Raw genomic sequence first — 117,988 nt, forward strand, 5'->3', positions numbered from 1 at the left:
GCCAAGGGAGGAGGTTATGTTTTCGTTTCCATTGGTTTGTTAGTTATAGTTAGTTAGTTAGTTTGTCCGTGTGCAAAATAACTCAAAAAGTAGTTCATGGATTGGGATGAAACTTGCAGGAAAGGTTGAGATTGACACAAGTAACAAATGATTAACTTTTGGTAGTGATCTGAGAATTCTGGGGGAATTTATGAAAGATTTTTGATATTTTGGCAGGTAGGGTCAATGAACTTGGGAGTTCAGGCTGCGGTATTTGAGGTTTGCATGCACGCACTAAAGTGCATGCCCTAGTTTCTGCTAGGGCGAGGCGCGCCGTGTAGCTGAGGGTTTATGACGTAACAAAGGCTTCTATATTGGGAAATCGGGCGACTTTCAGCACACATTGCTTTAAGTCCGTATGGGTGGAAATCACTGATATCTCTATGGAAGAACAAGATCAGTGGTGGAAATGGGCTGCATGCTTGGCGGAGGTCTGCGCTCTCAGAGTGCTTCTCTAGTTTTCTTTGTTTTCATGGTTGACTTGTCTGTTTCAGGAACTGCACTTTCCTGGAAACATGATGGACTCCATCAACAGGTTTGGACTGCTTCTCTTTGTAATCCTCGGAGCCGTGCTGGTAGTGGTAGACGCTGATGTCTTCACTGCGATGGAGGACTTTGAGAATGCCATCCTGGCCGAGACGAAGATGCTAGAAGTGGTGGACGAGTTCATCAGACAGGAGGAGAAGAAGCTGCAGAAAGTCAGAGAGTTAGTATCGGGTCTGGTGGCAAGCTGGCTCAGTTGATGGCAAGCCATTCTGTGTATACAATGAAGTTGTCTGACATTCATGGAGGAGAGAAACTGATTTAGCTGATTGTGTTTAAACATGCTCTCCTCCTCTTCCCAGAGGCAAAACAGTCTAGCCTTCAGATATGACAGTAATTTAGGTACTTTGTGTCAGATAGTCACAGCTCATGCAGGCAGGTTAAAGATCAAAATTTAACCCTAACAAAGTGTATGGTGCAAAAACAATTATAACAAAATGCAAGCGATGTCTCACACACTAAAAGAAGAAATGTGTGAATGATACAAACTCCTTGCAGTTTGCCCTAGGTGACTAGAAGTAGTACCAGTAGGGCGTAAGCTAAAAGCTTGTGGTGTCAGTCAGGTATGTTGAGTAATAAGACACAGTGTGTCTCAAATGAGATTTTGCAGTAAATCCTAGATATCAAAGAAGATTGCAATAGATCTTTTTGCTTGGCATTTGGGTCCCACAAAAAACTAGAGTTGACTTATTACTTGTACTGAGATCTATGTTTATGGTAAACAGCAGTTTTCTTGTGTATTTTGATGTTTGTGTGACCAAAGATTTGCAAGTAATTTTGAGCATTCAGTGCTCTATGGACTGATTGTTACCTTTTTCCCATGTGTAGAATGGAACACTTTTTAATATAATATGTTCCTTCAATCTTCTCTTTCAACTTTCAGATTGACAGAAGATTTGCGACGTCTGAATCGAGAGTCGTTGGAAAACACGGAGGAATTCCTCAGTCACCCTGTCAACGCTTTCATGTTGGTGAAAAGGTTCATCTGGGATTGGGTGTACCTGGAAAATACAATGAAAAACACCTATCCATTAGGAGGTTTGTATGATCAAGGAGCAGTGGATTAGAGATTGACATTTTTATAACTTTTGTATGTGACTATCCTGATATACTAACCCATATCCGCCGGTCGCGTAATGCAGTCTAAAGGCTGTTGCTGCTGGAGGCTATTTCACGTACGTTCACTAATCTGTACTGTTGCAAATTCAAGGTGATGTCACTGACATTTATGAAAAGAAAATTATGGAAAACTGATATCAATTGAGAAAGAAAGTAATGGCCTTTCATACAGTGGACTCCCCTTAAAACAAAGTTCTTGGGACTAGCAGTTTTACTTCCTTTTATCAAAATTTCATTATAACTGCACATATAAACAAAACAAAACAAATACATAGAGTGGATGATGTTGCGGCCCGAATTTTTACTTCGTTGTAACCAGAGTTTTGTTATAACAGTGTTCGTTATAGTGGGAGTGCACTGATTTCAATGTAAATCAGCATCATGTCCTGAGTTATGTGACGTCATATGATTTTAGTATTTTCGTATGATTTACATATTTACGAATAATCACGTCGCTTATTCAAAAGGAACCACTAATGAAATGAATTCATAGCCTTTATACAGAAAAACAACTATAAATTTTGAAGTCTTCATAATGTAAGCTTTCCGATGGTATATAACTCATAGGCCATAATGCTAACAAATATGAACTAATATTGAATAATAACTCAAAGATTTGTGCTGTGCGGACTAGTCTGGTCTATAAACTCATAGAGACTATGGATGGGACTACAGTAAAGTAGGCCTATACGTACACGTGTAGCAGTGTTCGATCTCACTTAGATGTAGACCTATTCCATCAGCAGCCTGCTGTAAACCTCCAAAGGGAATACAAATATCCAATTGAAAAAATATCAGTAACAGGAAGTGATACAAAGACCTGTGGGATATCAGGTCAGAGTTCACAGGCTATAATAAGCTATATAAATGATGCCATCATCCAAGCTGTTTCTGCTATGGATTATCCCAGAGATAGGCGTTCGCAGCGTTAACGCAAACTATGGGATATCCTCCAGATCGGCGGATATGGGTTAAGCCAGCTATGATGCAGCAATGAAAATTCAATTTATCACCATTTAAAACTGCTTTATGAACCAGTGACATAATTAAGGAATTGTGAAAGATTGCAGCAACTTCAAGAGTATGGCTGTCTTTGTTTAGCCCCTTTTTATGCCTCCGCCACGAAGTGGTGCCGGAGGCATTATGTTTTTGGGTTGTCCGTCCATCCTTCCGTCCGTAATGAATTTTGTGGACTGTGTAACTAACAAACCTTTTGAGATATCCTAATGAAACTTGGCATGTATGTGTATTAGGGGGTGAAGTTGTGCCTATCAACTTTTGGGTGCACATGCTTGAGGTCAAAGGTCAAACAGTCAAATACAAAATTTCTCTATTTCCACCATATCTATGCAATGCCTGAAGATATTTTCTTGAAACTTAGTGTATACATGTATTACCCAATTAAGATTCTCTGGTGATAGTTTGGGGTCATGAGGTCAAAGGTCAAAAGGTCAAGTAAAAAATATTAAAACTTCACTTTTTTGTCCCCGCCGAACGAGTTCGAGCAGGGGACTATGAAACGGGCTCCGTACGTGTGTGTGTCTGTCTGTCCGTCTGTGCGTCCGTCTGTGCGTCCGTGTGTGATCAAAATGTTCAAAATGCTACTCCTTCACCATTTCTAACCCGATTTTGATTCTGTTTGCTTTATATGATAGCACTACATGGGAGCTTTGAAACTTCTGTACGGAATTTCAGTTGTGACCTTTGACCTTGACCTTTGACCTATATTGTACATTTTGCTTCAAAATGCTACTCCTTCGCCATTTCTAACCCGATTTTGATTCCGTTTGCTTTATATGATGGCACTAGGTGAGGGCTTCAAAACTTCTACACAGAATTTTGACCTTGGACTTCTTTGACCTCTGACCTTGATTTTTGACCTGTATTGTACATTTTGCTACCAAATGCTACTCCATCGCCATTTCTCAACCGATTTTGATTCCGTTTGCTTTATGTGATGGCACTAGGTGAGGGCTTCAAAACTTCTACACAGAATTTTGACCTTTGACTTCTTTGACCTTTGACCTTGATTTTTTACCTATATTGTATATTGGCTACAAAATGCTACTCCTTCGCCATTTCTAACCCGATTTCGATTCCGTTTGCTTTATGTGATGGCACTAGGTGAGGGCTTCAAAACTTCTACATAGAATTTTGACCTTTGACTTCTTTGACCTTTGACCTTGATCTTTTTACCTATATTGTACATTTTGCTACTAAATGCTTCTTCCGGCGGGGACATATATTACGCACCGCGTAATTTCTACTTTTCCTTGTTCTCCGTACCTCGGAAATTGTTCAAGGTATCTTCATGGAACATACATGTACTGACTGGCAGTGATTATCTAGACAATTTAGGGTTCATGGGGTCAAAGGTCAGGGGTCAAAGGTCAAGGGCAACACTTCAAAATTTTACTATTTCCCTCATGTTTATGCAATGCCAGTAAGATTATTTTTTTTTTTTTACACTTGATGTATGCATATAACCTATTAGAGATTCTCTGGAAAGTTTTTTTTTTCCTTTTTTTTTTTTGCCTCAAAGGTCAAAAGGTCAAGGATCAAGTGAAAGTGCTGCACTAACTTTTTCCTCCATATTTCGGAAGTGGCTCAAGTTATCTTGAAACTTACTACATATTTATGCATGTTCTGCCTGACAGTGATTATCTTATGAATTTTAGGGTCAAAGGCCAGATGAAAATGGTAACAATTTACTATTCAATACAGAAATTGCACTTTTTCTCCATACCTTGAAAATTACTCAATGCATAAACGTATGAATGGGTCAAAGTCAAGTTAAAGTCCTTAAATCCCCAAATACATGCTCTCCTATTCATCCAATTAAACCTAGGTCAAGGAAGGTGAATATTCAACACATTTGTGACAAACTTGTCATTTTAATATTTTGCCAATTTTGTGAAAATGTAATCACACATTGTCCACATGTACTATAGACCTATTAGCAGAATCATGCATTTTGGCGGAGGCATACCAGTTGCCTTAGCGACATTTCTCGTTAAATTAAATTCATTTGCATGTGTGCTAGCTGGAAGGGGGGAAGGCGAGGGGAACTTGGAAAAAAAAAAAAAAGCCAAGAAGCGTTGCAGAATTATTGCGGGAAATGTCAAAGGGGCGTATCCCCCAGCCCTTTAAAGGGGTAATTATGAATTCCTTGCACAAAGATGTTCAGTCTGGATGGGATTTCCGAGCCTCATCCACTTTTCAACTACACCATCCTGGTCCCAAGACATCACCTGTCATACCAGTTCCCCGTAACCCAACCACATCTCCTTTCACTCAGGTTACTATGCCAACGTCACAGCTCTGTGGAGGGAGGTGCCCGACCAGGAGGACTTTGATGGGGCCACAGAGGCCATCTTCCGACTCCAGGACACCTACATGCTGGAGGCAGCGCAGATTGCCAAAGGAGAAATCCCTGGAGCAAGGAGCAATGCCACCCTGTCTGGTACGACCGTAGATGTTTTATGCCTCTGCCATGAGGTGTCGCCAGAGGCATTATGTTTTCGGGTTGTCCATTCGTACATCCTTCCATCCTTCCATCCATTCTTTTGTCCATCCTTCCATTCATTTGTAATCAATTTTATGGACAGCGTAACGGAAAAGCCGTTTGAGGTATCCTTATGAAACTTGGCATATGTATGTGTGAGTGGACGAAGTTGTGCCTATCAGATTTTTGGTGCACATGCTCAAGGTCAAAGGTCAAAGCAGAAGATCATCAGTGTTAGAAACAGACAAGGATGGATAAGTGCAAGGAGTCCACAATAGATTTTGTGATAAATAATTAATGCATGATCAATTTAGTTGTATTTGGGTCAATATTTCTGTGGAGTTTGTTTGGGAGAGAGCATACTCTCTATTTATAAACTATCATGCTTGAAGTGCCATTTCTTGACCTGTTGAGGACGGGCTGATTTTGCTACACTATACATTTCCCAGAGACACTTGCCCGAGTATACTCGGGACTCGTCCTCAACAAATTAAATATCAACCTGTGTGGGTAGCTTTACAGATATTAGTTGTTACCAGTACATACCATGTGACGTGAATGCAACTAGAATTATGACTTTACTTCTGGGGTCCCCGAAAGAGACTACATTGAGAGACCTGCTTTGCGTACGCGCAGTCATATTGCTTTTGTACGCATGTGTATTTGGTAGTAATTTCCCTCTCACAGTCAGATTATCAATTTTTTATCGCATTTTCGCGGTATAAACGGTTCTGAAAACCAGCAGTTAGTGGAATTTAGATTTCCACAATATTCCTAGTTCGTGCTCCGATCTTTGCGGTGCTTAGCCGTCATAAAGCGGGGCCCAAAGATGGCTGATAAGTCCTCGGATGTCTAGGACAGACTTACGAAGCTGGAGAGTCTCCTCAGCAAAGTAGTCGATGCGCTGCCCATTGTAATTATGATTTTGTTTATCTCTCATCCTCAGCACACCCATGTTTTGAGATTGGCAGGATGGCTTACCATGAGAAATCCAAGAAACGTGCCATCCCATGGCTGAAGGAGGCCCTCGCCCGCTTCCAGAAAGAAGATGTGAGGGACGAGCGCACCTCCATGAACGAGTCGCAGATTCTCGACCATCTGGCGTTCGCACACTTTGCGGTGAGTCTTTGTTAAAATTGACAGCCATTCGATTGGTCAGAAATGCAGAGACTTTGTGTAATAATGGCCTCCAATAAGGACACATTTTAGACTGTTCTTGGTTGGTAATGTCTTTCTTCCGTTGATGTCATGCTGTAACCTAAATCTATGCATGCCTACAAGCATTAAATCATGACATCATAATACTGTAAAGCGAGAAATGATTGTGTGCATTTTAATTTCGCGAATTTAGCGCGAGCCGAGTTTCGCAAAATTAAGATGCATACTAAAGGTCTTGTCTATACTATATGCATTGAATGTTAGAGGCAACTTGTGAAAATTTCATGCTGCGAATGTGCTGATAAGGCCGTTGGCTCCCATTCGCGAAAATTTCATGCTGTGAAAATATTGTGTTTTACCAGTACATCTTTTCCCCTTTCTTTTACTGACAGGAAGAAGAATATGAGGAGGCTTTAAGTGTGACAGATGTCCTCATCAAAAAAGGTATGTATGTACATAACCTAATATGAGAGTAGTCCATGGTAAAGTCAGTACTGTGAACGCAGATATTTTCGCGGTGCACTAATTTTCCCATATTTCGCGCTACTTTTGACTAGCACAAATTCTAAAACCAGCAAAAATATCTTCACAATTTTATCTGCACGGGTTGAATGGGTTGAGAATTGCTCAGCGCAATTTCAAAAACCTGCCAATATGTTTTTGAGCCGCCCAGCAACGTTAACAGTAGTTTTTGCAATTCGTGAAATTCTTCCGTCGAGATGTTTTCATTGCAACGGATTGACAAATTACCCTACATCGACGTAAATAAGCACTGAATTGATCAGTATTTTTTGTAGCCATGATTAAAAAATCATGGGTTTATTCTCGAGTATGTACACCCATGAATTTTTAATCATGGCTACTAAAAAAAACACTGAACAATTCAGTGCTTATTTATGTTGTAGGGCAATTTGTCAATCAGTTGCAATAACAGTAGTTTGTTGTTACTTTATGTCGGTGTCAATACAAATCATGTGTAACTGTGCATCCCAAAACCCACAAGAAGTTGCAAAAGTTTATTCTCTGGTGCGCTTGATGATGCATCTTTTTTTGGTTGTCAAGGTTCATCGTGAGTTTTGTCTCTGTGTTTTTCTGAAGCTTGGATTCACGTAGAATTCAATATCAGTTGGGATATTATAGATTTTAGCAACATGATGGTATATTTCAGATTTCATTTGTTTTTCTTCATTTTCCACCTTTGTGCCACATGAAAATGTGCTTGAATACTGTTTAAAAAAAAACAGATAGCAAAACCATTAGAAATAAGTTTGATATTTCTGTAAATAATTTTGAGTGGAATGCCCTCTGTGGGCGTGCTGAGTTTCATGATAATCTCATAATCCCTTTATAGCAGTTGATGTATAGCTTCAGTCTCTACTCTGTACTGTATTCAGTGAGGAATATATCAGAGCACTTTAAAAAAAAAATTACTGCATAATTCTCTTTCTAAAAAGTAACAGTCCTCCACATTTAGTTTTTCATCTTTGTCTGGATGATGGGTTAAGGAATATCCACTTTGGAAGGGTTGTAATGTCATTGTAAAGCTGAGAATCTCTTCTTTCAATGTTTTACACACACTATCATAACAAATCTTGTTTGGCGACTTTTTTGTTGGTGTTGTGAAATATTTGATACGTATCCACACAGCGCCTGATCTGCAGCGGTACAAGGACAATAAAAACTACTTTCAGTACATGCTGAACAAGAAGCTGAAACCACGAGGTGAGATGGGGGACTTGAAAGGGCTGAATTATGATGACGAGGAGGAGGAGGGAAGCGAAACAGACAAAGAGCCGGAATACACCCAGTGGACACGATACAAGGCACTGTGTCGTGGAGAAGAGAGAGCTCTAAAGGTATTTCATTCTGATTTCCCATTTGTCAAACAACTCCTCCTTGATACACATGATGAATAATTTTGAGCTATAAAATTTGATGAGTGTCAGCTTAATTTATGGCAGTGCCCTTTTCTGGCATTGATATGCGAGTTTATTTTGCCATCTTAAATTAAAATGGGACAACACAGCAGATGACTTTATGTCATACTTGTATGCTTAACACAGATGTAAAAAGATTCAGTTTTCTGTCTGATATCTTCTCAACAGTAGGTGGGTCTTCATCAGCTTGAGCTTGAGATTGACATGATCCCATTAGTAGAAGTAAAGTAATTCTATGTCATCAACTGCAGTAAATTCTGCATTATAAGTCAAGAAATCTGATGAGATGTGAGAATGAGCCTCAAGTTTAGGCATTGTCAACCTTACATGATGTGATTAATGCACACTTTCAGTATTATTTTTTGGTCTTGAAAGTTTACTTATTGCCTTTTAATAGTAGGTGGGCAAACTTTGACAGCCAACTGTAGTTGACCTAGATCAACAACTTTTAGCAATTTATTGACAGTATGTACTGTATTCGAAGTGTATCACAATGTGAAATTCCAGTATTATATTGGAATTAGATTCAGAGCCATCATCTGTGTACTTACTGGATCATCTCTCTTTTGCAGTTGCACAGTGATTCCAAATTAGCAATAAATCTCAAAACCACACTGACATATGAGATATGATACACTTAATTTTCACACATTCTAAATGATAGATCGCTTATATAACTTAAAGTGAGGCAGTCCTCACGAATTAAAAAAAAAATTTGTTGTTGTTCGTACCTCCAATGAACTACTTTCATCAAAAACAAACTTTCAAATCACCAAATAAGCTCGTAAATTTTTGTTGAAAAATTGTGAATCTGCATGGTGAATATGCTAATGAGCAAGTCTTGGCGGAGAGTACGACGTCACCGAGGCACAACTCTTCCCAGCCGTGTTCTGCTCGTTATGCGTTCGCTAATTGTTACCCGGATGCATGAAGAAGGCGATGGCTACTAGTATTTGACATTGTTTTTACATACTGTGTGTGTGTGTGTGTGTGTGTATGTGTATGTATTGCGTATTGTATATTCGCACAGTACACCTGTGGACGGCACTACAGTACTACAGATCTACGGTAGATACCCCGGTTGCATTTGCCCTTCCAGTCTATCACAGCGCAGCCCTTTCGCTGCGCATGCAGTTATACTTTTGATGTGGACAGGCAGGCTGTGGCCCTCGGTTATAAGCCAAGAAAACTGAAGCTAGCCAGATGCAATCCCGACTATATTTGCTCATATGAGTTATAAAACAGAAACACCTCGAGCATCGACTTCGAAGAGAACCGAGGAAAGGAAGCGTAAATGTTAAAGAGGTAAGGAAAGTGGCTAGCTACTAATATGTGTCATTTACGGTGGGGCTGCAGCCGGGGTTGGACTGCAGTACAGTGCCACTGCAAGTGCCGACTGGACCTGCACGGCAAAGTGGAGCGAAGTCATATTCCTGCGGTCCCCTGTTTTTATCCTGACCGGTAGAAGTCATATTCGTTTGATATCTGAGTACTTACAGAAATATTGAGATCGAAACAATATTTCCTTTGAAGAATTCGAGTCTCTTGTGCCCAGGTAATCGTCGGTCTGAATGACAAACTCAGCTACACGGAGTACTGTGTACATTAGTATGATAAGAATTCGCGCGCGAGAGTGGTTTGTACGCAAATTAGTATGCAACACGGACAGAAGCTAGAAAAGGACCGTGCCTATTTGATGTCAAGTAAATGGTATATTTGATTTTAAAATAGTTACGAATTTATGTTTACAATATTACTTTACATAAATTATACATAACTAAGCTTGAAATATTTTATTTAATATGATAAAATCACATATTTTCACCTCTTATGATAACATTACAACGGATCATTTGAACACTTAAATTGGTTTTTAGAGGCACGGCTGTCAACTTGAGAGTAGGGCATCAATGACGTAGCATCTTTTTGCAGGCTCTTACATGATCGCCTGCAGGAATTATTTTTCAAAAATCGCATACGAAGACAATTTTTAATTTCCACGCATATAAACTTAATTATCAGTACAGTGAAAATCTCAGGACTGCCTCCCTTTAACAAATATATGTCACTTTGACAGGTTATCAAAAACAGCACATTGTTGAGCTGCAGCTACCAGCATCACAACCATCCATTGCTCTTGCTCCAGCCTGCAAAAGAAGAGGTGGTCTTCGACAAGCCCCATCTCATAATCTTCAGGGACGTCCTCCGTGACAATGAGATCAAGCTCATCAGGAAACTGGCCAGGCCTATGGTAGGCGGTGCCCACACCAGGCTCCTCCCCCGATAGTCTTATCCCATTCTGGGTTCCTCCCATAGAGAATAGCCAGCATTGTTTTACCCTCCAGGATTGTCATACCAATTCTTTAAGCTCTGTTGGTGGACTAGGCTCTCCCAACTTAGGTTCATTCTTTGACAGAGCTCCTTCATTGGAAGAGCATTTTCGTGGTGAAGTGGCTCTCAATGGCCCGAATTCATGAAGGTGGTACAAATGAAACCATGGTGCGTCAAGTGTCACATGGAATATTTCGTTATGAAATTGGTCATTTCGTTGACAAAATGACCGTTTCGTTAACGAAATTATCATTTCGTGGATGAAATGTTCATTTAGTTACAAATGTCATTTTGTTACAAAATAATCATTCCACTGACGAAATGACTGACTTTGTAACGAAATATTCTATATGACACTTGGCGCTCCATGGTTCGTAAATTTCGTAAATTTGGGCCAATATGTTCAGGAAGGGGGAGGGGAGTCCCAACTATGGTCCCCTCCCCCTCTGCCAGGGGCTCCACCTGTCATAGGATCCTGCCACTTTAGGTTCCCCTCTCATTTTAGCCCATCAAATTCAGGGCAACTTTGCTGCGGAAGTCATCTTCTTCTCATTCAGTTGGCACCTCTGAACTTCTCTGCATATCATATCTTGAAAAAACAAACAATTACTGTATTATATGCTGTAAAAAATTGAATATTTTGCAAGGTTGGTAATTTCATGAGTTACTGAATTTGCAATTACAAACTACAGTGATGAAATGAGAGATGATTGTAATCCATTTCTGGAGAAATGTAAGTGATTTTCCACCTTGGATTTATATGATTATACAGTGCATTTGTGTAATTAGTCTCACAGAAGGTGTTCATTTTGTGGGTACCGTATTGACTGACATAACATTTTGCGAAAAATAAAAATCCTACAGAATTTCCCACATATTAACTATATATGAACAACAGGGAGCTGAAGTGAAAGCAACTGCATTTATTGTTATTATTATTATTATTATTATTATTATTATTATTATTATTATTATTATTATTATTATTATTATTATTATTATTATTATTATTATTATTATTATTATTATTATTATTATTATTATTATTATTATTCTACCTGTAGTGTCTATAAAACATGTAGTAAGAATTGATGCACAGAACCATAGGAATATGGTTCCTGGACTGGATGGATTATTGTTCCTTTTTTCTTTTTATTTCTTTTAAAAGGGCGTCACACCAGTGATAGATTCTTTCCTTTGGCAAAATTCTTACGTCACTGTTTGTTCTAACATGGGAATCCTGCCATTATGGAAATGGCTTTTTGAAGGAATTTTGTTATTATGAGGTTCTCCATTGAAAAGTGCACTATTGTAACTGTGTTTCCTCATAATGATGACCTCTCATCATGGTTTAACCCATTTTTTGTGGCCACACCCTTATATAAAGCTGGTACTACAATGTATGTGTGGCTCCTCCCAGCACAAGGACCCCTTGACAAATCAGAATTACATCCATGTCAAACCCTGGTAGGCAAGGCTTATCCAGTGGCTGGCCTATCTATTACTAGCACTTCATTTGCTCTCTGATGGTTGGCCCCTCCCATTGCTGCTGATTCTTTATAGGCCCCTCTCATGATTGGCTGCCTTTCATTTAGGCCCCGCCCATGATGGTCACCTGCCTCCCAAACAAGTACATGTAGTAGTGTGCATGCCATAGTTCAAAGGATTCCACAGGCTGTTGTTTGTGTCACAGAATATTGATTGACATCATGTTTTCCCATGGTATTCATACAAACTTTAAAGTGATGGTGTAGTTATGGTTTAGATGGGGATTCAAGTTTGAACTTTTTTGCGAAATAATTAGAAACTGATTACATGAAATATTGAAGAGCATACACTTCTAAGAGGAATTAAAAATTCAAGTGATGAAAATCGGTTTTGAAGTGGCTGAGATATATAAAAACAAAGAAGTCCTAATAAAAGGTCTGACCCTCCTTTTATTAGTGGTGTAGTTATGGTTTAGATGGGGATTCAGGTTTGAACTTTTTGCGAAATAATTAGAAACTGATTACATGAAATATTGAAGAGCATAGAGGAATTAAAAATTCAAGTGATGAAAATCGGTTTTGAAGTGGCTGAGATATATAAAAACAAAGAAGTCCTAATAAAAGGTCTGACCCTCCTTTTATTAGTGGTGTAGTTATGGTTTAGATGGGGATTCAGGTTTGAACTTTTTTGCGAAATAATTAGAAACTGATTACATGAAATATTGAAGAGCATATACTTCTAAGAGGAATTAAAAATTCAAGTGATGAAAATCGGTTTTGAAGTGGCTGAGATATATAAAAACAAAGAAGTCCTAATAAAAGGTCTGACCCTCCTTTTATTAGTGGTGTAGTTATGGTTTAGATGGGGATTCAGGTTTGAACTTTTTTGCGAAATAATTAGAAACTGATTACATGAAATATTGAAGAGCATATACTTCTATGAGGAATTAAAAATTCAAGTGATGAAAATCGGTTTCGAAGTGGCTGAGATATATAAAAACAAAGAAGTCCTAATAAAAGGTCTGACCCTCCTTTTATTAGTGGTGTAGTTATGGTTTAGATGGGGATTCAGGTTTGAACTTTTTTGCGAAATAGAAACTGATTACATGAAATATTGAAGAGCATACACTTCTAAGAGGAATTAAAAATTCAAGTGATGAAAATCGGTTTTGAAGTGGCTGAGATATATGAAAACAAAGAAGTCCTAATAAAAGGTGGGACCCTCCTTTTATTAGGACCACTTTGTTTTACTCTGTTTTTTGATATTTCAGCCATTTCACAAACTGATTTTAAAGGGATAGTACAGTATTGGTGGAGATGAGAATTGGGCTTTTAACTTTTTGCGAGATACCAAAAAAACACTAAAGATAGAGTACAGAGCATACCATTTTGAGAGGAATTCGAAGTTTATTTGATGAAAATCGGGGTTGGAATGACTTAGACATCCAAAAACAAAGTAAAACAAAGCGATCGTAATAAAGTGTGGGTCCCACACGTTATTAGAATCGCTCTTTTTTTCATATCTCAGCCATTTCAAATCAAATTTTCATCAAATAAACATTGAATTCCTCATATAATTATATGCTCTTTCATATTTCTTAAGAGGTTTCTCATAATCTCACAAAAAAAAATGTTAGAAACCTGAAATTAGGTCTCAACCAAAACTGTACGATCCCTTTAGTCAAATAAACTTGTAATTCCTCTTAGATTTTATGCTCTTTGATATTTCTTATAGATGATTTCTAATTATCTCGCAGAAAGTTCAAACTAAAATCCGCATATCAACCCAAACTACACCATCCCTTTAGTCAGGAAGGTTGTGGTTTGTGTCATACACATTGTATGACAATTTATGTCCTGTTTGTCCAAAGTTTGATGAAGGGACTATAAATCATGAGTGCTGGGGCCTGTGTTCTTTGATGATAATTTATGCCATGTTTGTCAAAAGGTATACATATGTCCAAAAGAGCACAGATACGCCCTTAAACCAAGCAGAGATATTTTGATGTGGTTATCAATAGATAATTTCCTTAGAGGGTAATGTTTCCGTACGGTCATTCAAAATAAAGCACAGCATACTTATTGCATTATCTGAAATATAGCGAAGAAAATATTTGGCAGAACACAAGCAAACACACAACAAAACAAAACAAACAGCCCTTTGGCAATCTTTCACGAGAACATCAATTTAGTAAATGCTGGATAACCATGAAGTGTTCTTTTTTTTTTTTTAACTTCTGATCTGTACATTGTGTTTCATATTTGTATTGTGAAGAAAGAGAGAGCATAAAGAGAGCAAATTTGCGTAGTATGTCCACTTATCTTCTTTTAAGTGAATGGGGAATTTTAATACATCTTATTGCCAGAGGGAAGTTTTGAAATGGCTTTTTTGTGCAGTAAATTGGACACTACAAACATCTTTAATAGCACTAGTTTCGATAAACTGAAAGAGAACCTCTCGCTCCCTGCTCCAGATGATTTTTCTGAATAGAATATCATCAAACAAAATTGTGACTTTGATTATGAAAATTGCTGGATAAAGTTGGAGTTGTAGATTTTCAGACATTTTGCTAGTTGTCATACGATTATCACATTGGTCACGAGCTTGTGTTTAAAGGGAATGCAAACCCAAAGAGCAATGTGGATTGAGTGAAAGCAGCAACATTAGTAGAACACATCAGTAAAAGTTTGAGGAAAATTGGACAGTCGACGCAAAAGTTATGAATTTTTAAAGTTTTGGTGTTGGACCCGCTGGATGAGGAGATTACTAGAGGTTATGCTGAGGTTATGGACAACAATATAAAGAAAATAAAAAAGAAAATTCCGCGAATATTCACTTTTCTAGCATGATGAAAGAGACTGTGACTAACTGCTTTCAGAAAGCAGGGGGAATAATTGCTATCCATAACATACGTCAGTACCAAGTTGATGGAATGTGTAATTTTCATGAAAAATGAATTTTTACTAAAAAGAAAGCACACACTCTGGAAAAGTGTGAACTAAGAAAAAAAAGGCTCTGAAGTACAGGGTCTATTCAAGTGCTTAATCTTTACCAAGCCGTGCTAGCTGTGCAATGAGAGGGACAAAACACAAAATGTAAACCACCGGAGCAACAACAATGAAGAAATTATCAGATTACGCCGAAATTAAACGTGTTTTATCAACACATTTCGTCCATGATTAATGCCAAGTTTAAAAGCATTAGAATTATCCCTCTAAAGTTATCAGTCTTGAAAGCAAAGAGTGTGTAAAGGATTTCAAGAAATGAAAGGGAGACTCTATGACATACCTGATAATTCTATTCTCCCCCAAAAAGGGGTTGTAGAAAACTGTTTAGAATACACTTTCCCATTCATGATATGATCCCAAATTAAAGAATGATGAAGAGGAAGGACAGCTCTTTCAGAAAATATGAAAAACTCAAGATTGACACATTTGACCTATTTCACCATTTTTTTTTAGTCCTATAACATAAAATCAAGGGATGCGACATTCTGTTCGTTTTGTGATGCACGGTTACATATTTGCACAAAATTGTGAACGGGCTATGATGTAGTAATTTATTTTATGAGGATTGCAGGTACTCCGCTAATTTCCTAACAATCTGCTTCTTTCTCGTCACTCTAGGATTTCTGTCAAAGACGCTTAACTAATAAGACACGAAAGTGCGCGCCAATCCTGTACAAAACAAATGGACAGCGCGCTCACCTCAAGCGTATTACGCACATCACCTGAGACGCGCTGTCTTGACACTTGATAAACAACAGCAGCGGCTTCAGGGACAGCGCGTCTCAGGTGATGTGTGTCTTTGCCTGAGACGCGCTGTCTCTGAAGATGTTGTTGTTTATCAAGCATCTTTGATTGTGAGATCACGTTGTTGCCAAATTTTAACCTCCACGAAATAATCCTTATTACTTTAAAATCTCGTTCTTCAAAACTATCCCCTTAATCGACAAAAAACTACGACTATAATTTTTAAATCTTTTTAAGATAATAGAAATACCACTACCTTTGGAAATGAATGATGTTCCTAGGTGTACTGAGTTTGTACTTAGCTCTCTTTTGTATCGTCATGTAGGGAAGCCATTTTGTGTCCATTCTTATCGCGCACCTTCGTATCTTGTTATCTACTATCTTTGATTTCTGTCTTTCTCTTTCTCTGCCAGCACACTTGTTTGCCATGAATTTTGTGATGACTTTCTGCTGCACCAGTGGAGCAAATGTTTTTGCATTTAGTGTTCTTTCTTTAGCCCATTTTGCAAACTCCAGCGATGACTGGTTGGTGAAGGAATGAGCTTGAAGACTGACTTCAAGGTTGCCACTGCTCACAGTCTCAACCAACTGCTTCAATGTCTTGCAGTCATCCAAGGCATTGTGGGCTTGGTACTGCTCACCAATAATGTCCTTCACCAGTGCTGTTTGACTGTACCCATTGGTCCTATCTGGAAAGATTTCTTTCATGTATGATAATGTATCAACATACCCAGCAATGCATGAAGGTTCTTGGTCAAGACAAAGCGACAAGATGGCGTTTGACAGATGCAGCAAGTCAAATTTGACATTATGTCCGATGAGCAGAGCAGGCTGGGAGAGTGCCTGGAGAAATATCATCATAGCTGTAACAGCATCTCTCAGTGACTTGCTTTCAACTGGCTTCTTGTTGAAACACAATATGCCATCATGGATAGTCAGTTTTGTAACTCTTGAAACATGATAATTGATTGACCTTTCAGGTGTGATGTATACACTGAATTCTCCTTGTGATGAAGCACAGGCAATCTGCAAAAGGCATTCATCATCATCTTCACCTGATCCGGAGGTTTCTACATCAAAATACACCTTAGAACATGATGAAATGTCATCAATGGGTGTCCTCCTTGGTGTGGGTGTGCTCTCAGGAATGGTGGTGCAGTCAGTTTGTTAAGCAAGGTCTATCCCTGTCGCATAGCTGGGGCCTTCTTTCACACAAGCAGTCGCCAACAATTTGCCACGTTCCATTTTCAGTTCTCTCCGCCTTCTCTTCAAGGAAGGTGTGTTCTGCATCATTTTCCTCTTTTTAGCCTTGTTTGCAATGTTCCTGAGACGAACGTCATGCGTGCTGCCAGGAGAGATGAAGACATGCTGGAACACATTTTGCATGTAAGAGTGCCCACAGTTTTTCTGGGAAACTGCTGCTCCAAGTCTAAGGAAGGCTTTCAGAACTTGAGTAATGACATCTCTTTGGTGCCTTTTGAGCCACTTGATTGTTGAATGACTCATTGACTTTAGTTGAGCCACAAGGAGCTAGTCGTTCAGCATTTTGCGCGCATGGATTTCCAAGAGATTGGTGAGGTCTTCCCGCAGTTCAGGATTGGAGAGAGGCTTTCCTCTTGGGAGGCAACTGTATCTGTATGCTTCACCTTTTTGTTCAGCCTTACACCACTTTCCACAGGCCTCATGGTCCCCACACATATGAGAAACAATATTCCGCAGACCATGTGCAACACCTCCAGCATTTCCCCTATTCTGGCACAGTACATAAGAGAAACAATTTGAAATGTAATTCAAAACCCTGTTCTTACGTTGAGCCAGAACCTTATGTTCTGAGGCCAGAGTGTACAGGGCAGAGGAAAAGTTCTTTTTTTGCATGATAAGTATCACTCCACTTTTCAATGCTTGAGTCATACTGTTCCGGGAGGTATGCCAAAGTACTACTATCATGATAATTGTTTTCAATGCACCCCCTATTGCCTTTGTGAGTTCTACACAAACTCTACGTCCCATGGCCTTTGAACTCCCACTCCAGTTTCTTCTGCAGTCATGTGGTGGCGGTTTTTTGCCTTGTCTTGCTGCAACTTCACAGTATCTGCAGGTGGTGATGCGATAGCCATATCCCATTATTTTGCCTGTTTCATGATCATGGAGGGTGCCATGGCCAGACATTGAATTCCTTGTTCTGCGCCTGCACTGCCAGCCCATGTCAAAAGAGCCACGTATGCTAGCAGCTGCAAAGGGAACAAAAAATACTGGTGTTAATACATAGGTATTCAGCCAGAATCTCTATACAGTAAAGATAACTAATAATAATAACTAATAAATAATAACTAAATAAACATATTCCATGTGTATTAGTGTAGTAAGTAAGGAGTCGGCTTTCTATTCATAAGGATCATTGTTCAGAATGGTCACTTATTCATAAGGAACGATACTCAGGATTTGAACAAAGGTTCAATATCTGTAAGGGTCCGTATCCATAAACATTGCTATTTTAAAGCAATGTAGTTGATATTTATAAAGGGGGGGGGGCATAGCTACATAAATCAAGCCAATGGTTCAATTTTGTCTAAAGGATCAAATTTGGCAGAAATGTAGATCATGCAATTCTGAGGAAATGTGAACATTGAGCCCACTCTAATTTTCCTTGTGAGAGCCTACTTTTTTATCGTTATATCAAAATTTTGTAACAAACCGAACAAATAAAGGATAAAAAACATAAAGTCGATAATTTTTCGCTGGGATTTTTATTTCGCTGTAACTGGAATTTTGTTCTAACCATGTTCGTTGTAATGGGAGTGCACTGTATACCATGTGCCAAATTTCAAGTGAAATGCTTAAAAGCTGAGGGAGTTACTCACCATAGCTGAATTCACAATATTGTTGCATGATTTTCATTCAAAATATGCTGTTACCATGGCAACACATTTTGGTCACATGTGCCAAAATTCATGTCAAATACTGAAAAACTCAACGCGCTATGTCAATCCACATATTTTTTTACGATTGGTATAAAAAAATGCTGTTGCCATAGCAACAGATTTATTTACACACAAAAGAAGGTGTCTTGCACAACTACACATAACATTGATCATATATCTAAAATTTCAATTGAATTGATATGAAACTGAAAGAGTAGTTTGATCCACAACATTGGGATTTTTTTTTAGTATATAGTTTTTATGAAAGTCTGTCGTTGCCATAGCAAAGCATTATGTGATACTACGAAAAAGCCGTCTTTCACATTTTCCTTTAATAGCGTTCCACATGCTAGATTTTGGGTAAATTGCTCCAAAAAATGAGAGAGTAGTTGGATCCACAACATTTGGTAGGATTTTTTTTTTTTTTTATTTGCTGTTGCCATGGCAAAGCATTATTCATTTCTAACAAAAGAGGTATCTTGCACATTTTCCTGTGATTGCAGTTACACATGCCAAATTTGGGGTAAATTGCTCAAAAAAGAGAGTAGTTTGATCCATAATATTTATGAAAATCTGCCGTTGCCATGGCAACGCATTATTTGATACTGACAAAAAAGAGGTCTTGCACATCTGCCTTTGATAGCGGTCACACATGCCAAATTTGGGGTCAATTGCTCAAAAAATGAGAGAATATTTTGATCCACAATTTTAGTCTTCTTGCATTGGACTGACAGACCTACATATTGTACCAACCGACCGAATACCCGGCCACCTGCCCCATCCAAGTGATTCCTATACCTCCATACACACTATGTGTGGGTGGGGGTATGAAAGTGGGATTTTAGTCACAAATTCAGTGGGAGGGATTTGATCAAACCAAAGTTGTCTGAAATTATGCATTTTATCTCAATATATATTAAGTTATTTTTATATTTCTCATGAAAATTTAGAATTTGGCCTATTTCAAAAGAAACATGAACATTTTTGACCCAAGAAATAAAAAATGCCTTTTTGTGACATTACAATTACACAATTCGTAAATATTTAGCATCTTTCCATAGTTTCAAATTTATTACATTGATTTATTAATTTCACCATTAAAATTCAATTTGTTTTTCTTTTACTAAATCTTGTTATTTCAAGCTCCATAATAGCAAAAATGACAGAATGATGTGAAATGAGTGAAAAAGATGGTTGTTTTTTGAATAAGAGCTCTTCTTTAAATTTCACCAGCTGGTTTCAATATTACCACATGAAATTTCAAATTACAACCCCATTTCTGACCGCCCCCCCCCCCCAAAAAAAAAAAAAAATCCCTTTTTAAACCCAAAATTGGCCTTAACAGGAACAGGTGTGACTATAGTAACTATGTGTGAGGAACACAAGCCCAGGCCACAACCAGGCCATACCTAGTAGCAAAATTTACTGCCTTTGTTGTTCCTGGGTCTAGACTCCAGTTCATATCTCGCCAACAGTGAATTCAAGATGGGTTTCAAAATTGCTCCTTTCCTGAGGGTAGGCAGTTTTCTAGAAAAATTTCTAAAATTTGAGATATGTGAGATCACTGCCAGTAGTTGCATGATCAACAAAAATTACCAAACTTGGGTTATGATCTGTGGGTAGGCTTACATGGGCCTGGGGACACTTGGGGTCTACTGTGTGGAGGGGCAAAATGGCAAGTGCTTGAGTAACATACTACTAGTACTGGTACAGTATTCTCTAGTGACGGGTAGTGTAAGGCAGTATATAACTTTCATTATGTACAGTATTTTTAGAATAGACCCCTTAGCAACGACTTTTGTGCCTTCTTTTCTTATAAAGGTTGTTAATGACAACCAGATACCTTGCCTGAGAAGTTTGCCCGACATAGCACCAAGGCATTATCGTGAAATAGTCCACCACTCCATTCACCGCCATTCATTTCGTCATAGCCGGTGACTGCTTTCAACCTTCATAGACTTTGCACATAGTGAAGATGCACATGCAGAACAAGAGGGGACCGTCGATGTTACGATTTGGCCCTACTAACTTTAATAGTGTACTAGAATAGGTGTTAAAAGAAACAACAACAACTTGTAGTCCTCGACAAAATAGTGCTCACGTTGATTAAAGCTTCACGATTCAGTCTGCTAGTCGATCAGTTCTGAAGCTGTCCCTATAACCATGTAGATCTACTAGATCGGACCGCTGAGCTGACCATAGTTATTTTTTTTAGTACGTAACGCATACAGTTGCCACGCGGCGCGGGCCGAGCGAGGCCGCCGGCACCCAGCATGGCTGCGGTGGGAAGCTGTCGAGTATCCGTACACTTAACTCTAGCTCGATCTTTCTCTCACAGCGCTAGCGCAGCTAGCAAGCTCAGCTCGATCAGCACATCACATGACCAACCTGTGCAGCTAGGATGCGCATAAACTCAACTGAGGAACGTCCTTAAATGAAGTACCCAGAAAAGATGCTGTCTCCTCACAAGCTTGTGCCTTTGGCTTGCGCATACAATTTTCTTTAAAGTTCCTTTTTGTGAGATGAAGGAAAAAGAGGTTAAATTATAGTCCTTACAATCAAATTATCCTAGAAATGTAATGCTTAGGCAACGATGATGTGCAGAGTGAAGCAAGAGTAGAGGCGGTGCTGTCATCACCTTATCTAATTTGCATAATTTATTTGATTTGAACAAATATTTATTTTTTGTTTGTCTTTTAAAAGCATGTTTAACTTTTTAAAAGATGACTTATTTTTTTCTTTTGATAGTCCTGTTTCCAAGAAAACTTTCTGTGTTTTTGTATTTGGTTGACTTTATTCATATTTTCAAATTGAGCATGAAATCGTGGACCTCTTTGAACATTTTTACAAATGTGTCTCCACAGAAGGGGACAACTTTGCCCTTTTAACAATTGGATGATGATTGTGTAACTGGTGCACTCTTGGATTGAGTCCCAAATATGGCCAACTCCTGTGAATGTTGTTTTGTGTTGCCGTCGCCAGCAATCTTATAGCTCTGCAGGCAAAGTCACAGAAATCAGTGTGAAGATTCGGTCAGTAACTTTTGATGAGCCTGATCATTTAATTAATTGACCAGGCATATCAGATTTTACAATATTCACCTACAAATTTTTGTGACTCTGCCTACATCTCACATTTAGTAGCAACCTACCGGCACTAATCCTCACTAATTTTCCGATTACACTTTTAAACACTTTGGGATCATTCTAGGGAATGCATGTTACGTGTTGTTCAGTTAAAATGAAATAACTATAAGATGACAAGAAATTGCATGCTCTAATACAACACAATGACATATCATACAATGCAGTTCATCGTGCACAACACTGGAACCTGTGCATTACATTTCTAACAAAGTACCAATTCAAGTCATAAAGTGGCGATGCCATGTTTGCATTAGTTTTTTTTTTTTTTAAATTATACAAATATATTCCTGATGATAACTACATCACTTACTGCCTGAAAAATTAACCTCTCATTTGAAAAACACAAACTAGATTCCTCCTCCTAACCTTCCTCAATATAACATCTCTTTTAAGATATGAAACTAGTTCCTTGTCATTTGATTTATTGAATTATCAATCAACTAGATTACCATCCATCCATCTATGTACTTTTAAATCTGCATGCTATATTGTGTGTGAAATAGTCTGACACACTCCTTTGTACCGGTACTTGTTTTATTGAGTTTATACTTTATGCAACATAAATGACAGAGCAATAGTGGATGCTTATTAGTACAAATGCCCTTTTATAGATATTTCATAAAAAATGATGTGATGTATTTTCACCTTCCAATTGAAGATAAGAGAATGTACCACAAGTAAGTGGACTTTTCATTTTTTTTCCAATGAATGTGGAGAATAGGGATGACAAGTAAATTTGATAAATTGATCAAACAGTATGCATTCATGTACAGTGTACATGAGTGAATAATCTTTGAGTGGGAAACGTTGGGACTTGACCTTTGACCCACCCATAACTCTGTGCTGCTCCCATGTGATGGAAATCCCTACTAGAGAGTTGACACAAAATGACCCCCTCCCCAATTCATGCCCTGAAGATGGATGACTGTATATTCCTCTTGGTATTGTTTTGATGTTGTTTTTTCTGTATCTCTGCAAGAGGGATGCTAGATTCATACTCTCATCTTAGACTTGCTTTGTGAAAAAAAAAAGAAGAAAATCTAAAAATTAGTCCAAACTTTTTTGCTGCTGTCCTTTTTGTTCTAATATGGCTAACTTTTTTTGTCACGTCCTAACCCAGTGACCATGCATGCGTGTTGCTAACTCATTCACAGCTGCAGAGGGCCACTATTTAGAACTCCACCCAAGGCGCACTGGAATATACCAAATTTCGCATCAGCAAGAGCGCGTGGCTGAGGCGTAACGAGAGTCACACCATTGATAGGATATACCGGAGGGTCGAGGCCTACACGGGACTGTCCCTGGCTACAGCTGAAGACTTTCAGGTAAAATGTGCCACCATCCATTCTGAAATCACATCAAGTGACACTTTTTTTTTCTATTTTGTTGTTGTCTAATTGCACCAGTTCTGACAAAGGATTTTTTTTTCCTTGGGGGGGGGGGGGGGGGGGGGGGGTAATGACCAAAAGTGAAAAGCATTTTTCATACATACTCTTTGATTACATGTATTTGTTGTATTAAGTGAAGAGCCTATGCTGATACAAAAACTTTGTCAAGATATTCATTGATCTGGGTGATTTGTTGACATGTGTTTTCTTTACAGAACTTTTTTCAAAGTGTTTTGGAAGATACTAAAGATTGAGGAAGAGTCTTAAGTTTCTGACTTTCTTAATCCAAACTTGGGGGGGGGGGGTAGGGAAATGGTCCAGTTTTCTTTTTGTGCTTCTTTTGTTGCCATGTGATTGTCCATTCTCTTCTCCACACCTGCAATGTTAAGAATGCATGGCACAAACGATCACTATCATTGTACCAGGTACTATTTTATCAGATATGTTTGATGCATACACTGATAGGGACATAAGTACGGTAATGCTGCCTGTTAAATGAGCATCAGGTTCAAACCTCTCAGATATCTCACGTAAATGGGAAGCAGTTAGAAAATGTCTGGAGAGCAGAGCTACTGATCCTGTCATTTCCAAATTGTCCAGCAGTTCTCTCTTTTTTCTTTTGTCCGACAGGCAGTAAACTATGGACTAGGAGGACAGTATGAGCCACATGTCGACTATTCTTCGGTAAGGAGTAGTCACTCTTTTTGCAGTGGAATTATGTTTATAAGTGTGTGGCAATAGCAGTGATGATATTGATGGTGTCGGTGATGTTGTTGAGGATGATATTATCTTCTTGATACCGATACTACTGCTGCTGCTGCCGATGATGGTAAAATTTATAGTGTTGATACAGGCAATGGTAAAGTTGATGATGCTGGTCGATGGTGGTGATGATGACACTGATGATCACACATGATGATGATGATGCTGTTGATAATTGTGGATGAATTCTGCTCAAACACCACAGAGAGCTCTGTACATGAATGACCCTCCAAGTCATGATGTTTTCTCACACAAAGAAACATGCTTTGTTTACTTTGAAACATGACCTAAAGACAGCCATCTCCATGATAAACTAGCCACCACTGATTCCATTCCAATGCCATTGTTCTCAAAGAAATGTTTCTTCTCCTGTGAATTGAGATCCTCATCTTTGAACTCCAGTGCTCTCTGTGAATTTTCAGGTTCTGTGTTGGGAAATGAAGTTGCACAGGCCAGAATGACTGTACGTGTTCGTAATGGTGGTTTTGATATTTACAGTTGATGTTTTTAGTTAAAGTTGCTTGATATCGAATTTAAGATCTTCCCTTTTTTTCTTTCTTTTTGCCCCACAGGAAAGGAGAGACCGTGCAATAGGAGACAGGATTGCAACACTTTTGTTTTATGTGAGTATTTTCCACAGAAGGATTTCAGTAGTGCTTATTACCCACAGATGCATAGGTGCTCATTTTACTGGTCAAAATGGACAAGGCTTTACTAAGCCTGTATTTTGACTGTCAAAAGTGGTAGAGATTTGTGTATCTAGAGGGAGATGATTCCATTATGAGGCAGAAAACCAAGAAAGAATTTTCGTATCAGTGTTGTGCTGCATCAGATGTAATTATATGGAGTTTCACATGTGAATATGATTGTGTTTTGTTTTGTTTTTTGTTTTTTGTTGGGCTTTATTTGTAGGTGGCCATTACACTGTAAAATTTTTAATCATCTGCTCATTTGCAATAAATGCAATGGATGTACAATAGTTCTGAACACCTTTATATCACACTATTAAAAGTGAAACCTCACCAGGTCTCAACTAGGGCGCTACAAAGACATTATTTGATAAGAATTTTGTGTGTATTTTTGTTGGCTTTGCATACATGTGTATGTTTTGCATAGTAATTCACTACATCATAATGACATGTTTTCAAAATTTTGTATGTCCCTTGATTTACTTTATCCACTCTTCAATGTATTCAGTCGTGAATGCTACAAGACCATGAAACTGGCATTGATGTTATCTTCTCCCCCCTCTCCCTGTCACAGTTAAATGATGTTGATGCCGGAGGATACACAGTCTTCCCGTTGGTAGGAGCAAGGATACCGCCTGAGAAGGTATACCAACACGTTGAGCTCCTCAGTGAAAATCACTTCTTTGCTAGTTCATCGTAGATATTTGCCAAATGCGTTCAGAGCTATCAATTCATTGTGGAGAAGTCTGAATTATAGATATTCAGCTTTAATACACTACAGTGTACATTGATAGTATCTTTGCATTAAAAATAGAATTCTTAGCTCAGTTCTTGGGAGTGAAATCATTCTCTGGGGGATGAGATTATTACAAGAAGCACTGTAATTTCATGATAAGCTAGAACACAAGCCATGTTCAGACGTATTTCTAGTCGGAGTAAAATCTTATGGCGCAGCAATTAAAATTCAAATTTATACTTATCTTACCACGACCCTGTGTCCACATGACAGACATGGGAAGAAACTCCGACCAATTTACCACGGCCTCGCGGGGATCACCGTGGAGGGTCGGTGTAACTTACGGAAGTGGTAGCGCCACACATGTCGACCATACAAATGTTTTTTACCAATGGCATTTGTCTTCTCCATTCTTGTCGATGGAAATTTCTGAGCGCTAGCTTCTTCGTCGCGATCGACTTGGTTAGAATTACACTACACGCTCACGTGTACTCGCAAAATGTCAATGCGATTTGACCCCGGAAGTTTTACCTAGGTCGTAAGGTATGTAAGTTCAGAGATACCCCGAGGGCTTGTCCGAACGGGCAATTTACTCCAACCGGCTAGTCGTGGTAGAGAGATACTTGTGGGAAAACTCAGGAGTATCTTGGTCGGAGGAAGAGGTCGTGGTAAGTTCCTCCGACCGGAGGAAGTTACCACGACCTTGTTCAGACGGGCACTACTCCGACCTTTCCTCCGAAGTTACTCCGACCAAAACTGCCCTCGTCTGAACACAGCTATTGGCATTTCTGGAAGCCAACCAATATTATGCATATGTATGTATATATATAGCAAAGTGTTTGCCGTGCCCATCCACTGTACATAACTTTGAACAAGTCATGCAGAAAATGCACAGCTCAGATGAATTTTTGAGTGACTGGAATGTTTTCATACCCAACTCATATCACTATTAGACAACCTGACAAGAAATTAAGCTCCCATTTTGATGTTTGAATCAAATCTACAACCTGGAGATTTTTTTTTTTCTTTCAACAGTGATGAACACTCTGTTCTTCACAGAACAAATTCATTATTTGGAGATGTGAGTTGAAACATACGGGATGATTTAATGTGAAATACTTTCTTCATATTCATCCCCACGTACCAGGGCTCTGCGATATTCTGGTACAATCTACATAGGAATGGCTTGCCGGACCGTGACACGAAGCATGCGGCATGCCCAGTGCTGGCAGGTTCAAAATGGGGTGAGTGAATATCTGAGTTATGACAGAATGACTTTTGTCCTTGATTTACCATATCTAAAGTGACATCATATAAGATAAGGCATTCTATTGTAAAGAAAGTTTGAGCTTGTACTCTAAAGTTTCTAAAGGTTGAGCTCTTTGTGGAAAATGTATCGAGTTGTACTCTGCTGATTTAGTTGGGATTCCCATAAGACACCGTTTTCATTTGTTTTGTTTTAATTTATTTTGCAAATTCAAACGATCACTGTGTTCTAGATTCTTGTGTGCTTTCACCTTATCAAGCAGTTGCCTGTTCAAATTGTGCTGCTCCCATTCTAAATACCTTTCTCATTACTACCTGTTAGGCTATCAGCACTATGAGTTATTGGAATGCTAAGATTTAAAAATGATCTTGTGGAAAATAAGAAATGAAAAAAAAAATCACAATCATGCTGCCATAGATTTTTTTTTTCAATGAATAATGCAATGCTGCACACTGGCACTGGTCCGACAACCCCTGATCAGTAAAAATCATGTTAGACCAATAACTTTTTCAGAAATTTACCAGTAACAAATGGAAAAATTGGGTACCTACTGGTCTGACACACAGGTCACACTAGTAGATGAAATATGTTAGTGTGCAGCCCTGAGTGGTGGAATATTCTTTTTCTTTCTTACACAGTGGGGAATATATGGGTGCATGAATACGGCCAGGAGTTCAGGAGACCGTGTGGACTTAGCGAAGAGGAGTGACAGACAAACAACATCTCCTTCTTACCTGAACGCCTTGTTTTCAGAGGTGCCTTTTCTTAGCCTTTCCAAAGTGCCAATTTTTTTTCACCCATTTTTTTTTTCCAGTGTAGTCTTGAGACTGCTGAATGACACTGACCAGTCTTGCCAAAAAGCCATTAAAGCTCAAAATTATTCAGATGTTTGTTATTCACTAGTTGTTTTCCTGTGGCTCTTGAAGAGTTCCAAAGCCACACGGACTGCTGAGAACTTGTTGACAGTGATCTGTTAAGTTAACAGCAGTCTAAAGCCGAGTTTTGATTGGTGAGTCTGGTTTCACCTGTGCTTCTGAGAATATGGGTGATTGATTGTTACTCACTAGCAGTCTACCATTACCAGATATTGCCAATTTTGTGTCACCAAGATTGCCATTTTTGTGTTATTTATTATATTGTCCGACCTCTCCTATTTGGCCTCCCTTTATCTGGATCCCTCAAGTATCCGGACGCAATCTCTCTATGGTTTTTTTTTTTTTCTTTCTCCCAATCTATTACGGGGAAAACTGGGATTCAAACTCAGGTGAAATTCCTTCATAAACTCACATAAATTACATACTATTCCCAACATAATTAATATGCATTCACATCAAATTTTCAACTTAATAACATGCACTTAGACTTCACTACCCCAAAATCACCACAAGAACATGGACAAAACTTTTTATTAAATGATGGCACAGTACAGGTGATCATCAGAAAATTCTGAATGCAAACCAGCTGACGAGGATGTGACATGTTCATGCAAAATTGATACATGTATATTGTATGTAGCTGTCATTGGGTAGGCAGCTGTGTGTATTGAACATTGAGTTTCCCATATCTGGCCAAAGCCCTTATCCAGATGAGTGCCGGTCCCTACTTGTCCAGATGTGAGAGGTCGGACTGTATTCAGGAATTCTTTTTCTACCTTCATGAAATTATATTAGAGGGTTAAGCTCTATCGGAATTGTCAATAGTTTCTGTGCAGTTGTGAGGTACAAGAAGACTATAAACAAGAATTGGAACCGTGTGTTCTGTAACCTCCTGATTAGGATTTGCTGATCTTGCAGTAAATTGCTCTGCATCTCAACAGGATTGCCAGCTAATGGCTTTAAAATTTAAACTTAGACTCTTGCTGTAGCTCAATTGCATGTGTACTGTTGGAGGTCCAGTCCATTTAGTTCAAAAATATATATGCCATGTCCTGTAGTCCTCTCTCTTAAATCAAGGGTATGGTGCATGATTCATTGTTCAGAGCAGAAATCAACTCCTTGATCTGCAAACTTTGAAGAACAAATTTTGACATTTTTATGCCTCCGCCACGAAGTGGTGCCGGAGGCATTATGTTTTCGGGTTGTCCGTCCGTCCGTACGTACCTACGTACGTCCGTCCGCTTTCGTTTACGCGATAACTTGAGTAATATTTACTGGAATTTTACCAAACTTGGTCCAAGTATGAAGTATGATGGGGCAACGATTTGATAAGATTTTGGGTGAAATCGGCTAAAGGTCAAAGGTCAAAGGTCAAGGTCAAATCATGAAATTGTATCCGTTTACGCGATAACTCAAGACTGTATGAAGCAAATTTCACCAAACTTTGTTGGAGGATGATGTATGATAGGACAATTACTTGATTAGTTTTTCAGTGAAATCGGACAGAGGTCAAAGGTCAAAGATCAAGGTCAAATCCTAAAATTTATCTGTTTATGTGATAACTCAAAACTGGATGAAGCAGCTTTCACCAAACTTGGTCCAAGGATGATGTATGATGGGACAATTAGTTGAGTAGATTCTAGTGACATTGACAAGAGGTCAAAGGTCAAAAGGTCAAGGTCATATGCTAAAAATGTTGCTATTTCCCCCACATCTATGCAATGCCCGCAGTTATTTTCTCGAAACTTAGTGTAGACATGTACTACTGCGTAATGATTCTCCAGAGAGAGTTTCATGTCATAAGGTCAAAGGTCAAAAGGTCAAAGGTTAGGTGAAAATGTTGCAATATCACTTTTCTCGCAAATGGTTCAATGTATCTTCATGGAACATGGTACATATGCATGTACTGACTGGCAGGGATTATCTAGGGAATTTAGGGGTCATGGGTCAATAGTCAGGGGTTCAAAGGTTAAGGTCAACTCCTCAAAATGTTACTACTGTATTTCCCTCATACATGTATACTAGTATATGCAATGATTGCATTATTAGTTTTAAAAGTGTTTAATATATGTACATGTATTACTTGATGGAGATTCTCTTGGAAATTTCCAGCCAGAAGGTCAAAGGTCAAAGGTTAAGGGTCAAAGGTCAGGTTTAAATGAAAAAAAAAATACTTTGTACTGTAATTACACTCTTTCTTCATACCTTGAAAATTATACTCAATGCATAAACTTATAATAAGGTCAGTCAGAAGTCAAGTAAAAATTTTCAATTCCCCAAATATGTGTACCTGCACTCTTTAATAGACAATTATAGCAAACCCAGTTCGTGGAAAGTGAACATTCAAGATATTTCTGACAAACCTGTTATTTCGATATTTTGCCAGTTATGTGAAACTGTCATCACACATTGTCAAGACATTGTACTATACACCTATTGGGAGAATCATGCATTATGGCGGAGGCATCAGTCGCCGTAGTGACATTTCTAGTTATACAATCACTTTAAACAACTACACACATCAAGCTTCTAAAAAGCTTGAGCTGTTATATGGCATAATTCATACAAATGGTTGAATTTACTGTAGAATATGTGAAAAGTCTTTGATTTTTTTACTCGACCTTAAAAAAAAAGAGCAAGCAAAATTTGGAAAGCAGTCTGGTGGAACTTATATTTGACATTTTGTTTGGAATTCGGGGTTTGTATTTCTTTTTGGAAACAGACATTTTTGTTGCAACTGATTGACAAATTGCCCTACATCGACGTAAATAAGCACTGAATTGATCAAACCAACACTTGCTGTCGGGCGAAAGCTCGATGGTCTAGTGGAGATGACGCCTGTCCGGTGATCAGGAGGTCGTATGTTCGAATCCTGCTCGAGTATGTACGCCCATGATTTTTTATCATGGCTACTACTAAAACACTGATCAATTCAGTGCTTATTTACGTCGATGTAGGGCAATTTGTCAATCAGTTGCAATGAAAACATCTCGACGGAAGAATTTCATGAATTTGAATAGACATTTTTGTTGTTTAATAAAATAGTTTGTATTTTATTTGTGAGTATGTGTGTGTGTGTGTGTGTGTGTGTGTGTGTGTTTCATTTTCTTTTGCGTAAAATTAAAATTATGGAAAATGAAATGAAGTAGATAACAAAACAAAACAAAGTAAAGAGACACAGTCCTTGACTAGTACTTGAAGATTGCTTGTATCGCAACTTTTCGCCTTTGTAACAACACAGTATTGACCAGACTGATAAATCTGCCTCATGTTTGGTGGCCTCTTGTTAGCTGTACGGTAGGTAATACAGTCGGCTCCTCACAATCAGGGCAGACTGTATTACCGACCGTTCAGTTAAACAAGAGGCCCCGAATAAGAGGCATATTTATTGGTCCAAGTATTGATATGCTATATGCTGTAATAATACACTGTGGTCATGTCAAGAGTGTTTTGCTCCACAGTGTTATTTCATTCTGATTTTTGCATTTTGCATATATAGTTTGTTTATGAACAAACTGGTATGCATTTCTGGCCAATGAAGAATGAGTTTATTCAACTCAAATTTTTTGCGTCCTACGCCTTCTTCAGGAGTCTTGACAATGACGGTATCAAAGCAAAGCAAAACAAAAATTGAACACGTAGAGCGTGCACTCACAGACAGAATTCACTTGCTATGAAAAATGGCTGGGGTACGCACCCTTTACAGTGATGTTGCCATGTAAACACAATGTAGCCACGGCAAGCTTGAGGAGAGCATTGACAGGTTTATTACATAACAAAAGCGTTCAGTCTAAGCGTCATACTTTGTTTTATCACATGTAATGATGGGATACCGAGTAAATGTACTTATCAACTTACGGTAAATTAGATATTGATAGATAAAATCAAGACTAGGTTAAAGGCCACTCCAACAATTGAGCTGTTTTGTGACTTACACTGATGGAGAGTGTTGTATATATAACAAACATCAATAGCAACAGTTACGTGTCTGATTGTATTCTATTCAGATTTGAACATGCAAGTACAGCATGTGTATGATATTGATTGTATCGTGCCGGTCATTAATCGGTTAAAACGTAGAAGCCTTTTGTTATGTCATCAACTTCCAGCTGCGCGGCACATCTTGCCTTAACAAAGTTTGAAAGAAAGTTTGAAAGTTTATTGACTCAATCACCCCAATTGGGATATGCGGGTTCAAAAGTGACATATGTAAAAAAAAATATAACATGTACATTGACACTGAAACGTTACAAGCACTGCCTGCGAGCACTAAAACACGAACTCATAGAGATGTATACAAAATGTTCTAATACGTGTAACATAAGTCTACTAACTAAATCATCTATATTTATCATATTTTACACGAAAATGAAAGTCATTAGACTTTATATATGATACTATTTTGATATAAGCTCTAAATGATTTATCACATATCAAAATATTGAATAATTTCTGTACAGAATTTCGCCATCTTCACCAATTTCTCCATAGAATTGTCATTACAAAATGAATCCATTTTAAGTCCGTTAAGGGGTTTCCAGAAATATTTCTTAAGTGCTTGTTTACAAGACTTATGAAAAAGCATACATTGAAGTAAATAATGAAATTCATAAGATGACCAATCTGGCTGAGAGAGCAGTTTTAACTTCATAAATTCTTTCACCTCCTGGGATGTTTGAGTACTGTCCCGTCACCACGGGTAATTTGTTATTCAAACACCTAAAAACAACAAAAAAATTCTATGAGTAGGACTTAATTCCATCAAATAATTCTCAAATTGAAGATCATATTTAGATACTCTGTAAATTGTACACTCTGTCTTAGTTACTTCATGTCAGTCTTGTTTCTTAACATCCAATAATCTCTGAGTCATTGTTGACTTAAATTTTGACAGTGTCATTTCCTGTGCTTGATTTTCCCAAATATCAGTGAAACGTGAATTATCAAGAAGTCCTTTTATCTTTATCTGTTAAACCCACGCATTGCTATGCGTGCCTTTAACAAACGATGAATAATTAAAAGAAAACAATAAGTGGGATAATTTACCCTCTTTGCCATGGACGAGTCTGTACCAGAATAACAAACGATTTGCAATGATATATTCAAATTTATAAAATAGTTGCACATAAACTATAATATTTTATGTACTCTAATGAATGCCCAATAATATTTTTGTTAATTTCAAATACACCTGTGAAAAGACTCAATATGAGATACAGTTCAGCTTTTCGAATCCCCATACCTCACACCCATACAACAAAACAGGTAATATTAATTGATCAAACAACAGTTACTTGTTGTATATCAAGTTGTATACAATGTATCAACAGGAAGGCATAAATGATCAAGCTTCATTTTCATAGAATAATAGGCTTGTGTTGCTTGACGAACTTGTTTATCAATGGCCTTTTTTAATATGTTGTAATTAAACGTTATTCCTAAATATTGATAATTCATCACAGACAACAAGTTTATCTTCTCCAAAGACAAAAGTTGGAAGTTTCCTTACATTACCCTTTGAGGAAATTACTACCGTACTTTTGTCTTCGAGCTGTTTACAGTAAGATGCCATAAATGACAATGATGAAAAACAGAATCTAAAGCCTTTTTTGTAATTCTTGATGACTTTCACCCAAAACAATGGTATCATCTGTGTATAAGAGGGTGAACAGACTAAATAAGGGATGCAATATCTCCTTGCCTTAACAAGGAGTTACACTTAGATGAGATGCCTTTCATACCACTATAGTCATTCTAAAGAAATCGTTGGAAGTCATTTAAAAACAGGGCAAACAAAAGTGGTGGAAGGTTTTCGCCCTGCCTGACACCAATATTACAACCAAAAATAAAAAAATTAAAATAAAAAAATACACAAGATTTCAGAGAATTGTAAAGTTGTACTATGACAGAAAGGACCTTTCCATTCACATTGTGATTGATCAGTTTTGACCATAGAGGGGTTCTGTCTACAAAAGCGAAAGCCTTTTTATAATCTATGAATGTTCAATAAACTAATTTTTTTCTTGTGACTCAAATACAAATCTAAAATGGCATAGAAAGTAAATGCATAATCTATACAAGAATGATCTGTCCTAAAGCCGGCCTGCTCTTCACCTAACAAAATTATTTGATTCTAAAATATATACAGTTGTATCATTTAATATTGCTGTAAACAGTTTCCCCATACAACTCAATAAAGTAATGCCTTTGTAATTATAGGGGGATTCGGGAGAGCCTTTTCCTTTAAGCAAAGGTTTAATCAAAGGGATTGACCAATTTGAAGATACAAGTTGTACATGACCAGAATCAAGAATGAAATTAAATAATCTTAAAGTTAATAATAGAATTAAATTAATGATAAAGTAAAATCAGTAATAAAATTAAGTAATCGTAATCAATTTGATTACCACAGCAGAGCTAGCTTTCTGCAACTCGTTTAAAATCAGATCTATAATTTTTCAATTTCTGCATTTGTTTTTCACTTCTTCCTGTGGAATTTCTCTATCTAAGTCCTTACTTGTGTCATTCTTAATCTTTCTTTATTATAGTTTTATCCAAATCTGTTCACTAGCTACTTTTTGAATGATTGTGTAAAAAGACAAACCAGCATATGCCGATGAAAACATAATCTCCTCCCTTTGCTGAGGTATATAATTATATGGTATTCTATATGGAAACAAAATGATAAAACATGAAAATATTAAAAAACCAAACAGGTGGCACTGAAGATAACACAGGTTCATTCCAGTGTACGTGTCCTTTGGAAAAAGAACTGGGACGAGATGTTTCGCCCCCTTTCCACTCATGTATGATACTTTCATGTCTGTCAGGAGGGTCTTGTCTGTCGAGTCCAGCTGGTGAACACGCTCTTTTCCTAGCCAGACCCTGGCCTTTGCATCCTCCCAATTCTTCATCTTCAGCCGAGCAGGTTCTCCTCCCCTTCGAGCATTGTAAGAGCGTTATAAGCAGCACAATAAAAGGTCTCTTAGCTCTAAAAATCAGTGTAAGTTGAGAAACTGTAGCTCATCTGCAACCAGCTCTCTGCTGTTCTTTCTAGGATGTATTGCCTCACTTTGTGCAGATCATTCTCATCAGGAAGATGTGTTGGCCTCCTAGCTTCTTTTCTTTGCATTGATTTATTCTTTGCTTTGATTTATTCTGTATGTCGCTTCTCCAAACAGGAAGCTGTCATTGAGCTGGAGAACTGCCACAAATTTATTGATGGCTTCAGCAAGGTCATCTTTGTCAGATACCAGATAGTCACCCTTCAGAATCTTGCTCACCCCTTTTTAGGAGGTACAAAATCCCTATCTTCAAACCAGCTTTCAAGCTGTTTCCATCCTGCCTGCTTGTGTATTGTTCTACTGCTTCTTCCAGATGCCGAAAGTTTTCTCGCTGGAAAATGTCTGAAAGATTTCCGCGCTTCATGGGAAGCGGCCCAAGGATAGTTTCTGTACATTGGAATTCTACTTACAGATTTGCAAGACGTCGCATGTCTGGTCATAACGCTTCCTCGAACCTCGTCACGTTTGTCTAGCCTTTTTTTTAATTCTTTGTCCCAGAGGCTCCTACCTTTTTTTCTGGAGAACGGGATCATGCTTGCAGACATCACTTCCTTGGCTCTCTGAATTTGGAAAGTATTTCATCAGTGAAACTAGCTCCAGCTTCTCTGTGTGAGAGCAGCTCTACAGGTACTGGAACTTCTCTGACAGGTTCTCCACTGTGGCATTTTTGCTTGTGTCTTCACATGTATTCCTTGCTGTAAAAACCTCGGCAAAGAGGATACATGACATCACAATTGTTTTCAGCTGCTGTGTGTTTCTGCTTACTCTCCCTGTGGTAAGTGGGGTTTTTCTTTCTGTGCCTCAATCTTATTGATTGCCACAATGCCCTTCTTTCTGAACTCTGCAAACATGTTGTCCCTCGCCTTTTGGGAATTTCTTCGGGCTTCTTGCACTCTCTCATTTGTTTTGTGTTTTTGCACAATTCAATTCAGTTCAATTCAATTTATCCAATTTTCCACAATCAGGTAAAATATAAACAAAATATGAAATTGCAACAGAATAATTCAAATCAAATATATTAAAAATTTTCAATTTGGCAAAAAGAAGGGTTGGTAAGCGCTAAGAAAATCTGTTCTTCTCCAATTTTAACATCAATATTAACATTTATATATCTTTTGGTAAATATCAAATGATTTGTTTTCTTAACATTCAAAATCAATTTGTTAACAGATAACCACTCAGGGAGTTTTTCTAAATCCATATTAAATCAATTACATAGATTTTGAGGATCATTACCTTACATAAAGACACTTGTGTCATCAGCAAATTGAATGAACTCTTAAGTACTGGATACATTGTAAACATCATTCATATTTATAAATTAAAAATAATAAGGGTCCCAAAATGGATCCCTCGGGCACTCCACATCCTATAGTTTGTATCTGGGATTCAAAATTATCATTGATAACATATTGTTTTCTATCACTTAAGTAGCTTATACACTAATCCTACAAAACACCCCTAATTCCATATTTTTTTAATTTTTCTAGTAAAAGAGTAATCTTAAGTATTGAAAGCCTTGCTGAAGTCAAGAAATAATGCCGACATTATTTCTCTAAATTGTCAAAACAATTTGCAACTTTGAAAATAAAATCTAACATAGCTAAAGATATGCCTTATGAAGTTGGGAAACCACATAATTTCAGGAGAAAAAAAAAATCATGCATAGATTCACAGACTAATCAAAGAGAAGCAATACTTCATCCTTCTTTGCAGTGAGGAGAAGTGCAACTCTCCGAACTATTCTTGAAGTTGTTGCATTGCTGCAACTGTGAATTGTTGAAGCACTGTCCAACACACTGCCGGTTGCAAAAAAGCATGGTGCAACAAACACTTGTAGATAGGCTGGAACAGCATGGCTCCTCTTTGTTTTTGGCTCTAACTCCTCCTCCAGCACATTTATGATGAAATGGACACACCTTGGGACTTGGTAACTGTTCTGAAGTGAAGAAGAAAGATAAGTTCTAACTGCTGACAGTCGGGGGCTCAGAAGTCAGATCAACCAGATAATACAATTATCATTTGATTTCTTCCCTATTTATAGGCTTATTTGCGCCTGTTTTGATAACGCCAGGATGCACATAGAAATGACGCCCTGAATGCAGACTTAAAGCGCACTGCTTGTCTTATGAATATTCATTAACTAGCCTCAAGGGTAATTGCCGAAAGTGTGTTTGTTATGTGTACGCATAGGAAATACACATAGTTACGGCGCTCTCATGACTGAAGATCACGCAAATGTACTTATGTATATTCATTAGTTGTAACTCCAACTCCCAGCACAAAGAGTAAGCTGTACTTGTTAATCTGTGAATCATGGTGTGTTGACCACATAAACATAAAGCTAGTCTTTTTCTCCAGACTCTGGTCTCACAGAAACATTTCAAAAAGACCTCTCCATCACAATATCATATGATTTGTTTTCTTTATTTTCAAAATCAGTATATTAACAGATAACCACTGAGTGAGTTTGTCTAATTCCATATTGAATTGATTACGTAGATTTTGAGGACCATCACCAGACATAAAGACACTTGTGTCATCAGCAAATTGAATGAACTGCAAAGTACTGGATACATTGTAAACATCATCCATATAAATTAAAAATAATAAGGGTCCCAAAATGGATCCCTATGGGGCACTCCACATCGTATAGTTTGTTACTGAGGTTCAAAAATATCATTGATAGCACATTGTTTTCTATCACTTATGTAGCTTTTACACCAATCAAACAACACCCCTAATTCCATAATTTTGAAATTTTTCTAGTAAAACAGAGTGATCTTAAAGTATCGAAAGCCTTGCTAAAGTCAAGAAATAATGCCAACATTATTTCTCTTTTGTGAAAATAAAATCTCATATATAGCTGAAGATATGCCTTACGAATTTGGGACACCATCTTGCTGCAAAATATGCAATACCCGACAGGTTTTTTTATTTGGAACATTGGTGTGGCTAGTTTCCCATCACAGAACTAGACGCACTTGATCCCTCTGTCTTAGATGACGTATAAGATGAGAACGGAGATGGCAACCCATTTTTTGCATTGCTGTTCCCCTGAATACCCTTTGTAGTAACTTGCTCTACTCGTGACACTTGCTTTCATTTGTTTCCTCCATTTGCTGCCTTTTCTTGCGTAATGCAGTATGTATGGGCTCCTGGAAATTTCACTGTCTATTTCATTATCATCTGGAGGGATGTAGTCTGCATCATTGTTATCGTCATCATTACGATGCTCGTCTGTATCTTGGGTGCCATCATCGCTGCTGTTGGAGAGGCGTGCTTCGTTGTTAGGGTCCCCAATAAATTCTAATTCTAAATTCAGATTGATATCTATCATTTCAGTGGCATACCGTGGGTCAACGGATTGGGGGACAGTACTCGCTATATGTTTAACACATAGGTAATTATTTGATAGTCCACAAGTAAGGTAATTATTTGATAGTCCTCAAGTACGGTAATTATCTAGCAGTTACACGCCACGACCACGATCAAGAGTAACAGTTAACAGAAGTTCTGCGTGAATTTTGTCCTTTTTTCCTGATCCTTAATCTTCATTGTTAAAGTCAGTTGTGTGTAAATTCATGTAAGTAATATCGACTTAAGTGATGTCCCTTGAATTGAAGCACTAATCAGAGTCAGCTAACAGTGTTACTGTTAGTAATAGTGTTGTTCAATTTTTTTTTTTTAATGAGTGGGACTGAGAAGTGAGATGAATGTGCGAGAAGCGTTGTGTGCATTCAACTACCGGCCCAGCACCCTGCGCCGCGTTGGCCTGCCATTACTCCGTCGGAATTCTAGCGCTGACTGGCTGTGTAAATTAATTTCTACATCATTATGGGGTTCATGGTGACAGTGAATGTGAACAACTGAATTATACTACAAGAGTTTTAATAATGTATGATCTAGAGACGAGTCTACTTGTCATAAGCTTGACAGAGTACAGTAAGTTAATGTCTCAGAATGCCTAATGGCATGTCATAAATTATAAAGCATAATGCCTCATAATTTCAGGAGAAAAAAATATCCTGCATAGATTCACAGACTAGTTAAAGAGAAGCAATTATACTTCATCCTTCTTTGCAGTGAGGAGAAGGACAACTCTCCTTAAACTATTCTCGAAGTTGTTGCATTGCTGCAACCGTGAATTGTTGAAGCACTGTCCAGCACACTGCCGGTTGCAAAAAAAAAAAAAAACGTAGTGCAACAAACACTTGCAGGTAGGCTGGTACTGCATTGCTCCTCTTAGTTTTTGGTTCCAACTCCTCCTCCAGCAAATTTATGATGTAGTTTACCCCCGCTCTGTTAAATCGATATTTCTTGAACATGTCAACGTCATCGTAGGCATCCAGCGGATTGGTCCTATCCCAAAAAATGCGTTCCCTACGGAGGGCAGCACCCTCTAGCACATTCATTAGTGCTGCCATTTTGGTTGTCAAGGACCTTAACCTACTGATTTGTTGGTGAAAATCACATTAGTCGGGGAGTTGTACCCACCGACTAATTTATTGAGATTTTGTTGGTGTGTTTGAGCAATCTGTCGGTGAAAGCTTGTTTAGTTGGTGAAAATCATGTTGATGAAATGTTCCCCAGCTTACAGCTTCAGGGATAGAATCACCTCTGTCACAGGTTTGTGGAGGATTTGAACTACCAATACATTAATATAATATATTCTTGCATGTATTACCTCCCAAAAACATACTTTATGATAGAGATCGGTTGAGACAACACAAAGACAAATGTAAACAAAAGAAAATTAATCAAATAATCAGTTATGTTCTTTTATCATTAAAAAAAAAATGAAATATTAAACTCTTCGGTGAATTTCTTAACGAGAACTTGATATAATTTGTTTGAAATCAATGTCAAGAAAATGAGGGTTTGATATTTGTATTATAAACAGAAATGAATCTAATACACCCTCTAGATTACAGACAACTTTGTAATACACTTGTTAACATAGATCTACATAAAAAGAAATATAATTACTTTGAACTGTACAGGAAGTTCAAAGATCTATATTATAACAATAAGGCAGTTAAATTAGAGTTACATGGTGCCAAGGTTATTGATAATTATTAAATATATATGAACAGTCAGGAGAGTTCAGGGAGATGTTGCAATAATCTGTGAAGTCTTTAATGAGGAGGCAGTGGGAGATGTCCTGGTAGTTGGAAACCGAAGATGTTTAAGTTCTTGTAGCGATGAAACAGTCTGGATAGTTCGCGGAGATGTTGCAATAAACTGCAATGTCTTTGATGAGGAGGTAGAAAGAGATGTCCTGGTAGCCAGAAACCAAAGATGTTGAAGTTCTGGTAGCGATGAAACAGTCAGGATAGTTCGGGGAGATGTTGCAGTAAACTGCAATGTCTTTGATGAGGAGGTAGAAAGAGATGTCCTGGTAGCCAGAAACCGAAGATGTTGAAGTTCTGGTAGCAATGAAACAGTAAGGAGAGTTCGGTTAGCGATGAAACAGCCAGGAGAGTTCGGGTAGCGATAAAACAGTCAGGAGAGTTCGGGTAGCGATGAAACAGTCAGGAGAGTTCGGGTAGTGATGAAACAGTCAGGAGAGTTTGGGAAGATGTTGCAATAAATTGCGATGTCTTTGATGAGGAGGTAGAAAGAGATGTCCTGGTAGCCAGAAACCTAAGATGTTGAAGTTCTGGTAGCGATGAAACAGTCAGGAGAGTTCGGGTAGCGATGAAACAGCCAGGAGAGTTCAGGTAGCGATGAAACAGTCAGGAGATTTCGGGTAGTGATGAAACAGTCAGGAGAGTTTGGGTAGCGATGAAACAGGAGAGTTTGGGAAGATGTTGCAATAAATTGCGATGTCTTTGATGAGGAGGTAGAAAGAGATGTCCTGATAGCCCGAAACCGAGGAGGTAGAAGGAGATGTAGGAGAAACGAGGATGTAAAAACTGTCTCTGAAGCTGTTTTAATGAAGAACAACCGAGTCACTGTATGATGACAGGAAATAGGAGTCCAAGAAGACGGAAGTAGGCTAATTCCAGAAGAACCTTGTTGCAAGGGCTAGTTGTTTTGATACAGTGTGTATTTAGCAAAAAGTTCTGCAAACAGCTGATATATTCCCACAGTTCTCTTATGCAAATTAATCGGGCAATCATTATCTCCTCTCTGGTCAGTAAGTCAGCATATCACTAAAAATGTCTCCAAACCAATGCCTCGGCAGAATACCGTGCCTTGGCAACAAGGCAACAATACTGCAAAAATGAGCGTGACGTGCTCAGAAAACGCACCTGCACTAAACAAAGAGGCGCGCCTCATTTCAGGCAGCGCTCTTACCGCATTATTGCACAACAATAGAATACGCATATTTATATATTGTATACAGTTACATAAATTAGTATAATACATAATTAATACATTGAAAATACATCGACTGTGGCGAAGAAACATATATGCCACAATGAGAACATGCTACAGGCTAAAAAGTTCTTTTGGTATCCCATCATTGCCTGTGATAAAACAAAGTATGACCCTTAGATGAAACGCTATTTCTACATAATAAACCTGTCAATGCTCTCCTCCTTATGCTTGCCGTGACTACATTGCGCCTTTTTTTTTTTTTTGACAATGACAATGTTTTGTTTGTTTTTATTTTCCCATGTCACCCAAAAAATATGGTATTGGAGAAACTCAAATCAAGGTACAGTGTAATAACAAGAATTGAGAAAAAACGTAAATTTACATATAAATTAATTACTAGTATTCACAAACCAACAGGAAAGTACAAATTTAGATAATATGTATACATTTGTAGTTCTTGGTGAAAATCTTGAATGAAGTGTGGTTGATGAACACTATTTACAAAACAACACTAAAAACAACAATAGATAAGATACATTTGTGGTAATATGTGAAAATCTTAAATGAAGTGTGGTTGATAAATCTATCAAAATGTGCACACAGGTTTGAGAAAATAATCTAAATTATAATGTATAAAATTTCCGTTAGGCAACACGTTTATTGGCATAAACAAACGATAATTTCAATCTGTATTGGATTCAAGAGACTGTTACAGTATGAGATTGATTTTAAAAAATTGAAAACAAAACATTTCAAATAATTAAATACTTTAAGTAAACACACACACAGAAAAGTGATTTAAAAGCCTGAGGAAACACAACTGTACGGTGAATTATAAACATGAATGAAATAACAGAATTAAGATATCAAAGAATGAACAATACACAGTACTAAAGTTTTATGTTAAGTGGAGCTTTATTATTTCTATCAAAAATTTTGCTACATATAACATTGCCGTATTACATTCTTTATTGAAAAACTGATGCATCTTCAACGTATTTGGACGATTCTATGATACGATTTTATAAAATTTTTTTTCTGTTTGTCGCCATCTTTGGACATTCAAATAAATACCAGTAATGAAATTCATCCCCTATCCGACCCAGGTTACAAAAACTACACAGTCTGTTTTGTCTTTCAATTCCGTTATATCTTCCAGAAGATTCCTACAGGTAAACAGTCGTTGAGACACCTAAACTTTGCAAGTGAAATTCTGTAAATAAGAATCCAATGATAACTCGAAAATCCTGTAGTTGATACACTGTGTGCTAGTGCTAACTTTATTCATCCAGTTCTGAGTATACAAATCACAAAGCCCGAGTTTAATTGCTGGCCTTAGACATGTAATAGACAAGTGTCCATAGTCTTGCCACATATTTGACAGTCTTAAGTCATTTAAGATTTTCTGGATGATTTTACATGGCAACATCGCTGTAAGGGACGACGGGACGTGCACCCCAGCCATGTCTCATAGCAACTAAGTCTGTACTAACCAGTACTAATCCAGTGAGTGCGTGCTCTACATGTTCAATTTTTGTTTTGCTTTGTTTTGATACCATAATTGTCAAGACTTCTGAAGAATGTGTATAGGACGCCAAACCTTGGACCTACACTGAATATATGTACCTATATATACACAGTATATTCATTTTCATCACTTCTAGGCAGGGTAGGCTCCCACTTGGTTTTCTTGTTCCACCACCCCCCCCCCCCCCCACCTGTTTTAACTGCAGATTCATTGTTTTTCTTTGTTGTTGTTTGGCCATAGAATGGTTGTAATTCATGGATTTTATTCAAAAGTTGTTGAGCTACAGCACGTACTGCACAAAATATGTTATTAATACTGAATTGACTTTGTTACAATGGGATGAATATGGTCTGTGTATTTTTGGACAATGTAATTGATTGAGGGCATTTTTCCCCTATTGAGCGGAGTGTTAGAATAAACAATTTTTTTGAATTGCATTAGCTTACTAGCATTATGTTTGTCTATAAATGTGTTGTAATTGTGTCAGCATGATATAAACTGTGTACATTTAACAGTGTTTGGTCCCCCACCACCACCTAATACATTTAGATGTGATACAGATCAGCCTAATGTGACCTTTATTGAAATAGAGCTTTAAAAAAAAAATGCTTAAAAAAAAAAAATGTTATCATCAGTTGATCCTGGAGCAAAAATGTTATCAACAATTTCCTGTATCAGAAAAATAAAATCGGAAGATCATTTTTTCAGAGCAGGTTGAATATGCAAAGTGTTATGTTGTGATGTACTCTCAAGCATCAGTATAAGCATTTACTAGTACTTGAGGGATCCTTTCATAAATGTAGGGCCTATGTAGTTGTCTATCATTAAGGTCATGTTGAGTGTGCAAGTGTAATACAAGATTGTGTATGTATGTCAGTATGTTCAATGTTCATTGTCTCTCTGTCATCTAACATTGCATCGCCAGACCACTTTATATTGCATGGTGAATGAAAGAGGGCAGTTTTAGCATGATGCTATTGCTTTTGTTGCCAATTTGTCAGATTCTCATTATAACGATCTGTAACAAAATATGGAATGCACTCCAATTAAAATGTCTGACAGAGTGAGAATAAGCAATAGAAATTGAGACTTTTTTTCATACATTTGTAAATCGGTGTACGTGTGACAGAAACTCCTGGTGAATGAATGTTTACAGGGATAATTTGTAAATTGGTGTATGTGTGACATAAATTTGTGGTGAATGATTGTTTACTGGGATTGGAATTGCCTTCACAAAATGTTAAGGCAGTGTACAGAAAACTTGCCTAGCCTTTTGTCTAAGACCTCTAGCTGTATGGTGAAGAGAGCCCAGCTGAGTGCTGTCGCGCTCGGCTGTATGGGCTCGCTTCACTTGCCTGTTACAGCAAGAGGGCCTTGACAAAAGGCTAGAAATTGCCTTGCTCGAAGCATGGACCTAGTCCATGCTCGGAGCCAAGAGTCCTGACTTTTCCCCATACATTTATTTAAACAAAATTTCAGCCGAGAAAGTTAATCGAGTCAAATATTGGATGGGTCAAATAGATTGTATATACACCGTATGAGATTTGTCATCAAGAACATCTTCAACATCTTCATGTAAATTTCACAATGGCAAATTTGCATCACAATACATTGAGCACTACATAAACTCCAATGTGCTCTTCTCGTTTTCTGCATGGTCGTGTAAATGTTCATGTCTGTTTCGACCCATACGATTAGCTGGTCCAAATGGAAGCCAAATGGAGAACTCTGTGTGGGCGTGTTTGTGTGCCACGGTGTTAATGAGTGATGATACACAATTTTTCATGGATAATACCATAGCATAACAACTGGAGTGTATTTGGTGTTCTCTTGTGGTGTGTCTGATCTGCATGATGCAATTCTCACAGTTGAGTCATATTACAACTACACTTTGTACATACATGTATGTATGTAAGTTCTGATGGCTCTGGTGATTGTGAGATGTGTGTTACCGTGTTGTCTAAACTCAACATGGGCTAGCAAACAGCAATGATCGTGAATAATATGCAAATACCAGTAAAGAATGTTTATGAGTGCAATGGACAGAATATTTCATGAGGTGAAAGATGAAATGATCCATTCAACGAGGCACAGCCTAGTTGAATGGATCAACCATTTCATCTTTCACCGAATGAAATATTCTGTCCATTGCACAAATGAAAAACATTTGTTTTATATAACGCCTAAAATAGATCCCTGTCATTTGATGTTTTATTAATTTAGAAACAAGAGAGAATAAGAGATTGCGAGAGTGCTCACTAAGCGCTTAACGCTAGAGCGCTGTCGCATACACTGCAAACACAAGTGTTTTAAGCCAGGCTCTCAGCGAGTGTGCAATGGAGCAAATCGTATGGATCTAATATTGCATGGAAAATGGAGCCACAATTGCACGGATGATGACGTCATAATGAAAACAACCAATTAAATGACAAGGATCTCTTCAGACCTTATATAAAATACAAATAATGAATATTTATGAGTGCAATGGACAAAATATTTCATGAGGTGAAAGATGAAATGATCCATTCACAAGGCTATCATATAAATATTAAGTTGTTTACATCACACTTTGAATTTAGCAGCAACTTCTTATATCAACAGTCACACAACCAGTTCCGTATCATCTACAAAATGGTAAGCAATACATAACTGTCAAGTACAAGAAGGAAAGTTTAATAAAGACACTTTATTAACTAATACAGTATGATACAGCTTTGTATAAACATGTGCATATTCAATACACAACTGTACATGTTACTCAACAAAAATATACAAAATGTGTAAGAGTCAAACCAAATCAAGTCTTGAATTTCAAAACGCATACAGTTATTGCTTTCACAGAGGGAGCAGGAAATATAAATGAAAGCTCTTGATGATTTTTATATAGACCGAGCATATCACATCCACAATTTGCAAAAATAGTACTCCCGTGATTTTCCGCATATTTATCAAATTCATTTTTCCTACTTTAGGATCAGTGTACGCTTTTCAGTCAGTACTAGCAGCATGCAGACGTACATTTGTCCTACAACAGTGCATATTTAAGAAGCCAAAGATACAAGACTTAATATGGATACAAATTAACAATGATTCACCTTTATGTATAAATCCTGTCATATCTTGATGAACAAAGACAAGAAAGTATGCAAAAGATATGCACTTTGGGCCCAGAAAGTTTTTGTTGCAGGCACGTTCAATTAGCTATTTCAACATAAATTTAGCTTCCCAAGAGCACTACAAATTGTACTTAGGACAAGCTGCTATCTCTGAAGTACTGCCTGTTTGCTTTGAGTCAAAATACACTTGTATTAATTGAAAACTTAAACTGGCCTTGTTATGCACAAAAAAAAAAAGAACTCATACAGAAAAAACTTATAAAAATGCTTTCATTGCACGTGGACATGCTATAGTTGTAGATTGGGTGGACTCTTCATCTGAGTGATTACAGACACTTGACCAAAGTTATCTTAAAAGGCCAAATTTAGACCAATAATAAGTTGTCACCAAATGCCCACTGATAACATGCACTTTGTCCCTTCTAAGTTTGTGCCAGCCATCAGATAACAGATGACCCAAGATGGACTAAGTACTCACAGAATTAGTAAAGTACCAATGCATCATCAATCTACATGCTATTTTCATAGATCTTTTACTTTAAATACGTGTACATGCAGTGAAAGATTATTCCTAGTCCCTATGGTGGACTGTCTTCTCTTTCAATCAACTTATCAAAGTCAGCAAAACTGGACTGCCGTGTAACATCAGAAAGTTGTAACAGTGCAGCAAATGCACTTTATACACACACTCTTTAGAAAGGTCTGTATGCTAACCACAGGGAGAAACAAATTATACAAATGTACCTACAAATAAAGTGCAGTATCAGTCATGTGCAATATGTTTCATTCATATGTATACTTTACAAGAACAAAATGCCTTGGACAAATCAGAGTTGCATTGATGGATGCATTGCATGCGATTTAGGAGGATTTTTTCTACCCAAAACAATCATAATATACAGGTTTGTAGTGAAGTTTTATATGACTGACAGTCATAGTAAATTTAATATTAAGGGCTGCCTATTAGGCTTGCTTTCATATCTATGTCAATGCAATATTTTTCTTTACTTGGGTGGAATTTGGAAGCATTCCTGTAATATGGACAATGTAAATTAATTGCAAAATTCTAAGAGAGAAATGGGGGGGGGGGGGGCAGGGAAACCTGTGCAGTGTGAAATATAGCAACAGTGACAGCTCCTTCATATGTTTGCTCAACATAAAGTCAATGACTGCACTCTGCTTCCTAATTGATATCCCAAGTTACAAAAATCCAGGTACACTATGTTCGGATAGTTTTAACCCAGTACAGTGGAACCCCATTATAAAGGTGTTAGATAGAACATACATGTATAATTCTCTTATGACAAGGTCATTTTGCAGGTCAAATTCCTATTTCTTTGCTTTTGTACCGTGATATTGTGAGAGATCTGATAAAGCACGATAACTGTCATGGCTTCTAGGTTTCCCTTGTATCACCAAACAAAAACAAAGGGCTACCACAACGCTGCATCATGATTTCTATTTTCATCTTTTAAAAAAAAAAGGAAAAAAATGTTGTTCAAGATAATCAGACGCATGACAGTATGCCATAAAATCATACATGTACAAAGTACACAAGAATGATTTTCCTTTCATCCACAGCAAATGTACTGAATGCAAGCAAAAACAACACTCAAAGGTACAGCAGTGATTCCAAGTCTTTGCATTTGACAGTGTGTAAGACAGTCAAAAGGAATGTATACAACCAGCATCCTCAGCTTCCTACACCGAATATGGGGGAAAAAAAAAAAGTACTCTAAGGATATTTTTTACATTGGGACGGAGTTTGTGCAAATATTCACCAGCTTTGAGGGTCATTGAATATGGTAAGCAGAAGCACACACACACACAAACACATCAACTCTCAAATTACATATGAAGAGTAATGTCCAATTACATGCACATTGCCACTTGGAGTTAAACATTGCAGCTGCCATTGAACACTAAAATGCCTTCACACATTATACAAACACATTGCAGTTGTAACAAGCCAAATATCCCCCTTCTTAACCCCCTCCCCAAGCAATTTAAGCTCTTCATTTTCTTTAATCAGTTTTGGCCACAAAAAGCTTTACGAACAGAATTCAACAAATCCCACCTCGCTCACTACAACACATCAATGGTTTTGTTTTCTTCAAACAAATTTTGAAGCTGGATCTTTTTTTAGGCTGTAAAGTACTAAGCCGACACAGAGAGACCTACATGTTTGTACATTTTGTGCATATAGGCTTTTTTTTAATCTATTTTCCTCATACCGACTTCCTTCCACACAAGCAAATAGGCTAACAACATGTGCTGATAAGAAACACATATACCACTTTATATTTAATTCATGGCATCAGACTTTGTCTGTCGACTTCCACAACGACCACGATGAAGAGTCCACCTACTTTCTAATAAGATGTCATCCCGCCATCCTGAGTGAATCCATAGCCACTTTCGCAGTCATAATACTCGACTGCCCAGAGTACGTCATCTCTTCATAGTCACATTACACAATGCAAGGCATAATATCATCACACAAGATGCAAGGCGAATGTTCGTCAAGACACAGTTAATCTGAAGGCACCGTCCTGCGATGCACTTGTCACGAGAGGACTCTCGTTCTGAGGTAAAGCGTCCCGCTTAGCGCCTCCTGTCACTCGCTAGCTGTCCACCTTCACGAAGACTTTCCGCCGCGAGAAAATCTTGATGGCCTCTTCCACTTCTGCCAGCTTGTTTTCTATCTCTGCTTTCCTGTTCTTTGCTCGCAGGGTCTCGCACGACAGGGGGAATTTCAGAAGGTCACTCTGGAATTCCTTCTCCTCTGTTGACAGACACAAAAAGATATAGAGAGAATCATACATAACAAATCCAATAGGTCTCATGAAGAAAAAAAAAATGATCATCCTCTTTTTTCTGCAGCAGAGCATTTTGCCACCATCCCAGCTTCAACATATGGCAACTGGATATGGCAATTGGGTTAAAATGACCACTGATTGGATGTTAGAATGAATGGGTGGGGGATATCATTAGGTAATTCCTCACTCCCAATCAGATTGGTTTCAGTCAAAACAGGTTTACAGCAATGAAAGACACACACACGAAAAAAAAAAAAAATAAGACAATACAGCTCTAAAATGGCAAATGTACATCTTGACAGTTTTTCCTTTTTGTTTTGTGTTGAGTTTTTTGTTGTCGTTTGTTTTTTGCATCTTTTACGTGAGAGAGAAGATGAATAGTACAGTATTTACTATCAAGTCAGCTGGGGTAAGGAACATGGGGTCAGTATCAGAATGAATCAATTTTAAAGAGAGAAAGGGTGAATGTATGTGAGTGTGGGTATGTATGTGTATATGTGCGTGTGCGTGTGCGTGTGTTGCATGAACTACTCATCAGGTCGGCACTCTGCTCTTCACATGAAGTGCTCACAATTTCAGGAGCTCATGAGCCTTGTGAGCCTTCCAGATTTCTGTTCAATCTGAAGACAACCACATCACAACAAATCTAACAACCAACCGACCAAACTGTGTTATGTCAAAGGAGAAAGAAAGATTAATATCTGATATTGATATCATAATACTCTGATGATAGCAGACAGTGAGACTCACTCTCTTTGAGGATCTGCAGCGTCTTCAGCCTCTCCTCTTCAGGCATCATCCTGTGGCCTGGAGGCATCTCGGGATCTGGCATATTTCGTATCCTCTCCTCCTCCTCTTGCTGCCACTGTTTCTGCCTGCTCTGGAGACTTTTGTTTTGTTTATTTTTTTAATGAAGGATGGAAAAGTGACACTGGACTTTGAATGGTGATCTTTTTATCATTACAATGTACTCTCAAACCACTCATGTAAAACAAACAACTTGACAATACTCGACATGCTCTTCACCAAAACAATACAGCTCAAAAATTGGACTTATGTTAACCCCTCATAAAACTCAGATGATCACAGGTCAAGCAGGTATCTGATTTTAGGACCGATAATGCTAGACACAAGGATTTGATTAAGTTGTGTTTTTTAACTTCTTGAGGAGAAATGATCAGCAACAGTACAAGCTCTACATTGCTATGGGGGAAAAAAATGATAAAAAATGAAAAGAAATACTGCACAAAAACTCTTCTATCAAGGAAGATTCTGACAATGTGTTTCATTTACCAACTCCTTCTATGCTTCACACACACGTTCATGAATTCTCATATAATGTATACGCCAAATATTTCGTGAGGTTTTTATTTTTGCGAATTTCATGAGTCAGGTGCTATTCGCGTAATTAAAGACACGCAAAAATATTGACTCTGATCCCGATATGAATATGTGACGTACACGTATACATTTTCCCATTTAGTAATGGTGAATTAACCACTCGTGAAATTGTTGGGAAGTCCCAATTCACAAACATTTGGACTCGCTAAATATATGGCATATACAGTATAAAACAAAGTTAACTAGGTGGCTTGTGGAATATTTGTTTCTGTTTTTTGATATCACAATGAAGGCATGAACTGATCCCATCATTTAATTACTGGTACCTATAATTTATATCAGAGAAACAGGCAAAGCAATAAGAACAAACAAAGCTCAAGACAAAACATCCCCAGATGCTGATAAACCCCTCACCCCCACCCCCCCCCCCCCAATCCTCTCATGTAATTATTACAAAACAGTGACATGGCTCACTATTTTGGTGTTGCCCCTCTCTTGTGCCTCTCCAGACTCTCCTGCTGCCTCCTCTGAGCTGACTCCTGGGCCACGACTGATGGCGGCCGCTGTGGCTTCGACTTCTTGGCTAGCTTGGCGTTGTGTGCAATGAAGTTGGGCTTGCCCTCAATGCACAGACTCACCTGAATGCAAAGGACATTATGTTATGACATAAATGGGGTCACGGGGTACCGAATAAAAATCAGCCATTTTGTTGAATTATTATTTTCTTTTTTTAAGGTTGTACCCTGGGTTGCCAAAAAGTGGGAAATTGTTTTGGTGCTGGAGCTAGCGACTGCACTGCACTGCACTGCACTGAAGCACACGCTATTGCTAGCACAGCGTACCATGCATGCATAGTATAGACCGATTCAAGTGACTGTTCATGGAAGTGCACCCTCTTAAGGCGACGCCATTACTGGGGGCCAACCACAGGCCGGGTCGGCAAGCGCCGTGCGTGCGTGGCAAGGGTGCCAGCGGCAGCCAGTGCGTTTACCACCCGGCGCCAGCCGGCCAGCTAGCTATCTCTGGCGCTGGCAGCGATCGACGCATCTGGATTTGTGACAACTCTAACGTCTACTTTTTTTTTTTGTTAGCTAATCAATAAAATTTAACAACTTATACCGGCTATGAGCGAATGGGTAGATAGCATATATGGCTGTAGCCAAAACTTGAACTTCAAGGTAAATATCGGTACGATCCGTGAGTGGAATTGTAACACGTTAGACTCTATTTCTTTTGCGATGACCTGGGTACTCGCGTGTAAGCCCCTTAACATTAGATCTATTCACATTTGTGTAATTTACTAAGAGGATAAAAAACACCTGGGGAGAACTATGGCTAGGCGCAGACAGACGTCTAGATAGTAAGCCTAGACTGTTGAGCAGTTAACTGATATAATTAAATACAAATAATGAATCAGTTTTGAGCTAGATAGTAGATATGACGTTATCAAAGTAACTAATAAGATCAGTTAACTTAAGCCTTTTTAGGCTTTTGCCTTTTCTCGGACCAGTGGGGTAAAGTCTGTCTAACGTTTTTTAGATCTTGTCTAGAATTCTAGGCAACAGTCCAGACTAGATCTAGAGTAGACCCGTCTAGACCTATTGACTTCTACCTAGAACCCTCTAACGTTAGCTACATCCTATATCATTTTCGGTTGTCACTAACTTCCGGCAAGTCTTACTAAGTAAACCAAACTGAAGGCAAATCTAGGCGTTTCTAAGCCGTACAAACTTAAGAAGTTAATTTACGTCGCCTGATGTCAACAACCAAACATTCTACTGTTTAAGGTCTAAGTAACCTTGCATTTTAACATCGCGCTAACGCCTAGAATTATAATCTACAAAAGTGATTTTCAAATCAAACTTTCTTAATATGAATTATGCTTATGAAACGGATGTTTGCCACCATTCATGGCAGTTTAATATCTATAAGTATCACTTTATCAAAAATTAATTCAAATTCAGAGTTCCAGGCCCAATGGTCAATTTAATGCTGAACGCTTAGTGAAGAAGTAAAAATTTACAATATAAGATTTTTTTTTTTACACATCTTGAAACATACATTTGGCTGTAGTGTAGGCTTTAAAATGTTTGTCATATACAATGTAGTATACTAGTAGCCAGGAAGTGTATTCTAACTTTTGTAAGTATTGCACCAAGCATTCAAAATATATATATATATATTTATATATATAATATATTTAATTAATTCTCAAAATCTTTGATCTGAACCTGTCTTCTAAAATGAACAGCTTTATTTCACGAATATGAATATGCAGTGATTTAGCCTAATCAAGAGAATTTATTAGGCATAGGCCAAAGTTTGTTTCAAAAATCTGTGCATTTTTTATACCGCTGTGTTTCACTTAAGTGTATATTATATTCATCATGCGTCAGTAGTGTCTGAATTTCACACACTGACGTGCAGCTTCCATTTCCGTTTTTTCGCCTGTTATTTTATTTTGTGCACCCAAACAACTGCACAATATGTGTTTTTTTTTCTGATCCTTTGAAGCTTTCATTAATTTTAGATCGATATGTCTGAATTACTCAATTTGTCCAAGATGCCGCTGAATGACTTTTCCACAGTGAGTAAAACAATCACAATTTTAGCGCAGCGGTCGCCGACCCAGCGGTCGCCGGCCGCGGCGCATGCGGCCGCGCCCGGCTAACTTTGCGCGATGGGTACGCTGGGCTGCTAGCTGCAAGTGCAACTCGCTGGGTAGCTAGCTCGCTGGGAGCCCCCGTTGGCCCCCAGTTATGGCGGCCGTTATAGCGCCGCTAGCGGCGGTAGGTAAATAGGCCATCGAAATTGAAACGGTCTATAATATGCAGTGGCATGGGAATGACTATGTACATGTACACACAGTGCATGCATTTTTCTGCGGCTGTCCTCGAGTGTACGTGAGGTGGCGCTACACAACGTGGTACCCGGGGGTACTACGGTACCCCGGGTAACGTGTGATGCATCATGTGCCACATTGGCTCATGGTAAATGATTCACACATGAGACCAAGATATTGTGCCATCAATTATGCACGAGCACTATTTCTATTGTAACACACACAAAGAAAAAACCTCTCACATACACACACACACACACTATACAATTTCTTTTTTTTTTTATCATCTTTTAAAATATTCAACAAAGCTTGTACTGCATTTCTAATCTGACACACACAAATAAAATTACCAAATGCTGGTCTTGTTGCATCAATTGTTGTGTCATTTTGCCTCTGTTTGTATTTCATCAAGATTAGTGACATAAGAACACCCTACATCACTTCATATTCAGTATAAGCACTGCACAATTTCTTCTTACAGCAACACATTACACCTTTGTATATCAAATTCAAATACCTCGGACGATGCACTGCTGGGGCGGGGCGCTGGGCTAGGTGATCTCCCCCTGGGCACCCCACCTGTACGACTGTGTGATCTTAGGAAGTTTGCGGAAGATGGCCTCACTGGGGGTGGAGAGTTCTAGGGTGGATTTCATGGGGAAACAATTAGAAGAATTGTGAGACTTATTAGATTAGATAATATTACAAACTAGTGTTACAAAAATACTTTGCCATGCAAAAACATACAGAGGAGTAAATACAATTGCTGTGTGCAATGTTTATGCCGATATATACCAAGAAACAAAACAAAAATTAATAAAACAAATGTATATTTTGTTATATTCTTCAAAGTGCCTAATATAATGTCATTACTTGACTGACAATTGTACAAGAAAAGTTCGAAATTGCTGCACTTGCTACTCATCAAAACTGAATTCACATATTTCTAGAAAGTATGGCCATGAAAATGAGAAGTACTAATGTATGTCAGGTGGTGATCTGGCAAATATTCTCTACCAGCCATACTCAACATTGATGTTCTCTCATAGTCTCATATTCTTGTGGGTGCAAGTAATTACCGTATATGAAACAACAGCAGATCCAAAGAAATACTTGGTTATTTCAACTGTAGATTGGATGTGTAAACAGATATCTAAATTGTTGTATAAGCCCTAATTATCAATACTAAAACATTTCCTTTGGCAATGGGGAGAGACACCTTCAGGTAGGAATACTGCATCAAATTTTAATCTACAGACAAGAATATAAAAGTGAACACTATTCTGTTTAAAGACCTGGTAGCATGGGGATTCATGGGTGGCCCGATTCATATGCTGCCTGCCAGGGTACATCAGTAATGCCAAATTCCAGTCAAGATTCTTCTAGGGAGGTGTCAGTGATAAAGCCATACACAATTCGTTTTGGGGATTCTCAAACGTTTACACATCCCAGTCGGGCCAGCCTTCCACTCCATGGTATCTCCACACTGCCAGGTCTGAAAAGTAGTGCTAAGTAAAAGATACTTGGACCTATATGGCAGGATATTGACCTCAAGGCCTTTAATATGGATCAAATGATGTCTCACCTTGAGCTTCTCTGTGACCTTGGATGGTACCTCCTTGTACTTCTGAGACTGAGGCAGGACCTTCATAGGTTTGCTCCTCTCAGCAGTCTCTTCCTGCTGCTTCTTCCTGCTCTGCGCCTGAATCTGCCGCATCCGCCTCACGTTGTCCCTGCCAAAATCCTTGGGCTGGGGCTCTTTGCAATCATCCAGGGGTGGGGAAGAATAGAAAATGAATAAATCTAAATAAATCATGTCAAAATGAATAATGTATGACAATTGTAACAATAATTTGAATAAAAAGATTTATCATTGTCATTAAAATCAATATTATGATTAACATTGTTACCATTATGATGATTATCTATGTACACTATTATCATTATTATGATTATTAATCATTATTATCATCATCATCATTAATTTAATCTTAATCACCATCAAGACAGAAAAGATATCACAAAAATTCCCTAAAACACAAAATCCTTCACTCAAGGCCTCATAAAAAGTATGATGTTACTTTTTATAGTTTAGGCAAACATGATACTTGGTACTATTGCAACTGTATAGTGTAAAACCTGAAATTTTTGCATGCATGAATTTTTCCAGAACTTTGTGAGGAGTCAAGATTTGCAAAAGTAAAGTGCACACAAAAAGTTCTTTGAACACCAGTGACAATTCATAGAAGTTTCATGCCATGAAAGTGTCATGAATTTATTCTGTAGTCTTTCATTTTCTTGAGCACACAGCACAGATATATCTACACATTTTAATCTTTTTTTATCACGGCTACTACCAAAGCACTGAATAATCTGTGTCTATGTTGGTGTAGGGCAATTTCTCAATCAGTTGCAATAAAACAACTCAAGACAAGAATCATTAATTTGAATACAGCAAACTATGTGTTTATGCACTATGTAAGCATTGTTTGATGCTCTGTTTTAGTCCATGGACTGAAGTCAAACCATGGATTTTATTTTACCATGTACACAGCCATTGTAAACTTGGGCCAGTGAATCTTTGACACAAAAATAAACTCCAACATGCTCTACTACTCTTCTATGATACATGTTGGAACAAGAATATCACAGAGAAAATGAACAGACAAAAATTAAGGTTTACAACAACAAAAAAAAAAAGGTGGTTAACATACTCTGTCGTGATGGTGGCCTGTAGACATTTTCCCCCGTCACAAGTAGCAGTCCAACACTGCCCTTTGCCTTGGTGGCAATCTCCTCAGCCTCGGGCTTGACTCGCGGACGAGGAGCACTCGACTCTGCTGACCAGCTTGCTCTTCGCTCATGCCCACCCCGACGACTTGATCCATACCCTGGGTCCGTAGGGATCGGATTTGAAAGCATCATCTTTAAAGGGTGTACTTTGTAGGGCGATCAAGGAATGCAATGCTAGTACAGACGTCTGCGGCACTACTCGCTTGCTGGCATAGTGAATTCTGTAAATGAACAAATGGAGCCAGAGTTGAACAACATTAGATACTGATTAATGACACAGGTCTGAAACATGTCTGCATGGCTGTGCTCTCTTGGCACTCCCTACTGACAGCTAGAACTGTGCTGAGTTTGCAATTTTGAGAAACCAAGAGTTGATAAAAAGAGAGAAAGTGCAGTGTAAGCTGTACATGTACTGTACGCTCTTCTTGTCAGATTTGACTGCAATTATCAATCTGCAAGCTAATTTCAACATATTTGTACCACAGTTCTTGATACCAGGTGCCAGCAGTCAAACAGAAAAATAGTTAAATCCCGTCTATAATGACATTTTCAAAGATGAATAAATGAAGAGTGTAATCATAATATTGAAGACTTTTCCATAATCTGTATTGACAGATGTGCTGACATAGACTTTACAGATCATGAAAAAGATAATATATTTCTGCATGTTCTTAGAAATTGTAACCATCTACTTGATCATGTATGTAATTTAATTATAAATGACAATCTAATCTTTTACTACCACCTCTATCCAACTGTTTAAATCAGATTTCACTTCATGAGTTTTTCACTGCAACTGATCTTTTCTTTTTTTTTTTAATCTCCCTCTCTTTCTCTCTCTGTAGGCATTTGCATGCATGGTGGAGAGCCTGTTTTAACAAGGAAAAGTAGAAATTACGCGGTGCGTAAAATATGTCCCCGCCGGAAGTAGCATTTAGTAGCAAAATGTACAATATAGGTAAAAAGATCAAGGTCAAAGGTGAAAGAAGTCAAGGGTCAAAATTCTATGTAGAAGTTTTGAAGCCCTCACCTAGTGCCATCACATAAAGCAAACGGAATCGAAATCGGGTTAGAAATGACGAAGGAGTAGCATTTTGTAGCCAATGTACAATATACGTAAAAAAATCAAGGTCAAAGGTCAAAGAAGTCAAAGGTCAAAATTCTGTGTAGAAGTTTTGAAGCCCTCACCTAGTGCCATCACATAAAGCAAACGGAATCGAAATCGGGTTAGAAATGGCGAAGGAGAAGCATTTGGTAGCAAAATGTACAATACAGGTCAAAAATCAAGGTCAAAGGTCAAAGAAGTCAAAGGTCAAAATTCTGTGTAGAAGTTTTGAAGCCCTCACCTAGTGCCATCACTTAAAGCAAACGGAATCGAAATCGGGTTACAAATGGCGAAGGAGTAGCATTTGGTAGCAAAAAAGTACAATATAGGTAAAAAATCAAGGTCAAAGGTCAAAGAAGTCAAAGGTCAAAATTCCGTGTAGAAGTTTTGAAGCCCTCACCTAGTGCCATCACATGAAGCAAACGGAATTGAAATCGGGTTACAAATGGCGAAGGAGTAGCATTTTGTAGCAAAAAAGTACAATATAGGTCAAAAATCAAGGTCAAAGGTCAAAGAAGTCAAAGGTCAAAATTCTGTGTAGAAGTTTTGAAGCCCTCACCTAGTGCCATCATATAAAGCAAACGGAATCGAAATCGGGTTACAAATGGCGAAGGAGTAGCATTTTGAAGCAAAATGTACAATATAGGTCAAAGGTCAAGGTCAAAGGTCACAACTGAAATTCTGTATAGAAGTTTCAAAGCTCCTATGTAGTGCTATCATATAAAGCAAACAGAATCAAAATCGGGTTAGAAATGGCGAAGGAGTAGCATTTTGAACATTTTGATCACACACGGACGCACGGACACACGGACGCACGGACGGACACACGGACACACGGACGCACGGACGGACACACGGACACACACACGTACGGAGCCCGTTTCATAGTCCCCTGCTCGAACTCGTTCGGCGGGGACAATTATTGAGGGACAGCTAGCATGCAGTGTATGCCAAGGGAAATGTAACACGGCAAATAACCTACACGAAAACAAGGCTCAAATGACGTTTATGAACACGGTTTGAAATGCGATTCTCAGGATGTCACATTTAATTTAATGGTGATTCAAGTATTGTCACTGTGGAGCTGCTGTGTGCCATTCAACCTGGGAAGTAGAGCTAGAGGTCAACCAAGGCACACGTGTTGTAACTGACAGGTGTACAGTATGCCGGAAGTTGACCTTGGCAGCTCGGAGAAATGGGCTATCCTGGGTTTTAGAGGGCTAAATTATTTTAGGCTTCTAACTTCAGCACAGCCCCTAACCTAACCCTAAAGGCTGAACTCTAACCCTATTAATCCAGAGACTCCAACCCCAAGCACCTTCTGATCTGGAGATTCTCCCGTCTGAAACCCCTAGCAAACGGGAGACCCCACCTTGAGATGAGCGCGAAGCACACATCACGAGCGCGAAGTTCCTTGCGGCCGGGGTCCAGGGCCCTTAAATGGGCCCTGGAAGCTAGGGTACTGCTCTCTCGTGCTATCTGAGGCTTATTTTTTCAACATACGATGACACCGAGTATAAGAAATCATTCCAAGCGGGAGACACAGAACCAGGGCAGGAGAAATTAAAATCTCAAGTGGGAGAACAGGAGATTTTGCAAAAATGTGCTTTCGGCGGGAGATCTCCCGTTGGAAGCGGGAGAGTTGGGAGTCTCTGTTAATCCCTAGAGCCACTTAAATTTAATCATATTGCCTTGATACATATTAAATGTTTGGGGTTTTTTTTTCTTCAATTTTAGCGGCAGTAGAACCAGGTTTAAATCACATATCTTTCATGTCTTTGGCTGTGCTGAAGATAGAAGCCTAATAAAGCTAAACTTTAAAATAATTTAGCCCCCTTAAGGGTAACCCAGGCCAGGATTGCTGGAGAAACGCGTTTCAAAATCAAATAGCGTTGTGTAACTCTCACAGATGAGAAAGGTAACCACCCAAGGGCGCTCGTTGTACACAATGCTTCGCATTCGGGCTGCGCTGGTTGCAGCTAGCAGAAAGGCAATCAATATCAAGCGAGCTTCAAATCGCCCTTGGGGCTTTAATTGACTGGTGTTTCAAATCAGCTTTTCTAATCTAGGCAATCACACACTTTTACGCCAACGCCATATGGTCCATTATTGCAATATTGGTGCTTTGTTTCTAAAACTAATAAAACTAGACCCCCTAAGTGTGTTTAATAACACGGTTGCACTCTACCCCCAAAAAATGCCTTTTTAAAAATAAAAACGTTGCGTTCAGGATCGTGAATTCCGCGACGTGATTCTGCCTCAAAAACATGAAAAAATGTTTAGATAAACATGATAAATGTCTTAAAGATTGCTGCAGATGAAATTGCCTCTACATTGAGTTTAATTTTTCAACAATCACTGGACACGGGGACTCTCCCTCTTGACTGGAGAAAAGCAAACATTGCTCCAATCTTTAAAAAAGGTTCCCTGAAAGAGCCAACAAATTACCGACCAGTATCATTAAAGGGACATTCCAGATGATTTTCATAATTTCACATCATGTAGTACATAAATCGACAACTCCCTGTACAGATTTGTGGAATTTATTGTGGTTCTTGAGCAGAGAAACAATACTTCAAAAACTTTTAACAAATCATACTGAACAAGGATGATGACATAGGAGGTTCACATATTTCAGAAATGTAGCAGTGTAATTCCATTACAATACTGCTTGCTTGCGAGTTCACCTGTGTATAATCTATGCATGCCTTCTTCTTTTGTTCTGCTTCCTTGAGCCCCAACTCATGCATTCTTATAGTGACTCTGCTATGTCATCATCCTTGTTCATTGCAATTTGTGCTAAATTTTGAAAATATCCTTATTCTTCTTCCCAATTATCACAGATTTTGAAACTCTGTCCTCAGTATAACTAATTTATACTTGTTCAAATGTAAAAATCTGAAAATCATCCGGAGGTCTCCTTTAACATGTACATGTTGTAAACTGCTTGAACACATAATTGATAGCAATCTGATGCGTCACTTGTCTTCATATGACATCCTGGCAGACAACCAACATGCCTTTCGGAAAACAGGTCATGTGAGTCTCAGCTCATCCTCACTACGAATGACCTATCCAAGAATGTTGACAAAAAGAAAACAACGGACATGATAGCCTTGGATTTTTCCAAGGCCTTTGACGTTATCCCGCACTGCAGATTACTCATGAAACTGGATTACTATGGAATAGGATCTGACACCAAGAACTGAATTACAAGTTTTCTAACTCAGAGACAACAATGTGTTTGTATAAATGGGCAATGTTCAGACTGGAAACCCGTCCTCAGCGGAACTCCGCAAGGAACTGTACTTAGTCCCCATCTTTTCCTTCAATATATCAATGATATACACCACCAAGTCTCAAATGTAACCAGATTATTTGCAGACGACTGCCTGATCTATAGAGAGGTTAACTCAATTGAGGATGAAGTAGCCCTCCAGTCTGACCTTAACACCATGACCAAATGGTCGGAAACATGGGGAATGCATTTTAACCCAACTAAGTGTAAAACCATGCGAGTATCCAGAAAGACAACTCCGGGCAAACCGAATTATAGCTTACATGGTTTCAAGCTGGAGGAGAAAGAAGAAATCCACTACTTAGGAATCTACATCCAGAAAGATGTCTGATGGAATAAACAATTCCAACATGCCTCTTCTAAAGCAATGAACACTTTTAATCTTATAAAGAGGAATTTTCATTACTGCTCCCCCTCTGTTAAGGAGTAATTGTATATCCATTTCTCTGGTCCGACCACATCTGGAATATGCTTCGGCATCCTGGGACCCACTATAGGGTCTAACATTACAGTAAAAAACATCCAAGTTTTAGAAAAGGTGCAAAGACAGGCAGCAAGATTTGTAACCAATTCATACGGGAGGGATATAAGTGTGACGCATCTTCTCAATAAATTAAACTGGATCCCTCTGAAAGACAGACGAAAGGTACATGTACATTAGCCTGACCAGACACTGTGCTGCGCACAGGGTCTGACATGTGTTAGTGTTTCAACGTTGTAAACGACCGTCACTATTGACGGCAAAATCACATAAAATACCTTTTATTTTGTATGATTTTAAGAGTAATATAATTGCAACACTTACCTACAGCATATTTTCCTGATTGTTGAGTTGAATTCGGCGTTTTGTTGGTATCCAGACCTTATTGTTGAATTTTTCGGAGTATAGATCGTGCGGTGGCATCTTTTCCTTCGAGAGCTTCAAAAAATCAACAAACTACCACGCATGCGCATTCAGAAGTGGTTGCTTTTTACCTACGCCCGTGCGCCCGTGCGTTTCATGTGTTACGTAAAACTTGTAGTAGATCCGCGCGTGCTGCACCGGCAATGATTTGACCTTTTTTAGTCGGGGTCACCCGACTATCTCCGACTACCTACGTTGTAGTATACGAGAGTGAATGCCATTCATAGAACACGCAGATGAGGAGTGAAGCAGTAAGGACGTTTGCAGACCTGATTTCAGCCATAGATTTCGGTAAGTTTTCGACGTAATTAAACAAAAAATCGCATACTGGTTATTGAATGATGGTCATAGATTACGATAGTTCCTTATATTTTAGTTTTCCACGATTAATAAAGATATTCATGAAGGAAACAGTGAACGATAACAACGTCCGCGAAGGAAAAGGGGTGCAGCGCTGTCGCGATTCGCGACAGCGCTGCGTGTAGTTACATGTACATCGACTCACATGCCTGTACAAGATCCTCCATAGCCACCTGGACATACAGTACAATAACATACTTAGAAATAAGTTCACAAGAGAAAGAAGGGGACATACCAAGCAGTTTGTAATAGATCAAACTTCATCCGATGTCTAACATGTTACAAGTTTTCTTTTTTTTTTCCACGCACTGTAAAAGCATGGAACAACTTGGCCCCTCCCATCTAGAATCCCTTCTATTTCCCAAGAGGACCCCCCCCCCCCAAGTTTAACACCCATGCCCTGTTTGAGGACCCTTCCCTGTCATCCTCTCTTTGAAAGTCCACCCTCTACGCACCTCCAGTTAAAACTCCACAGGAGATGTTTGGGAGGTCTACCTTATCCAATTCCAAGATCCAAGAAATGCACCCATGGCCATGACCCTACGCTTACATATTAGATCTAACGTTAGCTGCCTGCTGCACAACTTATTGTTCACTCCTATGTACTGTAAATAATGACCGATTAGTAACCGTGCGTTCAAAGTCGCGATGACGATATAAAATCAGGTTATTAGCTGATTACTGCCATGCCACTGCTGCCACAGCTGCGTAGCTAGCGATCTGAGCCGCCGATGCCGCCGGGGATAATTTCACACTGTTTCGCTCGATTTCGCACGTTTATTTTACGTGCGGTAACTGACACAGCCGGGATAAATCGGCTAGTTTTAAGCAAAGAGCTTTCATTCAGCATGAGAAAAAAAGACCAGGACCAGAGACATATAGTGATACTTACGCATTGTCAGTTAGTATAGCTTTTGCATACCGACAAAATGTGATTTGCAAGCACAGAAGAGTCTTCGTCCTTTCCAAACGATAATTGAAAGCTGCATTGCTTTACGTCAGTATTCAACCAATCAGCTGTCCGGACGAGGTGACCTTAGGTCACTGAGCATGCCCAATTTCCCTAGCAACCTCGACAACTACGCTACGTTGGTTGACAGTCGTGTCAACGTTTGTGTGCATAATGTGTGAGACTGTGTGTTGTTCAATACGAGAGGTGTCGTAGTAGCAGTTTCCCATAGTCCCACCCGTTTGTGAGCAAGCTGGGAGCCTGCTCGCTCGGACAGGAACTCGGACAGGACAGTTAATTTTCATAAAGCATTATCGGCCGTTCTCAAAATGTAGTCATCACTACAAAATCCACATTGATTGATCATATTGATTTGGTGAGTTTGATGATGAAATACATAAAGTGTTGAATATTTAAGCTTAAAATTCTAAGAAATAAGTCATGCCGGATCCATCTGAATATCCTGATCATGCACACATTTGTTGTTGTTGTTGTTGTTGGTTTAATGTTAGGCAATGGGGCTTTATTCGTTCCAGACTAACGTAGTTTTGATAACATTCTAACAGTCCAGACTTTCTTAGTATGACTCAATCATTGAACATTGAAGAAGTGGTAGATCTAGACTCAATATGCACTGACACTTCATGACAGCTTTATTGACTGTTGTTGGATTGGCTGTCAAGTGTCATTTTGATTTGAGACTGAGTTTGACTGTCACTTGTCCGTGTTTGTTAGCCAATCCAAGATAGTAGACCAAACCCAAAGAGAAAGAACTAACATTAGCAGATTCGACTTCAGTTAGTATGAAATCTATGATGGTATGCAAACACTGACACCCTTACAGTAGAAAATTCACACAATTTGCGTAAAATTTTAGTCACATGTTAATAAAATGGCCAAATTCAAGTAGGGTACCTAACTATTTAGACCGTCTACTCTAAGTTATGTGAATGCGATGATGATTTGAGCTACGCACAGTATGGTTGGGACTGTTCTAACTGCGACCGTAGTGTTGGGGCTGCGCATTGTAGCAGATATGATCATGACAGGCGAAGTATAGCGCCTAAATATCGATATGAAATCGCAAAAATTCTGTAACATGAATACTTAAAAACAGGTGAAGTTATAATGTTGAAGACTGACTGCGTTCAACTTTTGGTCCTGCCAATATTCCATTTCTACTCGAATTGATGAGTTAAATACGACTCGGTCGAAAGGAACTTGGGAGAACGACATCTTATACAGTCAATGGATTTGAAACTTGTGCGCATGCGCTGGCCGTCAATTCATCTGTACAGCTGTAGCTTTATGGCAAGGCCGTATCATACTGTTGTGGCAAACCCTCTCGCTGTATATTGCGTTGCTTTCTGGGTGGGTATGCGCGCGCAGGCCTTGTCAGAAGGCTAAAAGCATTGCGACTCCGCCCAGCACATGAATATTTACGTGCGCAGTGTACTGCATACTGATTTCGAAAATGGTGAATGGGATGGGGAGGTAGGAGATGGACCTGTAAAAAAAACATTTTTTTTCAAGATCATTGGGCCAGTGTGAACAAGAACAAGGTGAACGTATGGTAGGAATTAGATAAGAATCTTATGTATACTATAAAAGTAAGTTTTTTTTCTAGTGAAATTCGAAACTTACGGAGGCGTGAAAATCTGTGACAGACTGTGTATGTTTTTCAAGCTTACCGATATAGCACTCTATTGACTCAGGACGCTCCCACAGTGTGTAACTGTGTACACGGAGCGTCCCGGGGTTAGGACTGTTCAACACATCAACACCCTAATGTTTTTCTATCAATAGATATGGTTGGGTGTTCATAATACCGAACACCTAACGTTTTGCTATCAATAGAAACGTGAAAAATCTCACAATTTGCCTGAAATTTTACTCACGTGTGGAGAAAATACTCCAGATTCACAAGCGCGCACTGAAAATGCGATCTGAGGTACGCGCTCTTAGATGGCGGCTTCGAACGCGTGGGGTGTCATTTTTTCCGCACTCAGTTGCCCTGCTCATTTCAACCGACCACCCTCGACAATACGTATAAAGGGCACTTAAATGCGTTTTTTCGACAGGCCGCTTTTCTAGCCGTCATTTTTCCCCAATAATATTTGAATATATTTTGAATCCTTCGATATTACTTTTGAAGGACTGTTTGATGAATTTGACTTGATTTTCATTAGGAAACTTTTCATCGTAATTGAAATAAATTAGATGAGTCGGTTTGTTTTTTCACATTCATTTCTCGTTTCTGCATCAACTCGTACGGTCGTAGCGGGCGACAAAATGTTTATGTCATGTGTATGTGTAACGTGTGTGCACGATCATACAAGCGGCGGTGACAATTTTGCGGTCAAAATCGTCAAATTTATTACAGAAGGATACTCTACATCTAACAACGAGTCAGCAAAGGTAGGCCTAGTTATATGTAGTTACACGATAAACCTTATTCGATTTTGCTAAATTTCGGTAATTTAGAGGGAATACTTAGTTGTTTTCGCCACATTTTACTCGGTAGCGTAGCCCAGTGAAGAGTCGAACACCGTTGTGCGTAGTCCCATGCGTACATTTTCATTCTGTACGCGCAATGCCATTATAATGCGCGGTCGGTCGTTACGGACCCTGTCGGTGGGTTGAACACCTACCATACTTCAAATATCTCACAATTTGCCTGAAATTTCACTCACATGTGAAGAAAATACTCTGAATTCACAAGCACGCATTGAAAATGCTATTTGCGGTACTGGTAGGGCCTACACACTCCAAGATAACTGCTTCGAACGCCTAGCCGGAGTTGTTATTTTGACTCGCTCAGTTGCGCCTTGTATTTTGAAACCAACGCCCCTACCCTCTACATTTGTATTGACAATACGTCTGAAATACATAATGCTTTTCCTGTGTGCAATGCTATAAATAAAGGGGTGTCAGTTTCAATGTATGGTAGCTATACTACACATCAACCACCCTTTTTGAAACCGACCGCGTAGTTTTGGCGCACAGAACGCTTAGTATGCACTGCACTGCGCGCAGAGCACATAAAAATGTATTGGCTTTGACCGTTCATGAGGATGTGTGGGAAAACGTGAAAATTCACTGTTCATTAATGGTTTTAATCAAGGACAAAATTTCGAATGAATATCTTAACCAAATCGTAATGTAATGTAAATTCATTTTCTAAAAAGCTTCGTACAACACGGTGTTCAATACAGCTCGGTTTGTGTGCATTGTCAATACAAAAACAGCAGTCGATCTAAATGAGGAGCGGCACTGCGGGGAGCTGAAAAGAGGGCACTCAGGTTCGACGGCGATATTTTTGCTCTGAAACTTCGAATTGAAAAGGGAACAACGGCATTCGATAGTGCCGGATTTTCTCAATCACGTAGGTCAACATTTTATGTGAATTTCAGTGTTAAATATTCTTACCAGGCAAATAGAAATTAGGCAGTCGATGAGTAGTAGGACCAACCATACATGAACAGTGTTGACATGTTGGACACCTACCATACTTCTATTAACCCTACCTAGCTCTAGATTCTGGTGTTTCTATTCTAAATCCAGCAGGGAAGAAAAAAAAATCCCGAGTCTTTATGATGGGAGATGACACTCGGGCCAGAGGTCACTCTGGAACAGTGTTTTACACCTATCCCAGTTTTGCAATGTACATGTACTGTTTGTCTTACTTTCAACAGATGAATCAAGTCCAAACCAGTCTTCCCTGAGGATTCATCGTCTCCAATATTGCTGTCAAGTCATTGATTGAAAAGGAAGAGCCCAGACATGTCGCGGGCCACAGTATCAAAGTCGCGTTCAGACAAATCCAAGGATAAGGACAAAGACAGGGGAGGGAGCACATCTGTGCCAGTGCCACCAGTAAACTCTGATGTCATACCGGGCAGATTCACAGAAAATGATTGGTAAACAACCTATATTTCTTTCTTCTCTACCCTTTCTTATTTTTGTTTTGTCTTAGATTTGGATTTTTGTTTTGTTTTGTTTTGTTTTGTTTTGAGTGCATGTTTTATGCCTTTTTTGTATGCAGTTTTTTTTTTTTTTTTTCTGAGGGTAAGGGGATTAAATTTTTCACTATCCGAAAAGCAAATCCTGGAATTATTTCAGTTTTTCTTCTTAATAATGTAGTATGTACATGTGTAATATTGTTTAGATAGGTTTGTATGCTTTGCTGGTGCAATGCTGATTTTTTTGTCTTGGGTGTTGTGCACTACTTTTACTTATTGAATCACTGACCAGTGTTCATTACACTTCTGAATCTCTTTCTTCTCCTTTGTTGTTGTTGTTGTTGTTGTTGTTGTTGTTGTACAACTAGTGAGGATTAAAAGAAAAAATAAAACTGAACAACAGCAATTTGTATGACCAAAACAAATTGTGCAATTCAATTTTTTGTGAAAACGAAACACATTTTAAGTCATCATGATGTTTGAAGCCTATGATCCCTGAGTTCAAAGTATGTCATAAACTTTGTTAGTTTTGTGTCTTTTAATATCAGAGAAGGGAACCATGCGAGTTTCCAGCAAATGAGTGTTATTTTGTTTTGTCTGGTGTTGTCCAGCTTCTATAAACATAAATGACATCTTCAAACATATCACAAGTGGCTTGATTTTGATTGATATAGGAATTTTATGCTGGACAAGGAAGATGGAGAGGACTTCATTGTAGACATTGTTGGCAATATTGTCGATTCAGCCTTGAACGTCATTTACAACAACTACATCGAGAAACAGCTCTACCCTTACACAGTCACTCAGGCAAGGGATGCCATTCTTCAAATTATTGAGGTGAGTATCATGAGGACTTAACTACAATATACTTTGTATTGCGACATGATTTGGAGGATTCACAACTTTGCTCATTGCGAGCTGCAGGCAAAAACAAACCAATAAGGTAGTGTATCGTTAGAAAAATTATTGCATCAGTTGCTGTAATGATTCATCCACATTGTACCCTTTTAGATTGTATGTACCTCTCCAAAATTTGGGGGGAAAAAAGGAGAAGAAACACAATGCACACCATGTTTTATACATCCTTTTCAATAATTGATAACTTATAAGAATAATGATGAATTAATAGGCTTCCCTATCCATTATAAATTCTAGGGGAAAGATTACTCTTTGCCCTCATTTGTCCATGATATGAATGCTAGATTTTCTTTGTCATCAAAGAAATTAGATGCATTTCAGTGCAAAATATGATATCATGCTAATTTTGTTCATCAAAATGTTTCTTAGATTTTACCAGAAAGGTCAGGCACTCTGCGAAGGATATTTTTAATTATCCATGTTACAGTAATGAAGGGCAGAAATTTCTCGAGATTGCGCATTAATTTAAGAGAGCTATAAGGCAGGCCACACTTGATAGCAAGCAGAATCCTTAACCCGTTGAGGACGGTTTGATTTTGCTACAGCACGCATTTCCCATAGACACCTGCCCGAGTATACTCAGGACTCGTCCTCAACGGGTTAATACCATATTGCAAACACATGCCACTGATGGAATCACTTCCCTCGACTTGCTGGCACTGGACTTGAATGATTCAGTTGTGCTTGTAAAGCATGCTTGTGAGGAAATTAGTTTTCTGTTTTTGTTTTGTTTTTTGTTTTGTTTTGTTTTTTCAGAATAATTAGACATTGTTAATCATACAGCAAGAGCCAACTGAATGATTTTGTTGTTGTGTTTTGAATCCATCTATTATTTGATATAGTGGAGGTTCCTGGCACGAGATGAAGGGGAGGTGTCACCAGAGAAGGATTCTACGTGGCTTGAGGAAGATGGTACGAGATCAAATTAATTTCTTCATCAATACGATTAAAGAGTAGCCCCTTAATACCCACTTCTGATGCAAGCAGCTGTCTGAATTATTATAATTGCTCTCTTTTTAAACATACAAGTTTTAAAAGTTGTTAGTATGTATGGTAAAATTACTGGATCCACCGTGTAGCCTTGTGACAGGATGGATACTCAGCAGGGATACTTGCACATTGTAAAAGCACATTGGATCACAGATTTTCACAGGCTCAGACACTTTAGAAGCTTTGAAAAGTATCTTTGCATACCACTTGTTGTTGTCTATGAATAGGCATGTTATTACTGACTGCAGCAGGATAGAAATTTCCGAACAATTTTCAGAACCTGTGTTGGTCTGTTAGGCAGTTGTTAATGACAAGATAATTTTGTAATTGCATGCAATTTTCTTTAAGCTGTGGAGGAGGATGTCTTTCCTACCATATTTAACATATTTGGGTCCTTTCAGAAATTATTTGAAATATTGGAAAAATTATTACAAACCATTCAAATAGATTGATTCTTGGTAAATGAAATATTCATTCCATTCAAGGGAAATTATAATGATAATAATGAACTTATTTTTGCATTGTTACATTTCACCAATCTTTGTGTTTCCAGAACCAATGCCCTGTGTGCCTGATGCGTGGGCCCAGGGATCCGTACCACAGCAGGACAGACCCCTTCCCTCGCCACCACTCTCCGAACCGGCCACAGACATCACTGAAGTCAGCGCCATCCCTCACCCCGCCATTCTGGAGGACGTGGTGTGTGCATCCCACGCCGACATTGAGCCGATAGAGGAGCATGTTGCAGATGACGAAGCCGCAGAAGGTGCGGTGGCTGACGAGGCAGAAGATGCACCAGCAGACAGGGAAGAGGAGGAGGAGGAGGAGCAGGCCGAGGTGTCAGATCCATCAGAGAGGTTGGCTGCTGCTCCCGAGGATGATCAGGTTGAGGCCAAAGGAGAGGAGGTTGCCACGGATGTTATTGTTGAGAAGAAGGAGGAAAAGGTACAGCCACATACTGACACAGATCATGTTTGCATAATCTGTAGGTACTACAATTTTTCATAATTTTCCTTTTGTTTGTTTGTATTTTAAATGTCATCGACCTGCTAACAATGAAAGCAATCCTTCACCCAGGGAGGTGTTTAGAGCCCCTTGCCGGGGAGGAGTTACGCGCTCCATCACAGATTTTGATTAAATTTCTCAGACAAAAGACAGCACATCTGTTTAAGTATGCATCACTCCTCTATCACAACAATGAAACCCAGTGAGGATTTGTTCGCTGTCCCTTGCGATAATTTTGGCAGCAATTATTTAGTGCGCAGAGAACAAACGTGTGAATAAAAATCAGTTTTTAAAAAAAATATACTTCTTTAAAATGTAGAATGCCACTAAACATGCAGAAACTCACATTAGCCAATTACTTAATTTGAAAGATGTAACTTTCAATTGCTATACCTAGTGAACAAACCATTCACAAATGTCGGCAAGATAGTGAAATGTTAACTTCATATGAGATTCTAATGTTCCTTTGGGTTTTTTTTTTTTTTTTCAGACCTGAGTTCTTAGTAACAAGAAGATTCAAAGAAAAAAAATGGAAGGATTTGTTCTGCACCATATTGCCACCAAGTTCCATATTGGATTTCAACATTTTCTCTGTATTACAGCTGAAAATTGTTAAAATCAAGAACCTCTTCTCTGGTCTTTATATCCAAACGTTATTGACGAGCGTATTGGAGCATGAAACATCAAAGCCAGTGAATGCTATTTAGCATTCAGTTGTCATGCTGGAGAACCTATGCATAAATTTGCACCAGTAGTGAGAGATTTCACTCTCTCTCTGAACTCCTCCCCTCTTCACCCTTGTCAAAAGTATGATATATCTGTGTATGAGACCCAATTCAGACACAGTCTGTTGTGTAGGATTCTTATACGGATGAGTTAAGATGTGTCTGCCTGCTGTCAGTTTGGCCCATCATTGTAATTGTAGAGTGTAGCCCAGTAACAAGGGCCTGGACTCACTGAGAGTGCTTTGCTAGGGAATTCCACAAAAATTCACTTTTCTAGCATCATGAAAGAGCACTTGACTAACTACTTTCAGAAAGCAGAAGGAATAATTGTTACCCGTAACATATGTCAGTATCAAGTTGATGGAGTGTGTAATTTTCATGCAAAATGAATTTTTGTGGAATTCCCTTTATATTGTTGTCCACACATGCCAACATAACCTCTAATGGTCTCCTCATCCAGTGGTTCCAACACCAAAACCTTAAAAACTCATTACTTTTGCATCGATTGTCTGATTTTCCTCAAACTTTCACTGATGTATTCTACTAATGTTGCTGCTTTCACTCAATCCACATTTCTCTTTAGGTTTTGATTTCCTTTAAGCATTTAAGTAAAGAGTTTCAGTGAGCAGTGGTGGAGTGAGATAATTGCTTCACACGATGAAATCATGAGAAGAGATATACAAATGTCTTCTTGGTATCTTTCAATGTCTGTTTACAATAGGAGACTAAGCGTGAGGTCAAGCCCCACAGGCCCAAGTTCAAGCCCCACAAGGGGCGTGTGCGCTCAGCAGGTCTCAGGGACATGCACAAAACCCTGGAAGAGACAGAGCGGGAGCTGCTGGAGGCAGAGAGAAAAGCCAAGGAGCCCAAACCCGTCGTCAAGGACTCCATTCTTGATCATATGCCGTCGTCATGCCACTCAATACTCAAGGTACGGTTGGCAGTATTCAAATCGTTTTGTTAGGTCTTATTGACTAGGTATTGTCATTGCAATTGTAACTACATTGAATATCTCAATGTTCAGTTCAGTTCAGTTCAGTCTGTTTTATTTTAGCACAGGACCTGCTTCGCCCAATAGCTGTTCTTCAGCTAGTCTGTGTAGTGAAACAAACCCCCCCCCCCAAAAAAAAAAAAAAAAAAAAAACCAACCACACACAACAACAAAAAATCAACAAATAAACATATACATTAATAAATGCAAGATTATTTTACAGTAACAACATAAATTAGATAAATGCAAATCATACCGAAACAAAAGATATGATACATTGATAAGAGTCTAAAAAATACTCGAAGGCATCTATCCACCCCTGTTCATTCATAGCAAAATACTAAATCTTTATATATCTGCATATTTTTTTTTAATCATCAGATATTTTTCAATAGTAAGAAATTAATGTCTTTTGATGTTCAGTTTTAAATTGGTTTGAATGAGTCAAGTGGCTTTCCCTTGGTCAATGGTATTTCTGAGCATGTGTCCACATAGTACTCTAAAATTCACTCACTCCAAAGTAAAGTACCTTTGAATTCTGGTCTGTTGTGGCTCTATTTTGTCAGGAACATCTGAAGCAGTATGAAACATTGTGTTAAAAACGGAAAGGGTGAGAAAGCTTGCTATTTGTGAGACCACATATCAGGGCTGCACACTGGCGCCGGTCCGACGGTCAAAGACCGGTAAAAGTCACTGTCGGACCGGTAACTTTTCAGGAAATCCACAAGTTACCGGTCCGACATGACCAGTCAAAAAAAAAAACAAACAAACAAACAAAAAAAAAAAAAACAAAACAAACATTGGTGGGGTCAGTAGAAAGAAAAAGAGCAGCCCCGATCAGGGAGAAACAGAATGCAAGATATCGCACTGTTCAACAAGTTTTACGCAAGTTTTCGTTTATGTCTACCGGTGCAATTTGTACAGTAAACGGGATTAGTTTTGAGCACTAGCAGTCGACCAGTTATCGGAGTCGCGCTAGCTTGCGCATTTGGCGCTGCTCACGCACTGCATGCAATGCAATACATGCAAAGCATGTATACAGTGTAACTGCTTTTCGATTGCTTGCGATCGGCGGTCATGCCAGACAAGAAGCATTGATAGAAGCGCACGCATTTCTGGGTCATTTTACTCATGATTTTTAACGCAAGATCGATCCGATCCCGGCTTCGCTGCAGCGTGGCAGTTATGTTAGAACTAATATACTAGTGTCGATTTTTAGAAAAAGTAAAAACACATTCGATATTCAGCGATACAGTAAATGGATCTGATTGCGTTTATTTTCATTTTTACACAGTCATTTCACAAATGAATATTTTCATTCGCTCAGAATGGTCTCATAATGAAGATAGGCGCAAAAAAGGATCACGAAATCGGCCCTTCCATGAACTTTTTAAGAACGCATGCACAAAATGTGAAGAGATAATACTAGGGAGAAAAAAAAATCCTGAAATCATGGCAGTCCCGCTTACATATTTGAGGTAGAAATCGTCCCAAAAAGGATCATGAATACGACCGGCCGCGTCGTATCTTTCAAAAGCTTATGATGTACGAAATGCGAAGAGATTATAGAGGAGAAAAAAAAAATAAAGGAAACAGTTTGGTGAGTGCATCATAAAAGATTACAGCCGAATAACAATTCATGAAATCAACGCAATCCCGTTGAAATTTGAGGAAATAATAGGCGCAAAAAGGATCTTGAATTCAGTCCTGCATGCCGTGTTGTTCATCAAAAACGCATGCACAAATGCGACGAGACTGTCGGGAGAAGAATAAAAAACACATTTTTACCCTTCTGGTGCTTGCATTACAAAAGATTACATCCGAAGTAATTCATGAAATCGCCACAATCCCGCTGATATTTGCAGGTAGAAATAGGCGCAAAAGGATCGTGAATGTGAACGCATGTACGAAATGGGAAAAGATTAGCGGGAGAAAAATAAAGGACACATTTTCACCCCTTTTGGCGACTGCATCATATAGATTACAGCCGAATAGTAATTCATGAAAATTTGGCAATCCCGTTGGAATTTGAGTAAACAATAATAGGCGCAAAAAGAATATCGAATTCGGCCCTTCATGCAAAGTATGATTTTGAAAACGCATGCACAAATGCGAAGAAATTATCGGGAGAAAAATAAAGAACGTATTTTCAACCCTTCTGGTGAATGTATCACAAAAGATAACAGCCGAAATAATTAATGACATATCGCAATCCCGCTGATATTTGATGTAGAAAAAGGCGCTAAAAGGATCGTGAATTCGGCCGTGACGTATAGGCATGTACGCAATGCGAAGTGATTATTGGGTGAAAAATACAGGACACATTTTCAACCCCTTTTGGCCCGTGCATCATAAAGATTAGAGCCGAATAATAATTCATAAAATCATCGCGATCCCGTTGAAGTTTGAGGAAACGATAGGCGCAAAAGAATCATGATTTTTGGCCGTGTCGTGTATCTTTTAAGAACGCATTTACGAAATGCGAAGAGTTTATCTGGGAAAAATAAAGGACACATTTTCAACCCATTTTGGCGCGTGTATCATAAAAGATTGCATCCGAAGTTATACATGTAATCATCGCAATCCCGCTGATATTTGAGGTAGAAATAGGCGCAAAAAGGATCGTGAATTCGGCCGTGTCGTATACCTTTCAAGAACGCATGTACGGAAGGCGAAGAGATTATGGGGAGAAAAATAAAGAACGCATTTTCAACCATTCTATTAGTTGGTGCGCGCATCACAAAAGATTACATCTGAAGTAATTCATGAAATTGCCACAATTCGGTTGATATTCAATGTAGAAATAGGCGATAAAAGGATCGTGAATTCGGCCGTGTCGTATACGCAAGTACGAAATGCGAAGAGATTATTGGGAGAAAAAAAGAGGACACATTTTCAACCCCTTTTGGCCCGTGCATCATAAAGATTACAGCCGAATAATAATTCATGAAATCATCGCAATCCCGTTGAAGTTTTGAGGAAACAATAGGCGCAAAAAGAATCATGATTTTTGGCCGTGTCGTATATCTTTTAAGAACGCATTTACGAAATGCGAAGAGTTTATCCGGGAAAAATAAAGGACACATTTTCAACCCATTTTGGCGCGTTATCATAAAAGATTACAGCCGAAGTTATTCATAAAATCATCGCAGTCCCGCTGATATTTGAAGTAGAAATAGGCGCAAAAAGGATCGTGAATTCGGCCGTGTCGTATACCTTTCAAGAACGCATGTACGGAATGCGAAGAGATTATGGGGAGAAAAATAAAGATCGCATTTTCAACCATTCTAGCCGGTGCGTGCATCACAAAAAGTTACATCCGAAGTAAGTCATGAAATTGCCACAATTCCGCTGATATTTGAGGTAGAAATAGGCGCAAAAGGTATCATGAATTCGGCTGTGTGGAACATCTTTAAGAACGCACTTACGAAATTCGAAGAGTTTATCGGGAAAAAGTAAAGGGCACATTTTCAACCCATTTTGGCGCGTGCATCATAAAAGATTACAGCCGAAGTAATTTATGAAATCGTCACAATCCCGCTGATTGTTTGAGGTAGAAATAGGCGCAAAAAGTATCATGAATTCGGCCATGTGGTGCATCAAAGAACGCACTTACGAAATTCGAAGAGTTTATCGGGAAAAAATAAAGACACATTTTCAACCTCTTTTGGCGCTTGCATCAGAAAATATTACAGCCGAAGTAATTTATGAAATCGTCACAATCCCGCTAATATTTGAGGTGGAAATAGGCGCAAAAGGTATCATGAATTCGGCCATGTGGTGCATCTTTTTAAGAACGCACTTACGAAATTCGAAGAGTTTATCGGGAAAAAATAAAGGACACATCTTCAACCCATTTCGGCCCGTTATCATAAAAGATTACAGCCGAAGTAATTTATGAAATCGTCACAATCCCGCTAATATTTGAGGTGGAAATGGGCGCAAAAAGGATTGAAAATTCGGCCCTGCATGTCGTGTGCCTTTCAAGAACGCATGCACAAATGCGAATAGATTATCGGGCGAAAAATAAAGAACTCCTTGGAGCGCGTACATCAGAAAATTTCACAGCTAAAATAATTCATTAAATCGTCGCAATCCAACTGACCACCAAGAGCAGGTTACGCAGCAAGTTCGTGCGCCGATTAGAAAAAGTCACAAACGCATTTGATACAATCTAATTTTGTTCATTATCGTTTTACACTGTAATTCACAAACAAACATTCTAGTTTTTCCTATCTTTTTTTTTATTTCTTGTGCAATAGATAATGCAAGTTTTAAAAAAAAAATATTAATCTGTAAAATGTACATGGGTAGGGGGGGGGGGGTACGTCCATAAAAAAACAAGAAAATAAGTTTATTCTTTAGGTTGTCGTTGTTGACCGGTAAATTTTCTGTTCAGACCGGTAAAAAATGTTAAAACGGGGCATTTACCGGTCCGACAGAGACAGGTTGGACCGGCAGAAAAATGGGTTAGTGTGCAGCCCTGCACATATATACTTAGTTGGTAAACTTGTTACTTGTGTTTTTTGTTCATGTAATGTTGGTGACTTAACTATGTTTCTTAAAGGTCCAGTTTACCTTTGGGAGCAGTGATTTCAAAAATGTTCAAGATATCACATTTGATGCATTTGTGTAGGTCTGTTGTATCATAAAACATCCTACCATATGAAATATTTGCAATAAAACCTAAAATATAAGGAGATATCAGGGTTTTTCTCAATAAACCGTAACTGTATACGGTTTAGTCTAGAAACATTTTTATTATAACTATTGTTCACATTTTGTGTATTTCACAACACTTAACATCGATTATACGGATTCAAATTTTGACATTGGTTGTTTCTATCCCTAACTCACATTTTAGAACTATTTTAAAGCACTAATGCTGGGTTTTGTTTCATCTGCAAATCGTAAATTATGCCTTTAACCTGTCTAAGACTAGTCCGGAATATACTCGGGTGGATGTCGATGGAAAATATGTGTTATAGGAAAATCAGCTTGTCTTCAAGAGGTTAATGGGTGGTGTATATTACAAGTTTTAGGATTTGAAGACCACACAGTGTGTCCCCTTAGTGCCCATGACTTGATTTGTACAGAAGGATTGTTCCAGAGTGCTTGCAGAGAAAAAAAAATGCCAAAACAAAAAAAAAGTTTTGTGTAACTCTGCCTGGCGTAGATTGGTATGATTGGTAGAGTGGTATGAGTCCACTTTATAACATGCTATGCTTGTCTCATTCTCAAAGAAACAAGTTACAAGTGACAGCTTCATCACTTTATGTGGCGAATAGTATTGGGCCGACTTTTGCCACGATCAGATGGCAAGGGACAAGGTTTGTTTGTTTTTATATTATTTGTTAGAGGATAACGAATAGTTTTTATCTTACAGGTTCAAGCTGGCAGACCTCCCGGCAGCAAAGATGTGAGCTATGATGAAAGAGGGAATGTCATCTCGGTTATAAAACTCGACCCAGAGAAGCTGCCTGCACACAGGTAAAATTTTGTATATAGTAGTGCTAAGCTATCAAGATCTTCTTATAAAAGTGCTACTAAAAGCATAGGAATAGTGTTGATTGTTGATTGAAGTCCAACAGTAGAAAGTGATTGTTTGAAAAGGTACAGAATACCATTAACCCTTTTGTAGCTCAAATATGCAATACTGATGAAAATATGACATTAGTAAAGAATAAGTATAATCAAAATTCTAAATGAAATGCTGTAATGTAACTCGGAGTACCATGTTTTTGTGATTGTATCATTATAGCATTATTTGCTAAGTTACTTGTTGCAGAAGACAGCACTGGGTAATAGATGGAATTTTCTCAATGTTCAGTACAGATGTAGGACTGTGTTTTAAGCTCAAGGTCCTATCATTTGGACAAATGTCTAGAAAAATTCTTCTGGAGTAAATTATTCACCTAGCCAATTCCACTCTCTGATAATTAGATGCCTTTGTTTGCTTATGTTGCATTCGTCTTGCCCAGGGTGCGGACGCAGTTTGCCATAGTGGACCCGGCCGTGGAGGCAGCCCACGCCCGACTCGTGGCCATGCGGACTGGACGCTACATCTCACAGCAGAAGGCGGCGATGGCCAGGCAGCAGGCAGAGGTCAGGGCAATGACCAAGAGCCACCACGGGGCCCACACCGCTGACACCACCAACAAAAATGGTAGGGGGATATTCTTGACATGGTAGAGGTGGTAACCCTTAAACCCGCTGCACACTACTCAATCAGACCGGTTCTACGACTAGAGAGGCAAGCCGGGTCATACGACCAGTCACACAACTCGATACCGCACACTGTATGAACAGACTACACAGCTAGACTTACGACCATTCAGTGCATCATACCTAAGAGTATAGAGAGCACACGCTGTGTTAGTTCTGCGTGCGCTTACATTTACACTATATCATGATTGGCTAAAAGTCCATGACCAGTTGTGAAAATTTGACATGACAAAGCTCTACAACTGGCACTAAAACCCAGTCGCACGACTGGAGACTGGTAAATCAGTGCAAAGTCGTGTAGTGTGCGGTGGGCTTTACTGTAAAAACTTCTTAATTGAAGAAAAAAAAAATGAGCTGAAGCTGCCTTCTGGGTTAGTAAAGAATTTTCATTTATATTTCTTGGAACATTTTCAGTGGAAGGTGACTTGTACATAGTGTGTGGGCCATAATCACCAGATGTGGGTTGTGGGTTTCTCCACAAGTTTGGATATCAGTTTCATTGTTTCATTGTCTTCCTGCTGTACTAGCATTTTGTTTTCATTCATTCTTATGTGATATTCAGAAAATCTGTACACAGTTCCTTCCAACCCTAAGTCATTAATATTGTTTTCTTTCTTTTTTTTTTTTGCCATGTGCATTCTGTTAGAGTTTGCTCTTCTTTCTAGTTTCTTTATTAATACCACACAGCTTAACTGTGGTGTATCTTCTTCTTCTTCTTTTTTTTTTTTTTTGTCTTTGATTATATCTACATTGGAATAATAACTATGAGATACAACAATTGAATGCAATGAAAATTTGTGACTCAATAAGAGGCAATAGAGTGTAATTTTTCTTTTATTCATATCTTCATTTGATCTACACACAGTTGTGGCATTCCCTGCTACAGGTAGTATTTGGCATGTGAGATGTAGCTATTTTTAGGTGACTATTGCCTTTGGTGCCAGTACTGTACTTTCCATTCCGCGAACGAATACAATTTTAGCCCACTTTGTCATGTATTGTTTGTGCATTTATACGTATTGTGTTTGTGTGTGCCAGGTCTGCGTACAGTGAAGCCTGCCACCAGTGTGAATACCCTGGCCAGCAGCCACCACACGCAGGGTTCAAGGAGGTTACAACAGTCCACTCTTCCCGGCGGCGTCTCCCCACTTCCACCCCCACTGGTGAGCACCAAGTTGAAAAACTCACCCTTATGTACTGCTCTCTACTCATTCAAAAATCTATTTGATTTACATGTGCAAATAGGGATTTCACATCAAAGTGGACAGAATAAGTTTTGTCTGCCTCGAGTGAAACAAAAACTTGAAAGGTTGCAGTCTTCTTTGTACTTACTTCCAGTTGGTATTATTTTTTTTGTCAATATTTCAGATTCTCTCTCCCAGGCATGCATGACATAATGTACGTTACATACATTGAATTTATCGTCGCTGTGGTGACAAGACCTTGTATCTCAAATTTTGGTGAAAATGACTTTTTTGCATTAGTGGTCAAATAATCGGTGAAGTGATGTCCTGTCCAAATCCCAGCTGTCTTACCCCAAAAATGAAGCCACCACGGCATGTCAAAGGAACGGCTATCCCATTCAGTATAGTGCTTTGGCCGCCATGTTTTTTGGCTCTCCTGAACATTTGACATTTTTGAGATACGAGGTCTTGTCGCCCCAGCGACGTTATATATTTCTACATATCAAGACTTTCCCAATGATCTCGGACCAAAGACTTGAGGATATCTAGGGAATGTATATCTTTCAGACTATTTACATCCTGTACACATTCTGTACATTGACATGATGAACTATAAGATGTGTCAATTCTTTTCATTGATATTATCATCGTTGACAGAAAATTCTAAGTTTTTCTCCCTACCATGGACCATCAGTCTTGTGGACATGTATTACACGTATATGCCATGTTAGCAACTTGATACATGATAATTTAGATGGACATTGGTGTACAAACGGTACAAGGGAAATGAGGCAAGTCATGATTCATTGTGTTTCTATGATTCTGCGGTCGTAACTGGTTAGCATCACCACATGGGGAAACACACATGCACATTGAGAGAAGTTCACACTCATGCACACATTAGAAAAAACCCAACAACAAAAAATAAACTAAAAACTAAAAAAAAAAAAAAAAAAAAAAGCTGTGCATTTCCTGCTCACAAGCTGTGGTGCTAAAGGGGAAAGAGAGGGAGGATAAATCATTACCTGCTCTGAAAACATGCTCTTCTTTCCTTTATCAGCACAGTATATTTTCAGTTAAAGACACCCAGTCGCGAGGATACATGGACATATTTCAACCGCGGGCGGCAGCACGTAAACTCGCTTCCGAAGTTGCTACGAAGCGAAATGTGTTTGTGCGCAAGACATCCCTATTAAAGCAATGTATCGCGCTATAGTATCTCGATTGCTCGCTTGCTGAGCGCGGGACAGTACGTTTTGTGTAATGTGAGTTGAATGTATGGTATACTGTATGTACTGTGTGATGTTCGCATGAGCTAGTAGCTAGCTGCGTATACTTCGTACGACTACGCATTCTCTTCATCGCATCGTCGATCGTCGTCACTTGTCAACTATACTGTAATCTAATCGTCGGATCAGATCAGATAAGTGAGTGCAGACCACATTATAATAGGGTGGCCATCATGGACGATGACACATCGTCATGGGTAGCGGATATTACCGCCGAGTTCAACTTGTCTATTCTGAACGCGGACGATTGGGTCGGAGACCCTGCCTGTATCATACGTAGGCCTACTTGCCCTGGCGTGTGTAAATTCAGGACGGGGAAGCGACTGTGCCCGTGCAGGGCCAACGGCCAACGGCCACAGTTGCACTGCACATTTATGCAGTATTTTTGCACTCTTCATTGTTTTACTAACTAATATGAAGAAGGTGAGCGCTGTATCACCTGCCTGGAATAAACTATTTCAAGAAGCAATGCCGAAACCCTTTCATTTGACTAGGTAAACTCACAGTTATAGTTCTGTCAGCTTAGCCTGGTGTGAATAATCTTTAAAAAACACACACACACACACACACACAAAGTGAACATTAAAACTCATAGTTAAGTACATGACAAATAAGATGTAATGCCTTGTTCAGACAGGAGCATAAAGAAATTATTGTCTATCTCCCTCTTACACAAACAAACAGAACACTATTGTCTCAACAATACAGTGTGAAGGATAACCATTATAAATAAACCTATCACAAGTATCAGTATTTGAGGTTATGTGTGAAAAATGGCCTACAAATTAATGAAAATCGCGGACAGTAGACCTTTGTCCATAGTCAACTCAGTGTAACATCGCAAAGCCATTGTAATGGGTTAGCTTTACCAACTACCAAACACTGATAAATACCAATCAGAGGCGTACCTTTGATCAACAAATAAGGGATGTGTCCCATCCCCCCTCCCTTGTAGTTATGCCAGTACTTGAAGCTCATACCTGTACATGTTACAAACCGATAGGTTCATTGCCCCGCGCCTTGACCTATGACCAATATCTGTATTAGAATTCAAACAATGGATTCTTATGAACTGTTGTTCATCGACAACTTCCACACCAATCAACATCCCCATTAGACAATCCTATATGAAGATGTGAAGGTAAATAAAACTGTAACTTTCACGTAAAAGGGTATTGTACGTACACTACTGTAACTCTGTAGTACTTACTACCACTGACCTGACACTGTCAGTGTAACCAAACTTTAACGAATTTCAACTGTAAAGGATTATTTTTTTTTCTTCAGAATTTACATTTCAACATAGGCCTACTTGTAGAAATTCACATGAAAAGATGTACACTTCACTGGATCACTTGAATTTGGTTTCAAATTATTGGACCAAATGTATTGGAAGTTTGACTATAAATGCAATATAGATGCCTGAAACTTTTGCCAAGCTTATGAAAATTACAATTTTCATCAAAATTCCTTAACCAAACTTAAAATGTAGGTCCCCTAAATATGATGAAAGAGGAGACTTTGCTATACAGTTAAATCAATGGGGACAAACAGTATTTGAATCGCAGCCATGAAATCTGGCTATGCAAATTTAACCTGGATTGTTGACGCTAGCTGCTCAGGAAAGTGACCTCTCTGTATCTATGTAGATTCTGCTCCGCAGTCAAGACAAATTATACATTTGCACATGAAATACTTTAAATTCTCAATACTGTGAAGACAATTACTAAAACTTACCACTACTTGCGATTCCCTGACTAATGACATTTGCTGCCTACTGCTGGGTCAGTTTTTAAGAAGCGATAAACTGACCCAGCAAATGTCATTTCGATTACGGGGTTATCATAATTTGACATAAATGAGAACTTAGAGAAGTTTTTCACGGAATTATACATAGAAAAATAGGCCTACTTGTCAATGAAACGCAAAGGCCCTAGCAGTTAAAGATAGATTAGAAAAAGTCATTCCACTGGCTTCAATCATTGATTCATGTAATAGACTTCTAACGTTACTTACACATCATCTGGATCTGGATTCCTTGAAGTTGTTGACTTGGTCAGCTGGGGTTGCTTGATTGGCGTAAGCCGTGGCATTACAATTCCACCGTGCATGCCGTAACACGAATTTGCACATTCTAAATTCCTGCAAAACTGTCCATGCAACTCCAGCAAGTGGAAAGCAAATTTTTCATCGGCACGCTGACGCTGAAGCTTCGCCCTCTGCCACTGGTCTCTTACTTGTCCTAAGCAGGGAGGTGAGAGGAAACCTCCCTGTCCTAAGCATGCTAAGAACACATCTCTCTGCGTTCTCCACTCGTCGATAGCGTCAAACAAGTAGATACGTTTCCTCGAGTTGGACGGCTGTTTTGATCTCCATTGTGAGGTTTCATTACTAAACCAAAGCCAAGGCTAATCCGAAACAGTACACGCATACCACACACATTATTGATATTGACATACCGGTACCGACGACTTTGTATCAACTTTGTTATGTTCCGATCCGGCCCAACATACTGTACGTATAACACAGCTGACGCAGCAGACAATACTGCCAATGAGATCAAAACAACCCGCCATATGGCCATATGCATTGCAACTTGCTATACATGAAGTTTAGAGTTTTAATATTTCTTCATCAACGCATATTTATAAATACCAAATATTAAACAACGTAATATATGACTGATTTAAAATATTGTTATATAATATTTTCAGACATTTTAAAATATTATTGCTTAGATTGCTGAAATTGGCACCATAGTGCAAATAAACAGAGACTGGAGCCAGATACGTACGTACGTACACCACACAGCTCTACTGTTGTGTCGCGACCGTGGGACCCGTATAGAGGAGAGATTTTCATGCGCATGGCGCTGTTGTGCGGTTTTGTGCGTGCACCCATTCGGCCCCATTCGGTAGGTATTCGGGCGTCCATGTTGAAATTACAGTGGACTGCTCGCATGGCTCTCGTGCCCCACTGGTTTTTCGCTGGTGCGCTGCGTAGCGTCATGTTCGGCATTCGGTATACGTACGGGGGTACAATAACGGGGGAGCAGCTTGTCGTGCTTTTCTACTGAGCTGCGAATCGCCTGCGACGACTGTTTGCCTTTAAGCCCTATTCAGCAGTACAAGCAAGACCTTCTCTTTATATTTTCTTTATATTGTTGTCCACACATACATCATAACCTGTAGTAGTCTGCTCATCCAGCGGTTCCAACACCAAAACTTTAGAAATGCATAAGTTTTGCATCGATTGTCCGATTTTCCTCAAACTTTCACTGATGTGATAATATTGCTGCTTTCACTCGATCCACATTGCTCTTTGGGTTTGGGTTCCCTTTAAGGCCAGGTCATGTACAATGTAGGTCATAGGCCAGTTGGAAGATTTCCATCCCCTCAAAACAGAAAATAGAAAAATGAATGATAAAACTAAAAGGATATGAATTTCCAAAGAAATTTAACATGCCTACACCATGCAGTGGCACTACAGTGACACATTTCTGGGTTGTCAGTTTGTTTTGCTGGAACTTTGTTAAGGCTGACTGTAGGTGCATTATTTGATCTTGGTAGCATTGCATCTTGATATCTCAATCAGAATGTGGGGCAGGAGGTCAAAAGTCAATAACCAACTTTCCCAGTTCGAGCAATTATACAAGAAGCTCTTAAAGCAAATCTCCTAACTAGGGGAAGAGGGGGTGGCAATAGCGATTATATATACCTGTTTGATTTGAGGCTAGATGCATTACACCTCAGAGTTTCCAAAAGTAAAAAAAAAAAACAAACAAACAAACAAAAAACAAAACAAAAAAACACTTTTATTGAAAAAGAACAAAGCTATTAAAATACAGTGAAACACGATCCCATTTGTAACTTTTACAGGTCTTTACACTGGAATGTCGTCATGGAAAAGGCTAGGGAGCAAGTTTTGATTCATAAATGCTGAACTTGAACAGATAAGGCAAACAGAAAATGAGGAAAAATAATAAAACTTTGTGAATCTTCATGTACATTATGATGACCATGCATTCCAGTGACATTGTCTACAGTATCCAGAGTTTCAAGCTAACAGTCCACAGTGACAGTCATTTTCTAAGACTATTGTATTGTACAAATTGACAATTAAGATCGGGCTAGGCACAATAACACACAGGGATGAAAATTCATCACAGAAAAAAACTAGAGAAGCACTTTGAGAGTGCACACCTATGCCAAGCATGCAGCTCATTTCCACCACTGATCTTGTTCTTCCATAGAGAAATCAGTGATTTCCACCCTTACATAGTTATAGCATTGTGTGCTGAAAGTCGCCTGATTTCCCAATATGGAAGCCTTTGTTATGTCATAAACCCTCAGCTGCACGGCCCGCCTTGCCCTAGCAGAAACTAGAGCACGCACTTTAGTGCGCGCATGCAAACCTTAAATACGCGCGCAGCCTGAACTCCCAAGTTCATTGACCCTACCTGCCAAAATATCAAAAATCCTTCATAAATTCCCCCAAAATTCTCGGATCACTACCAAAATTTAATCATCTGTTATTTGTATCATTCTAAATCCTTCCTGCAAGTTTCATCTAAATCCGTTGACCACTTTTTGAGTTATTTTGCATACGGACAAACTAACTAACTAACTAACTAACTAACAAACAAATCAACGGTAACAAAAACATAACCTCCTCCCTTGGCGGAGGTAAAAAAGAAGAAAACTCATGTATGGGTCTTACACTAGAGAGAGCCACAACCTGCAGTGAATCAGATGGAATTCAAGCCATGTTTGATTGAAGATGGAAAAAATACATTAAAACAGATAACTGCCCTGTATTGAATAAAGTTGAAGGGTTACAGTTATGCAAAGTCCACTTTTTGTAACAAGGGCTAAAGGAAACTGAACACACAAATCATAGTCTAAACCATGAATATGGTACTGTGACAGTTCATGGTAAAAATAAAATAGAAAAATAGCCTAATAAGTAATTTTCATGACCTGTTTTTGTGTACCATTAAAAATCAATCACAAGTTAGCCTGCCACCTGTTTTTAAGCCCCCCCCCCCAAAAAAAAAAAAAAAAAAAAAAAAAAAAAAAAAAAAGAAGAGGCCCCATTTCCTATCGTCCAAGTGGGCACTCTTCCAGTTAAACTCACTTTTATTAATAAAATCATCAAATGAAAGGTATTTTTCTTTGCGTGGTTGATGTACTCTATGAGTGTGTCAAGGGTGAAATCTTTTCAGTACCACAAAGGGACTTATGTGACTTTCAGACAGAAATGTGAGGAGATTTCACCAGATTCTGGAGAGTTCCACAGCAGCTTACTCTAAGCATGTGGTCAACACATTGATTTATATGTCTGCTGAACTTTGGCCCAGTGGTTATTTAACAGCTGAGACACAGCTGAGGTGGAATGTGATAATAGCACAGGCACTATAAACAGGCGTTACATCACCATTCCCTTTTTTTTCCCCCGTATGAAAAATATGAAGGCTTTATGTGTTACACGGATTTCCACCGTTTGCAGCAGGCTGCATCCTGGAGTTGAAATATACCTTTCAGTTCCTGTAGTACTTCCTCTCCTTGCCCAATCTAAGAAAATGCATTATCAGATTTAACTTGGCACTTCCTCTTCGAGGAAAGATAAGAAGGAAAGGAAAAAGTGATGAAAGGAAATCTTGCTACCTTGCATCGTATACAGTGTATCGGTATGTATAATAAAGTTGTATCATATAGCTGTTTGTCTGCAAAAATTGTACATGACTAGTAATGTGATATATTAGGTAATATGTCAGGCATGAAAGCAAATAACAACTCACAAACTATGAATTTATCCCAAAAAAAGCAATAACAACAACAAACAAAGAAACATGGGATTCGTAAACCCCAGGTGGAGAGTGATGATAGGACTTATCCATGTATGTCCTCTAAAATTACGTTTTAATAGATATTCACTGATCTTCCTTAATGGCAGCTGTAAAGAAATTTCATTTATTTTCTGAATACACAACTGCAACAAGAGACTTCAAGGCATTATTAACCATGTCCAGATGAAACAAAAAAAACCAGCTTTAGTGCATCAAAATAGTTCTAAAATGTGAGTTAGGGATAGAAACGACAGATATAAAACCTTTAATCAATATAAGCAATGTTAAGTATTGTTAAATATACAAAATGTGAATAGTACTTATAATTGAATTGTTTCCAGAATAAAACCATCTACAGTTATGGTTTATGGTGAAAAATAGTGATATCTTCTTAAATTTTAGGCTTTACTGCAAAATTTTTATATGGTAGGATGTTTTGTGATACAACTGACCTACACATATGCATCAAATGTGATAACTCGAACATTTTTTTAAGTCACTGCTCCCAGTGGGAAACAATACCTTTAGGTGTGAATGGTAAGGATGTTGGATAGTAGGTGGGGCCACTTTTTGAACACTAACATGTTTTCTTCATTCCTGTTTGTAATATAAACACAGTTTACACCACACTCCACTCATCCATAACCAAATTTGGTCATGTAGCTGGTACAATCACCCAATAATGTGGAAGAGGTATGGAACGTCACAGAATGTTGGCACGGTAACATTGGAATGATAATGAAACCGCGACAACAAATAAATCTTGAGATTGTCGGCACGTGAGCCGGTACTGCCGACCGCGGCTGAGGCGTAACATCTTTAACGGTTTCCTGCACCCTGGTTTCGTCCCTTTGCCTGTTCTTCCTGTGCCATGAAGTTCAGTTTGCGACCTAGTACATCTTGTCACAACCATATTGATGGAAGATATCCACCCTTCGTGACCTGGAGCAGTACATGTTGTGCAAGAGATGATCATTATCAATGAGATGGTTGCATCATGTATCAAGGATTGAAGAGTACCAACGTGTGATGTCATAGCCATTCATCACTATGGAAACTGATTCTAAACAACCTCACATGGTCCAAGTTCTTATGTAATTACCTGGTTCCAACTCAAGCTATAACAAAAGACTGTGATGTCATCACTTCTGTACTATATAGGTGTATGTCCTCACTCACACCCCCCCCCCCCAGCTCACAGGATGATAGAGTGGCCATGCACATATTTTCCCATCTTGCTTCTAGTTTGTGAATGGAAAACTGAAGTTTCTCTCAAATTCCATAGACTTTTGAATGAGATCACCATAAGTCATAATATCGGTCCAAACAGGGTGTCTTATGTTCTTTGTTTTGTTTGTTTTGTTTTGTTTTGTGTTGTGTGTGTATGTTTATGAATATATCTCGTGCTTATACATGTGATCATGACCTAAAATGGAATATGGTGAGATTAGATAAGTCATCTTTTCAAGAACATTCAGCAGTGCATATTTCAAACCTCCACCCCATGCAAACTCTCACTTCCTCTGCAGTTAGGGGAACCACAAGAAAGAATGTTTTGCAAGGCCTTGCTTGTCTTCACAAAAAAAGAAAAAGAAAAAGGTTCATATATCTTCCAAGTCGAAAGGACACAAGATGCCATACAAGATTTGTCAGGTTTTCAACAACAACAACAAAAAAACACAATAACCCTCAAATCGATATGGTTTCTTCTTCATAATGATTCACTGGCGTTTTCAGCAATCCAAGGCAGATTCTCTCATCATTGTACTACAATAGTACCAAGAGCTTCACTCGGTCTGTTATGTATCAAAACTTTTTATCCACAAGCAACTGCAAGACTTATTTTACCCGTCAATTGTGTAACCGACTGTCAAATTGACATAGGTTTAGTCCTGTTATTCATGAACACAAATAAGCCTTAAATGACTGTGCCGTGTTTACATCCGTCTTCAAAATCCTGCTAGATTATTATGGGGCGGGACACGCAGATGTTGTCCTTTAATGTGTCTTGCCTTGCTCCCTTCCATCAATTGGCCATGTGCATCCTGGTTTGGTAGCAATGAGGTTTGACGCGTGAAGTTGCCAATCACAGTCACTTTCAGCATGTGGCAAAGCAGAGCCCAAAGTATCTGCTCGGAGCAGGAGGAAACTTGAATAGTTAGTGATGTTTGTCCCATCTGCTACCACAAATGGATGGAAAAGGGAGGCGTGTGTTCCTAAAGGCAACAGTCACTGTTGCTAAGGCCCTGCAAGTCCCTCCAGATCACAAACCTGTTGATTGCTTTTTATAATGGAATACACAGGCTGAATTTATTAGATCAGATCTTTAGTGCCATCCTGTTTTTGCAGTCAGACAAAGTGATTACATCCCCTCAATGTCGCATTAGTGATCGGTGCATTAAGGCCTGTACTCATAGCAACCTCTATTTGATGAACATTTAATACTGGAATGAGGGAGTCTTTTGCAGAAGTTGACCAGCCATCATAGAAGCTGACTGATTGTTCATACCTCCAAACAGTATCATGTATAATCAGTGTGGCACAACTTTCCATATGATATGTGCTCATTGTGTGATGAATGTCCAGATTTTCAGATGTGTACATGAAATATTAGATATTTAATATTTCTATGTGGAACTTACTGGGGAAACAACACAAATGGGGAAAGAGACTAATGGGAAATCCAGGAAATATTTCATCAGTTGCCGCCAAATCCATCCTTGGTGTGAGCTGATATCATTTGCAAATGCTGTTCTCCTAGTTAATGCCCTCTGCAGCTGAAATTGGGTTGAAATTTAGACTCTTGCGCCAGCCAAGGACAGCCACCGCCATTCAGATGTACAGTAACGATGTTCTCATTCTATACTGTGTGTTGTATACAGCAAGATTGTGTGTTGAATGTTTGGATATGTTTGAAGGCAAGTCACTACTAGTACATCCCTGTTAAATGAAGTCTGATGAAGGGATGTGTTGGAGTCGTTGTACTTCGGATAGCCAGCTGGTCAGCTGATCATCTTTAGTGATATTTTTAATTTGTGCTGTTCAAGGACATCTCCTCCCTGTTTAACCCCCCCCCCCCCCCCATACTCCCCAAAGGACTATAGCTATCAGCAGGCCTGAAAAATAGGATTCTGTGCAATTTTCTTAAAAGATTATTTCGGTCACTCCCTCAGAGAGATACAATTTAAGCCATTTCTCATAGTGTAGGAGACCTTCTTCTCGTATGGCACAATGTGCCCGGTAGATACCATTAATTTTTGCTGACTATTGCTAGTCAATGGGGTCAAACCAAGAGGGTCCTGCATCATTGCCCTTTTGCCTTGCGTGGGTAGATAGTTAGAGAAAATATTGTCTACCCATTTCATTGGTTCCAAGAGACAACATGTTTACTTTTTCACATTCTACACAAACTTCATGTGCCCTTTCATAAGCGAGATGTCCTATCGCCAATGTTATGTCATTTGTTTTGGCATAGGCACACCAGAAAAATGGCAGCCAGCTAGAGTGCTTAGTAAGGAAAATAAGAGTTGGATACTTTGCAAATGATGGTTGTATATCTGTGACTAGCTAGAGAACTGCTAGAGCCTAATTGCTGTGATATGTAAAGTAACCCTTTATGTGGAGAATATAAGTTGTTTATTGATATATTGATGGCTCTAGTTAGTCGGGGGGGGGGGGGACAAATTTTCAGTAGCTTCAAGTGGCACGAAAAGCAAGTTTTGAAGAAGAAGTGGATGTTGCAGAAGTATCATTCTTTTTACGATCTTTTTCTGTCCATATCCCAACTTTTACATACATGTACGTTATGTACACCAAGCAAATCATCCCTCACAAAAATGGAAAGTCAAGTCATTTGAATTTACTGAATGTTTGTTGTAGGTAGCAAAGGTAGAATTGCAGGCTGAGGCAAATTTGAGGGGTCCGGGAATCTCTGAATCATTCTACGAGAAAGGTTGTGAAACAGACCTCGTAGCCAGGCTACTTTAGCAATAGAGAGAAGTGGAGTATGCAGGAGTTTTGATTGGAAATTGATGGGACATTCGGTTTGTTAACGCAAGTGGTCAGTGGCTCTGTTGATCTCACTCTAGGGCTTGAACCAGGGACATCTAGCGTACGGAGCCAACAAACTGCTAAACCTAACCAGTTTGACCTTGAGATTGTGTGTATGAGTGTGTTTGTATGATTGGATGCTCCTTTATTTGTTGAGAGTTTTTATTAATGATAGCGTATTGTCAGTGTAATGTAATCTGTGTACATATGGAGAGAGAAAGACAGATCCATAGGTAGATAGACAGATAGATATGTGTTTTCCTCATTTCAGTTTTTAATAGGTCCAGTGCAGACAAACCATGGTCAAAGTTGTGAAATCATCTGTTTTCCACTTTGCTCTCATCAGCATTCTCAGTGCAGTTAGTTTCTTGTGAGTGGGTGTTCTGCCAGTGCAGTGGATATCTATCAGGAAGCCAGCTGTATTTTTCCCACGAAACATGACTAAATTATACAGACTTCAATGTTCTGGTATTTGTCCTCATCAATGTGCCCACTGCTGTGCTTTATAATGTATGTTTTTATCATTGTTTAGACTAACTCCATTCTCTCAAGTTTGTAATCTCTGGATATCATCTTTGTCTTGCTAGCATATGTTTGGTTAGATGCAAGCACTCTAAACTTGAACACAGCTGGAAGCAACCAGAATAACAAACAAGCAAAAGAAAACAAAAGACAAATGTAGTAGCCTTGATTTTGTTTCATCAAATGCATATACTTCTGAATTTTGGTTTTATGTCATAGAGTAATCCTTGAAATAAGGTGTGTGTGGTTTAAAAATCAAAACTCTTTGGGGGCGAGTCAATTAGGATGTGGATAAAAGCTGACTTTTTGTTTTGTTTCCATTCTTCTTTGTCAAAGCCACTTTGGCCACATGTCTTGTTACAGCATAAATGTACTTGTCTGTATTCTCAGTTATGTAACTCACCATCACCATCATTTCCTCTTTTCTCTCTTTAATCACCGCCCCAGATTGAGTCGATGGAGCTGTCACCGGGTGTGGTCGTCAAGGAGGGGAACCGCATCAAGCGAGGTCCCAAGCCCCAGGTGCGCTACCACGACTCCATCACCTCAGCCAAGCTCCGCTCCCTGCGGCCGGTCAACCAAGTGGATATGCGGGAGGCCCAGCTGGCGGTCTCCGACATCATCAACGCCAAGGGACCCCTGCTCCGCCCTTTGCCCCTCAACGACCCCATCCCGCCCATTGCGACTCGCCCCACCCCACCCGCCCAGAAGGCTGTAGAAACTGCATAGAAGCTTGAATTCACAGGCACCGTGTTCTGTTCCTTCCATGAGCAGATATGAGCACATTTGATGAAAAAAAAAAAACCATCAGTATACGTGTGAACGATTGATATGATATAGTTCCCTCAGACAGTTTCCAGGCGACGTGTGATACCTATTTCTTCATTAATTTTCGAATAAGAGGAAAGTTTGGGGTTTTGTTTTAGCGTGATAATGATGACATCTTTAATTATTTTGACATGGATTACTTATTGAGCCTTCAATAAAAATATATTTGCATTCCACTTTTCCCTCTGGGTTCAAATCTTCATGTCACCATGCTCAGTTCTCTTCTCTTTTTTTTTTTCTAGAATCTTCCCTTTAATTTTGCTCAGAGTTTGAGATATTGGGCTACTTTTAGCATACCTTTTGTTCTTTTGAAGTTGTTTTATATGGAGGACAGAAAATTGTTAATCTTTTTATCTGATTTATACGAGAGCACTAACAAGGGCGCAGTTGAAGGAATCTTAAGGTTACTTCACCATTCAAATCAGACTCAAGAAATAAAGAAGCTGCCTTCAAAAACAAACAAAAGAGCAAACAAATGACTAAGGTATGGCATCATTTTGGTGGGGACGTGAAGCAGGTAACGAACTCATGTGAACACCTGTAACCTTTGATTTTAACTACTAAGTGCTGGGGGGGGGGGGAGGGAGAGGGGGGTGTCTAACTGGTATCCCCACACCTGTACCATGAGTCAGGCGACAAAGTGCTATAGACATGCATGTGTAAACCATTTAACTGTAATATCATTATTGATGTATATAAAGCCTTATGTACTTTGATCAGGAATTGGTACTAATGTTTGTGTGTGTACATACCGGTATATATATTATGATATATTGTGATGTATATAATATAGTGATGTTTGCAATGCACCCATCCATCCATGTGTATACTGTGTAAAACTGTGTACAGTGTATTCACAAGAAAGGGTTGATATAACCTGTGGGTCACAAAAGAAAAAAAAAAAACAAGTGTCAAGTAAATTGTGTACAGAATTGTCAATTGAAAGCCATTGTACCTGTGCCTCTTGAAGTGTTGATGTAGTGATGAAATGAGGTCATGTGATTAGTCACCTGATTGGTCAGCTGACTGGTCAGCTGATTGTTTGCATGCATGAAGAGATATTGAGAGTCACCTACCTTGCTTTGTTCAGGAGACAATTTCCTTCATAAAATATTACATGGCTTTCACAGTTTTTTTTTTCTATGTAATGCCTTGGTTTGCACAGCATACATAACTAGTCAAGCTTACATCCACATCAACAAAATAGATTTGATTTCATATGCCACCGTATGTGGGCAGAACAATTCTGATAAGTACATGAACTTAAAAGATAATTGTTTTCAATGCTTTTTCTACCTGTGGTAAAGATAAGTTGTTTCTCCTTTCTCTCTCTCTCTCTCCCTCTCTCTTTCTTTTTCTTGCTGTCTCTTTGTCTCTTTTTCTGTTTCTCTGTATGTCCTGACTGATACTTCAGAAAATCAAGCTCAAAGTTATGTAGGTTTTGCCTTCCTTTGTGACAAAAAAATCAAAAGAAGATGAGGAAATAGTTCCAACAATGATGAATGAGTATTTGTATGCTTGAGGACAGGTGAAAGATGACCCAGAGTAAAGTGAAATTGATATCTAAATATTGTGATTAATATGAAAAGTTTGTTTGCAAAACCCAATATGTCCATTTTTGAAGATTTTGAAGTACGGTCTCTGTCATAAAGTAAAAAATAATACCTTTTAAATGATATATTGGTCACTACATATAAAGGTACATTGTTGAAGTTATGGTCAAAAGAAGGAAGAATTTTCTTATTATTCTCTTTATTTTTCTTGACCTTTAATCGCAAATATCTCCATTTGGCAAATATGGACTTATCGGTTTTTGCAAACAAACTCTTCATATCTTGATATGTAGCCAGAGTTAACCCAGAATAAAGAAACATACCAACAGATGAATCACAGAGCACACAATCAAGCAAGAAACAAAAGCACATAAACAAACAAATGGAATTTGAAAGAGAGAAAGCAAAAAGGGAGTGGAAGTAGAAAGAGAGGTGACATGTAAATTACTGAAGAAAAGTGTGGAAGATTGAGATGAAATGCATGAGAAGATGTACAACTGAATTTCTCATATTTCATCCTAAATTTTTTAGACAATTAGAAACAGAGTCGGATGACGAATATTTGATTTCATCATTATCATCGCAGCAACAGTGTATTTATTTGGGAATAAATCCTCTTCGATAACAACAACAAAAACTCACAGCTTGGAAAGTTCTTTTCTTTTTTTTACAGAACATATCATTTGCAGGCAAATCAAAATCTCAGAAATGTCTATATGAATACATCATGCTACAAGCACAACCACGTTTAAAACTCGGTTTATACATCTTTTAATCATGGCTTATTCATTTCTGAGAGCAACGCTCTTTGCATTACTATATTTCAGCCTACAGTTTCACGCAGTGTTGTCAGGCGAACTGGTTTATCACGAATAGTCGACAAGAAGTACACGTCTGTAATTTTAAGAGACTACCTCAAAAACCAGTTTGCACATGAACGCTCTTGCGTGAAGTTGTCCCTATATCGCAAAATATATGTACTGTACATCGTCGAATGCGTACATATTGTATTCATTCGTTGATAATCAACAAACCCGACCAATCTACACAATAATTGTGCATTTCACTTTCATAGAGTTCAATATGCATCTGTAGGATGTTATTCTTGTCTAAATAATAGACGACGGTGATAGTACTGTAAGCTTCATACCAGAATCTCATCCCATGGGATGTAACATGTTGTCTGCTTTAGAATGTGAATTGTCTGTAACAGGGCAATTAAATGTACCAATGCCTCTTTTAATCGGGACATAATGGATTATCCGCGTGACAAATGGGTTGATTGCATGTGATTGGTCACATTAATAATAATCTGCTGCCCTTTACGATGTCACAAGTGGGGGTCGAGATTGATAAATATTGGCTCCCTTGAGCCCGACATAATAAAAAAAAAGGGCACTGGAAATTACACGTCTTGCCGTAGATAATTATATAATTACGACCTTATATCTTTGTATAAATGAAAGAACATGTGTTCAGCCCACAAGAATGTTTGCATTTTTGAATCGAAAGTGGTCTAAGCAAGATGCTGAATGACTGGTAATAGTAGAGATTCGCTTCGCATTCAGTGTTATTGTACAGACCTGCGTTTAAAAAAAAATAAAATAAAAAAAAAATAATTGTACGCATCATTGCTAGTCCTATTTTTCATTTTCAGTATTTAGAGTAAGTACATATTGTTTTCTGTCATGCGTTAGCTTTGAATCAGAAACAAGTATCAAATGTCGTACTACAAGTGTTCTACATACGGCATAAGTTTGATTTGACATCAACTTAGTCACACGATAGCAACAGACAACGGAATAAGCTATTTCTTCCTTTTTTTCTCAGTAATATTCAGATTATATTCTTACCGAATGATGTTTCAATATGAAACCAACACGTTAGATGTATACGTAATGCTCACAAAAAGCAAACAGACAAGTATAGAAACCTCGTACAAATAAAACAAAACAAAGCAAACAAAACAAAGCAAACAAACAAACATACATACAATACAAAACATTAGAGGAAACCGGCAGTCCACGAGCGCAGACGTGGATAAATTCTTAACATGAGACGCAAATGACATAAAGATTGATGTGAGTCAGGAGACACCCCCAGCAATTGTTTGTTGATGTTTGTTACCGTTTCTGTTATTCGAGTACAAAGAAGTGCGATCATAACATACTGGGCTGCAATCGATTTTGGTGCAGGAGTACTTTTTCTCACGGTGCGATGTTTATTGGACGCCCACGCCGAAACAGCGGACCCCCTCAAAAAAACCCAATTTCAGAAGTTCGAATCACGCAACAAGCCAATGGCATGAAAATCTGGACCTGGGTCTTTCCAATCAACCCAAAGTTCAGGGACCCATCCTCATGAGTCACTTTATCCAACATTGTTCTCATGGCCGTGGCCACTGCACATTCTATGCAGCGCCGGTTCTGATAATTATCCCGGGCCAGACTTTGGTTTCCGATTCATCACCACCGTAGCGTGATTTTGAGGCATTTTAAAAGAGAAAGAAAGACGAAGAAACATAACAAAAACAAATACAAAAACATTTGTACTACAGTTTGATGACCCTGAATAATCTACTTGGACTCCTTCATTGGAATACTTCAGTAAACACCTCATAATCAGGTAAAGGAGTTTCGATGTCTCAGGAAAAAACTCAATTCTTTTCTCATCCTTTCATTTCATGTAGATAACTTATATTTTATTGTCAATAGTACCCTCTCATCATCTTTGAAATGTAGTTCTACTGATTTGTTCTTCGCATTTACCATCCAATCATACAAATCTGAAATGATACCAAAAAAAAAGATCAAAAAAAATCTCTTGAAAAAAGTGTTAAAAAAAGAGGTATTGATTAAATCTTCATATTCAAAACTATTCGTCACTACACAACGATCACAATGAATTACCAATGTAATTCATAACATACGAATTCCCAAGGTGAAAGATATAATAAAGTATATCAATAATTGCCGGACTCTGTGTAAGTATTCGTCACGTGGTCATTACGTCATTGTATGTATCGCACGAAGACCTCTCTGGCTACTAAACGATATACTTGCAGTAATAATCATTGTAATAACTCGAACAATCACATCCCAACATTTAGGCACAATATTACTTCAGACAGAGAGGTCAGTGCATTCATGCAACCGAGACCAAAGAAAGGGTGCACAGTTGGCATTCCATAAATGCTGAGAAATGATGCGGATAATGTCCAATAGATTTAACGGTACTTTAGTAATTGATAATGTAACTTTTATATACGATCAGCCGACATTTTCTTCACTTTTCACTGCGATCACCACATAAAACATTCCTATATATTCATATTTTTTCACTTCGCAATTCGCAAATGAAAACGTCATATAGAAGACATGGAAAATGTAACTATAACAACAAATAACTATATTAATGCTTTTAATAAATTATGGTTTGATAATACACGGTTCTTTACAGAAATAATGTACATGTACAAAGTGGTATAAAATATAATATATAGAAGTTCACCTGCTTCATGATATATCGAGATTATCCACATGTATACTCTCACAAAGACCAGCCTGTACAAATACGCGTGAGAGAACGGAATATTAAGACGGCGCTAGTAAGTTTCAGCATAGTACTTAAGCCATTTTCACACAATCAAAAACTCTTAACATGTTTAAGAATGAAGAAAAGGTCAGGATAGTAATGCGTTTTCACGGTAGGATGATGACGTCACAGTACTATCGCTCCTCCTCGCCCGACAGAGTCCAGTCCATCTTTAAAGGGCAGCGACGAAACCAGCGGAGCAGAAGGGCTGATCATGAAATCAAACAGTGGGAGTGGACGTGCTCAATTTAGAGTGCGACACGACCTTATTACATGGTTATAGAAGAGCCCGATCTCCTCTCATGCCACCTTAAAACATTTGGTGACGTCACGACTTTACAAGTAACGTCCAGCTAACAGGTGTGAGGAGCACGCGCAGAGCACAGACAGAAGAAAGAGAGAGACAGACAGACAGACGGGAGACATTTTTTTTTCTCTCTCTCTCTTTTCAAACTAATCAAAGAAAGGGGCCTGGATGTATATCCTGTTGCAATGCCGGTTGCGTCACTTCCGCCACGCGTGATTCTTGAAGGATTTTTTTTTTTTTACTTGTCGAAAAGAGTCAGTATTACAAGCGTCACGTGGTTTCGGCGTCCCTCCTATCATACCTCGCTCTCTTTAGACGTGGAGTGCGCCGAGTGGTTGGAGCCTTTCCTGAAGGGCGGGTCCTTCAGCTTGAACGGCTTCGTCGAGTCCACGTTATTCTTCAGCGACACCGTCAGGCCGTATTGCAGCTCGCATTCATCGGTGAAAGTGTCGGCCTTTGTGACCGGTAACTGGAGGAAGGAGATTGAGGGCGAAGAGAAAAAGCAAGAAAAATGTTATTAGGAAGAGTGTTGTTGTTGTTGTTGTTGTTGTTGTTGTTGTTGTTGTTGTTGTTGTTGTTGTTGTTGTTGTTGTTATATAAAATCAACCCTATCTGGAAAAAAAAAAAGTTTGGAAGCGAGCAGCAGCTCTGATCATCAGCATACTGGAACATGAGAAGAACACAAGTACACTGTATATTATTCCTTGCAAGGGAAAGATTTGAAGATAACACCCTCCTTACTGTTAGTCGACGAAAAAGTCGCTCGATACTTTCAATTTCCACGTTTCACAAAAGAGTTTTGTTGGGTTTTTTCTTTTGTACATTGATGTACAATGATAATACAGAAACCAATAAATCAAATCAAATCAAATCAAAAATTTCTGACGCATGTCAACGCTGTATTCATTTTATGCATAAAAATAGGATATCAAAATAGAATCCTGATTTTGAAGATGTGCGGGGTCTGAGATTGTAATATGAAGGAAAAGACGAGTTCTTGAAAACACTTCGCATTCGGTGAGAATACCTTCTATATCATCAACTATTATACGCAAACGAGTCACGAGTTACAAGACATATAAGCCGAAGTTTTCATCATTTTTATTGCATCACCTCTCCGCGCCGAGGAGAGTTACTGGAGGAGTCAAACAAGCCGTGTCTTACCCTCGTGTATCTCGCAGACGACAGATTCTGATTGGCGTCGGTCTCGTGCTCCAGCTCGCTCACTGGGTAGTTGCTCTGAATGTATTCGTCAACCGCCTCCTGGTACCGCCTCTGCGACGCTTCCCTTTCTTTCTTCCTACACGCAAGGGGAGAGGACAATCATATAGATTAGATCCCTAATTCTTTTCTTTCTATATCTATCTTCATATATTAGATGGATATATATATATATATATATATATATATATATATATATGTATATGTATATATATATATATATATATATATATATATATATATATATATATATATATATATATATAGATATATATATGTAGAGGTGGATAGATAGACAGATAGATAGATAGATAGATAGATAGATAGATAGATAGATAGAGATGGACGGACAAATATGTGGAGTGATAGATGGTTGACATGTGTATACCAATAAAGGTTTATATCTAAAAACGATTAAAAGATTACCTCATTATCGATAATAATTCTTTGGCAACAAGCGCCGATGAATATTCACCTATACAAATTTATAACTACAAATTATCCCCGTTGTCTCTGTCGTTGATAAGATGTATGGTAATTATAAACATACACAAAGTGGGATTGATTTTAAGAGGCACATAATTTGACCAACAATTCATCCCAACCGAAAGAGTGAAAGGAGGGAACTTCAGAGACAGCGTATGCAGAGACAATGTAAAACTTTGCTTTTTGCATAGGTATTTGCAGGTAATCAACTAGCTCTATTACAAAATTAAGTATCACATAATATTATGGATTTGAACAATCCTTTTCGAATCAAACCTTCTTTACACACGAGTGTTAAAAAGAACAAAATAAGGCATGCATGGTACAAAAGTAGACATAATCATAGCTTAAATTGGAGATATTACGAAATGATGTATTAATAAAGGCAAAATCAATAAAGGAACATAAAGGCATGAATGAGCTATGATGACTTACTTCCGCAATATGTATATGACGGCCACTATAAGACTCAAAAGAACGACAATGCCAAATATCGTTCCTATAACGAACACTTCCCAATAATCGCCGAAAAGTTTTCCTACAAAGGGGGAAAAAAAGAATGCAAACAGAAAATACGAGAAAGAGAACATGAATGGGTGAATGAAGAGGAGATCGTTATTCAGTCACTTTTTTTCCGGCTGACACGGATACGATGATTATTATCTTCGTTAGGCATAAAACTGATTAGAGAATGATGAAGATCGACAAGATGAAGTTTTACATTATTACGAGAGAGTCGCAAAATAAATATACAGTGTTTGTTAAGATAAGAGCATGGAAGGTGAAAAACAACGAATTTTATTCTTCTTTTTTATCATGGATTAAAGAAGTGAAATGCTGATCATTATTTGTGACAATTTTCACGAATTTAACTGTGATTCCTGGTCATGATATGTTACATACAACGATCCCCATGTATTTATTTATCTCGACAGCGATCTTGTCAGTAACAAAAATTGTCGTGGGTTCGTGGACCCTTTTCATTGATACATGTTGTATTATAATCAGTGTCATAAAACACAAAATTCTACAGTTTTGAAAAACTTTAGGGCAAAGACATGACTGACTCAATTTTTTTTCTCCATAAACAACACAAATTTTTCAGTGAGTTTTGAGAATTCTGCCTGTTAAAGGCGTATCCATCTATCTATCTATTCATCTATTTATCTATCTATCTATCTACATATCTACATATCTATCTTTTTATCAGCTGGGGGATAAAGCAGAATAATGTATAATCTTCTATTTGATAATCTATTCATTTGTTTGTTGTTCTATTGTCAATTTCTTCCTTCTTTTTTTTCAAAGCTGTTCCTTTGTTCACGTTTCCATACATTTTAGTTCCTCTCCATTTTGACGTTGTTGGTTTTGAGGTTATAAACATAAGTTTTGAGGAGAGTGTGTGTTTGAGGATCGAGGCATAGTGATGATGTCACGGTGTGAAAAGAAGCATGCATGGCTGGTGGTTATCATTAAACTCAACATTTATGATTGCATCATCAATGTTGTGTGGATGAATTCTTACCTGTCGACGTGCCAATTAAAATCTTCAGTTCGCATCTCTCTCCTTCGTGTCCCTGTGGGCACCTACATGGAAAGGAAAAAGTCGGACATCACTTACCATGGAAACGGGCTTCAGTATAATCACTGAGATAATGGTATTAATATATTTTGAGCAAATAATTGTTTACACAATTGTTTACTTTTCAATGAATGTAGCTTAGATAGATGAAGGGCATTTTATCTTTGCATTCCCGTGATTATAGGAAAAAGGAATAATGAACTTCATCACGAATCTCCGGTGTGCGACTTTTACAAATCCCAGTACGGTGCAATTTTTGGTGGTCAACACTGATAGCCTCTGTAATCTTGTGTCTAAACGGTGCTACGTTCATTCAGTGCTTGCAGACTAATCCTTTATGATTTGTTACCCTATTCCACAACACCGAATTCTGTTGAAATTCAATTTATTTTGTTGGGTGAAACATGATCACTGTATATCAAACATGGTTATCACTAATCATGTTTCCTTAAAAAAAAAATAAATAAATAAAACATTAAACTATGCTTCTCCGCTTTTTATTTTTATTTCAAATTGCATCATAGCAGTGCGCTAAAGTGAAGATATGCCACTCATTTTGAAAACTATTACTTTATCATATGCTTTTAAAAATATGCAGTAGAGAAAAAGATGGAGGGAATCACAGAGAAGAGATCGGCAGAAATGGCAAGAGATAGAGATAGAGATAGATAGATAAATATATAATAGAGAAAGATAGGTTGATAGAATGCGACAGAGATATCTATATCTGTAAATATATATATATATATATATATATATATATATATATATATATATATATGTAAAGAGCGACAGAGAGAGGGAAAATAGGAAGAGAATGGAAGTATACGATCAACAAGCCACGAAACGGCTTAGGTTGCTGACTTACAGGCACGACGGTTTCTGAATGCCGGACACCCATTGGCACGTGCCGCCATTCAGGCAGTAGTGAAGGTTGTGAGTCTCGGGGCACTCCTCCAAGTGGGAACTCGATGTCTTCGAGACAAACTGCGTCGTGTTCGTGGTCATGGCGTCGTCTGCAACGAGAGGAATGCATAGAGGATAAAAGGAAAATGATAATAGAAATATAGGAACGATGCGCTACATACTGCACTTTCATTTCTATTATGGGATATAGGAGGATCAAAAAACAGAATGTTTTATATTAACATGTAATCGTTTATACACCAATATGTTTGTGTGTGTGGTTATATAGATAGATAGATAGATAGATAGATAGATAGATAGATAGATAGATAGATAGATAGAACACTGATAGATAGATGTGAGATATATATAGGGAGATATAACAACGTTTTCTGATGTAGTATTCTCATAATACTTTGATATTATCATGCAGATGGGCGTCAGCGTGTAGCTTTAGTACAATGACATTTTGTTTCGTTTTGTCCGGGTTAACTTTCTATTCCATATCTTTTATATTTCTTCTTTTTTTGGGGGGAGGGGAGATGGTGTCTATTAAGTGAAAGGCGTCGGTAAATGTTTGATCAATGGGTGTGTACCGAAAGCAGGATCCAATTAGTGGAATCAAATGAGAGTCCTCCGTGTGACAAAGAGTGAGCGAGCCATCCCTCATTTGGCACAGAGGGCGGAGTCCTCTTCGGCACTCTATTCATCCTCCTCGCCATCAGGCGGCGTCATGTTTATCACATCTATTTTCATTTTATTGCCATCATTATCTATTATCGTACCATACACCTAAATTTACTCGGAAGTTAAGGGTGTGTATATTGGCGACAGTTGCGTAGACTCGAACAAGTGAGTCAATAATTACGATCAGACGTGGTTGTTTATATTTTTGTATACATGTAAATTGTATTACTTCGCATATCAAGGTCAGTGTTGTAGGAATTCCAATCTCAATTCCATCACAATCTTAATCACATATTATATCTATAGAGCTGTTACAGGATAACTTTGCATTCTTTTCACAAGATAATCCTACGACTTTGAGGAATGTATTGATCGGAGTCATCACCCACGTATACCCGTGAACAACGCCATTTCGGGACATTCCATCATAATCCGCCATTCAAGTGTGAATAGCGCAAAACCAGCATATTTGGCACTTGGTTCGCCGGGTATGGCGCCACGCCATATAGGGACACAACACTCGTGTTAAAAAATCCACCAGATGGCTTACGATTAGAGCATGTTTATATACTATCATGACATGGTGCTCACCTTTCTTTACTGTTCCCTCGCCCACTCAACGAACGGGCAAATAATAATCATGTTTGCTTGTCTATGACATGATCAACAAAGAAGACGAAACAGGCTTGGTGCTGCATTTTTTCTTCTTCTCCTATAATTACCCAACCGCCTACACACAAAATAGCATACATTCTTGTCTGAATGAATTACTATTTGGTGTGTAATTGGCGTGAAGGTAGTGGGTACGCCATTCAACAACTAGCACTGCCAAGTTAATGAAATAGGTACAGACGTATGTTCAATCTCTAGTCTACGGGCACACAAAGTCAATTCGAACAAGAAAGTCCTCATCGTCATAAAATAAAAACCACCTTTCTCCACACCCCTGTCCATTGACTCCTTGTTAATTTTTTCCCTTCAATCCTGATACGAAGACTGGAAGTACAATTGTCTGTCCTGTTATATACAAGGGATTAGCTTGATAACGGTTCTCCCCTGGAACTCTACTGCCGCCCAACACCACCCCCTCCCCTCCAGACAGCCAGTCTGTGAAACCTTGTAGACGCATTTTAGTTTTAATAGTGCAAAAAAGACTTGAATTTCCTTGTGGCACCATGGATTCTTAAAAAGATGGCACTGGTCGTGGCCATAAAATCAATATGGCTTCACACCAAGTATTAATCAGTCAGTGTCTACTCTAGAAAGGAAGTAACCACAAAACAAACACATGTGTACACATAAAAGAGGCGGAGGGAGCTTATCGTCTAGACTTCTTACATACGAGATAATCTCTAGAACGAGCTAATGACATCAGTTGTACATACTATACGTCACCGGAATTAGAATTATGATTTCATGGTTGGATGTTTGTAGAATATCCTCTTGAGTAAACCATCAGAAGGGTTGCAAAAACTTGTCGTACAACTATCTCGACCACAGAATTTAGCGGATGGAATGGACAACAAACCAATCAAACGGAACGAGGTATTTGCGGTTTGATCATCTGGTAACGCAGGTCATTATGGGTGTGTTTTTTTTTTCTTCTTATAATCCGTTTGGTCCTTATAAGCGGAAGTGTCATATTAGTAGTAGGAACACATTTGTTTATACCAAGCCAAAGGATTATAGACAAGACAAGGATATACTAAGTAACGGAATATGCCTGGGGAAAGAATTTCTTTGTTACAAGAGCACGTCTTTGAAATTAGGACCGAACATGAAAACAGACAACGGTAAATGGTAGCATGGACAATTTTCTGCAGATTTCAACATATTTTGAAATCATAACAGCGTTATTGTTTTCACGCTTTGTCCATTTATATTAGTCTTTTTCTTAAGTACCTGATGACGAAGAATAGAAGGAAAACATATGCGATGAATTATCATCATTATCAACAAGAACAATGCAATATTCTTCCTGCATCCCAGCAGACACAAAGCAAAAGATCATGAACATGCAGTGCTGTGAACATATGCCTTTGATAACTTAGAACTATCAAACTGGCAGTATCAATTTTGAAATTCCGAACATATCAATGGTTAGGTACCGTTATAGACAGCATCCGGCCGTGTCAACCGGTAATAGCTTAATGTCATGCTGTCATGGCAACCCAACGAAACATGGTGTTCACGCGCCTGCGTTCAAACGCTGAAATTTTATGAATGGAATTCCGCGGGATCGGCTGACGTTCGAGCATTATCGATCACTTAAGGTAGGAAATGAAACATAATTTCCGGCAAGGCGTATATTGCTTCCGCTGTTATGCTTTTTAGAACCAGTATAGTCTCTAATAATAGCCCCACCCATCGCTAACTTTAACTCTTAAAGCTACATAATATTGCTCACTCGCCCTTTTCTGGGTAAACTGCATGATTAGTGTTCAGACTAATATTCATTATTAGGCACTTAGGCTGGCATCTGATAGAGAATTAGATTGGAAGAAAACAGGCTCAAAGCGTTGTCCCCATAACGTTCTCACCTTGAGATTCGATTACATGAGTGAGACATAAATAGCTCTTCCTGTCGCTATTACGCTGATTAAAGAACTTTTCAGATTGAAATTGAGAGGCAAATGATTAAATCCCGGTTGTACCGATGCTGTATAGAACGATCGGGTGAATTTAGGTTTCATTCTCGATAATAATAGCGAGAATCTCCGTCGAAATGTATATGTCGTAGCTAAATGACGTTACATTACAAAGAGAAGACAGCACGAAAGAGAAAGAACGTAAGAGAGAGAAGAAAAAAAGAGAAAAAAAGAATGCCTCCAGATTTTGGTAAAAAGTGATAATAGCACGATATAACACCCGCCTCGCGTTTCCGCATTTAGCCCCTGTTTGATCAAGCCATGCAGGGTTGGATAAAGGACGCATAGGTATCTAGCACGATCAAACAATGTGAATGGAATCTTCAGACATTAGTGAATAAACTCTTTTCTCATTCTTTACCAGTGACTCATCACTTCTATTCAGGCAGAAATTCCAAGCCTATTCTAATAAAAGACATTTTCAAAATACGCACGATTGATTTCGGGCGGTATCTAATGACAGGTTCATTCACACACCATCCACGCAGTGACATCCGCATGCTCTGCATGTATACACACACAAACACACACACACACACACACACACACACACTCACTCACGCTTAACAGGAAGTAGACAGATATCAGACATTGTGAATACCAGCATTATAATAATATGACTGAAACTCAATACCATCATCTATGCAAATCTGTTTCTCTGTTTCGCTTTGACTCATCTAGTATTCCCCCTAACTTTGATAGAACGGCGAAGAGACAGATCATTAATTGATTTTTAAGTCACTTTAATTCTGTGAGTGACGTCACTTAAAGGCTTAATAAGAATGGCAGTGAAAGAGTGTTCGCAACCAAAGATAACACCTATTAAAATATAATACTTAAATTCCCTCCATTCTTGCGATGAATATCTCAGAATTTAACATACAAGTCAAATATCTGGAGAAGACAAGGGAAAGATACTAATCTTCCATCTCAAACTTGAAATATTAAGGTGCTATTCATTCTGATGACATACAGTTATTTGAAGAAAAAAAAAATGGGACAGGCTGCTACAAGAGGAGTGGGGTGTCGAGGGCTGATTCAAAGGCTTTTGTGTTACCATAAATATTTTGCATTATTCCTTTTGCTCAAATTCATACAAAACTGAAAACACGTTTGGACAAGTTCCTCCGGAAACGAATACATCTCATACAAATCGTTGTTTGACTTCCAGATGACGTAGCAGACCTACTTCTGTAGACCGCCTGACGACCGGACGTGGAATTGCCACAATAGTAGCTTTGATGCATGGCTGCAATTCAATGGTTAATGGAATGCAGTACAGACGAGTCCAGTGTTTCGGTGTCCAGAGCTATATAGAGTCATGGGTTTGACCGTCTCGCTTCGAAGGTTTATCCTTCCTCTCTCTTCATCTCTCCTTCTCTCTTTCTCTGCCTTTCTTTCTTCAGCTTATCGATTAGCATGGTTCTCTTCCCAACAGGACACCAATGAAACAATGAAAATACATTTTGAGGTAACTCGCCTCAGCATGAATACCACCAGTTCTTCGCTGTCCAATAGCATAGCATATCAATTTCGTGCTGCATCGAGTATTATAAACGCCGTGTTTAATACCATGCGTTGCCGTCTCATTCGGGTTCATTTAAGTACAGAACAGCATGCAAAGAAAATTTGAACACTTTTCTTCATCAAAAAGATAGATTAAAAACTTTATTTCTGTTTTTATATTATCTTTTTGTATGTCTTGTATCTTTTTGTATCGCAACAAGATTGATGTTAGTTGATTTTTTCATTTTGTAGATCAGCAGTAGATCTTATAAATTTCATTTGTGTAGAGAGTAGACAAAATGAAGAAAACTCATCACCTCATATCTTCACCCCTCTGGCTTGATAATCTCTTGCTTTTCAAGATTGATGTCATTAACAGTTTGAAACTTGATTGATAATGTTCTAACAAAAGGGCGATGAGAACGAACTGATCGTTGCCTGTTTCAATTCCCTAGATACTTATAATAATTGACATGTTAATTCCCTAGATACTTTGCATGTTAATTCCCTATAGATATTATACTTGCATGGCGTCACAAATTATATTGTTAACAGTCCTGAAGCTTTTTCCCGGTGTTGTCTTTGCTGCACACGGTCACTCGCATATTGGGATCAATGTCAGGGATTTGACCTTCAGACCTCAAAAATAACTCGCTCTTATTGAGTGCTCTCAAAGTTCCTGTTTATTGTTTAGAAAACAAACATGACCCTCTATAGCTGGTCTCATGCTTTGGCCCTGTACGTATTCAGATAATTGCTCTCTACTCCACTTTCGATATTAAGGGAGTCACAATCAGAGTTACCTTTTTATAACTTCTTCATCCCTTTTTTTTAAACAAAATTGGAAGAGTTCAGACAGTTTAGCAGTCCTGAGTTTGCTAGGGACTGATAATTGTTTTGCAATCAAGATAAATATAAGATACGCACAATAGCTAATTCTTTGTCTTTGCTTAGATATCATCTGCAAATTTCCGAGTTCTAGAAAAGTTCGGTTACCTAAATTCATATCTTTTAATGAGCACTGCTCGTTATGAGGTTACTGCTCATTACGGGGTTAGACTTTATCGAACCATTACCTTTGATTTGATTATATAGTTCGTTGCCTGTGAATGTTTTATATACTTTTTTTTTTAATTGATAATATTAATGAATATAACTAAATGTGTAGAATTACTGTGTGAGTGAACAGAAAAAGAAACATTTACGAGCTTACTTTGAACGTCGTTTAAATGCACACTGCGGTTACTCCCACAATTACAAAAGTGTTACATTGCCTATCATCAGCATGAAAGAAACGTGTACCTGTTGAATTGGACAAGACTTCTGTACACAAGAGTGTGTATTGATGGCCTGGAGCTGATCAAATATGCCCCGAAGCGACCTTTACACTCCCCACTTCATGATGAATACCCTTTACGGACTTCGACATTGTGTTATTATTGTGACATCATTGTACACAACTACAATACTTTTAATTCGTGGTTTTGGGTACGATCACCATTACAAGCGTATTTGGAGTTAAGTCAGAAAGTTTCAGGGCGGGAAGGCGCTGTCTGTGCGCCAAACTAAGAGAACCGAAATTAGCTTTAAGAGTCGATCGCTTATAAGTTGTTCTATACCACAAGGAATATGGATACGTATGATAATGATGACTACTAAATAAACCTTTAAGCTGACATTCTGTCGTAATATAATGTCGGCCTACCTGATTATTCGTAGTGCATACCGTGGTAGAAAAAGAGCGTAAAGAAGTACAGCCACTAGCAAGTTAATATCCGTGTTCAGATTCAGACCGCGTCTGACACAAGTGAGCAACTTCTCCTTTTATAGCTCGCTTGTATACAACACACAATTGGGGGAAATGCTTATTCAGATGATAAATCAGTGAATGATATATAACAAAGGATTCTTATGCATGGGTAAGCTTAATTCATTTTGCCTGATCTCCCGCGTTCTGTTTGCGCATACTTTGCTGGAACGTGTTTGGACTTTAGACTGTAACTCGTTAGGCGTGTAAGAGAACATAAAAAAAATGTCGACTGAACGCATGCTGTTTTACTGCTACAGCAGTTTTTTGCCAAAATTTATAAATCGATATGCAATTTTCCATAACGCAATACCGCTTGCTGTTAATCTCCTGAGTGTATGTTCTTTTGTATAGTTCTAACAAAAATATTTTTCTTTAATTCCCTTTTTCTTCTTTTTCTTTGTGCGAAATATTAGCAAACCATGCATGTATTGCATGGGATAGGTAATGCGTATGATTGAATTGGCATACATGCGCAGCTAGGACTGGGTCCCAAGACTGAAGGGATGTCGTCACTAAATGAGCTGTCAGAGAGAATTGGGGAATGCTGATAGACTTTAAGGAACCAAAATTCTTCCAGATATTACCCTGACGCTGATTTCAAATCCGATTTTCGTGCAGATCGAGGAATTAAACGCAACACCACAGCGACTAAAACCCCATAAAAATCGTCTCCTTTTCACTGAAAAACCTTAATCTCTTCCCCTCGTGATAGCAATACATGAAGGCACAAACACGTTAACTTTTACATAATACCATGTTTAAAAAGTAGAAAAAGAAATAGGTTAGCCATTCCAATGCACTCATTTTAACCCCATGCGTGTCACATTCTCGCATGCTACAATGATACGTAAAAATGCATTATCATCACAAAAGTTAAGTCAAATGTATATGAATTGAAAAATAGAGATACCTCCTCTGTAGCCCGTGTCTCTTACTCTGAAAGGATGCACTATACGCACCTACAGACTTTCTTGCTTCAACAGTGCGACGGTAGGACCTACAATAGTTTAACTTTCGCTCTTGACATTCACAGAAATAATACCAGCATTATACACTCAGAAGTTCGCACCCTGACTTCTATGTGGTTCTCCAGCAGTTGAAGAGCTCTTTGGTTTCCTATTTGCAGAAATTGATTGTGTGTTCTTCACTTCAGAGAGCTAACCCCACGAGTCGAATTCGGTAAACCGCACGTTCACGAACTCGGGGGGACGTGTTTCCCCGGCGAAATACCGGAAGCTTGTGGTATTGTGCAATAGTTCACGCTCGCGACGATAACGCCGGCTAAATAGAATGATGAATGCTTGTATTGATTATTGACCAAGCATTGTCCATTCACCATGTCTCCGTTTACATTCCTGGCATTTTTTCTAAGTAACTTGAAAAGAATGTCTTCTAGTAGACTATGTCTATCAAACTAGTTTTTCTGTTCAATCGTAATGTTGTGGCAGTATTGCGCCAGACAATATCGCTTCAAATGCGACTTCTAATAATGTAATCATTGCAATCTATTAATATTCGCAAAGGGGAATTTATTTCCTGACTAAATAAGTACCCTTCCGTCACGCCAACGTACGCGAAGGCATGTGTGTGTCTTTGTGTGTCTGTGTATGTGTGTGCGTGTGTGTGCGGTGGTTGGACGTGGGTGAATTGAAAAATGTGTGCATGATAGTGTATTCACGTGTGTAAAAAGCATTATGCAAGCAGACGACTTGAAATATGGTCGAGTAATGAAAATGAAATATAATATTGTATTAAACAAAGTCTTTTCAATGCACTAAGTTTGAAATTTTTGTGGGATATGATAAAGGCGCATATTTGAGGAGTAACCGTTCGCCTGTAATTTAATGCTATCAAATTCAAAGCCTTACCTGCTGGATTTGTGCCATAAAATGAAGTCACAGCCGCATCATTTGTTTCCACGTCAGCCATAGCGAGAAATTTCTAAATATTTTCGAGATCTCCGATAGTCAGCAAGACTGCACCGCTGCGAACCAGACAAAGTTATCGATCTGTGTTCGTTGGAGTTCGCTCTCTGGAAGCCGGTTTGTAACTCTAGAATGATCGTGGCATGAGCTGCTTTTATCAGCACAGCGGCAGACGATCAAGTCAACTTTGGCGTTTTTTTACGTTTGTCGGTGTGGATAGTGGCGGGCAGACGCTGAGCGACACACGTGCGCGCAAGCGGAGTCGTCACTTCTCAATGAACACGGAGAGAGTAGATATGCGAGTTTTTATTTATAGGTGAGCTTCGATCTCAGGGCGGCGCTGTGTGGGGAAAAAAAAACCTAATCGCGTGGTACACGCGCAAGAGAGCTATAACGGCTTTAGGTTATTGTGGAGTAACCATAAAAACAAGATTACTATTTCCTTCCTTTCTTTTTTTCATATCGCCACGCCACCTACACGACTAAAACAACAAAAATGATTATTATTTGTATTCCGTGTGTTGTTTGTCGTTTTATTTTGCTGTTGTTACGGCTGATTCTTCATCAGGACCTATCTATGTTCATGGGTATACCTTTATCTGCCGGAAGCGAAATCTCTACCGGAAATATAGGGCACAGGGAGCGTAGTTAGGCCGGAACGTACCCTAGGGTTAGTGACGCTTTTGACATCACAATCCCACTAAGTTACCCGGACATACACGACTACCGTCCCTCCCACATTTGAAGTGATAACGCTGAAATTAGGCTGATCTGACGTCCAAGATCTCTTTAGAATTTTCTGGTCTCCATCGGAAAGAAGAAAAATAAAAACATGATGTTTATAACCACTACCGGCATTTTATTAAACCAACGGGGGAGGGGTGAATTCAACAATGACTATAAATATGCATTCATTATATACTCCGCGGTACACTTGTTTTCTTGCCTGTTTAGCACATTAGTTTTCACATTTTATATTTGTTACAATGTATTGATTTATGATGTATTGTATTCATCAAGTATTGACCATATAGGGATCCAAGACTTCAATGTCTCTATTTGCTCAAAAAACAATGTGACCCTCAGTTCACAAGAGCATCAAGGATGTCTTGAACATAAATTTTCACACGACACGTTGAAGATTACAACTATAATTTTTCAGTTGACACAAACTTTGCATGATACGATTCATATTTGTGATTTAACGTTTAAATAAGAGTTAAATCTTCAGAACACCAAAAAAATGTCTTAACAATCAGGTAAATTTTGAGATAAAGATGTTACCATCTTATTTTCTAATGCCCCGAGGGTTGATGTGATGATGATGAGTAAAACTATAGGTCGCACTTTTCCTTCTTTTCCTTCAGTAAGATCATACAAATTTCTCCATTCCAATTATATTTGGGACTTCATCAGAAATCATCAGCTTGTTTTCAAATGATTTGCGAGTGTCTTCTCTCATTAGCTTTGTTTGTGCTCTTCAAAATGATTCTGTTTATGGGTCTAGTATATGTATATGTATGTATAAAGATAGATAGATACATACATATTTGTACATACATACATACATGTATAACGTGGGATGGAAGTTCTTGTGGCAACAACCCTTTGGGTGAATTCGAATGATACATTATACGTGGCTCACTTTTCGAAAAATTGCAAGATTGACAGTTTCGCCCATTTTACACGGACAGCTATTTTACTTGCCATTCGTATACGTACATCTATACTTAACTTTAATTCTACGTATTAATCTTCAATTCTGTGACATTTTCTGACAACCATGAAGAGACCCAAACCCTTAATATTCCGATCTGAAGCATTATTATGCATGTATTCGATTGACTTGTGTCATCTCTAGAGGTGTTTCACAAAGAATTTAAGTCAATCTTAAAAGTAAGTTAAGATCCACTTAAATTATGGCATGCCAATGGTTTCCCTGTATATCGGTTTTATTAACAATTTTCAGAATCCACTTCAAATTGTTATTAAAAAAATGATAGACCAATTCCTTTTTTACTTATAAGTTTATTTAGTGTGCAGGTACTCATTTTGTACACACGAAAAAGTTTCCAAAATGTAAATTTTCGTCAGGTAGGTATTTAAGACGCATACAGCGTATCATGATTTTTTAAGTTAATCTTGACTATTAGGATCGACTTTAATTCTTCGTGAAACACACCCACATGTATTTGTTTTTGTGCAAATGGGTTCGCTGTGGAAATTCATCAGTTCTTGTTGGACTTGTCTTAAAATCATCGTGATAATTCCTCTCTTTTTCACCTTTCACCCACCCCCAAAGAAGTTATATATTTTGTACAGTAATTAACACCTGGGTCATGAATGACGAAACAATACACAAAATGGCTTCCAAGTTATATGATGTAGAATTGGAATATTTCAGTAACCCCCTTTTCGAATACTTTTCGTCGGCTCTTGCAAATCGACCTTCAAAATTGACCCTGTAAAAGATTGTCTCAAACACTTGTATGGGTTTGTAAGACGTTATTCGGATCGGTGAACGATGTTTCATCAAGCAGTGTCAAGGATATAATGATAAGCTACGCTTTGTCAATTATCATAATTCTATGTTTTCCCTATTCGTTTCATAGTCGACGTCAGAAGTGTAAGGTTTCGTTGCCTACATTGCGGACAGCATTGATTCTACGGCTGCACTGTTATCCTTACAAGAAAACGGAGGGTATAGATGTAGTTATATAGATATCACACTGAAGTCATTCTATCACGTAAATTATACACTGAATAGTAGGTGTTATATGTGACGAGTTGTCGATTTGAGGGGAGTTTTTTTTTTGGGGGGGGGGGGACGGGGGGAGGCGAAGGTTTTCAATTTCCAGTCTCATGCCGTTATTGTGCTTTCCCTGTCTGTATGAGTTCTTTGAGTTGAACTCAGCATGTTGCCACATATTTATGATCACGGCAACATTTGATTTAGTACATCTAGGGAACATAATTTGCACGTATTTGATACACAAATAAGTTATATAATTATATATACACACATATGTATTATATATATATATATATATATATATATATATATACATACATATATACGCGCACTTGGCACACAGCATTGAAAGATACATTAAATTTCATGATCTCAGCCATTTCAAGACCGATTTTCATGAAATAAATATTGAATTCCTCTTAGAATCGTATGCTCTTTAACACTTCGTAAGTGGTTTCTAAGCATTTTGCAAAAAGTTAAAAGCTATATTCTCATCTCAACCAACACTATTCCATCCCTTTATCTCTTCTTCGGTCCTTTAATTGCTACCCCCCCCCCCCCCCCCTTCACGATGAAAGTCTGCATGGTGACGTCGCCGAACACTGGTCTTTTGGCTTTGATATTTTCTTAAGTCTGCGAGATTGTAAGCTTTCTTATCATACAAATAATTATAATATACCCTTCTTTACGTCCAAACACCCCTATACATACATCACAAAAGATGCAAAACTTCCAGGACCATCACAGACAAACAGTCTTGATAACGTCAGCTTCGTAGTCCAAGCGTGACGAAGCTTCGGGAATTAAACTCAATAGGCAGTGTAGAGAGCATAGTAAAATGTGTCATAAGAATCGAAATACTTGACATTTCAAAAGGCCCTTGAAAATTGTGGTAGGAGGTTTATCTATACAGAACCAAATTTCCATTTTTTATTAAACATCACATTGTTCATATTTAAAGGGAACAGCCATCTTTTCGGGTTTCCTCATCTTTCTGTCTGATGTAAATTCATCGATAAATCATAATTAAAAGAGACGTATATATTTGTTCATCTCTTCCTTAGTTATCACCCCCTCTCCCAAAAAGGGGAATTGTTTGTAAAATGTAAGCATCTGCATTCATGTTGCATTTTATGATCAATCGAATATTTAAGTCATAGTTATCAAAATAAGTTTTTGTGTTCATGTGTGTATGTAATTTTGTATGTATAACGTGGTCATGCTAGACACATGGACGATACCTGCCTTGCGGTGAAAGTGGTGCAGAATAGTATACAAACAACAAGGACTGACAAAAAAGTACATTGTTCACGCCTATCAATATTTCCATCACAACATATTCTGCTGACCACTCAGATAATCGACCGCTATAACCACTAACTGGGATACCCTTACGAAGATTAACTTTTATTGATTATACCAGTAAGGCCTTATGCGATATGTGACGGCGGACCCAGCTTATTATCTGCGACATAAAATGGTTTATAGGCCAATCAAACGGATGGGGTGAAGATGTAAAGATACATCACAGCAGTGATGACGTAATAACCCTGCGACCAATCCAATCTTATCATATTTAATGGAATTGATTCTGGGCATAGAAAGAGAGTGAGAGGGGTTGACATTTTGACCCCGAAGTACATCGCTTGGAGGTGTGAACTATATTATGCATCCTTTTTTTTTTCGATTGTATTATCCCTGCAATGTTTTCGATGCATTGTGCAAGATTAGTGTACTTTATTTTCTAGTCTATCTGTCTGTCTGTCTGTTTATTTGTTAATTGTCGTATCTATGGTTAGGGTGACATTCCTGCGACTTGTCGGTCATCAATAATTCCTTAACCATGAGTCACTCACAGTATAACCCAGGCTCTGCGTACGTAACAGTGACAGGGCGTAATAGTTCGTGTATCTACTTAAGATGTGGGCACATCGATCTACCGACTTGGAGATACTATAGTCTTACATGATATAATGTCTTCAAGGTATCACAATCGCTGTTAAAACTATTACGACGAAAAGAAACGACTTTCGAACACGATTTCAAAATGAACAAGACTTCAGTGGAAAAACAGGCAGCTAAGAACATCCAGATGAATAATTTTAAAAACTACTCCCTTGTGTGATTAAGGCTTCAATGACGGCTGTCATCCGCGCCTTTTCGCCATTGTAACCAAATATCATACAGTTAGCCTCTTCTGGTCTCCTGAAAAATGTGATAAAAGCCCAACCGTCTGCTTTATCTGTAACCCGACTTCTGGTGTGAGGTAGGCACGCTGATTTTTCACCGGAAGCTCATCCTATCAGTATTATGTGTTTGAGAAGTTATCTGCTTATCTAGAAGCGACTACCAACGCTTGACACGGGGTCTTTGTAAGGAGATATAAATGTCTGCTCTTCCAATCTACCAGCAGTTGTTTTGTCAAGTTGAGGCCAGCTACAATTACCTGTACCTGTGTTAAAGAGATGCTTGTTTCACTACTCCGTGCACTGAGAGTTATCACATGCGAGCGTATGCGCGCAACTCGGGCACGTTGGATGTCAATGTGTATTGGGTGTATCAGCACCATGTTAATGAGTGCTATACGCTGATTATCAATACCATTTGATTGGACATTGCAGACTTCCATCCTATGTAACGAGCACATGTACACAGTTTGTTACCAACTAATTAATTCTGCAAACTTAAAAAAAAAACAACAACTTTGTTTTGTATACTTACTCAGAGAATCCTGAGCAGAAGTTGTAGTGGGATAAGTTGGGACAGTTGTAGTTCTCTCCTCCCGGTCGACTGCGTCTCTTACTAATCTTAAAGCCTTTCTCGAATGTTTGATTCCATCGTACACCATTTCGTACTTGCGCCTGCTTTTCCCGCTTCTGACCAAGAAAACAATGTACTTCATCCTCTTCTTTGCTCCGGCGAGACACACCGATGGAGCTGTCTCCATGGTAACCGTATCGCTTTGTTGAGACGGCGGCGGCGTCGTCTGCTGCTGTTGCCGCGGGCGCGTTGTGACGCTAGGTCGCACGATCTTGATTTTCTTTTTCAACAGTGACTCGTCCCCTTTCAGAACCTCGACGACTCGGAACGAGTAGGCTTGTCCGTCCACCTGCTGAATCTTCCCCGACACCACAGTCGGAGATCCGCTAGTCCTCTCGGCAATCCCCAAGGAAGGGTCCGGCACACAGTTTGCTAACGTAGATGTCGATGTAGTGCAAGATACGAGCAAGACAAAGAAGATGATTCCAGGAGACAATGTCCTCCGGCAGAGACCTCCTCGAAAGCATTCTCCGGTTGCCATGTTGGTTATTTCTAACTCTGCTGACTTTCTCGAGAGAGACATCTCTCGAATCATTAAGGCGCTACAAATGTTCCCGGTTCGCTTTATCACTAAATTTTTATTCTAAAGAAATTGGTACAGCGCATACGAATTCCTGGATTGGTGAGTAATCGATGCTCTGTCGCAATACAATGACTAATTCCTCTAGTCTCCAGTTTCTACTGTTATCTGATACAAAAATGATTGATGTGATCTCAATCCAGAGCTCACTGAAAGGCTTGCTGTTGAAGTGGTCTTTCTAGAGTAACTTTAAAGGCACAATTCCCGACTAAAGAAAATTCACAAAACAAATTTGCTTCCTAATGTGCGGACGACAAAAATTAGTTGAACTTCGACGTGGTACAGCAAGACGGGGGGGGGGGGGGGTTACAGTCCCTGTCAGTGTTTTCACAGACGAATACCGACGGATATCACTTCATTAATCCAAGAGAGGCGTTTGTATTGCACTAGCCCAGATGAGATCACAGAGAAGAGAAAGATCACGTTCGAATGAATCCCTATCTCACTTTCCTTTGCAGCATGGCAGGTGGCATGAGGTTGGCCCAGAAAAGTCATATGACTGAAAGTGAGCGGTGATAATAAAGATAATGTCCAATTGTCGAGAGGTTAATGCGATAATAACGTTTGTTGAGTTCCCTCTGGGCACTGGGAAGTCAGTTGGTGCTAGCTATCTAGGCAACTTTGCACGGGATACAGTCGTGAGTAATCAGAGCGGGACTAGTCGCTCGGTTCAATCTCGGCGTATTGATTTTGGACAAATGACAATCGCGTGCGTTGGTATGCACGCTTTTCTATCATGCGGCCTACCACTCTGCCCACAACGCGCCCTCCGCTGTTCCCAAACGATTACCAAAGGAAAGAGAGAGAATACGCGAGAGAGGATCAAGGTTGCTACCACGTCCACGCCGATTTGTTGTACTTCCTCCCGAGCCACATTTCCTACTAGCCGTCAGTCACCCACCGATGTTTTGACATCAAAACTAGTTTTAGAAGTGAGAAAAGTCCAGCCCACCGGCGTGCTATGGAAATTTGACGCTGAAGAGCATACATAGCACACATCTATCCATTACAACTACAAACGCCCGCCCCCGGAAGTACCCGCTTGGCGGACGTCCGATGGTCACGGTTGAATTCTCTCGACACCTTTCCTGGACTACATAGCCAGAGAGATAGCTTGCACAATGACAAAAAATTCCCAAGACGTCCAAGAACAGAAAAAAGAGAAATAATATAATCCTTTCACGACCGACCTGTTAATATTTGATATGAAGACAGTCAGAAAATAGACGTCAGCTTATGAGTCAACGCAAGCGGCGCATTCCTGTCGACTCCCTCCTTCCATTTGCGTTCGGCTTTTCTTATCTCGACGTCGTTAAACCCATCCTCCGGGTGCATGCAGAGTCTTGCCGAAGCAAATTTGATAAGGAGCTACCCGTGTCGTTGCGGTGAAGCCACCTGCTGAAGCCGAATTAATCGCTGATATTTTGTCCCCGTTTGACTATATGATGTCTCGTCGTTATAGGGCACGACCTCACTCGCGGCTTGCTCCTTCCCGCGAAGACGACTCCCCTTTCCTCTTCCTCCTCTTCTGCTATTTCTTTTTTCCAGGTTAATTCTATGCTCAAGCAGACACCGAGGGGCATCAAAGCGGGCTTTGTATGCTAAGCATCTCCCGACTCCACGGGACAGCACGTACTTCTGCCCATCATACCGTCGTCTGTTCACCCTCTGTCTGTCTCTCTGGGTGTCTATTGCTAGCAGGCATCGCAGCGCCGAAGAGCGCGGGGCTTGCCGATCGGTTCCCCTCTATCACCGAAAATGATGCATAATTGAATCAATGACACTTTAATGACTGCCAGAGTATTTCATATCATCATCTCCTTTACCCAATGAGGTATCTCGATACAGGGAGAGATGTTTGGAGTATCGACACTGCATCTTCTCGTCTCGGTCGGTGTATGCAAGTCGCAGGGAAACCAATATAAATATATCATTGTGTCCTCGATCCATCATGGAAATCCATTTCTGTTGTACTATTCGCCCAGCACACAATGCTGGGGTTTAGTCCTGATTGGTTATTGATAAGGTGTCATCAATTTGCTGTAGCAGTTTAGGAACAAATGGGTTGTGTTTTGCTATCTAGAAGTTGCAAACTGACACGATAGGATCTCACAAAATATGCCCCTGTCTTGTCTTCTTCCTAATCCCTCCCCATCTTCATCTTCAGGTTCATCTATCTTGCAATTTTTGAAAAGCTTTTCATACCCCTTTGCACTCTCTTTTCTACCTCCATTTCTCTCCTTCATTCTTTGCCATGCTAGTTATAAAACGCTCATTGTAACACTTTCCCCCTATATGTACGCTTTACTTTCCAGCTATATATTCACGGTGATACTTCCTCTCGGAAGGAGATTCTGACAATGGAATCCGTTGAATTTCCTCCTTTTCCAGCCCCTTGGGCTCACATAACTAAATACATGAACAATCACACAACAAAATGATAAACACGACTTTCTAAAACCACAAGTGTTGTATTTGCGTGTGTGTTTGTGTCTGTGTGTGTGTGTGTGATTATATTGTTACTTTGCACAGTGGTACCAGTTTATTACTAGTTACTAGTTAAATGGTAATGAATGAAGATCATTGAAAAAAGTGTGTGTGTGTGTGTGTGTGTGTGTGTGTGTGTGCTTGTTGTTTTTGTGTGTGTGTGCTTGTTTGTTTGTTTTTTGTGTGTGTGTGTGTGTGTTGTTTTTTTTTTAGGTTCATGTACTGCACTCCAGATTGTAGGTTCCGTGAGATTTAAAGTTTCGGGGAGGGGGGGGGGGGGGTTCTGGTTTGTTTTGTTACGATAGCATTACAGTTCTGCAATTAGTCAATACAACATCCTTTGTGTAGCCTATGTTGTTTAATGACTCATGTATATGGGATACACTAACAGAATTCACCTTTCAGTGTCAATCTAAGTCCAAATGCGGCTTCGCCACTCGTCAATGCATACCCGAGAGTAAAAAAAGACTGCAAGTCATTTTAGG

General features: G+C 38.7%; 3 protein-coding genes and 1 pseudogene across 3 annotated transcripts; 2 read left to right on the plus strand and 2 right to left on the minus strand.

The window, feature by feature from the left end:
* Positions 1-539: 539 nt before the first annotated feature.
* LOC140228855 (prolyl 4-hydroxylase subunit alpha-1-like) lies at positions 540-27,490 on the plus strand (annotated as a pseudogene).
* Positions 27,491-45,247: 17,757 nt separating this feature from the next.
* Positions 45,248-62,148, minus strand: LOC140229313 (enkurin domain-containing protein 1-like). Its single transcript, XM_072309587.1, has 7 exons — positions 62,046-62,148; positions 55,408-55,707; positions 54,279-54,451; positions 53,211-53,333; positions 50,326-50,489; positions 49,261-49,397; positions 45,248-48,476 (listed from the first exon to the last, which is right to left on the minus strand). Exons 2-7 carry the CDS (start codon positions 55,616-55,618, stop codon positions 48,316-48,318), a joined length of 969 nt encoding a protein of 322 aa, XP_072165688.1. The 5' UTR covers positions 55,619-55,707; positions 62,046-62,148; the 3' UTR covers positions 45,248-48,315.
* Positions 62,149-62,231: 83 nt separating this feature from the next.
* LOC140228685 (uncharacterized) lies at positions 62,232-91,717 on the plus strand. The gene is made up of 10 exons (XM_072308949.1): positions 62,232-62,478; positions 65,798-66,022; positions 66,739-66,901; positions 67,825-67,894; positions 68,526-68,917; positions 70,424-70,633; positions 76,080-76,183; positions 76,675-76,859; positions 77,957-78,081; positions 90,259-91,717. The coding sequence occupies exons 2-10, from the start codon at positions 65,886-65,888 to the stop codon at positions 90,538-90,540; spliced, it is 1,668 nt and encodes a 555-aa protein (XP_072165050.1). The 5' UTR covers positions 62,232-62,478; positions 65,798-65,885; the 3' UTR covers positions 90,541-91,717.
* A 4,356-nt stretch (positions 91,718-96,073) lies between these two features.
* LOC140229314 (uncharacterized) lies at positions 96,074-114,959 on the minus strand. Its single transcript, XM_072309588.1, has 6 exons — positions 114,338-114,959; positions 100,251-100,398; positions 99,326-99,387; positions 98,236-98,338; positions 97,258-97,393; positions 96,074-96,562 (listed from the first exon to the last, which is right to left on the minus strand). Exons 1-6 carry the CDS (start codon positions 114,957-114,959, stop codon positions 96,389-96,391), a joined length of 1,245 nt encoding a protein of 414 aa, XP_072165689.1. The 3' UTR covers positions 96,074-96,388.
* Between the last annotated feature and the right edge of the window lie 3,029 nt (positions 114,960-117,988).

This window comes from Diadema setosum, chromosome 5, assembly GCF_964275005.1.
Source record: "Diadema setosum chromosome 5, eeDiaSeto1, whole genome shotgun sequence".
Classification (NCBI taxonomy): domain Eukaryota; kingdom Metazoa; phylum Echinodermata; class Echinoidea; order Diadematoida; family Diadematidae; genus Diadema; species Diadema setosum.

Coding starts and splice junctions, on each gene's coding strand:
- LOC140229313 (XM_072309587.1), bottom strand. CDS start 55,618: ATGATGCTTTCAAATCCGATCCCTACGGACCCAGGGTATGGATCAAGT. Junction 49,398..50,325: donor AGAGGGGCAACACCAAAATA/GTGAGCCATGTC, acceptor ACAAAACAAAAG/TCTCCAGAGCAGGCAGAAAC. Junction 48,477..49,260: donor GCTGCAGATCCTCAAAGAGA/GTGAGTCTCACT, acceptor GTCTGTCAACAG/AGGAGAAGGAATTCCAGAGT.
- LOC140228685 (XM_072308949.1), top strand. CDS start 65,886: ATGTCGCGGGCCACAGTATCAAAGTCGCGTTCAGACAAATCCAAGGAT. Junction 66,023..66,738: donor AGATTCACAGAAAATGATTG/GTAAACAACCTA, acceptor TGATTGATATAG/GAATTTTATGCTGGACAAGG. Junction 70,634..76,079: donor CATGCCACTCAATACTCAAG/GTACGGTTGGCA, acceptor TTTATCTTACAG/GTTCAAGCTGGCAGACCTCC.
- LOC140229314 (XM_072309588.1), bottom strand. CDS start 114,959: ATGTCTCTCTCGAGAAAGTCAGCAGAGTTAGAAATAACCAACATGGCA. Junction 100,399..114,337: donor TTCTGCTCAGGATTCTCTGA/GTAAGTATACAA, acceptor CTCTCGTTGCAG/ACGACGCCATGACCACGAAC. Junction 98,339..99,325: donor TTTAATTGGCACGTCGACAG/GTAAGAATTCAT, acceptor CCCCCTTTGTAG/GAAAACTTTTCGGCGATTAT.